Raw genomic sequence first — 144,179 nt, forward strand, 5'->3', positions numbered from 1 at the left:
TGATTTCAACATCCTGGGGTTGTTCGCGGCAACTGGCTGGGCAGAGGAAGCCTCCTGTCACGGAGCCTATGACCTCTACTTTGTTTTAGACAAGTAAGTTTTAAGGATACTTTTGACCTTTTGCAGTCACTGTTCTTGTTAGCACGATTCAAAGAACTGTGCATCAGATGAATTTAACTTTTTTTGAATTGAGAAAAACATCTGCATCCCCTTCCTGCCTTCATCCCTTCAGCAGAGCTTTGTGCTTTCATTACAGTGACTGCTTCCTCAGCAGCTGGAATACAGTACTAATCTGCCACGTGTTAACACCGTTTGCAATAAACTGTGTCATAGTTGCTGCACAAGCCAAGAGGAGGTCAACATTTCTACAATACACCAAGCCGTGTGCTTTGATGTCATCAGACCTTTTTCAAGGGGGATGAGGGCAGGAATTGTGACATATTGTGAGAAAAACTGAAGATATAAATTCTCATGTTTTGTGGATTGTGTAAGTTGAAATCCAGCAAAAAAAAAAAAAAAAAAATGGCTTGAAAAATGGGAAATGAGAAAAACACAGGAAACCCTTTACATAATGAGCTGGAGGTTTTGTTGTTTCTTGAGCCAAATACTAATCAAAAACAAGGAGTTTTAGGTTCAACACAGGTTAAGTTGATGTTTCTTATCTTCTCTCTCTTTTTCTCAGGGTACTGGTAAAACTTTTCAACAGTTTCTTTTTCCTCTTATATAAATATATAAAGTAATTTAAACAAAAGAAGGCAGTGAAATATTTCTGCATTTTTCATTTTAAAATTACTGAAATTCATAGTACTTTTACAATGCTTTCTTATAATTTTGCCTGACTGTGAAGTTGATCCAGATGTTGCTGGGTGGGAACTGAGCACTCTGCAAAACAGCCGGTTTCATTGGACATGCGCACTAGTGCAGAGGCTCATGAGGGCTTTGAGGGTCTTTGGAAATATGTGAACCGAAGCAAAGTTCGACAAGGATCAACAAACCCTAACAATTCACTATTTTCCTTTCAAATAAGCATGGCGAGGCGTTTAAAAACCTCTTTATGTATCATAAAAATCAGGCTGGAAAAAGGGCGACGCTAAGCAGGTGGTTTGTAGTCATAAAGTACTTTTTGTTTTAGTTGTGTTGGTGCTGTGACTCATTTAATGAACAGAATGATGTTTGAAACTTGTAAGAAAAGCAGAGCAGAAATTTTAAAGTGTTTATGTTGGGATAAATTTAACCTTTTGGTTTTAGATTTGAAATCAGGCAAGTTAAACTCACAAGGTTTAAAGTTAAGAATATTAAGCAAATATCTGACTGGAAACTTCATGTAAGACCTCATGACTCTTAGGCCTTGGTTTCCAAATGAAATGCTAAATTTAAGTTATGGAAAGATGACTTCCATAAATTACACTCAACAAGCTAATGTAGCTATGATCTTTTCTTGGCTTAGGAGGGTGTAAATAACTTTTGTCTGCAGGCTTCACTGTTACAGTGTGGGCCATAATATAACATTTTTCCTGTCAAAAATTATTTTTTATAACTGTTTGAGAAACGTTATTTGTGCATATGTAAGACATAATAATCAAAAATAATATACGTATGCTATATATGTTATGACATTATTGTTCTAAATATGTTTATCTACTTTTTATGAGATAATCTCTTGCAGTTTACCTCGGATATATTTTCCAAAATAGATTATTGAAAGAGTTAGTTGACTATTTTGACTTGTTCTAACTATTAAAACTGAAGTTTATTCAATACGTACCTTCTTCCTCCCTAAGATAACAAGAGCCACTAGTCATTTTGAAACAGCAATAACTGTTTCTCACTAACTAGTAAGGGAGCTTACAATTACGAGCTTTCTGTTGGTCCTTGAAAGCAGCCTAACTTTTCCTTCGGGCTCTGAAGTTCAGCGGGATAAACTTGTGAAAACCTGAGTTCCTCTTGACGTTATGGGGGTTCAGCACTTATTCGGGGTGCGGGGTTAGGCTTTATTGAGGATGTGAGTGAAGAGTGAGTCAGGAAGATGTAGACACTAAGCTGGTGACGTAGCTCCGGTAGTTTCCTTTATATTGCAGCCCAATCACTGAAGATTGTTATTTAGTGGAAGTTTTTAACAAAGTAACAGCTGCTGTTTGCTACTCTCTACTGGATGAAGCTGCATTCTTCGGCTTTCTGTGAATAATAACTGCGGGGTTTGTGTGTGGAAAATGTTGAATTTGCTGCCTCGGAGTCCCACCGCGGAGGAGAACCTTCAGGGAAGGCGGCTGTGGACTGCAGCCGCTCTCGCGGTGACCATCCTGGGGTTGTTCGCGGCCACTGGCTGGGCAGAGGAAGCCTCCTGTCACGGAGCCTACGACCTCTACTTTGTTTTAGACAAGTAAGTTTTAAGGATACTTTTGACCGTTTTCAGTAATAATTATCCTATGATAAAACAACAACAAATGAACCCAGAAAATAAAGTTGTGAAAAGTTATTTATTTATTTATTTATTTTTTCTAAATTGCTGCATTTGAGTTCATCAGAAGGGAGTTGGAGATGGGAGCTTCTGGGACAAATTCAATGACTTTCTTCTCATTATTTAAGTAATTTGGTTAAAATTGTGGGGGGGAAATTATGAAGTTGTGCAGTTACAGTATTTCTACAAGCTTTCCTGACCATAACATTGGGTGTAGGGCAAAGGTTCTGTGTTGCACCATGTGTATAAAAGGCAACTTTAAGTGATTTAGGTAAAATACTTTATGAAAAGTGTAAAAAAATACAAGTTAAAAACTAAATAATTAACCTGGAGTTAAGTGCCTTGCCCAGGAACACAGTGATGTGTGAAGCTGGAGTCGAACCTGGAGTTATCTCTGCTGCTCAACCCACTGAGTCACAGTTGTTCCTGTGTGAACTATCTGAGGGAGGGTGGCATTTTAATGTGTAAAACTATTTTCTGTCATTAGATCGGTATTCAACCTGATTTCCTCAAAGCTTACGGCAGAGGTTCCACTTGGAGGCATCCAGATGTCAGTTGGTTGCAGTCACGCTGAACACTTGACATCTTAACCTGATTACAACAACAACAATCTTGACATGTTTTTTGCAGACTTTTTTCCAACATTTAACGTGTTTTTGTGAAAGAGAAAAAAAGGCGAAGCCCTTGATTGCGCCACTCTGGATATAAATGTCTTGATTTCCACAGCTGTTACGTGCACAGCATGTTATTTTGTGGACTTTGTTGTGATTGGTTGCAGCAGTACCTGGAAAAATGATTAACATTATCTGTAAATAACAGATTCAGGACCAATCTGATGCATTCAGGCTCTTGTATGCATTGTGGTTTCTTGCAACATGTGGTTGAAAACCTGATGAAAGCACACAGGCCTTATCGTGACCTCCTTCGAACCCCGCTCACTTGGTTCTACCTCAAAGAACTTAAGCAACACCAAACCATGTTGTGTTTATAGAACATAATTATTCCTTTCATTTGCATTTTAATCTCTCGTAAACATGTGGTTGTACTTTTCTCAGTATCTGTCAAGTTATTTGAAGCATTTTTTCAAAATGAACAGAAATTTTAAATCTCAAGTCTGTTTCCTTTAACTCGTTTGAGGCAAATAAACTCCCACAGGAAGTGGCCATTAAGGGTGTGTTTGGATTGTTAATGCTGCATAGATTTGCTGTGCAGAAGTTTGTATTTGTTTGCTTTAAGTCATGATACACCATTAAAGTTGAAGGTTTATGACCAACAACTGTATCCAGTGAGGCTGCTGCATGTCTATAAATGTTCAAATAGCTGGAATATCAAGTCTGTTAAAGTTACACTTAAGATGATTTGGAATTAGAAACAGAATCCTATAAACTTCAGATGCCATCCTTGCATTGTCATCACTTTGTGTTGCTAATAGTAGTTAGCTTTCAAAGATCCACATGCTAACTTGTAAAGAAAATTGAATGTAGTTATTTGTACCACAAAATAAAACCCTGGAGGTTTTAGTTGTTGCAGTGTCTTATTGTCAGGTAAAAAACCAGCTGGAATCTCATGTATTTTGTAGTACAATCTGGTAACGTTCAGGTGTGTATATCTTGTAAAAACAGAGCAGGCCTTTTTAAGGGGTTCTGTGTGAATCATGCAAGCGATGGTGTCACCATTCGCCTCACATTTTGGCACAGCGCTACTTTCTGTGTGTTTCATGTACTTGGAGCGCTGCTTCAAAGACTTCCCAGGCAGATTCAGTCGGCTCAGCAGAACTGTGCAGCAGCATCGTGTAAGTGGAAGGTTACAGTCGTGGCAGGAACTGTTTTTAATCCCGTCCTCCTCCGGCTTGGAGGCGTGCCATCAGAGAAGACTGCGGAGTTAAACGCTGCTGCTCTCCTGACCCACTTCTAAACTTCCATGCTCTCATCTAAATGACCTAAAAAACACGGGATGATGGCCAAGATAACTGACCGTTGTTATGAATTTCTTCTCATTTTATTGGTGCAGATAAAAGGGCTTCTTCCATGACGGGATGTAATTCCTCATGTATGTCCTGCGTTTCTTCACGGACAACAGATGCCTTTTTAACTTTCAAACATCATGCAAATGTTTCTCAACTTAATAAAGAAGGAAATGTGTTCTGATTTCAGATAATCCTGGATTTTATTTACCTCCAGTTTTTGTACCCCACATTATTTGAAATCTGTTTGACATCCTTGTTTTCTAGTGCCAGAACAAACAACCAAACATCAAACAGTCCATCCCTAAAAGTCACTTTCTGCAGAAACGTTTTTACTCTTTATTCTTAAACTCTTCTTCATTGTTTTTTTTTTTTCTGATTGGAGGACCAACAAACCCTCTTTTCAGTGCGGCGTGCAGTTTCTTTGGTGCTTAGTTAAACTAATCAACCAACTTTTCACTTATATTCACTGTTGACTTTCACAGTTTTTTTATTGGTGCAGCAATAAATAGCACAACTAGAGATGCACTGCTCAGGTTTCTCCTGGCTGAAACCAGTTTCTGGTTTTCTTTGAGGTGCAACCTGAAGACTTATTTAAAAAGAAAAAACACAACAAAACATGAAGAGAAAAAAATATGTTGGATGTACAACATACCCTGGCCTATTCACGGTTGAGTATTCATGGATTTTTCTGTTAAAGGGAACTTCAAATTATTCACTGAAAATTCACCCAATGAGGGATTTTTATCTGTAAAATCAGAAGAAAATGCAGGTATGTGCAGTGCCCAACCCACTTGAATAACAAGGATCTTCTGTAGTAGTTTTTATTCCAACAAAAAATTGAAGGAACTAAAAGATGTAGTACTGACCTTTGATCTTTATGAAAATACATGCAATTAGTTGATGGATTTATAGACTAAAATATCAGTTTTTGTTCAATATACTCACTATTTGAATTACTGATCATAGCAGATCAATTTCATCAACAGAAATGCTCCATTTCTGAGTCTGAATGCAGTCTGAACGGTGTGACTGTCTCGTGAAATACTGTGAGGGTAAAAGACATGTTTAGTCTGTTCTGGGTCAACTTCCATCTTTGTTTTGAAGAATTCACACCTGTTTATGACACAGAGGCTGCAATGTCAACTATCAACATTCTTTCAATCAATCAAATATGGAATGTTTTTCCACCAGACGACTCTTTAGATCTTCCATAAGAGTTCCCACTTGTTCCTTCAGAACATCTAAAAGTCTGATTTTTAACGGTCGCTGCAACGCTGAGCTGCTTGTTGCAGACCAGAGACTCTGCTTTGTCAGCGTGTGGCGTAGTTTCCCTTCACCTTCCCTCTGTGACCTTGTCTTTACGGAGCAGGGAGGAGAAAGGTGCCGTGAAAGATGAGCTGCCTAATGGTCAAACTCTTCTCTTTTATGTTCTCCGTGCATACAAGGAATTGTAATTATTGATTTAATTACCTCTCCGTCGTTACGCCAAGGGCACGTTTTACTCACTGTGGTCAGACTAACACTCCATCGTTAGGCATCCAAATGTGTGCATCGTAGTTTTGTATTTCTCAAGTTTTTTTGAATTCATTGATAACAGAAATGGTTCTTCCTGTTTAGTCTAATTATGGTTGAGGACAAAGTTATTGGTACTCTGCTCATTTTCTAAGTTTACAAAGAATAGAATAATCTCTTTTTATGGTTGATTAATCTGAATGTGGAGAGAAAAAATTTAAAACAAATACTCAAGATAAAAAACACAAGCACCATCTCTACTGTACTTCACCAAATCTATATAACTCCACAGCTTTGGGAAGTCATCAGTAGGGAACTATCAGCCAATCAGGTGCGAGCTTAGGAAACATGTGGCCAATAAGAATAAGGGATTATATATATATATATATATATATATATATATATATATATATATATATAGTTCTTTAAGCATGAGAGAGACTCAAGAAAGATGTAAATAATCAAATATTGTGGATAAAGTCCAGGCTGAAGCTGTTTTACTTTTAATATTTCCAAGATTGAATTAACTATGGAGAACCCACAAATATTTACTCAGGTCCAGTTTCATGAAATCTGGTTTTTTCCTGAACTTCATGCTAAATCAGCTTAAAATTGTGGTAAATTGTGATAATGAAGCCAAACTTCTGAAATTCCAGGTTTATTCCCATAAATTCCAGTGAAAATCAATGAAATGTGAAAATTTATTGAATTCTACAAACTAAGCCAGTTCTCTTAGCGGTGAATGAATTTTGGATTTTTTTTGCCTATATTTCAAGAACTGGAGCAGAAAAATAAATCTTTACAAACAGAAACCTCCGCTCATGAACATTTTGCTACAGACTCACCAGTGTAATTATCCAGCATGTGGCTGGTTTTAATATCCAACTGTAGCTGTTGTGCAACCATGTACAGTATTTCGGTTCCCAGCTCTCAGACTGCAGAGTCTTTTATTTGCTCTGTGTTCATGGTTGCTTGTTTTTTCCCTTCAGGTCTGGAAGCGTCGCCAGAAACTGGTTAGAAATCTACTCCTTTGTGAAGAACCTTACGGACCGGTTCGTGAGGCAAGTATTGAATGCATATATTTGAATACAAAATGCTATTTTAATGTGTTAGGAACGCGATTCAATTATTTGAATAAGGAAAAACTGATAGAAATAAGATAATGCATGGAGAAATGTCCTTTTTTCTAGAGAATAAAAAACTATCCTAGTTGGGGAAAATTGAGTACTTTAACAGATTTCTAAGATAAGTGGTTTTACTGGATGAATGACATCATTATTTGCCGTCTGCCGCACAGATTTAAAGAACTTCCCACATGTTTTCCGAAGTATCTTTTCTAGTCCTAATTAATAAGACAAAAGCATTAAAACGGACTCGACGCGCTCAGCTTGCTTAATGTTTGAGTCAAACTGCGCCTGCCAGCACAGTACAGACGGTAGCGCCACAGCCAGAATGAAGTGGTTGGTTGAAGAAAATAGCAAAGGCACCAGGTGGGAGTGGGTGGCAGAGAGGAGCAGTCTTCTGGGCTGTGAGAATGGCCATTTGCACCGGGGGGGTCCGGCTCCACACTTATCCCCTGCTTCCACCACAGAACGGCTGACAGGCAGACAATGTACAGTAAAGCAAAAGAACACTGGAAGGCGACGGGGACAATCTGCTAAACAATGCTCGCTCACCAAGAGCACTTCTGTTCTGCCATGTGGAGCAAACTGGACTACTTCATCACCCCCCCCCCCCCTCCTCTCCTCCTCATCCTCAGATTTATCCCTGGCTTTGGCTTCAGTGCCTCTTCATCCCAAGTCTTTCTTAACAGAAAATATCTCAGTGGTCGTTCTGCATCACGACCTCGCCCACGCTCTCCAGCCGTGACCTTAGAGATGGCTCTTCTTCTTTTTTTTTTTTTTAAGTCCACATATATTCCCGCTCCTCCTTTGCCGGATCTGGTCTAAAGATTGTGCGGCGTGTTTGTGGGGGAGGATGGCGACTGGGCCATGTGTCATGTGGTTGAGAAATATCAGCACCTCTCCTTATGCTCCGAAAGGCTTCGCATCTCTGAAGGAAACACTTGTGTTACTTAATTATCCGAAGTTTTAACTCGCTCTGTGGGAGGCCATCCGCGTGTGCCGAGTGTCTGTAGCAGAGGTGGGAAGTTACTGAGGGCACTTAGCAAACTACTTATTGCTTAATTTCCTACTTTACATCATTTGTTCTAGATTTGGGGAACTTGTTCAGTTCCTGTTATTTGTGACATGAAGTTTGTGGCTGTATTGTAGCATATTAATATCTCATGCTATGCTATACTTCCATCATATAGTTATTGTTAGATGCACTGTAGACTAATGGAAAAATATACTTCACCAAGAAACTCTACTTAGACTAAGAACTTATCTTTTCATGTAGAAATGTGATTTTTAAGAAAATGTTTCTTTAATTTCAACTCTCAGATATCTAAAATCTGAGTTTTTTCCCCCTTTTTTAGGCGTATTAGTCATTAGAAATCTTTATAATTTGACTAAAAAAGGCGCCTCTTTAACCAAAGCAGTGAAATGAATGTTAATATTGTTTGTATGGATTTTCTGAAAGTGAAGCTGGGTGTTTACACAGAAACCACCTGCTTGTGAAGCAGAAAATCTGTGAACGTATTCACTTCTTTAATGTGACTGAATGTAAACGGCGGTGGCCGGTGCCGGCTGGGGGGGTTCTGGTCAGCTACGTCACCCTGTAAAGTGACAGGTACTCGGCGTATTAATAGTGTTTGTCCAGCAGAATGTTTGAGTGTGACTCATCGTCAGCACAACATGTTTCTCGTCTGATTAATCACTTCCTCAGTGGCTCCGAAGCTGCTTCAAGTCATGCACTAAAATTAGCTGACATTAAAAGAGCTCCTTCTGTTTGCATCATTATTTATGCATCTTAATATCTGAACTTAAAACCTGGACATAAATCACCCGACTGTAGATGATCAGCTGTGATGAATGACCTGTAAGTGATGTCAAAAGTTTGATTCTCCATCTGAAGCCTCATGTTTGGTATCTTTTAACGAAGAAAATCAGTTCCTGGGTCTTGACCGAATTTCTTCTGTTTTTTCTCCTCAGTCCACAAATGAGAGTCTCATTCATAATTTTTTCATCCAGAGCTGAAGTCCTGTTGCCTCTGACCGGAGACAGGTAACAAATGAACTCAAATACTAATTTCATTAAAAAAAAATTACACTGTTCTAATTCATTTTGGAAAAACAGATTTAAAGTACAGTTTACATTTTTTATTATCTTTTTATATAATATCAAATATAATATAATATCAGAGCTGTATTTATTTTTAATTTTTATTTAGAGTCTCATCCAGTGGCATTCGCACTGGTAACTTATTCAGTTTTATTCTTAAATCAAAATGCTTTATTTCTTTAGAACTTTTAAAGGCTGTCAGTATTTTGTATTTATGACATACAGTATGTTTGCATAATTTCTTTGGAAATCTGTATGGTGCAACATGGCTGTTATTTTCTGAAAGACGTGATTCATGCAAGTTATTAAATGATGCAACAGTAAAACTTTTAGCTGCTTTAAACTTTTACAAACAGGAACTAAATTGTTTCAAAATCCCTCAAAAATATTTTTTTTGAATCGCAATTAGAATTCTCAGTAAAATGACTATTGGTGTGTTTTCAAACTACATACTTTTTTTTGTTTTAAATCAAAATGAAGCTTTATTTTAGGAGGAAGAACGTTTCTACATCACAGTTGGACACTCAGTCCAGTTAGCACGGTGTTGGTAGTGTTATGATTCGGGCCTCTTTGGTACACATTATTAATGCAAACGTAAGAAATAAAAAGCAGAAATCAAACTATTTCTACCAGTTCCTGCAAGTTAGTGTTACAGAACCAAGGATCAGATTGTTTTATGTTGTTTTATTTGAGTTCAATTTCTTTTTAAACTAGAAGGTTTCATGTTATCAAATTCCTACATAAATGCTGTTCAGAAAATAATTATTTGCTTCTCTAAAATGTTTTGCTCTTGCAGGCTTTGATTAAACCAGCAATATGTAGCTCTTCTTCTGCTGACAATAAAATTAACATGCATAACAGATGAAAGCAGTATTACCTGAAAATCTGAGCGTGTTTCTCTGGTTTTTGTCTTGATGTGGCATGTCTTCTTCTCATATTTTAAATTTAAATAATAAACTTAGTACTTTTCTTTGTAATAGTTTTTTTTAACTGCAACTATTTATACCTCAGAATTTATTTTAACTCCTTTTCTGTTCCTGTTTCTATATTTCTCAGTGTGCTTGTTTTTATAGCCTGTGGGTTTTTTACTGTTAGTGACTTCATCTTTACAGTACCAGTACACCTCATTGCTGTTTTTAAGGGTTTGTGCAAATCATTAAAGTTAAAGCAATAAAACTCAGTTTTTCTTAAGAGAACAGAAACAGGGACAACTAAGATTTGGATGAAATCTGTTCCCGTGTGTGAAGCATTCATTGCATTTGTCCATCCAGGCATAAAGTTGAAGAAGGCCTGCGTCGCTTGCACAATGTGGTACCAGCAGGTGAAACGTTCATGCATGAGGGAATAAAAGAGGTGAGTTTTATTTTCTTGTATTCAGGTATTTAAAACTGTTTAAAATATCTGAATAAATATTCATGGCAAACAATATTTTATTTAAAGAATAAAGAAAAAGAGGGAAATAATTTAAGAGGTGGACTGAAACTGAAAATGAAGTTTGTCAGAACTTTACAAACAATGTGCATTTAATTCTCAGAAATTAAGTAATTGAAAATTTGATCATATGAAGTGAAAAACTGGGCAAATTTTATCACTATGATGTCTTTCTTAACACACAGGCTCTGCTACTTTTTAGACCTTAGTTTGAATGTTATTTTCTTCTGTGTTTCATCCGTTTCTCTACTTGTCTAACATCTAGTTTTTTTAAAACAAAAGTGGCCTCTGCTCTCAGCTCCACTCTCACTCTCCTTCTGCTCTCCTCTCATCCTACACAGTGCACAACTGCTCTCACATTGCCAGAAACAGAAAGAATCCTGTAATTATTTTACTGTTGTAGACAAAAAAAAAACAGCAAAACCTTCATTTACATCCAGTTATTCACTACCGAAGCAAACTAAGCTTATATTAACAAATGAAAAGCATGAAAATGATGAACACAAAAGCAGCAAAGACAAACTGATCCCATGTCAGCCTGCTATGTCTGTCCTGCTTCAAAAATGATGATAAAGTCTGTTAATATGTAACTTAATGTAAAGAAATTCTGCGGACTTGAATGATTTTTGGTTTTAATAATTCCCTCCTAATGCATCTTCCTCAAGAAAACAAAACTTGTCATGATTATATGGGTCAGTTTCCTCTGTAAAGTCAGACCTTTTTATTGTTTTTAGGGATTTGCATCAATAAGTACATCCAGCAGCAATGTATAGGATAAGAAATAGTTCTGTACTATTCCCCCTATTGTTACCATTCACACATTGTAGTATGTTTCTTTGTTTTAATCCCACTTAAAATCTGTTGCCTTTGTTAATATTTCTTCAGGATGAGTAAAATTCAGTTATTTGTGTGGAAGTACAGTACAGACCAAAAGTTTGGACACACCTTTCTAATTCAATGGGCTTTCTTTATTTTCATGACTATTTATAAGGCAAAAAATCCCACTTATTAACTTGACAGGGCACATCTATGAAGTGAAAACCATTTCAGGTGACTAAATGCAGAGTATGTGCAAAGCAGTAATCACAGCAAAAGGTTGCTACTTTGAAGAAACTAGAATATAAGGGGTATTTTCAGTTGTTTTACACTTTTTTGTTTAGTGCATATTTCCACATGTGTTATTCATAGTTTTGATGCCTTCAGTGTGAATCTACAATGTCAATAGTCATGAAAATGAAGGAAACTCACTGAATTAAAAGGTGTGTCCAAACTTTTGGTCTGTACTGTATATTCATATGAGTACTAAGGAGAATTTTATAGAAAATGTGGCACCTTTTATAGATTATTCTTGATAATATTTGTCATATAATTGTAACTTTCTTGCTGCATGGCGACATTTCAGCCCAAACTCACAATATATAAAATGCATATTTTAGGCGTAAAGATTAAGAACAGTTGTGTAATCCTGAATTCATGATGTTGCAAAAAGAAAGCTAAATATCGCTTCAAATCGTAAATAGTGTAAATTAGTAGGAATGAATATATAAGTTTGTGCTTTTACCTATTGCTGTTTTGAGCATGGAAGCTGGAGACGTAATATGTAAAGATGTGATTTGTTACTGTTGAGAGTCTATTTGAAACGGCAAACAGAAACGTCCTGTATTTACTCCTGAAGGCTAACACTCAGATCCAGCAGCAGTCCACAAAGTCCTCCAGCATCATCCTGGCTCTGACAGACGGGAAACTGACAGTGTATATCAATGAGCTCACCCAACAGCAGGTGAGCTTTGCTTTTCTGACTCACCAAACTCACACATTAAATCTTTTTGTCTTCTTTTCTCCATCTTTTTTAAAATTCTGAAATCCCTCATGTATTGTTTTTTTTTTATTCATGAAGTTTCCCTTTTTGTCTCTTTATCTCCACGTCCGACCTGTTGCGCATCGTTTGCCTGAGCTGCAGGCTGATGAAGCCAGGAAATATGGCGCTCGTGTTTACTGCGTTGGTGTCTTGGACTTTGATGAGCAGCAGGTAAGCGAGCTTTAGTCCTAATCTGCAGCAACAAAACGCCCGACGAGCTTGTTGCTGAGTGTGTGCAGAACGATTACAGTTCTGTATGAGAGACTTTGGCAGGATGGGAGAACACTGTGGAAGGTAAACATCTGAACAGGTTCTACCTGTGAGAAAAGCCTTGTTAAATACTTCTGCATTTAAAACTGTTCAGACGTGGGGAAGGGATTTAAAACGTTGAATCAGTACTGGTGATTAAAACACTTATTATCTGTTTTAAATATTGTCAAATTAGGGTGAAGCATGTTGTTAAATTAAAAATGAAAATAGTGGCATATATGTGAAATATAACCTGAGATAAACAAGAACAGCTGGTAGAATAAACCTCAGTAATAGAAGTCTTTGTGAAGGAATTTCCCGTCTTAACTACTTTATATTATTAAAAATGAATATATTCATAAAAAATGCAACAATTTCCACTTTGGATAAACACTAAAAGGAAGTTTTGTTAGTCACAGTAAATCGTTCACACTGGTGAACAAACGTTTTGCATTGTGGGCCAAAATAGGGGAGACGAATGCGCTGAGAGGTCATTATTTAGCTTTTTTTTCTCTTTTTACCTACTTATTAATAAAATAAACAATAAGTATTATAATAAAACCTATCAGAAAAGAACAAATTACAGTAGGTTTAAAGAAGTTTCTCAGATGTTTGGTTTAAACAAAGAAAGATGTGCGGTTTCCTAACTGGGTGATCATGAAATGTTTTGCTCGATTCTCCACAACCGCAAGGAGAAATTTCTCAGGAAACCCCCTTCTGTATTTAGCTGTGATTAATGAGTGGTTGTGTTTGAGGCTCCACTTAACATGAAATTCAAATGAAAGTCAAGACAAAAACATGGCTTATAGAAGAAAAATACTTTCTTTTGCACCTAAAAAAAAAAAGAAAGAATCCATCCCATTGTTTAAAACATTTTCTTAAAATGAGGTAAAGATTTATAGAAACTTTAATTTAAAGAATCAATGACCAGTGAAGAGCAGTTCAGTCCTACTTCGATTTTTTCAGTCAGTGGAGTTAAAACTTTTTTGGGGTTTCTTGGTGCTTCAGGTGATGCTGGATTCTTCACTTTACTATTCAAGAAGATGTAAATTTGGGCCACAGATCTATTCCTAAGGCCATAAATGGCCCCCGGACCACACTTTGGACACTCCTGGTTTACACTTTGTGTGAATATTTATCTTTATATGGTTATACAGTTTACACTTCATTGTTTCATGCTAGCTGCTGATTTTAAAGTTATTATTTTTAATTATTGATCAACACACGATAATTGGTAAATACAGAGGAAAACAAAATGGCTGTTTTCAGTTTATTAGACATTTCTCTTGCATACGAATAAAAACAGCCAGAATGTGTCATGATCTGACATAAAGTGAGATTTAGTTTAAATCATGTTAAATTGGAAAAATGTACTATTTTTATTGAATTTATCTTGATTTGTAACACAGACGCTCTGTCGCTTCTGTTCACTCTGTTTTTATCGTGATATTTATCTCCATCAACCATAATTTCAGTCCAGTATTTTTCTCGCACTGTATCTTTAAGTGTCATCGGGCCATCTGAGCTGCAGTCCGACTGTCACTGATGTCTGGAGTTTCACAATTTCTCTTCCAACATGGTGGCCCATCCCTTGTAACCATTGGTAACCATCCTGCCACAAGCACTTATTAAGTCAAAAAAAAAAAAAAGAAACAACAAAACAAAGGCAGTATTGCTCCCAGTTTGTGCTGCAGTAATTTTTTTTATAGTTGAGTAAAGTGTTTGCCACAGTCCTGCCATCTGCTCCGTCTCCTCCTGCCCGCAATACGAGAGGAAAGACGGCGTTCAGTCATAAAAAGGAAAACAGAAAAAGGCAGAGAGCAGTGTTAGATCAGCAGCGCTCCTTGTTTACTCCTCTTTTCCATGATTCCAACAGCTTGCTGATATTGCGGACTCCAAAGACAACGTGTTTCCTGTCAAAGATGGCTTCCACGCTCTCAAAGGCATTGTCAACTCTGTAAGTTTGGCTGCTCTCCGTTTCTTTGCTTTTTCTATATGAAGAGAATCGAGCTAGCTCCGTCTGCGCCGCACTTCTGCAAACATTTAGATAAGCTGCATGAAAAATGCATGTCTGCATTACATCCGGATTAGGCTTTATGGAAAAATATGAGCTGGGGTAACATAAAAACTCAATTAGTGAATAGCTGTCAGAGTGAGAGTCCCTTAAAGTGTTAGCACGCAGCCTCCTTGCTCTCTGCCAGCCAATTAGTGATACTTTCCATTTGCAGCAGCGTTCAGACTGAGTACTGTCAGCCAAGATGGAGCTTTGTTAGAACCCACTGCCCTGTAGAGCACTTTGGTCAGAGTGGGGCTTTACATCTGCAGACAAGGCCAGTAGTGTTTAGGAGGAGGCCAGAGCCACACTGAGCTGTCAGACATGCAGCTGGAGGGAAGCGGAGCCAAAGGGTGGGACTTGTTTCTGATGCATGATGCAGGAAAGCAGCGAACTGTGATTTATGGTGCTGCTTTCAAAGGGACCCCGGGCTCTAAAACCGAACCTTTGAGTCTTTGTCTTTCATGAGGCGCAAGACGAATGACAGTTGGAGATCTTCTGCGCTGAATGGTGTGTTTTAGTTGCTTTACAGACTGACATTTTGGTATATTTTTAATAAAATCCATACACTGCAAAAATACAAAATCTTACAAGGTATTTTTTGTTTAGTTTCTTGTGCAAATATCTTAGTAGATGTGAAATAAGACAAAACCAACTTAGCACTTCAGCAAGATGTGGAAGCTTGTCTTAAGTCAATAATTCCTTAATATTGATGAAAAAGTGCTTTTTCCACTGACAGATTATTCTCTTTTAACATGGGGAATCTGTCTGAACTAGTACTTTTTCATCAGTGTTACAGAGTTATTGGCTTAAAACACTATAAATCTCCTATATCTTAATAAAATGTTATTTGTAAGTTAGTTTTGTCTTATTTTAACTGTACTAAGATATTTGCCCTGCAAACCAGACCAAAAATACATGGTGAGGTTTTATGTTTTTGCAATGTGAAAATCAATAAGCTAAAAAAAAAGACAAACTCTTTTCGGATGTTCTGTACTAAATTTAGTTCATACATTCATTACTGGATGCAAAACATGCAGATGTACATACAGAAAACTGTGAAATCCTTTGCTGCAATTTTGACAACACTGAAGTCAGTTTGTAGTTTGTAATAATTACCATTAATATCAGGAAGGATATTTGGGGCAAAGTTTGACCAGACAGCGAAAACATTTTCTTCATTGCATCGCCATCCTTTCCCGAACAGCTTTGTAGCCTTTTTCAGAGCGACTGTGAAAAAGTCCCGCTCCCCCGTCCCGCCCTCTCTGAAGAAGCAGAGATCAGCAACGCTTCCAGAACCCAAACGAAACAAGCAGCATTCCTCTCTGATTAGTAATCCTGGATTCCTCAGTTGTTGGCCTCGTCGCTTCTCTGTCGGATTGGGAGGATTTGGGATCATCTGCGCAGCCTTTCGCTGCAGGATCCCCGTCGCCTCTGCGACCTGCCTGACAAAACTCACAGAAAGAGATCAGAAAGTTTGGTTTTAAGGCTCCGAAAGGCTGTTTGTATTTTCTGGCACTCCATGCAACCTTGGTAATCTGAGCTGCAGCACTGCAAAAATCACAAAATCTTATCAAGAGTTTTTGGTCTAGTTTCTACTGCAAATATCTTAGTAGACTTGAAATAAGACATAGCAAACTCATAAGTAACTTTTCAGCAAGAAATAGGAGCTTGTTTTTAGTTGATAGTGGGGGAAAATGTCTTTTAGTAGGTGAGATAATCTGCCAAAGGAACTAGAACTTTTCATCAATATTAAAGAATCATTGACTTAAATCAAGCTGAAAATATCTAGCAGAAAACTTACTTCTAAGTTAGTTTTGTCTTATTTCAAGAGTACTAAGATATTTGCAATAGAAACTAGGCCAAAAATACTGATAATGATTTAGTTTTTGCAGTGAATTTTTGAGGCAAAAAACTTTGATTATTGTCTGTCTGAACAAAATGAGATAATTTCTGCAACCTCCTGAGATTTTTCCCTTCTATAGCGTGCCACCTTTGATTATTGGTAAAGACTGAAAGAAAATTCAGAGAAACACATCTTACATTGCAGTGAGTGACTTTTTGTCGCATGGAAACTTTAGAGATCAACACTTTAATTTGAGTCTATGGATTCAATAGATACAAAAACTTCCATTAAGAATTTTTTTTAATCAAAGTCTTCTACAAATTGACTGTTAGTATTTTATGAGTGTCGTCTAGCTGTAGATCCTTTTAAATCTGTGTGAACTGTGACGAATTGGGCTAGTTAAGGTCTCAAGTTCATAGTTTGGAGAAATATTAAGCATCAATCTCCGTAGCAACCATTAGGCGTTGTCTGCATGCAAACAGCTTCTCAAAAATCATGACAGGAAAATGGGTTTTCTGTTCAACCATCACAAACGTAAACATGTGAAATATGATAAATTGCACTCCATGTGGTTCTCACAAGAAACAAAGAATGACTAAGTGAAAAGCTAATGTACACTGTGAAATATGGTGGAGGATCTGTGATGCTGTGGGCCTGGGAATCTTGTTAGGATGCATGACTTTATTGAATCTTTGAAACGACAGGACAATTCAGTTCAATTCAAATCTCGTTTGCTGTTGCCACTCCTCTCCAAATCTCTGTCTGGCTGCATGGTTAGCAGTGGTGGAAAGTAATGAAGTACAAATACTTTGTTACTGTACTTAAGTACATTTTTTGAGTACTTTCTCCACCACTGATGGTTAGAAAGCTGAACAGAGAGACGGAGTAGGTGATGTGATCCTGAATCCATGACTCTTAATTTCAACTCCTCTGGGATTTGGGGTCATAGGTCAGGTATTGTTTGAGTTTTTGAGATGCTAATCAGCTGCTCGCACTTTTAAAAATAGCATCTTGTTTAGGGTGGAAATGATTAATCAAGTTAATTGAGATAAATCGATTATTGAAATATTTGTCAACTAATTTAGTAATCAATTAATCGTTAACTGGAGTGTGCAGACTAAAACAAAAGGTGGAGGAACAACATATTTAGAGCTGTGATTTAGCCAAAATCGTACAAAAAAAATCTACATTTTGCAATTCAGTCAATAAAATAAAAAATATATTCTACTAGAACTGAAGATTAATTAATTAATCTTTGGAATAATTCATAAATTAATCAGTTACTAAAAAAATGTTAGGTTCATCCCCTTCTTGTTGCCAAGGTTACTAATCATAACAACTGTCTCCAAGTAAAAAAAAGTAAGAACAAAAATCCTTCCAGCTGCATAGCATCCAAAACCGGAGGGAATAACTGTCCAAACATGGGACACCTGAAGAAAAGTCAACGAAAAGAAGAAATTAGAACAAACGCAGCATGCACCATGAGCGCAGCTATTTTCAAAGTTAAATACTAATCGTGAAGGCTCGATTATTCAAAATTGGTAAAAGTTTAAGTAATTTTCACCGGGCTTGCCAAAACTTGTGTATTTATAACTGAAACTTTTCCCCTCCATTTTTTTTTTCTCTGAATCTATGAGGCTGACCCGATTCTTAGAAAGCCTTCAGTCACAATGCTGGCCGAGATATCTGAGCGATTCTGGATATCTGGACGTCTGCCTTCTCTCCTTCACACTCCATAAATAATGTTTGCCTTCAGTTTGTGAAGAAATGAAATCAAACTGAAAATTCTAATTTCCACATTCAGCAAGTTTATTTTGTACCCCCAAAGTGCTCACATCCGTTAATCCTTTAGCTAAACGGTTAATAAGTCATATTTTTATTGTTTAGCACCAAAATAAATTGTGCTCTTGAAGGGGAAAACTTTTATCATTTCACAGTTTGAAGCCTAAGCAGGCAAACTGTTTTATTTTCCTACATTCCCCTGTTTTCCCCCTCTTGTTCACTGCCAAGGAAGTAATTAGAGTGGGAAAATAGAGGCGCAGGGGAAGAGCAGCAGATCCATTTCCTCCCAGCTGTCATACAACCCCGTATCAAACCATCATCCCTAACAAGGCTGCTGTAAACACTTCCATCTTCCACTTCTCAGATTAAGCTTCTGTCCAACATCAAATGAAAGGCTCAAATGTCCTCCACTGCCATTAATATGCTTCTTCTTACCCGCCCTGAGCTGGGATTTGCATAGTTTTCCCTTTGTTGATTTATTGAATCGTAGTGGGAAGTGCAGCTCCATGACAGTGCGCTCACACAGGCCTCTTTATATGATAATGCAAGATCCCTGAGAGGTTTTTAATAGAACTGAGGAACAGTAATAGTCTTGCATAATTTCCCCATAAAGGCTGACACAGCTGCTGTTTTACCTCCCGTCCTCCTTTTCTCGCCCGGAGCCAATCAGGAGCGGGACGTTTCTCAGGTGTTGCTCCCGGATCTGTTTTCTAAACTTGACAGAGCCAATAACCGTCAGAGACTGATGTATTTATTCCTGCCATGTCCGAGCAACAGCGAATGCATTCTAAGTTGTTTTGTTTTGTTTGATTTTTTTTGTTGTTTTTTTCACATCCTGCAGATATTAAAGCGATCGTGCACAGAGATCCTGACTGTGGAGCCTTCCATTGTGTGTGTGAACGGTGAGTGGACTGAAGTTTGTCCCTCTAGCTTCTGCACAGACACCACCAATGTTTACACTGCAAAAACACAAAATCTTACCAAGTATTCTTTGACTAGTTTCTAGTGCAAATATCTTAGGATACTTGAAATAAGATAAAACTAACTTATAAATTACTTTCCATTAAGAAATAGGAGCTTGTTTGTAATAAATAATGTCTTAATATTGATGAATATGTCAATATTAAGGAATTATTTACTAAAACGAAGCTCCTATATCTTGCTGGAAAGTAACTTAGTAAGTTAGTTTTGCTTTATTTAAATTGTAATGATATTTCCACTAGAAACTAGACAAAAATACTAGGTAACACTTTATGTTTTTGCAGTTTTGACATTTATCTAAGAAAACATGCAGCTGTGTCTCAGAAAACAAGTCACACGAAAGGAGATTCTGAAACTCCAGAAAGTGAGACTCTGAAATCCCTCCTTGCAGTCTTATCTCACGTTTGTTGACATTCCAGAAACCTTCGACATCGTCCTCAGAGGGAACGGCTTCTCCGTCGGACAGAGCAATGAAGGCGTCATCTGCAGCTTCATAAAGAATCAGCAAACCATCAGTAAGTTCCTTAAACGTTCTGGAAACCACCTCTGGGTCTACGCAGTTGCTTTGAATTATATGTCCATAATTTATGTCTCAAGTAATTGAAAAATTACAAAAACAGATTAATCTTTACTTCATCAAATACAGTCACGCTTTGAAAGACCTTTGGAAAGTTGAAAGTCAAAAAGTTCATCACATTCTTCCATCTAAAAACTACAAACTTCCATGGATTTTATTAGGATTTTAACCAAAAAACACTAATATGTGAGTAATTAAGTGGAAAGATGTACAATGGTTTTCAAAATGCTTTCAGAATAAAAATCTGAAAACGGTGGAGAACATTTGTACTCAGCCCTCAGAGGCACAACTTTAGTAGATGCCATGCTTTTTTGACATCTGCATCTTTGCCCATTCCTCTTTGTAAACTAGAGGGTGTGTTGTCAGTTTTTATGTGGTGCCACAAGTTCAGTCAGATCCAGTATCTCTCTTTCATAAAGTCCAGATTATAATACAGTCACGTGAGCTGTGACTCTATGCAGCTCCTCTTGAGTTACAGTTGATCTTATTTAGGAGGGAAAAAAAGGGCTGAATGCAAACATTTTCCTTCCACTTCACTACTTCTAGTTGGTCTGTCACATAAAAGTCCAACTAAAATAAACAGGTTGGTTAAAGTTGGTAAAACAAGAACAAATTCATGAAGATGAAGTGCCTGAAATGTATGAAATATCTTGAATTTAGGTAAATTAATTGTATTTTCTTTGGCTTCACTGCAAAAACACAAAATATTGTCTTAATACACTTGAGATAAGAAAAACCTAACTCACATGTAACATTTCAGCAAGACATAGGAGCTTGTTTTAAGTAAATAACTCCTTAATATTGATGAAAAAGTTATTGCTACACTGGCAGATATAACAAGGGAAAAATGCCATGTAATAAATGAAATAATCTGCCAGTGGAACTGGAACTTTTTCATCAATATTAAGGAATTATTAACTTACAACAAGCTTTTGTTTCTTGCTAAAACATTACCTGTAAGTTAGCTTTGTCTTATTTAAGGCGTACTAAGATGATTGCACTAGAAATGAATACTTGGTAAGGTTTTGTGTTTTTACAGTGTTCCAAATAACCCTCATAGGTAAAGGAATGAAAATAAAAACAAGCACAAAGAGCTGGTGCAGAATAATCTCTAAGTTGGATCATCTGATTTAATCTGGTTGGATTTTCCTCAGACAAACACACAAACTTGGACAAAGGAATCCCCCCTCTGTCGCCTCTTTACGTGCTGATCACTTTTCATTTACAGTGACCAAACTAAGTGGATTTTTTCCTCCTTCATTTAATGATATAGTTAAATTTTTTGGTAAATATTTGGCTTCAACGTTTTTGAGGTTGGACGTGTCTGAACGACGGCGGTGTCGCGCCGCCTCTACGTCGTCTGAATTCATCAGAGGAGCGAGGCTATGTAGGTCACTGTGCTCCTTATTTTGAGCTCGCAGTCTGTTCTGTTGAGAAATCCTTTTTCAGGAAGCAAACGGGATTTGGCACCCAGAGCCAATCTTTTAAAGCTCTCATTTGGCCGTGGGATCTGCGGGATCGGCGGCTGCCAATGACAACACTTCCATCCCTGACAAGTTATTTTTGATTTTTCAGCATTTCATCTCAACTAAAGAACATATTTTCTTTCTCTTTTTTTTTCTTTTCTTTAAAAAAAACAACCCCCTTATCTGAAGTAGGGAAGTGGCCATTAGCAGATGTCTTCCTGTTAGTCCTTTCTCAGTTTAGGCTGTCTCACATTCGCCCACTTGGGGCTATTTATTCCCTTATTGGCTTTTGCATGTGTTCAGTCCAGACCTTTTTAACAGTGGGGCACCTTATAATTATGGACAAGCATCATGGCAACTATGGACCACACGCCACATATGTGAAACAGATGCTACGCTCGTCTCCATCAGCAAACCAGTTGGAGGCATGTGCAGAAAAAACTCATCAGTCATATGAATAATCTCAGTGGCTGCCTTTGTCAACCTTTGATGAGCTCACACACGCTTACACACACACAAATTATAATCCGATCTGCCATTCCTTTTGTTTTTCCATCCGCAACTCAGAGCTTTATGACATGATGGAGTGTTAGGGCTACGCTAAAAAAATAAATAATAAATAAAAACACAAGAATAAAGTCAAAATAATCTTGTAATATTGCGACTTCATTCTTGTATTATTTTGACTTTTTCCTTGTAATATTAGGACTTTATTTTTTAAATATTATGGCTTTATTCTCATATTACAACTTTATTCTCACATCACTTTGTTTTCTCAAAATTTTATGACTTTATCCACATACTGTATGTTACGACTTTATTCTTGTATTGTTTCAACTTAATTTTCGTACAAGTTTATTCTTGCAATGCTTCAACACTTTTTTCTAATTATATTACGACTTTATTCACTTAATATTTGTTTTTATTATTAGCGTGCCCCTCATACTCTGTCATATTATGAAGCATCCAACATGTGAACGTTCTGATGAAGAAACATACAGTAAATATACAGTAAATATGTGATCTGGATGCATATTTAAAAGTAGTTTGATTCCACATAAGAGATACAGTTGGCCTAAAAAATAAAATAAACTGTTCTGTTTGTTTTTCAGACAACAAGCCAACTATTGTGCACAATGACTACCTGCTGTGTCCCGCTCCCATAATGTATGATCCTGGAGAGTAAGTGGAAAGTGGATTTACTCTTTAAGTTCTTGTTGTTGAAGGAATTGATTGATATCAGGGTTCAGTATTTATTTCCTGTTTTTCAGTTGTTGCATGTGACGAGTTCTAAGAACTTAATCTTTTCAAACCTGATTGTCGTTTCTTCTGTTCAATACAAAGGGCAAATAATTTGAAAATATCCAAAAACAATTCCCTAAATAACATGTAGGTGAAGAATTAAGAGACCAACTCTCTTTTAATCCAAGAAATAAAAAGAAACTTTGATTTTTATTGACTGTTTTGGTAGAAATCATCTAAACGTGAGCATGCAGAGCAGCTATAAATGAGCATAGTGCATGTAAATTAATTTAGCACTGCAGATATGTTCAGCAGCTCGTGTGTAAGGTATGACGTTGGCAGGTTCACAAGAAAAGTGTGAAATCTCAAAGACAGACATCACATCAACAGTTAGAAAAGGAAACCTCTATATAGATTCAATATGCTCTTCTATAAATTGAATTGTTTTTTATAAACTGTGAAGGAAGGATGCTGATTAACGGGCTAAAAATCAAGTCGCTTTTTTCTAAGATCCCAATACTTCCTTTTTCTTACATTACAATGATCCAAAGTGTTTCATAAGAAATGTGTCTGTGTTTTCATCCAAAGACTTTTCTTTTGCTTTGTTTCTGTTCTTTATTTTCAATTCTGTTTCCATCTCCTCAGTTTAAGCAACTTGTTTCACTCCTCAGACTTCCTGCTTGCTTTTCCACATGTCTTTCTTTCTGCAAACAAACGACGCCTAAGTCTGTAAATCATCTGTATGTATGTTAAAAGTCGCTGTAAACAGTGCAGCCAGAGAAACACTGCGAGCATACGACCCACAAAGATCGAAGAGGAAACCGTGCAAACATGCGTTTTATTCCCGTCTGGGTGGTTATAGCTTGATTTTAACGACATCTTTTATAATCCCAAACCGGAGCACATGATTGCTAAGGAATTCTAGATGGAACAACAGATTTTAATGTCCTTGCTGACTACAATCCAATCAAAAATGTATGATTATGAGCGCTGCTGCCTCCTCAAGGCCTTTGAGCTCTAAAAGAGATTACGTATCATTTGATGACAGTAACTGTTCCAAATCAGCCTGAACCTCACCTCTGTTAATCCAGAGATTTTTAAAAGGAGGTGACAAGTTGTTTTTAGCAGAAGCTAAGAAAAAAAAACTGCTGGATATTTAGATTTTTAGGTCTGTTTATTTCCCCTGATTCATCATCATGGAAGGACATCATAACAAACACCCATAATTCAGCTCTGTTTACTCATGAAACACCAAATTACAGCAAATGTCTTTTAGAGTCACTTTAAAAAAACAAGTCCAATTCATATTCAGTTGTACGGGATCCAGCTTGGTTCAAAATTAATTACCTTTATTCCAATGCAACTCTGTAATGTCAAACTTAGATCAAATCAGAAATCATAAAATGTTCTCCCAGTTATAAAACATGGAAAGTAATCTAAGAAAACCCAGCTGTTTGCTTTGAGTTGTTACCTTTGCAGGGATATGTCATCCTGAGCAAAACGTGGAGAGGATTATTATTTATTGATTTACTTTTTCTCTTTTTCCTAATTTCCAATACGCACATTTTTGGTCTTTTTTTCTAGAGGTTCCTGCTCTTCCTTGTTTTTTCTTATTTTTACACACATATATACATAACTAACTCAGCGGAGACGGTAAAAATGACTTGATTTGTTTTAAAAAAGTTCTGGTTATTCTTATTATAAATAACAAAACGATTAATGCTCAGCCCTGCTGACAATCTGAAGCGGTTTACAGTAGAGACCTCACTCATAAACACCAAACATTAATGCACTGATACACAGTTAAACAACGTAGAACGTGATTTAGATTTAGACTTTATGTGGAAATGAACATTTCCTGTCTTTATAGGGAAATTCTTTTTAAACAAATCATCCAGGAAGTGTTTTTTTTTTTTCCATCTGGTAATAACCAGCAGTGGTTCAGTGGAGACAGCGGACTTGCTGGATTCTGTTTTTTCACATCCTGACGGGACCTGACGCCCACATCAAGCTCCGCCCCCTCCGCTTACAGAAAGACCTTGCCTAATTAACTGTTGGCTGCCGATGCTGACCCATTAAGCAGTTAGCTGCTTTGGGTGGTGAGTAAACACATCTGCTGGAGGGGCTCTAAAAGGATGTGCGACAGATGCAGCCATTCCCTTTTCCACACTCCCCATTTAAATAATTCACCATGCTCTGACAATCCCCGCACCCCGGACCACCTGCATGGAACGGCGGAGCGCAGGAGCCTCCGTCTCCGTCCATCTGTCTGCTTCTGCTCCAGCAGCACTACAGGCACGCAGGATGCTCCTTGAACACAGCTCTGCTCGTCCGGAAAAGACTCTCCTTCTCTCCGATCCCGCTTTGCGTCCATGTTTTTGCCACACATGGGGCCCTTGTCTTTGCAAAAATAAAACCTTCCATTTTCTGGGCAACATATTTCACATACACACTACAAAAACAAAATATTCCCAAGTAGTTTCTAGTGCAAATATCTTGATACGCTTGAAATGGCACAAAGCAAACTTTAAAAGCAACTTTTCATTAAGAAATAGAAGGATATTTTAAGTCAAAACTTCCTAAATATTGCTGAAAAAATAGTAGATTATTTCACTAAGAACGCGGGAAAAAAGTCTTTTTTATAAGTTAAATAATCTGCTAGAGAAAATAATATTTTTCATCAATATTAAGGAATTATTTAACTAAAACAGGCTCCTATTTCTTACTGAAAAGTTAGTTGTAACTAGGATAGTTCCTCTAGAAACTTGACTAAAACTACTTGGTAAGAGATTTAGTGTTTTTGCAGTGCAGCAGTCTCTAGAGTTTTAATGCTCAGCTGCAGCTTCCAGTCTACTTCCAGTCCAACCCCCAGATCCGCCCTGGTTGTCCTGAAATCGCTGTCCTCTGTTGGTCATCGAGCCGTGTGGAGGAGGCATCATCTGTGCTGACATCTGTGGCATCCGACTTGAAACGCAGGCATCTGCTGATTCTACCTCTCCCCACTTCCTCCTCCTCCTCCCCATTAGGAGACTCTTCACACGATCCTGGGGCCCCATTCAGAGGTTAAATGGTTGCTTTCTTGCAGCAGCATGTCCTCACCTGTGCTTTCATTTATGTGTCGAAGAAATACCTGAGGTGACACCTGCTTTACATTGCAGGTGCAGCGTCCGACGTGAACGCTTGTTAATAAGTAAACACGCCGCCCCATCTGCTCCTCTGAGGGCAAAAAGATGTTTTCAACCCAAGTGTCTTGCTGTTTGTTTGTTGCAACACAGACATGCTGCTTGTGCAGAGATCTGCTGTTCAATGATGAGTCTGGAACCACATGAAAATGTCATAACACAAAATGTTTGCTAAGTATTTTTAAGTCTACTTTCTAGTCCAAAAATCTTAGTACACTTAAAATAAGACACAACTACTTACAAGTAACTTTTGAATAAGATATACAAGTTTTTTAAGTCAATAATTTCTTAATATTGATGAAAAAATGCTAGCTCCACTGGCAGATTATGCCTACAACACTGCAAAAACACAAAATCTTATCAAGTATTTTTGTCTAGTTTTTAGTGCAAATATCCTAGTATATTTAAAATCAGACTAAACTAACTGAAAAGTAACTTAAAGCCAGAAATAGAGACTTGTTTTAAGGCAATAACTCCTTAATGTTGATGAAAAAGTACTAGTCCCACTGGCTGTTTCTTTCACTTATTTTTTATCAATATTAAGAAATTGTTGACTTAAATCATCTCCTATATCTTGCTGAAAAGTCATTTGGAAGTTAGTTTTGTCTTATTTCATCTGTACAAAGATATTTGCACAAAAAAACAGATCAGAAATGTTTGTTTTGTTTTTTTACATGTACTTATTAAAACTTTCAGTAAGTTGTAACAGCTAAAATGTGAAAAAGTTCAGCTATTCCATCTCCTCTTGGTGGTCCTAATGCCATCTGCACAATGCACAGTTCCTGTACCTGTCACTAACAGCCAATCAGAGAAAGGAGGCGGGCCTTAACAGTATCGGCTTTGACATTTCAGAAAACAGTTAGGCATTCTCTTGGGCAGCTTTGATTTAGTAACTTATAAAAGTTTATTTAAATGCAATCTGCATTTGACTTGAAATATTTTCTTTTTTACTTGATATTATATAAATCTCACAACACTGCCCTATATCAAATTACTTAATATAATTTAGGCTGAGAGTCTTACTGTTTTCAGTCTGTTAAATGTTGTATTACTGATAGCATGTTTCTCAATTGTTCTTTTGACTAAACAGTTTCTGCAGTGTGCCTGCATGGTTTTTTTTTTTGCATGTTTCTGTGTTAATTAGGGTGATTTCATGGTTGCTTTCTGCCAGATAATATAGTCAGTAGAAATTATAATTAAATAGAAAAATTAACAGCCAATCCATGTGGTCAGTATTGCTGAATGGCAGCGTAAAAACCTGACCAGAGCATCCTTTAGTTTCTCCTAACTCCCACTTTTTAAACAACTGGAAAAGCAGTTTATAGGCCGAGTTCCTGAAGACGACATTAATTTTTATTTCTATTGTCGAAGCAAATTTTAAGATTCTGCTTTTATTGATTAACACCAATAACCGTTTGATCAGTGTTTTATGGAAATCTACCTCTGCTGAGTAACAACAGCCAGATTTCCCCAGCGTCTGTCACACCAGGATCAGTTTGGATCGAGTTTTTCACTCGACTGCTCATCACTCTGTCCAAATGGTGGACGTCTGTCTCAGTGAGACGGTTTCTCATCTGGTCCCCAGGCTTCATGGGACGGTTTCCTCCCCGCCATCAAAAACTTCTGCCATGCAGATGCGTCCAGAGTGATGGTTGCTGGATGCCAAATGACAGGCCTTGCATATGCCGCGCCGTGAATTATTCAACCTCCACAGTTTTCACATGTTTAAAAGAAGTTTGAAAGCCATTAGCGTCTCGGTCGTCGGGCTGCTGCAGCTGTGTGGCATCATCAAAGCTTAGCGTCACACCGGACCCACTTTCTGACAGATCATAGCGAGCCCTGGGACAAACTTTTTCTCCACCGGGGTCCGGATACCTACAACGAAGAGCACAAGTGTCTCTTCAAATCTAAATGTTGACTGATCTGTGGGTCCCGTAACAAGGATCTGGCTTTTATTCAGACATTATCATCGGCCCACCAAGCAGCTGCAGCTCCCTCCTCTGTGTCACTCACTGGCTTTCACTGCAGGAAAGTTAAATGACAGCCAGCTCTTTTTTTTTCTTTTTCAATTATTCATCCTGCTTTTCATTTAGGACGCACTAAGCTAAATGTGGTAAATTTTATTGTGAGGTCTTGTTGGTATGTGAAAGTTCACTGATATTCTATAAGTTAGAATATCAGCAAAATGTTTTAGGAATTCAGTTGAAAAAGTACTATTTGTTTAGAAATTAAATGAATTACACAGAGATTGGTATTTTTCAAGTGTTTGGTGTTATTGTAATATTGATGATAATAGGTTGCAGCAAGAAGCAGATAATTGCTCAGGGCTTTCTGGGTAAATACAACCAAAACAAACACGCCAGTCTGGAGAAATGGCTTGTAGTCTTTTATCAAAGACAAAAAAGAAATTTTATGACCACTAAAATCTGATGCCACTCCTTTTTTGGTTACATTTTGTGAAGAAGGAAGTTGTGCTCAGAGGGTTTTTGTCTCATTTCCTTCAGTGGTTCTCGGTGCAGCGCCACCACAGGTGAGGAGGGGAACAGGTTGCTTAGAGGGCTTGGTGCTTTTGACACAGAGTAGCGTGAACACAAACCACACCAGCTGAAAATGTAACAAATTTAATCAAGTCTACAAGACTATCAGGCGTGAAAACCCTTTAATTTTCCTCCTTAGGTTCTTTATGGGGTTCAGGTCAGGCCAGTACCACCATGATCACTGATCCAGGTTCTGGTTCAGTTCAGATCATGTACCAAGTCCTAATTGCAGACGAAAGCATAAAGTTCTCTTATTTTTTCTGATAGACCTTGTTGACTTTGGATTTGATAAAACTCAGTAGACCAAAACCCAGAGATGACATGATGCCTTAAATCATTACTGGAAAGTTAATGCTGGACCTTGATCAGAGATGGACTTTAAGTCTTTCCACTCTTCCTCTGGATTCTGGGACCTTGATTCCATATGTAAAAATGCTAAATTTAATTTTATTTGGAATGATCATTACCTTTCCAGCCTTTTTCTCCGGAGAGGCGAGATATTTTAGTCATCTTTCCCAATCTTGTCAAAGCTCTGCTCATCCTTGTTGCTTCACTTCTTGAACTCTGTGACCAGTCGGCTTCTTTAGTACAGACTTTATGCAAAGCAGGATCTTTGTAGAGACTTCCAGTGTCTTTGTGCAGGACATCTGTCAACCAGCAGGCTTCGCTTAAATATTTCTGCATTTCCAGTCTTCTTTCATTGGTCTGATGTAATTTTCTGATTTTCCTTCACTGACTGTTCATCATCATCCTCAGCAGTTAACACCTGAAATATGTCTTTCCTAAGTATTACTTTTTATTGCTTTTTCAATCGATTGACGGTAATGAATTATCATTTTGAGGATGTTCTAGCTAGTGTGAGCTGCAGGTGCAAATGTGAGGAATTGCAAATTGAAATGTGTTTCACCAGATGGAAGTGCTGCATGTTTTTCTGATGTAAAATGTATGTGAAAAACATAATTGTAATTTATGTTCATCAGATTCAGTGCTATTACTAAGGTAAAAATGATTGCATGACTTGTGCCTGGGTTCTGGCTGCTGTGCAGGAAGTGAGCGCTTGGTGTGTGTGTGTGTGTGTGTACGTGTGTGTGTGTGGGTGTGGGTGTGTACGTGTGTGTGTGTGTGTGTGTGTATGGGGGGAAGCAGAGGAGGTCCTGCTCTCTATGGTTGAGTTGTGGTGCGTTCAGGGTGTCCGGTGTTGTCAGGATGAAGGGGGGTGGGCTCATCAGTGTAACTCGCTTGGGAGGTTTCTTCCTTCACACTGCGGGGTCTGCACCTCCAGCTTGATTAACAACCTGCCCACCGTTATTCCGGACTGAGAGTGTCAGCTAATTTAGCCTCGCCCCCACGCCCTCCTCCCCCTCACCTCTCGCCTCACGTTCAGCACTTAGTTAACATGCAAAGACCCCGAACGCCTCGTCAAAGCAGCAGCGACTTTCTGTATGTTCATTCTAAAGACGCACTCAACCTGTTTTAAAATGATTTGTCTCATTTTAAAGTAAATGGGGTTTTGTCTTTTTGTGCTTTCCAGGTCTGGATAAAGGATGGAAATAAAAACAAAACATTCCTGGATCTCTTCAATGTGAAATTCTAAAAACATTTTTACAAAATAAATGAATTTATGAGTATTCAGTATATAAACTAGAAAAACCTTCTGAAATGGAGCTCTGACTGCCAGTTTTTACTCCCATTTTGGCTCTTCCTACATCCATTTTGTTCTTATTGACAAGTCACTTTACTTGACTATTATATGTCAGTTTATACTTATTTGTAATTAAGTATTTGTTATGAGTTATGGAAAATAACCATAATATTGTATACATGAAAATTCTTGACCAATATTGATCTTAGATATTAGTATTTGTGTTATTTACCATATTTTATAGATATTTTTCTACCCCTCCAGGGTACAGGTGTAGCTTTTGAGTCCTTTAAGCAGCTTTGTGTCGTCAGACAGGTGTTCCATTTTACTCGATGTCTTGAATCTGCATTTTCTTCAGGTAAAATGTATTTACTTTGAACGGGCAAGTTGGATTTAGATACACTTCATCACAAGAACAAAAATGTAACAAAAAGGCAAAAACTGAGGAAACCTCAAAGGCAGAGAAGTCCTGCAAGATTTGAATGTTAAAGTTTTGTGCCATGCATTTACACTTTGCAGGCCCAAATATATATTTAAGCAGCTGGATTTCCTTCCACAGCCCTAACAGCCTGCATGTAATATAGGATTTAGTGAGATGTTGAGGCACATGGAGAGCAGTGGAAACACTGAAATGATGGAAAATGTGAAGAGTGAGGAAAACTCAAGTTAATCACAGTGAATATCATGATTTCCTGGGCCAAACATTAGGAAGGTCTTACATGGCTAGTAGCCCACATATATTATATTTTATGAATCCATGCTTTTCAAACATGTGCACAACCTAAAACTCACCATATCAGGTGGGGTGTTTTAGTACTGCTGGATTTTCTGAATTTAAATGATAGAAACAATTAAATCAGTACAGTTTTAAAAAATTACAAAGTTACAGTACATCTTTTTGGGAATAACATGGAGGTACTGCAAGATGTTTTAGACCAACCATGCATTAAATCATATCCACTAATATGTAGGAGTACATCATTTTTTATTATTTTTCTTCTTTTTTGGAGAGGGAGAGATGCAGAAAAGAACGGTTTTACAGAGAATGGCAGTTCCTAGTTTTGGCAGTTCTGGATCAATTCAGAGCTCAAAAATCTATTTTAATCTGCTTTACTTTTTGCAAAATTATATTTTGAATAATTCTTTGATATTTTTTCATTTAAGAAAAGCCAGGCAACGAAGTTACCACAAGACTGATTACTTAAGTTACAGAATTTTATGCACAAACCTATTTTTGTTTAAATTTGAACCTTATAGAAATGTTTTAAATGTTTACACTTTTGCCTTTTGTCAGATGCAATTGCTAGACTCTGAAAGATTTGCATCTCTAGGATAAGGCACCAAACTGTCTTTTTTCACATCCTTCTAGATCCGGCCCTGTTGACTGCAATAACAACATCACAGTTGCATGCTTTTCTATTCATGCACAGCCCTCTTTTTTAAGGTTTATTGGTGTAAGAAGTAATGAAAACCTCAATGTTTGAGGTGTAATAAAAAGGCAGAAATATGTGAATTCTTAATTGATATGTAGGTGAAAAGTGTAGGGAAGAATCAACAAGTTGGATAATTTGTCATAGTGCATCCTGTAGCAAAGTTCTTTGACCTGCATCTTAAATATTTAGTGTTGCAAACAAGGTAAGGTGCAAAGAAGTCACTTCAGAATATTTAGAATACTCTGCATAGTAATGGACACGCGGTCTGGTTGCTCATCTGTTCTGAACCACAGGAGAATTGGTGGCCCAAGGCACTGCCTCAGGCTGAATCCACAGCAAACACAGCACTCTGGTTATTATTCCACAGCAGCTCTTTTTTAATGCAGGCCTCCCCTGTACAGCGCCGCGCGCTCACAGCTGGCCCCTCACACACAGTTCCCACTCTGCAGGCTCCTGTCTCTCCTCTCTCCTGTTTTATGACTTCGGGTGGGGAGGCGGGGGGAGTTTTTCAAGCGTTTGACTCGCTCCACATCCCGAGTTCTCATTAAGCCCGCCGTAATTGGATCGGGCGTAACAGACATATGGAAATTGCGGTGCCGTTCATCATTAGGGTTTTAATTGCGCCCATTTCGGCCTCTGCGTTTCTACCTCTAAATAAGTCATAGGTGTTCGCAGGCCTTGTTACTGCAAGTCAAGTTGGTTCATCCAAACACGCTGACGCCTGGGATGATGAGAAGATCTCCTCCATTCCCGTCTCTTCATTTGGTTTTGCTGCTGTTCTTTTCTTTGTCCGGGTTTTCAAAATATGTGCTCTGTAAAATTTAACAGCATTTTTGTTGTGATGGCAATATATGAACTGTAAACTGTGGCAAGATGTCTCATACGTTTTCACAACACTGAACATTATTAAGATGTATGGCACATTTTGCATACTTTGTATATCTGCCTTACATTGTTGGTGTTTTAAAGAAAAACAAATAATTAGAAAACAAAGATTTGTGTGTGAAAAGCACAGAAAATATCTCTCTCCAACGTAGATTAAATCAATTTATATTATTTATTTGAATTTGTTTGACAGATTAACTAATTTTTGTTTTTGTTTTGCAGAACTATGGATGTTCTTATCAGCCTAAACAATGGCAAATCATTCATCGCTAGTCCCTTCACCATCACTGCATCTACATGTGTGAGTCTGAATTACTTGTCTCCTTTTAGTTTATTATATTTCCTCTAACAAACAAATATTATATAAATATTGATTCTAGCTTCAATAAATACTTGACGTTTAAATGGTATTGATGACTAAGAATTCTACTATATGTTTTTATAATAACATGGAAATAAAGCAATATTATCTTTTTTAAACATTTATTCTGAAATTATTAATTAATTGTTAATCAAATTAATCGTGATTAATTGAATATTGAAACAGTCGTCAACTAACTTAGTGACTGATTAATCAAAAAAATGCCATTTGCTGAAAAAAACAAACATATTCAGAACAGTAATTAAGCCAAAGCTGTACAAAATATAAATACATTCTGTATTTAAGATGCAATATATAAATATGTTTTACCCTAAACTGATCAAGGGATGTAGTTTTAGATTCACCTGGCACGAATTCACTCAAGGAATGCTGTGTTTAAGTCCTGCTTCTTGATAAATAATCTCATGATTTTGTCTTGCAGTCTAGCGGTTCTGTGGTTCTGATCGTGATTCTGGTGATGCTGGCGCTCGCGGCTCTGGCCTTCTTGTGGTGGTTCTGGCCTCTCTGCTGCACTGTGGTGAGTCTTCTCATCTCTTTGGTTAACCTCTGTGGCTCCTCTGTGGAAACAGAATGACAGCAACTTCTGCTGAAATAAACCAACTAAACATAGTTCATGTTTGTGTTGCCTTAAAAGTAAATCGTTGCCAGTTACTCTAATATTTATAATGACAAAAGTGAGAACACTAGTGTATGCTCTTTTTCTTTTTTTTTTTTCTAACGTCTGCAAACTTCCTGTTTGTACAGTTGCACCCTATTGTAAGAATGCACATATTTACTTAAATCATGACTTTTATACAACAAATAAAGAAACCAAAATCATCCAGGCAGAGAGAGTAGGTTGACCCGTTTGGCTCTGAGCATCCTCAGTATGCTTATTTGTCATATTCTGAAACAAAATATTGCTAAATATTTGCTCACCCTTTTTACCTCGTGCACTACAGAGCATGATACTTCCTCCCAGCAGACCTCGGGTGGAAGTGAAGAAACCACATCCTGTAGATCGGTTAACGGCGGCTGCTTAGACATCAGGTTCTGACAGAAAAACAGACAGAAATATACACCAAGGCGTGGATTAGTGAAGAAAAGATCTGAGTGACAGTTGCTGAAAACTCTGTTTATACAACTCCAACACTGGGTCTTCCCAGGGACAGACGTGATTAATAATAATACCCGAGATTGTTTATGGTTTAATCCCATTAAATCTGTTCCTGCTCTAGTTTAAACTGGGCTTCCTGATCTTGTCAATCAGCTCGTTGAATTTCAGCTGCTACTTCTCATTTTCTGCCTTCTACTCTTCGTTCTTTTGTTATCGTTTAATGTAGCTCTGACAATTATCTTTAAACATTTTTCTATACAATAATTTTCTTACCAAAGTATCAATGTCTTACACACCAAAAGGGAAAGTACATTTACTTTATTTCTGATGTTCCACTCTACTGACGAACGTCATGTAAATATAGTTGTTCAGTGTTTTGAGTCTGACTTTACAATTTTCTAAACATTTCATATCTGAGACGTTCCAGCAAGACCAGAAAAAAATATGAGATTTTATTTATATTCACTGATTTAACAAATATTTGGCCGACCCAGGATTAATTTTCTGAATGAAAGCCTGTAGGATGTAAATTTAGTGACTCTTACAAAATCCTGATGTGTGATTTGATGTAGAAATGATCAACATCATTATTCTAATTAAATTGGCCAAGAGAAGAAATATAAATGGAAAATTTCGGAAGGCCGAGAACACACCCCTGAGGTGAAACTAAGCAACAAAAGAGATTAAACTGTCAAATTAAGAGATTTTGTTTAAAACACAGAACCCTACATATATACATTAGGTGAGAATTAGAGGTGCATCAATCGATCGCCGTCGATTTTCTTAAGTTGGGTTGACTGGCTACACCTAAGGCCAATATTATCTGCCTCTGCAAAAGTCTGAAAGTCAACTACTGTCCACTTTGGCGCTGCCTGACAGACTAGGAAATTTCTATAGTTTCGCAGGTATTCTTCAGTGTTTTTCAATAAAGGAAAATTGGAGTAAAATTGGAGTATTCTGACCTTATGACAAAAATTTGTATCGGACAAAATCAGAATCGGCAGATCAGGCCAGTAAACAGCAACCATCCAGCAGCAGAAGAGGTCTGCTAGATTGACAGTAGCAATATATTACTACTAAGAGCATCGGGTGCATTAAGCGCTTTATAACCAGAGTGAAAGCTGCTGAGAACACAGTTACTGTTCCTGTGTGGGAACTGTGCGAATTGATCGTTAGCTACTTCCAATTTTGTCTTTTTATTTTCTTTAGAGTTAGGCATGCAGAAGTAAAGGGTAAATGAGTCTGGATATAACTGTGAATGTAGCACTGTGTGTTATAGAGAAATGTATGACTTTCTCTAAATGGAGCTTAAAAACGTTTTGCAATAAACCTACAGGATGCCAGATGTTTCGGCCCCACAGGCACATATTGCTGGTTTAGTCCTGAGTATTCATTAAAAACTACAGCTTTAAAAATCCCTCACCCTGCCTGTACCCCCTTTATAAAACAATTCTCACCCACTTAACCAATTACAGAAATCCACAACAGATTATCGTTTGGGGCGATGAGAGAGGGGCTACAGATGGCGTGCCACCTCTTTCTCTCAGCCTTTTTTTCTACTGAGATCTGATGAAGGCAGATTTCCCCCCACCACACTCGCCTGCCCCCCATCACTCACCTCACTCACCCCTGAAATGATGGACGTCACCTGGCTTTGTGGACCTGAAGGGATCCCATCCAGGATGAGATGGAAGCATATTTTGGAAAACCAACAAAGGCATTAAAATGTAAACCCCCTGCAGCATGTCTGGCCGCGGACGTGTTTGTCTTGGTGGAGGGAGCTGCTGTTGCCTTCCATCGAGGGACCCGGCAGAAGAGGAGGGCCATGTGTGGCTTGTTAATATTTAAACCCCCAGTCTGCCAGGCTTCGGCAGTCGAGATGAGGCGATGAGGCCACGCGCGCACACACAAACTTCCCTCCCACAATCCCTCTCTTCCTCTGCCTCTACCCGCATGGCCTGCTGCCAGACGAGAGGTCAGACAAGCTGTGGAGTGGTAGTTTCTTTGTTTATCATTTGTTTGGAAATTAAGCCCTGCCTGGCGTTGCCTTTGTTTAAATCAAAGGGTTGGAGATGGAGTTTTCAAAGGCAAGGGATTTTATCTGAATTACAAATGAATCAATGCAAAATTGGACACACTTTTGGAAACATTTTCAACTCATTTGGTGCCTAATATGTTGGTGACTTCTAATTACTTTGTTATTTTATTAGGGCTGTCAATGACAAATAGTTGCTCTGCAATAACACAACATCTTACCAAGAATTTCTGTTTTGTTTTGTAGAGCAAATATCTTAGTAGGCTTGAAATAAGACAAAAAGAATTTACAAGTAATATTTCAGCAAGAAAAATGAAGTTGTTAAAAGTGGAAAAAAATACAAATTTCACTGGCAGATGATTTCACTTACAACTACTACTTAAAATAAACTCTTATATCTTGCTGAAAAGTTACTTGAAAGTTAGTTTTTTCTTATTTCAAGTAAGAAAAAACTTGTACTCACATATGTACTAACATATTTGAACTAAATCAAACATACTTGGTAAGATTTTGCGTTTTTTGCACGAAAAGCAATTAGTCTAAATCGTTTAACGTGTTAACATTACTCATTACCTGTTTTAACGTAAAAGCTTCTCTCCTGTGGAGGATTAATTGGGTCACGCATGTGTTGTTGTACGGTCTTATTCTGCAGTCAACAATGCAGAGTGGCAAACATGAGTCAAGAGATGAGTGACGAAAGTCAAATTAGTTTCAAATTTTGCTTTAACCGCTTAACTTTCACCCTCAAAACGCTCACATGTTAGTCAGTGGCTCCATGAACACACTGCTGTCCTCATGACTGCCAAAGCTTTTTAAAAGTAGTTAACATTTTAAATTAACATTTGAAACTTAAGTGACTCCTTTAAAACTGTCCTGAATATGACAACCTGGAAAAAATAAGTTTTATATGCATACTTATAGGAAAGTTATGTGCATGATTTTGAAAACATTTCAACAATAAGCTGTTATTCCTGCCATCACTGCGGTGCAGAACTTGATTTCTTTTACTTCAGAAAGCCATGTTAAAAGCCTAAATCGCTTTTAAACTTTCAAATATGCTACCTGCCACTGATCCGTCACAACAAACCTCCTGAAACAGCTTGACACGCCACCGTTTGAGCTCAGGTTCTGGGCGCGAGCAGATTTCCAATCCCAGTCGGACGTTCGCAGAGACAGCCATATGTGGACGGTGCCCCGAGTGCTTCTGATTGGTCTGATTCCCCGTGGCGCGCAGGCTGCGGTGGCGAGCCGCTGGGGCCGGTGTCAGATGGCGAAGCATCCCGCGGTTTAGTTTTTAATTACGCCATCGCGCTGCAGAGAGCTCACATCTGTCCGTCAGGTTGCTGGGAAAAAAGGAGCCGCCGAGCTCCGGCGTTTGTGTAATGCTTTATTTAGCCCACAACATGTGCGGGAAATCTGCTGCATAATTACTTAATAAAAAGAGATAATCCCGTCAACGTAAGGTGTGGCTGGAATGCTGTTAATCAGCGTATGGAGAGGTCATCCACAGACCTCTGCAGGATTTGTGTGCAGCCAGTTGTGTGTCAAAGAGAAATTAATTAACCCTAATTGATTGTTTTTCATTATTCTAATGACAACACTGCAGCGAGTCTGACGGTATCCCTGAGCTTAACCGGGAAGGAAACAGCTGTTTGGATCTATGATAGGCCATAATTACATTGCTCCTTTTTTCCCCTCCAAAACCACTTTAGCAAATGCAAAAGCAGCTCTGACTTTAGTATCTGTCTGTGATGACTAATGAGCCAGACGGTGCTCTCTCCTCACCTCAAGCCGAGATATTCTCTCAGTATTTATTGTGTTTGGTGCTAAAGTCCACAGGAAGGGAGGAACTAAAGGAGAATTTCATCCCAGGAGTGTCTGGGTGGAAAACTGGACCATATACAACCTTCACTTACTAGTCTACCGGCAAATAAGCCTTTAGCAAATACTTCATTTTAATGACAGCAATCCAAACAGGCTACACCAAGCTTTGTTTGCTCTAAAAAGGCCATGTTTTATAACTTCTAATTAGAGCTGTGCATGTGTAAAGTTGAAGCTCCTTATTTTCTTTTTTTTCTGTTGCTATGATCTTCCTCAATGTCTGCTTTCGGAGGCTGAATGCTGTTCTGGTTGCATGGAAAGAGTAACAGGGACTCGAGAATTACATTCCATCAATAAGATCTGATAGCAACATACATGTATTAGCTCAGCATGTTGTGTATTTAAACACTGTAGAAACATCTTGTGGTTAACCAGCAGCTTGATTGCTGCTTGTTTGTTCGGTTAAAACATGATTCAAGTGTAAAATAAACTTCTGCTTTTGGAAGATTTACAATTATAGAATTGTGCATCAGTTTGTGAGTGTAAAGTTGAGTTGGGGGGCGTGGCCAGCAGCAGCTCATTTAAATTTAAAGTGACAGGCGCCCTAAAACGTCTCATTCTGAAATGAACTCAAAATAGACAGAACTGACCAGACTAAGATCTCATTGTCTGAGAATTATTTTATGCTAAAAAATTGTGATGCACATGTTTTGTATTGCCCATTAAACTTTCCTAATTTGTTTTAAAGAAGCATCATAGGTCCACCTTTAAAGATGCTTATCAACGTTTTACATTATTACACCATTTCAGTGTGTGGGTTTTCTTTTGTCTGTCAGATCGTGAGCTTTAACTCTTGAAATCTTAAAACACCAAATAATAAGCGTCTGTGTGTCTTTTCACAGCCGTATTACCGCTGACTGAGCGTTGTCTCAGGTGGACACCTGAGTGACGCCTGACAAATGTCACCGTCAGGCTCCTCTTTGCTTGCCGATGCACATCAGAAAAACCCAGTCCAGGCATCTTGTCCCTGAGTGGTATCACATTGTGGACAACCTGCTTCTCAGGTGTCTTTCCACGTTGTCACGGAGACCGCCTCCGGGCTGGTCACTCCGCTGTCAGTAAGCAATGTCATTGAGATCTGTGTGAATGTGTTGGGGTTTTTTTTCTTGTTTTATTTTTTTCCGCCGCCACTCATCTTCCCAACAGACGGGACTTGGAGCGCAGCCCAAGCCGCCTCCTCTGTATCTGATTGGAGCTAATTAACTCCTTAGGATTTTATGATTGGGGGGATCGCTTCGGAGCGCTGAACCCCATCCAATTAATTAGGAGCTAAACGGGCTACTGCGATCGCCCCAAAGACTCCCCTGTCAACAAGTTGGTTTTCAGCATTTCTCTATTTTGCACGGGGGGCCACTGATGTTGGTTTACAAGCAGGATCCTTGTAATCAGTAGTCAGCGGGGCGATGGGGCGGCAAATGCCGCTCGTGAGGCTGGCAGCAGCGGCGTCGCCGTCATGAGACGAGCTGAGGGACGTCTCTGTTAGGCTGTGTCACCTGTCACGAATCCGCCCCGTCAGCCTCGTCTGGGTCCTGATAAGGTTTGAGAGCGTGTCCTCCTGCCGACCAGCTTTGTTTTCTTTTTCTGTTTATTCAGGTCATCAAAGACCCACCGCCGCCGCCTCCACCTTCTCGTCCGCCTCCACCTGTGAGTATGTCGCAAGGGGTCAACACAAACGTCCGCAATACAAATTAGACCCCATATTTCTGCACATATTAATAATTAATTTTAAATTGGCCATATTTATTTTAAAGATTCAGATAAATTTTGCATCATTATTATTATCATCAACAGTAATAGTATGTGTTTATAAGGATCACCAGAATGAAAAGAATATTGATTAAAAAACCATTTTGTCTTGTGTTGCAGTAAGATATTCTTCAGCAAGTATTAAAAAATATAACAGATTAAAAACAAATTATAATACATTTTAACAGCAATAGTTATAGTAATAAAGAATTGTAAAAACAATGCTAAATAAATCAAGATTAGCTGAACAATTCAATATAATAATAATATGAATATGAACAAATATATAAATAAATAAAAATTAGATGAACAGAATATTTTGAACTATTTTGATACAAGCATTATAAATTATTAAAATATAATGAATGAACAAAATTAAAAATGTATATTCCATTAACTATTTTAGTTAGGAAACGGCTATTATAAAATGTTTCCTTATTTGCATTAACGATTGAAATAACTGGAGCTGTGACGATTGATTGTAAGAATCAAAATAATCCTCCAAATGTGAGAGTCTCAGTAAAGTCTCCATAAAAACCATTAGATGCTCAGCTGGTTGCTCAGGAGTCACAGCAGGAAGAAGCCTTTTCTGTCCCACCATCACAAATGTAAACATAAAATCTTAAAGTACTGAGACTTTACCTGCAGACATCTGCTTGGTCATGATGTTATGCTGGTTTTCTGCATTTCTCTATTTTGCAGAGAAATGCTGCAAAATAGCATTTCTGCAAATAGCATTCGCATCTCTTTATTCAGATGCAAATAAAAAGTGGATAAATGCTTTAAAACGAGGGATGGAAATACTGATGATTATAGTTTGTATGGTGGAGGACCTGTGATGCTGTGGGCTTGACTCCAGCACAAATCCTGGGAAGTAAATGACATCAAAAACTCATGACATTTGAAATAAAAATCTGGTTGCTTCTAAAAAAAAACTGAAAAACGATCCCTATGGGGTCTTTCTGCAGGTTAATATAAAAAATATATCAGTTGATTTCTTTAAGCTTTTCAAAGTGAAAATATGCTACAGCCATAGAAGATTAAGTTACTTTGAAGCTTACAGTCCCTGAAACGTGCTGACCAAATGCACAGTGGAGGCAAACATAACATAGAGCATTTCTTCCTTCCTGATGAAAATTAAACAATAATATAATTAATCTTCAGCTTCCTTCTTACTGTCGTCCAGTTGCAGCTGTTTTATTAATGTTGTCATTTATAGAATCGTGTGACTTTCCGGCTCTTTTTCCAGGAACCCGAGTCGCTGCCAAAGAAGAAGTGGCCGACGGTGGACGCCTCATACTACGGAGGAAGAGGAGCAGGAGGCATCAAACGCATGGAGGTCAGACCCTGAAACTGGGTTTTGTTTTGCTTTAAAATAGAGCAGCTAAGGAAATCAAATCAAACAAAGATCCTCTGCATGCGGCGGTGACACACATCTGACGGATGTGGTCCTGCTGACGTTGATGTTGGAAGTTGGTGTAGTTGCGGGCAGCGGACCCGGCTGCTGTCCTCGTCACTCTGCTGATGTGTCCGACATGACAGGTCCCGCTATCTCGTCCTGATTGGATCAAGTCGCTGCTCAGTTGGAAGATTGAGTGCTCCTGTCAGCTCGACTCGGCCACCTCTCCCAGTTTCTACTCACACTTCTTCTGTCCTGGACTCCTGTTAATATCCAAATCCTTCAGGAATAATCAAAGCTTATATGTCAAATGTGCATCTTATGCATATATTTTGTAAAATCTAAACTCAAGATAAGGCAACATTAATCTTTTGAGAGAAGTTAGTCCCATATTTCAACCATTCAAGTTTAATTGTGTAGCACATTTCAGCAACACGGTCTTTCAAAGTTCCTTACATCCTGAACGTAGCATAATCATCATATAGTCAACAGTTGTAGAAACCAATAACAGACATTACATTTTGTCATTTGCCATCTTTAAAATCAACAATTCACATTAAATGTGTTTGTCGGTGTTTCTTTCATTGTGAATTCAAAGCAACTCTAAACAGCTGGGTTTTAATTCAGATTTAAAAGAACTCAGTGTTTTAGCTGTTTTTTAGTTTTCTGGAAGTTTGTTCCAGATTTGTGGTGCATAGAAGCTGAATGCTGCTTCTCTATGTTTGGTTCTGGGGACACAGAGCAGAACCAGAAGACCTGAGAGGTCTGGAGGGTTGATACAACAACAGCAGATATTTAAACTGTTCGATGATTTATAAACTAACAACAGTATTTTAAAGCTATTCTCTTTGTGGAAAAACTTTGCACTGAGGTGATGTGCTCTATCTTCCTGGTTTTAGTCAGAAAGTTAGCAGCAGAGTTCTGGATCTGGTTAACTTTTTTTTAATCAGACCTGTAAAGACACTGTTGCAATAGTCAATGTGACTAAAGATAAACACATGGATGAGTTTCTCTACATCTTGCTGGTACTTTAAGCCTGACAATGTTCATTAGGTGATAGAAGGCCGACTTTGTAACTTTCTCTATATGACTTTGAAGGTTTAGGTCAGAGTCCACACACACACTACATGGTCAAAAATATACAGTTTGATGTCAGATTCCTCCTTTATACCAGATATGATGGCCATCTTGAATTTCACGTTTCCCACGTAGGTTTTTGAAAAAAGAATGTCTAAGGAGTATTTACGCCACATTTGGCATCTATCGTTATATCATTCACTTCTATCGCCATTTGAAGGATCCCTTTGACATGTTAGGTGTCAGGATGATTGCAACATTCCAGTTTCTGACACGCGAGCATTTCTTTTATTCACTGCAGCGCTCCGTTTTTTTCCCGGGCCTGGGACGTATCCCTGACATGATTCTCAGAAGCTGTTCTATATTGTCACGGCTTAACCTACAGCTTAGAAAATGTGTCGCTAATTAATCACCTCTCCCCATTCATGTGGCGATGGATTTTTTTTTTTGTCTCTTCCTTGCAACAGATGTGATGATTTCAATTAAAAAGCAGGACAGCTTGACTAACACACATACTCATGTTCACAAGCTCATATGCAAACACACACACCTGACAACACATAGTGTCAACTGAATTGAGTTCTTGCTGCTAGATTGGTACTTAGGAGAGAAAGTTGCCACCAGGTGCTGCTAATCAGATGCATTGATTGGCTGATCACCTTCAAGGATGATTTTTTTTTTTTTTACCAAAACTGATGCTGATCTGGACTAAGTGGGTATGAGTTAGCACAATATCGATCAATCAGGGAAGAGTTTGTAGGGCATTCTCAGATCAGGGACGCTCAAGTCCAGTCCTCAAGATCTACCATGCTGCAAATTTCAGATGTTTCTCTGCTCCAACACACCTGAATCAAATGAATGGCTCGTTACCAGGCCTGCTCAGAGCTGATCCTGGTCTGTTGGAGTAAGGATGCGTCTAAAAGTTGCAGGACGGTAGCTCTCAAGGACTGGACTTGAGCACTCCTGCTCCAGATAATTGCAAAATCATTCTTCTACAAAGTGAAGTTTATTCACTAGTCCAAACAAATTCACTTCTGCAAAATTCAAGTTTCAGCCCCTCCAGACTTCAGTTAGTCTGTTATATCTTAGAGTTCATGACAGGATTATTAAAAAAAAAGAGTAAAAAGCAATGACTTTATTTGGGTTATTATTTGGTTAAAGGAGGAACAATCAAGACAATACATCAAGTCCTAATGGTAAAAGGGCAGTATTATGTTTTTTTTTTAACCTGGGCCTACCTCCTCTCACATGTAGCTGTTCTAGCACTCTTTCATCTTCTGTTTTTATCCTGCTTAGGTGAAATGGGGAGAAAAGGGATCAACTGAGGAGGGGGCCCGACTGGAGAAGGCCAAAAATGCTAAAGTGTCCGAACCAGAGGACGTGGAAGAGCCGATGATCAAACGTCCAAGACCTAAACCGGCGTCCAACAACAGGCAGGCTGAAAGCAAATGGTACACTCCCATCAAGGTGCGTTCCCCACAGATATCACGTTATGGTTCCTCATGACGCTCACTGAAAACATGGAGGAAAAACTAAACTCAAAAACAGGAGAAAGCAAAAAATGTGTAATTATTCAAACATTTTTAAACAGATAAGAAAAATATTTCGTCAAATTTCTGTCAGTTCTGCTATTTTCCTTGATGTCATATCTGTGTGCCGTCAGGGTCGCCTGGATGCGTTGTGGGCTTTGTTGCGGCGGCAGTATGACCGGGTCTCCCTCATGCGTCCCACCTCAGCAGACCAGGTAGGACAGAGGAGAAAACACTCCACGACTTTTCAAAAATATTTCTGTTGAAAATCTGCAGACCCGCTGCAACAACAGTTACAAAATTTTAGCTGTGCATTAAATATTGTGGTGGCAAACAGACAAAACAGCAAAGTAACAGCAGTAGAGATGATGTCAATCAGAGAGATATTTTGCATCAATATAGAATATTATATTTTTGGAGAAAAATTACAACCTTAAGCATCTATTAGCAGTTTGGCCTTTTTTATTTTGCTTCTTTTTTAGTGGTTTAAATGCATGAATCTGCCTTAGTTGTCTGTTTAAGCCCATTTACAGTTAAAGACATGTCAGTTTATTGTTCCTTTCTGTGGCTGTGAGTGGATGCAACCTCTCGGTAGAGGAAACTGCTGTTTCTTGTTGTGCATTGTGTTGTTTATACTTCACCACGGTGACGTGACCTGCAGCTGCAGCTGCAAAGCTTCACAGAAGGAAGGAGGACAGAGGCGACCTAATATGGTCAAACCATTCGCTTCACTCGACCTCAGTCAGAGGAGAGGAAACTATCTGAAACGCAGACGGTTACCAGAACGCCACAGAGTCAGAGCTAACCAGATGTTTTCATATGTATTATACTCTAACACGGCTCATAATCCAACAAACCACACCATCTGCTGTGGATGTAAATCTGCACACATAATCCCAAAATGAAATGCTATGGACAGAAAATCAAATGCTGCGGCTTCGAATCGGAAATACAAAACACTGCCAGTTTCACGTTTTTGAGTTTCTGCAGCATTCTTTTCGTTCTGCGATCTAAAGCAGGAACACTTCTCAGACACAAACAGAAACAAATACACATCTGCACGTCTGTGGTGGGTGGTTCTGCTCAAGTCAGAGGTCAGAGAACAGGATCCATATGGGTGTGGTTCAGACAAAGATGTAACTCTCTGCAGTGGGATCAGGTCGAGGGCTGAAGAAAAGGGAAAACTTGAGGAAATCTAGCAGCTGTCAGCCTGCCAGTCGTTACTCAGGGCGTCATGTTGCTATTTCATAAATCACATCGAAAACCAGCAAAACTTCTGCTTTTACATGAGAAATAAAACTGAGACTCAGGGGGTTTCAGTGTGGTGATTGTTAAAGTTTATGACAGAACAATTGAAAAACTCAGCAGCAATGTTAGAAAAGTACTTTTCCTCTCAAAAAACAAAGTAGCATAATACCTTAGGTTTGCAAAAATGCACAGAGATCAATCACAAAAATACGATTAAGGCATTTCATTTGGACATTCATGTTCTTTTTATCTATATATTAGCTTTAAAAGAGACTTTTTATACACAAGATTCTGCACTGTGGATTCAAATAATGAGGTAAGCGGGTCAGTGCAGAAGGCAGAGAAATCATTTATCTGTGGTTCTCTGCTGTTGAAACATCTAAAAGATAGCAAGAGATGACGTTTTCTGCTTTCCAGAGCTGTTTTTAATGGTGATAAAAAATGTTGTAGCCTCGTCGTTTTAGTTGTAATGTTTCCATATGAAGTGACCACCAGGTCAGGAAGTCCAAAGATTGTCAAAGAGGTTGTTTCACATCACGTTTGGCTAAGAGGAGAAAAGCTGCCAGTCGAGTCCCATTTTTATTCTGATCACTGAGACAAACTCCACTTTCAGTTCTGTGATCAAGACTGTAAACGAGAGGCTCTGGAGACGGTCAGGCAGATCGGGTCGCAGGACGCTTTGTGTTTGAAGTGACACCGAGGCTGAGCAACAGCGGGCTGTTTTCATCCATCCACACAGTTTTTATTTACTTTCTTTATTCGTGAGTTCTCCCCAACGGCAGGGGTCAGTGAGTTAACATGTGACAATGAGGAAAATACAACCTCCTTGTAATGGTTGAAGTTTTGATTTTTTCTTTTTTTTTTCCACTGGCCGTCTGATCTGGAGCCACTCAGATGATGACGCAAACAGACAACATAAATGCAGAACATTTTCATTCGCTAAAACAAATTGTCAAAATTAAAGTAAAATACAGTTTTATCTGCTTCGATTTGCTCCCTTCTCGTCCTCTCTGTCCTCCTTCTTGCCATTAAGGCCACTATTTGGAGAAATATTGAATTCTTTGCTCTGGAGTTTGAACAGTAGTCGTATTGTTGCCGGTCTCCGCCCTCCTGGATCTCTTACGGCCGGTTGGTACTGGTCAGAGTAAACACAGCTGAGGAAGAAGTCCGCTCCGTCCTGCTGCGTGTTCAGTGTGGATGGCAGAGAGCGCAGCAGTGCCATAGAGAGAGGGAAAGAAGCAGGATGCTGTGTTTGATGGCGGACAGGAAACCTCCAGGGTCATGAATTTTTCAGCAGCGTCCGTCCGCCGGGTTACAAGGACTCGTACAGGTGTAAGTAAGCAGGTTGTCGCAGACATCTGTTCAGCACGGGGACCCGGTTCCCCCCACTCCTCACCCAGCCTCCCTCCGTTTGTTGCTGCCGCCGCCCGGAGTCAGACCACTGGACTGTCAGCAGATGCAGAGGAGAGACAGAAAAAGAGTTGTTTTGGTTTTTTTTTATTATTATTTAAATTCTTTTTTCCATGGTCTCACATTTAGAGCCCGAGGGCTTCCGACACCAAAGGTAGAGCGGGGGTGGACACAGCTGCAGAGCCGAACTTGCCCCAGGCACAAATAAAGAGATCTAATGCGGTTTGACTGTGTTGTGGGTGAGAGCAGGGAGCCGGGGAGGCACTTCAGAGCCAGCTTAGCGCAGCAACATCTGCCGCCGAGTTTTTCCCGGGATCGGCTGGGGACAGCAGGTAGAGGAAGGTGGCGGGGAGCGGGAAGGAGGCCGGCCTCGTTTTCCCCATTCTCTCTCAGGGCGTTTTCACGCCTGATGGTCTCGAAGACTCGCTTCAACTGGGGACCAAAGTTGCAACATTTGTTACATTTTCATCTGCTGTGGTCTCCTGTCACGCAGCACTGCATCAAATGAACCAAAACCTTAGAGAAAACTGTTCACCCAACTGGATCGAAGCGGTGCAGGGCAGGGCCGGCCCAAGGCATACGCAAGTTAAGCCCCTACATCATATGTGGGGCGACTGTGGCTCTGTGGGTAGAGTAGTCGTCTTGCGATCGGAAGTTTGTAGGTTCGATTTCATCTTCCTCCTGTCGCATATCGATGTGCCCCTGGGCAAGGCACTCAACCCCAAGTTGCCTACTGATCTGTGTATCACTGTATAAATGTGTTTGGGTGCGCATGGGTGAATGTAACTGGTGTAAAGCACTTTGAGTTGTCAAAATGACTGGAAAAAGCGCTATATAAGTTCAGTCCATTTGCTATTATAAAATAACATTGAATGATGCAAACTGAATGCACTTGGAAAACTAATTTTTATTATTTTTATAGATAATAATTGATAGATTATTAGATAAATAATAGGCTAATCTCTTCTTGCCGGAAAAATAAGATATCAAACTTGCTAACTTGTTTTCTGTAAATGTAATGTTTATCAGATGATATTATTTTCAAAATAATTAAAATAATGTGGCACACTTAAAAACCACTCTTCAACTTCCTTCTTCAAGAAATGCAGGATTTGTCTTTTGTTTTTGGTAAAAGACTATGAGCCATTTCTCACGCGAGTGCTAGACTCTAGTTTGTTTTGGTAGTATTTACCCAGAATGCTCTGTGCTGTAGTCCGCTTCCTGCTTCTGGAGCGATCTCTGATCTGCTTGGCGTTCACATATGCATTTGAGTTCACTTCAACCGAACCGAGACCGAAGTCTGTAGGCAGACCAGAACTCACTTCCTTGGTTTCATTGCACATTCCTACATCCCCAAATTGACCAGACTTTCCAGACAAACGGACCAGAGTTGTATTAAACCGGACCAAACGGGTCTGGTGTGAACGCTGCCTCAGGCTCCGTTTGAAGAGGCGTCGCTTTGAATGCATGCAGCGTTTTCTCCTTGCCTCCCACCTTCACATGCTAGGTTTTGTTTCCTGAAAGCAGCTGTCCGCAAAATGTCAAAACAAGGTGTGCGAGGAACGATATCACAACACGCATTAAGTCCTCCTCGTCCTCCTACGGACCGCCAGCCGAGCCAGCAGCCCAGAACAGGCGCTAAGAGTTGTTCCTGCGTATTTCCACTTGGACTCGTTCCTCTCGCTCTCATCTGTTCCTCACCAGGGGGACGTGTGGGCTGAGTGTGTGTGTCTGTGTGTGTGTGGAGGTTAATAGTATTACATGATGGACTCCTAAGCTACTGCTGAAATACAGTCAGCCTTTTAGTGACTGAAATATGTTTTAATAATGTAATAATTCACTAAATTTCCTTAACAAAGCGGGCTGAGGACAGAGAAGGAAGCTGCTTGTGGCTCATGATGTAACTTCATCGTTTCTGTTGCATCTTCTGCTAAATAAACTGAAGAAAGCTTTTGTAGAGGAATGGAAATAACTGGAATTGAAGAAAGTGGAAGAATAATCTGGAATACGTTTCATGAAGAAATATTAAAATTAATGTTTGCAGCTGAACAGCGTTTCTGCAGAGTCTGGGAAAGGATTTTTCAGACTGGATTCCTTCCTTCCTTCTGTCTATCCGTCCATCATTTACTCATCTTTCCAGTTCCTTCTTTTCATCAGACTGTCCTGCCATCCTTCCTTCTGTCCTTTTGTCCTTCTTTTTGTCCTTCCTTCTTTTGATCATCCATCCTTCCCTTCCATACTTCCTTCCTTTCTTCTTTCCTTGTGATGTCCCTTCCTTTGTTCCTTCTTTCCTTCCTGCCTTACATCTGTCCATCCATCTGTCCTTTTCTTCTTTTTCCTTTTTTCCTACCTTTCTTCTTTTTTCTTTCTTCCTTGTCTATCTTTCCTTTTTTTTCCTTAATTGCTATCTTCTTTCCTAGCTTGCTTTCTACCTTCCTTCTTTTTCCTTTTTTTCCCTTTTTCTTTCCTTTCTCTCTTCATATTGTCCATCCTTTCTTACTTACTGCCTCACTTTCTTTTTTCCTTAATTTTTTCTTCCTTCCTTTCTTACTCCCTTTGACAATTCTTTCTTTCCTTCCTTCATTGCATTCTTTCTTCTTTCTTTCATTCTGTCCATCCATCCATCCGTTGGCCATAAATTCAAAGTAAACTTCTGTTTATATAGTTCATAAATTTGTAAGGAATACCACAGAGCTTCGTAAACTTAAGTGTGAAAAACGAACTTTGACATAAAAGCTTTGTTTGAACTCTGACCTTTAATCTGTCCGTTGTATCTCAAGAATTGGATCTGGATGTTAAATGGAGGTGTAAAATAAAACAAGAAAAGGAAGAAGAGGGGGCTTGTCTGAGCCGAGAGCCACTGAGGGATGAGGTGATGGTCTGGAACGCTGTCCAGTCACAACAGAACATACTTGGTTTTATTTTACTTTGCTTTGTGCTTTGACAAAGTAGCTCCTGGATCAGCAGAAAACTGCTTCTTTCAGAGTGGAGTTGAGATGGAAAGGGGAAAATGCAGCTTGCAAAAGTCTTGACTCATCCTCTGTTCCCTTATATTTTACTTCCAAACTGTCATTTGTTCCTACAATCCTTTAAAATGTTCTTCACCAAAATCTCTCTGGACTTCCTGAAGGACTTTGAGTTTTTCTGTACACTGTAGTCACATTTTCATCCAGTTCAATCCCAGTTCTAGAGTTTTCTTCTTCTTTTTCATTGTTATATCAGACGAGAGATTTTAAGGAGACCTGTTATTCAAAATTCACATGATGCACTTTGTATCTCCATTTGGGTTCCTGCTGCTTCTAAAACAGCACTTAGAAAAACCCAGCCAGCTGTTATTAGGCATTAAGTTCATGTTCTTTGGTGTCTGGAAAATGAGCCGTTTCAAAAACTTTCTGATTGTTGAGTCACATTCGATGCTACCTGGCAACCTCAGGCGAGCCCCGTCACTTAGCAACACCTAGAAAATCAACATTAACTGACTGTCACCTGAACATAAATGCACATTTATAGTTTTCTAGAATAAATATTGTGTCTCAATCACTTTCCAAATAAGATTACATGATGAATTGACTGTTCTGAAAAAGATAATGATTCAATCTGATTACCTACAGCATCCGTGTGTTTAAAAAAGACTAGAAGAAATGCCTCTGATGTGAGATTTCTCAGTAGAACTGACATGAACTTGCAAAGAAAAACACTTTTGAAGATTTAAAACTTTTGCACAGAGCTGCATCTTGCTGACACCACTAAGTTATCAGTAATTACCACTTTCCTTCTGAGGCATGAGTGTAATTACTGTAAACAAACAGAGACGCGGCAGAGAGGATTGGCAGCCTCTCTCTGGCCTCTTCGCTGCATTTTTACATTGTGGAGCAAACGGGTCACATTTTGTGGGAAATGTTCTGATGGTGCAAACGGAGCTCAAGTTTCTCTCAGAGTTTCTCTCAATAGCAGATGGTGGACGGAGTGATGGTGGGAAAAAAATATTTCCAATATGTTTGTCATCTACAGATATCTGCCTCAGAGGAAAGCTTTGAGCATCATTTTCATCAAGATGACGGAAGTTGGTTCTTTAAGAAACTGGTTTTATTCCTTCGTCTCGTCAGATCCATTTCCAGCCTTTAAGACGCCGTTTTCCAAATATTAAATCTAACGTTTGTTTTAACGCCTCACGGTGCTGCAAAAAGTGGAGTAGCTTGAAACCCATTTTCACTTTGTGTGTGTTTTTTTAATTTATTGTGCTGTCTTGTTGCACAAGGTTGTGAAAGCAGATCTTTGGCAGTGCTGCCAGCAGTTCGGTTCAATCATTAAATCAAAACTTTTACCAAGACAGATTCCCATGATGCTTAGCAATAATTATGTGAGTAACATACCTGAGTGTTAGTTTCATGATTTAGCTGAACTGAAAACTACCATATGACCAATAGGAAGTTTAGTTTAATCACAAAGGGTAAATGATGTTTAATTTAATTATTTATGGACCCACTGTTCTAACATTAAAACTATAGGGCTGAAACGATTAATCATGATTAATCGAATATTGAAATAATTGCCAACTAATTTAGTAATTGATTAATCATTAACTGGAATATACAGACTTGCTTTTTTAGGCGGACCAGAGTTAACTTTTTTGGTCCAGAGTTTGATTGCACACACATACCTTCTCAAGCGAACCAGACTTTCTAGACCAGGGGTGTCAAACTCCAGTCCTCAAGGGCCGGTGTCTTGCAACTTTTAGATGTGCCTCTGCTGCGCCACACCTGAATAGAAAAATTAGGTCATTAGCAAGGCTTTGGAGAACTGATCTACACAAGGAGGAGATAATTAAGCCATTTCATTCCAGTGTTTTGTACCTGTGGCACATCTAAAAGGACAGCGGCCCGTGAGGACTGGAGTTTGACACCTTTGGTTTAGACAAACCAACTGGAGTTAGTTTAAAGCAGACTAAACATGGCTGGTGTGAATGAATCCTCAGATTAGAAAACAGAATAAGATCATTCAATTCTGCTTGAAGGAGAAGGAGACCCAGAATTTGTTACCTCTTCTGACCTGGGAACACTCTCTGTTTTGTCCCTTTAAAATACCTAAATGAGGTGTGAGGTGTTCAACTAAAGGATTTTTTTCTCTGCTGATATGGAAACTAAATAAAATAAGTCCAGCTTTTATTTATAACTGCTAACTTTGTGCTTAATTTTTTTTAATCCACTTTTAAAAGGAAGACATTTGTGTGCATCTTTGTTTGGGATCAGATTTAACCAAACTGGTGATAAATCTGGCAGAAACATCACTGATTTAAAGGAAATGATCGGATCCGAAACAAACGGCATGACTAACAACAGTTGCAGCAGCAGTAGATAAACCTAATACACTACACCACTGACTCAGATTTAAATGTTGGACTCCAGAGCGAAGGATCAGCAGTAAACTGGCGGAAACCCTGGCTGCACTGGTGGATCAGTGTGTACTGGGCAAGCTGGTCACATGGAAGGCTTCCAAAAGAGGAAAAACTGGGCAGACTTGTTCAAGTTTGAGTAATCCACAGCGACTCGCTCAGATAACATGAGCGCTAAAAAAATAAAAATCTGCAGCAGCTGAAAAGATGGTGCAAAGCAGCGAAAATGGATGATCTCACACATGTTGCAGAAAAGTTCACTCGACAGACTGTTGGTTTGGTCTCCAAGGTAAAGGATGTTTTTAGCAGCTTCTTTCTTTGCATATTTTGTCGCTTGATCTCGGTACGTAAAGCAGAGCAAACATTTGCAGCACGAAAAAACAAACCGGCAAACAGATGCACACATACTCATCTTTTCACACGTTTGTTTGCTTTTGTCTCGTTGCATTACAATGCCGCACCGAATATGGTGAGAACATCTTTCTTGAAACTAATAAAAGCCGTCAAAGTGTATTGTTTTGTGCCTCTTTGGAGCCAAAACGTGACACATCCTCGCAGGTTTTTCAGCCGCTTTGCTCTTTCCACAGCTGTTGGAGGGAATATTTTGGTACCTACACGTCTGAGGAGATAAAATGTTAATGTGCTACTAATATATGCTAAAACAATGGGTTGACAGTAACATTAATGCAGAACAAAAACGTGTCCACATCACTTAGGATATTTACCAGACAAACACCTCCACCAAACAAATGTAGCTCCACGTTTCACAAATGCAATATAAAGCTTTAATTAAAAGTAAACAGCCTGACAAATGATGTTAAGTTGAAACAAAACTCCAGATCAGAGAGCATGAGATTTTCTAATTAACAGGAGTAATTGGAATTAAAGCAGAGCATTGCAAACAATGAAGTGCAAAGAAGAGAAGGACGACTGCTCCTGCAAACGGCAGTCGCTACTAATTCTCCACGTTAAATCCCCTTTAACGTCTGATTACGGCTCAGATTCAAAAGAAATTATAGTATTTATTCAAAGCCTGTAAAGTGAAAAAAGATTTGACTGAAACTTGCAAGTTTTGACTCTTTTCATATAAAAATGTAAAACTTATTTATTCCATTTTCACAGGAGTAAAACTCTCATTTTCCAGCCAGAAATTACAGCAAATCCAGAAATAAACAAAACTTTCTATTGATTTGAATTTATAATTATTCACACCTCTGGCAGGTTTACGAGTTTAATCATCTTTAAATCTTTCGTCCGACTGAAACTAATATTAACGTCCCAACTGCAGAATGCAACTGAGCATTTATGAGAAAAAAAATCATTTTTGTTGCTGGAATTGCCTATAATGGCTTTTCCATTGATTATGAAAAATGTTTACATGGTACATTTGTTCAAACGTACAATTATACACATTGCACAATATCTTTTTTTTAGATGTCCATTTCATTTGCAAAAAATTTAATTATGATGAACATTTATAGATATAAGTGCACACCTGCCTTGAATAGCATGTTCTCTTGTCTTTACCATTTTGAAGCCTGTTTAACAGAATTGAGGCTAAGTACCGCGTTGACTTTTGAAATAAAAATTTTATGCTATTAAATGAAAAGTCTGTATGTATTGTAAATAATTTAAAGTCATAAAATTAAAATATAAAAAAATCCCCATATGTTCATTATATGGTAAATGTCAGAGTGTGATAAGTGAAAGCAATAATTTTCCACTGAAATTTAATTTTAAGATTTTTTTTGTTGAGATTTATGCATAATAAGTTAAAAAAAATCATGTTGTAATAATTGCAGCAAAATGTTTTTAAATGATCTTTATTCCATCGTTAAACTAGAACATATCTTACGAATAGAGAAATATTCTCCACAGATCTTTTTTCCTCTTATTTTCACTATAAAACTTGTTGCATTCAGATATGTGACTTTTCTGCATGGCTTCGTTTGTTTTTTTCTCTTTTTAAAATAAAGACTCCTCTGTTGAAGCTGTTTGCGGGCTGCAGGGCGGACCGTGCATCAGCAGCCGTTGTGGTGGTGGCGTTGTTGTCGGGCTGCAGGGGGGAAACAGCGATGCCTGGGCCTCATTAGTCCTATCAGTGGACGGCCTTGTTAGCCCTAACAAGTAGCCAGCTGACAGCTCCATTCAGACCCAGCAGCCCCCACAAACAAGAGGAGTGACAGCTTTGACCGCACCGGAGAGCGCCGGCGATTTACGAGCCGCGTCCGTGCTCTCTTAACCAGATTACTTCTTTTTACATTAACCGAGGAAAAGTAGGGCAGATGTCCGTGGGACTGGTTGTAAATTTGATAATGTCCCCTCCCCCCCATCCGTCTCCTCCGCCTGTCCACGTTCGAGACGTCGCTGGTGAAAACGAGACGAGTTGACCCTCGCTGTGCTTCTCAGACCAATAAAATGGAAGCTAATTGTTGTTGGTGGCGGCTGGTTGGAGGAGGAATGTGAAAACAGGCCTAATGTGGCGAGAAAACATGAGGAAGTGACTTGATAGAGGGGTTGTTTTTATAAAAATCTGAATTACAGCCCTCATATTTGCCAGTTATGCTTAGATAAAGTATTTTTTACGGCATAAAAATATGGGCAGATTGTGTTATTATTTTTCCCGAGATTGTTTCCGTCAAAGAGGAAGCAAGCTGTTGGAGTTTTGTTAATATCCAGGCAGATTTAATTTCATTTTCCGCCACGTTAAGATGCAACCTCTGACCTCCCGGATTAACTCCTGTTTTTGAAAACGTCTTCATGCACTGCAAAAACACAAAATATAACCATGTATTTATGTCCGATGTCTAGTGCAGAATTAACTTAAAAAGATACTTTTAAGCAATATGCAAGAGTTTGATTTTAGTAGATTATTCTGTAATACTGATGGAAAAAATACTAATTCCATTGGCAGATTATTTTATTTATAATAAGACATTTTTCCCATGTTATAAATGAAATAATCTGTCTTTTAATACCTGCCTTTTTAATCTATGTTGAAAATTTACTTAAAACAAGCACATATTTCTTGCCAAAAAGTTACTTGTAAGTTTTGTTTCAATTCAAATGTACTAAATTATTTGCACTAGGAACTAGACCAAAAATACTTATTAGTGTTATTGCAGTGAACATAGGAAAAATGCTTTGTTATGAGTGAAATAGTCTACTTATAACTAGTACTTTTTTAAATCAATGTTAAGGAGTTACTTGCTAAGTAAAAGCTCCTATGTCTTGCTGAAAAGCTACTTGTAAGTTAGTTTTGTCTATTTCAAATGTGCCAACGTATTTGCATAAAGAATAGTAAGATTTTGTGTTTTTGCAGTGCGAGTTAAGCTCTGAAGCATTTCTCCAACACAGTCAGGTTTTGTGTTTTTGTTTATCTGCGGCCGGGCGGCGGCCCAGCGGTCTGTGGGTGGGTGGGTGGGTGCGTTCCCTCTTCCCCTCCATTAGCTGATGGGTGTTGCTGTGTCTGGGTGGCCGGCGCTGGTACCTGCACCCTCCCTCCTCGTCCCTTTTGCCTGATCGGATCCGAACTGATGTCCTGCCGGTGCCTTTTTTCCCAGCAGCCCTCAGACCGGTCGGAGCGGTTGACGGTGTCGCCGCGTGCCGGCCCTTTTCTTCATCACCTATTAAAATCAAACCCACCCTCCTCCTCCTCCTCCTCACCCACGGACCCTCCGTCGCTGGGCGAGGACCGCTGGGATCTTGGCTTTAATTAAATTACATTATTGTTAACGTCAGCTTTGCCGAGGCCAACTCTGCCGCGTGCACTTTGCCCTCCCCCTCCTCTTCCTCCTCTTCGGCTCACCTCCTGACAGACATATAGAGGCGGGGGGGTATTTAGGGGGTAATGTATTCTAATCCTCCCCTCTTCTGCTCCCATCCATTTGAATTTTAAAAAAAGATGAAAGCAGGGAGTCATGTTATGCAGGGAATATGTTCACAGTGAATATTCAATTAGCCTGATCGTACTTTGTATACATAAACGTAGCGTTGTGACAGCGGCGGCTAATGCGTACTGAAAGGCCCCCCGCGTGAAGCCGATCCCCTCTAAAATGTTTGCCTCTGATAACACATGATGAATAAACATGCAAACGTTTTTCATACATGTCCAGTCTTCTCCTCATCTACACAAACTCTGCAGCAGTTTCTTAGCTGGAGGATTTTATCTCTGTGGTAATAAAGCAATCTAAAGGGCTTGTGTAACATCTCACCCTGTTTCCTCTGTTGTGAGCCGAGCGCTGAAGCGTCACTAAAGCGCCTCTTTTCATTGTGCAGAGGCTGGAGTTTTTGTCTCCATGGCCTGAAGAAAAACCTCCTCCTCTCTTGGCTAGCCGCCGCGGCCTGTTGCTCCAATAAACCCCTCTGTCTGTGGCAATACATGCTGGCTCAGAGTCTTTTGATACAAAGCAAGCATGTGGTGACAGTGGAGAGGAAGCACCACTTTTTAACAGTACTGCAAAAAAACCCACAAAATCTTAAAGTATTTTTGGCCTAGTTTCTAATGCAAATATCTTAGAATATTTGAAATAACATAAAACTAACTTATAAGTAACTTTTCAGCAAGAAAGAAGAGTTAAAAGTCAATAATTATTTAATATTGATGAAGACATACTAGTACGACTGGCAGATAATTTCCCTTATAACAAAACATTTTTCTCATGTTAAAGGTGAAATAATCTGCCAATTAAACTAGTACTTTTTCATAAATATTAAGGAATTGACTCAAAACTAGTTTCTATATCTTGCTGAAAAGGTTTGTCTTATTTCAAGTTTACTGAGATATTTGCACTAGAAACTAGACCTTGTTTTATAAACTTTCAAGATTTGCAGCAGATGAAAATGATGTTTTATGGGATTATTCCTTTGTTTGGTTTAGTAAAACATTGTTAGATTTTTAAACTTTGCACCACAGACAGCCGGTCTGACCGGATCTTTGATTCCATTTGTTAAGAACAGATTCATATCAGACAATAATCACTTATAGATTTTTCTCACATATAATCAGCTGTAAACATTAACAGTAGTTGCCACTTTAAGTAAAAGAGTAAACCACTTCTCATCTCTACATATAGTTCCTTTGTTCTTGTACAGTAATAAAGCCCTCAGTACTAATTATTTCCCTTCACATATAAACGTTTGACGTTCAGTGACCATTTAAGGTAATTAGCAGCCTCCCTGTCACCGGCTGTGAAAGGGTCGCTCCTCATCCAATTACTGGCTCCACCTCGTTAACTCCTTCAATGCCAAGCTTCAGCCATTTTTTCTCTCCCGTGTAATCTTAATTATGCTAATGAGTTTAAGCATTAGCTCTTTAATGGTAAACTGTGGGCCCAAGCTCTCTTTAAAGCCGTTTTAATTTGTATTTGACTTCCTAATTAATTTCGCTGCCTGCGTTGTGACCTGGAGCCCGTCGGGCCTCAAACCCGCCATGATTAGCTGCAGATCCGTTTCCACCGGATGTTAAATATTTGATTAAAAGCCGAGCGTTGAGGGTGTTTTCTTTAAAACGCTGACGTGTCTGTCTCAGGCTTTAAATTCATTTTGTTAGTGACTCCTGACTGTATGTCCTCTGATGTAAACAGATGTTTTCTTCAGGAACCTTTTCACCATCGTTCCCCTCATTTGAATTCCTCATTCGTTCTCACGACCGCAGCCAAATGTTGAGTGAATAAATGACGGCGTTGTATTATTGATTGAGGGGGAGCGAATGGAGAAACGGCACAGTCGCTAATTGAGGTTATTCCTGAAGGACTTTGAGTCGGAAGATCCTCGTGCATCAGCCTCATCTGTCCCACCTGGTCCGCTTTACTTTGCACCATCTTGGGAAAAGAACTCCGACTTTTTACCTCATTCTCTGTCAATATGCCATTCATCATTATTATAGATGTATCCAATGGTAATGACTGTAGTTTATAAAACAGCTTATTAACCTTAACGACAGTGTGATCTTTTACAATTGATAGGTTGTCTCCCCTTCAATTACACTGAGTGATGATGATACAGATTTAATTAATGCTTAAGTGCTCTAATGGCTCCTTTTAATGACTGTTCCAGCCGTTCTCGGCTCCAGCTTCCTTCTGTTTGTTGCTGATATTTGCTAAAAAAAAAGTTTTAAATTTCTGTGATGCAAGACACGGAGGTCTGGGTATTTCACCAAAATCTTAAACGTTTTTCAGCCCATTTAGTGACATTTCTGATGAAAGAAATAATACTGCACTGCAAAAACACAACATCTTACCAGGTATTTTTGGTCGAGTTTCCGGTGAAATAGTACAAAACTAACTTATAAGTAACTTTTCAGCAGGAAATAGGAACTTGTTTTAAGTCAAGAATTTCTTAATGTTGATGAAACTGTTATAGTTCCACTGGCAGATAATTTCACTAATAACAAGATACATATATCTCCCAAGTTATTTTAAATTTTTCCTCTGGAAATCTTTAAGATTATAACGGCACACACAAATTTTTTTTGCTGCACAAACGTAGCACAGTCAATTAACACCAGATTTAGATTTTGTTAATGTGGACTGGCTGGTTGACCTTTGATGACCTTTGGAAACATTTAATAACATTTTGAAATGATAGCGGCACAAACAAAGTTTTTGCTGGACAAATGTTTGACATCAATTTGATTTGAAGAAAGCTGTGGGGTCAACTTGACTCTGGTAGGTTTTTCTTGCTGTAAAGCAACAGTTCTACCAGTTTTATTGGTTTATGTCTGAATACTTCATTTTTCACCAAATGGTAAAACATTTTTACAGAGAAAGAAGAAAAATACCAAATTTTGGAAAGAGGGGTCCAGACTTTGACGGGATTTTGCAGGGCCCTAGACAGTATTGTATTGGGGTGAATGAACACGCTGAACCTTCTGTGATTATAAACATTCATGAGATCTTCATGTTAGAGCCGTGTTTGTTGATGGGCTCCCCAAAAGATAAAGCCTCCATAGAAGTGCAGACAGAAAAGAAAACAAGAAGAATCTGTGTTCGTCAGCCGACTCCTCTGCGTCTCTGCGCTCCGTCTGTTTATGTATCTGTGTCTCAGAGCGAGCGCCTCCAACGCTGCCTTCAATCCCGCTGTTGTGGAGCACAGATGCACGCTCAGTCCCGCGTTCTCTGCAGTCTTAATAGTGTTAACCCGTCAGCTGTCCCCAAACTGAGGACACAAGCGTCTCCAGTGTTTTCGCCGCTAAGCCGGATTTTCACTCTTTCTCACCAAGCGAGTCGCCAAGACACTTTTTCAACACAAAATCTTCCTCCTCCTCCTCCTCCTTCCTTTCTTGTAGTGAATTCTGTTTTCAAGCTCATGTGGAAAAATATTTTTCCTGTTGTTGAAAGATGAGGTGTTAGTCGCAGAAAATAATGGTTATGAAGCAGTGAGGACTAGATGGGAACAGCAGCATAGACGGGAAGTGGTTTTCTGGTCCTTAATCACACTTTGTGGATTCAAACGCCTGTTCCCGCCTCTTTATTCACACAAAGCGTTGGGATTTTAATACTTCTCAATTTTAATGTCTGCATCGCGTCCTGGTAAATATCACAGCATTTACAGAATATCAGGACACAACAGCGAGCTTCAACATCCATCCCACCCGTCACCTGCAACACGAGCGCAAAGGGAAGCGAGAATACATCATAACCATGTAAATAATGTGAGCCTGAAATGTAATTTAATGCATCAAAAGCTCAATTAGATTTTTAAGACTGACATAAAGTAATGGAGATCTTCAAAATTAGAAAATGTGAAACATACGCTTCCTGAAAAGTGTTTTCAGATTTTAGTGTGGTTCCCAGCGTGTTTTTAAAGTATTTGTAGTGTTTTCAAATCCTACCCGACTCTCTTCCTTATTTTTATTCAATTTTTAAAACATTATCTGGATTATATATTTTTTTGTTGTTGTTTAAATATTCACAGTGCATTCATTAGGACACCTCAGTTGTAAAACGGCTGAAGAATAATTTATATTGCAGCAACAGAAATCTTTACACTTGAAAATTTTGAAAAATTCAAACTTAAATTTTTATTATATAATCAAATAATTTTAAGAAAAACATCCCCTATGTCACCATCATTGGTAATATTCTGTTAAATAATTGTAAGCATTCAAGCATTTTTGAATTTCCTTTTTTAAATTATGAACTTTTAGTTGGTCAAAAGTTATTTTCCGTTTCTCTGGGTCATGAAGGTGATCCACTGTGATCCACTCTTCAAAATGGGAAAGACAGGAGACTGTGCAACTTTTATAAAACTCGTTTTGATATTCAGATGCCAGAAAATGGCAACAAAATAGGTTTTTGTTTAAACGTTCTTATACCTGAAGGCAGAATAATAATAATAACACAATTAAAAGGTGGAAAACTTCACTCAGCTCAGACGAAGAATGACCACTGAAACACAAATAAATAAATAATAAAAGCATAACATGAGCTCCTCCTGTGAGTCTTTATTCATTTCTGACTACGTTCACAAAGCAGGTCTTGATGCTCAATTCCAATTTTTTACTGAAAAAAATAATTTTTTGTGTGATTGTTCATGCTACGAGACTTCTGTGTGAACAGTTTACGTCCCTAACGTGACCCACATGCATAGAAGAACATGGACGTCACACGACAGGCTTTTGTTTACAGAGGTAATGGTGTATAGAACAGACTATGGATCGATTTTAAAGTTTATTCAGGAATGAGAGCCGATAGTATCGTCACAAAATCATAAAACACGAAGAAGATAAGACAAAGAATACACAGCCAATAGCAACGGCTCTTACTGGAATATTGGCTTCAACTTCTGTAAAGAAGTTTGTTTAGATGTGTAGTCAAAGCTAAGAGTGGTGGGATTGGGATATGATGCGATTCAATAACATATAATTCTTTCATAATTTCATAATTATATTTTTCAGCCATTGTTTACGTCCAGATTTGCTGCGTCTGGCTTCTTCTGATGCAGAATTATGCTGCATGTCTCACATCAATGACATAAAATCCTCATAAAATGAAACACGACTGTTGAGATATGTATCCGGTTTAGTTCCACATATGGAAGTGGCACAAATTGGATTTTTGATTGATAAAAAGTCAGATATGGGTTCCATTTTGGAGGAAAAATGGATTTGTGTCTCACTTCTCTGCTGTGTGAACTCAGCTTTACTGGTGGATTCAACAGGCAACTTAGGGAAGAGTTTGGGATCAGTTCTTCTGTTTCCATTTAAACTATTATGGTTTCTATTTTGAGAACTTTGCTGCTGTGAATCTCTTTTGCATCCCAGAGGAAATATGCTGTTTTAATTATTTTTTTTTGTCTTTTCATCACTGCACCACATAATTCTTTGCACACTTTGTCACATGTTGTTTATTTCTCGCTCCCAGCCTCCTCACCTCCTAAATCCTTGGTCTTCCTCCGTTTTCTCGCCCCCCCAACCCCCCATCTCTTCGCTCGCCGCCTCTGACTTTGTCCTCCTCAGCATCCTTCACACTCCCTCTCCGTCTCCATCCCTCTCTGTCCCTTCTCATCGGGACGAGGGTTCTCCGGGTGCCTCTGACAGTGCTCCTAATTAAGACGTAAAACTGCGGGCAGCAGGTTTCTGAAGGTTACACTGTCTATACCGCAGGAAGTGATAAAGAATGGAGCCACTGATGACATGTGACGTTTTCAGCAGGGATGATGCAAACCGCGGCTAATGAAGCCGGAGCTATTGAGGAGAAAGCAAAGGGGACAGGGGGCCTCTGTGTGTGTGCGTGTGTGTGTGTGTGTGTGTGTGTGTGTGTGTGTGTGCAGACATTTGAGATTTGCATGTGTGTGTTTGTGTGCAGGTTTTGCTCTCAGGGCCTGTGGGAGTTCAGGGGCAGAATATTTAAGTTAATTAGACAGGTCAAGTACACGAGAGGCTGCCCTGAACTTGGACTCGCTCGGTGCGATCCTCCTGCTGGCTGAGGCTCGTTTCAGCCGAGATGTGCCTGTGGCAGAATGTTGGATCAAGTCATGATTTACCTACTTCATCATGGTGATTTTTCTTTTATTCATAAATATTTGCATACTGTCAAAAAGTTGCAGATTTGGTCAGAGGGAATTTGTTTATAATAAAAAGTGCTCCAGCGCTGCAAAAACATAAAATCTTACTCTTTTTGGCATTTTTGGTCTAGTTTCTATAGTGTAAATATCTTAATACACTTGAAATAAAATAACTTACAAGTAACTTTTCATGGATTTTTGCACGGGGTTAGTGATCCCTAACCAGGACTCCACTGTAAAACTTATCTCTTCGCTACACCCTGAACAAATCTTCTATTACTTTTAGTGATGCAGTCATTGTGAAATTGTGAAGATCATTAAATAATTATTTAAAAACATCAAAAATAATTTAATCTTACAAAAGTGAAGTATAAATTTTAGCGTAAAATGCCCATTAACCACGGTTACTTGCAACTCAGGCTTCCTTTCATTAATGATAACAATAAATATGAATCAGAACAAGACAAACTTGTTTTAACTCAATTAAATCTAACCTCAAGTAAACAAAAGTGTAAAACTTAAGTACACCCCACAATTCTACTGCTGGTCAAACGACCTTTAAAAGTCTTCCTGTCTATTATTATTATTTATTATTAAAATCTCACTTTCAAAGTTTTATCTGGACAAAAACGGAGTGAAACATCAGTGATCAACAAAATATACATAAAAAGTTTTTTAAAAAGTTGATTATTATTATTATTATGTTTTATTTATTTAACCAGATAAACCCCACTGCGATCTGGATCTCATTTTCAAGAGGGAAAAGTCTATGTATTGCAGAATACATAGCAACCTGGTTACAAAATAAAACTAATTAATACATATGCACAAGTGTAAAACAATAGAAAACAATTTAAAAGCAGTGACACTGTTTAATGGAATCTCGTTGCCGGTTTTTTAGAACCGCTCAAAACAAACCCAATGAAATCAGTTCTGACATCTTGAGTTCAGACTGGAGCTGATTCCAGACTGAAAGAGCCAAAACACTGAATGCTTGCTTCCCCTTTTCAGTTCGAACACGTGGAACTTGCAAAAGAAAAATGTTATTTGAGCGTAAAGAATAGGAAATAACAGATCTATGTAAGAGAGAGCTTAAGTATGCTGGAGCCAAGCCGAGTAGAGATTTATTATTAAATCAGAGCTTTGACTTTCTGTAAAGTTTTGCTTTAAAAAAAAAAAAGTAAAAACTCACTGAGAAACAAGTTCCTTCACATGTAGCTGGAGCTGAATCCATGCATTCGTTTACAATAGGAACAGATTTTGTGAACAAATCTTTTAAGTTGTTTCACTGCTGGCATGAACCAGTTTGCTCTTTTTGTGCAGATATAAGCTATGTCCATCCCACATTTCCATCTAGATGCTATGCTAATGCTAAATCTATAAATCTAGTTTCCAGGATCTCATACAGAAAATTAGATGTATGAAACCAATAGACTGTTAAAAGAAAAGCAAAAATAAAACTGAGGCACGGGTCGAGCCGCTCCGTCCAGAAACCAAACCAAAAAGCGGATGCATAAAAAATGACAGCTGGCGTTTTCCTTCAAATGAAATAATCTTGACACACTGTGCATAATAAAAGGCGTCGCTGATTAACATGCATGTCGCCTTAACAGTACAGCTTGACTTCCTGAAAGAGGGGAAAAAAAAGACAAGTTGGAAACATTCACCGAATCGCTCTCGGTCACTCAGCGTGGCATCAAGTGGCCCCTCCTGCTCGCGTCCCTGCAGCATGCAGAGCGTAATGAGGAACATGGCCACTAACCTCCCCATCAGCAGGAACAGCAGCGCAGGTTTAGCCTTCACAATGCTGCAGAACGAAGCTGCTCCAAACTGTGGAATAATTACGCTCAGTTTGGAGTGTTTGAGACGAGACTTCGGGCAACTGTGAACGGCTGAACTCTCCCAACATATGCAAATAAATTAACATAATGCCTGCTCCTCGGTTTGCTGCTCATGGCAGCAGTGGAGGTGGAAACGAGGGTCGACCCGCTGAAAAGCTGCTTGATGAATCTGTGCTAAAGAGGAGCTGCTTAAACCGCAAAAAAGAGCAACAAACTTCCCTTTCTCATTAAGAAGTCGACTCATTTTCTAGAGTTTCCATCTGAGCTGAATATTATCAGCTGATATTTTTTAAGTTTCCTCTGCAAGCTATCATTTAAAACTTTGAAATATGTTAAGTGTATTTGAACGCACAACTGAACTTAGATGCAGACCAAAATAACAAACTCTTGTCTGCCTACAAACATTAGTCTTGGTTTGATTAAAGTGAACTCTGTGGCGGGTTGAATGCAAAATATGTGAACGCCCAGCACTGGGCATTCTGGGTAAATACAACCTAAACAAACACAAGAGTTTTCTAAAGTAGGAAGTTCCTTTTTGTCGTCTTTGGAGATTTTCATGTTTCATGTCCCTTCAGAGGGTTCTTAGTGCAGCGCCCCCGCAGGCGAGGAGGGGAGCAAGTTTTTCAAATGGTTTGGAATCGTAACAATTGTTTTGGTCTCCGGTTGAACTGACTCTACCGGACTATCAGGTGTGAAAACACCCTTAAACTCAGCAGCGCTAAACAGCATCAACAGACTTCCTTATTACCTCATATTACTAAACATTTCTCCCATTAAGGTTTTGGCAAAAATATTTAGGAATTTTATGACTGACCCTATTTTTAGATTCTCTTTGACTCATGAAGATTACTTCATGTGTTTTTCAGCTTTGTGTTTCCAGTTCTTCACTTTCAGAAGTACGAAGCTTGTGTGTTGTGGCAACAACAGGAAGTGTGTGCTGGTTAAACTGACTCTTTAGCCCACTTTCGTCCAAAGTGTGGGCCACGAAAATTTGAGCCCAAAAGAATTTGAAAACTTGATGCCTTTTTTATGTGTATGTATATATTGTATATATAGCAAAGATGCAAAATCCTTTTTAGGTTTTGAATCTACAAAAAATAACATCCATTTTGTACCAAACCAAAAAATAAGAATGCAACTACTTTATTTTTTTTAATTTCTTTTTATTTTTTTTTGTTATTATTATTTTGGCTCTCGTGACAAAAAGTTTGGACACCCCTGCATTAGTCAGAAGTGGAGTTTACAGAAATCTCTCAGTATTTCCGTTTCCTCTAAGCTTTGTCATCCTTTACGTTTAATTTGGCTCCTTCATTGTGTTGTAGCTGCATATATGTTCCAGCAGGCCTGATTCAGATGTCAGATGTAGGAGTTTCTGCTGTAAACGCCTACAGAAACTCCTAAAACGTGCAGCTCAGTGGACCCTGAGGGCACCAGTAGAGATAGCAATGTTGGGATGGAAAGTAAAAGAGTTCCATTGAACCATAGCAGGAGGATGTTGGTGTACATACAGCGCAGTGTTCTGCCCGCTCGCTCGCTCCTAAGCTGCTAAATCTCACATACGACAACTCGACAATCCTCACAAGTTCATTGGTGTGAGCATCTGAGCCCGATGTGAACTCTAGCCCAAATGTGACACAGTGGCTCTGGCCATATGCAGGCTTTTCACCCCTCCTCTCTGCACTCGTGCTGGTGTTGTGAGTACACGAGTCGTGCCTGTTGGCCGTGGCAGCGCTCTGACTCACATAACCCCTCGCAAAAGATCGGGCCAAGCTCCCTCAGCCCAGGCCGAGCCAGGCCATCTCCGCCTAAGACTCTAATTGATTTGATGGACTTATGTGCTGTTCACACCCCTTCCCCAAACAAACAAGCCTGCCCAAGACTCGTCTCCGCTGAGACAAAGAGGCGGCGCCCGCCCTCCTCTTGCGAAGCGGCATCCTGCGAGCGCCTGAGAAAGCAGCTCCGGCCTGCCAAACTTGCTAATTTCACTGCTGGGCCTCGGGGAAGGCTGGAGTTTGCTGTGAGACGATTCATCGTGCTGAGAATCAGGGCTCCCACCCCCAATGCTGTACCAGCTCACAGGTCAACCCGAGTCGACTGAAGTTCAGAATAATTTACTGTTTTCTCTCAATGCTCCTCTCTTACAGCAGAGCGTTGATCATTCAGGAGACTTCAGGTCATCAACACCGCAGCTGCTGCTTATCTCCTCTGGTTTCTGCAATCTCTCCAGGGTGAACACAACGGGTTATTTGTTTATGAGGGCACTGATTCATTTCTTTCCTAAATCCACATTGTTGAATCTGAAAGCAAATTAAGTCAGATTTCAACAAAAAACAAAATGTTCTGGATCAGAGTAATGTCTCTTTATCACATTTTTATGGACGTTTCTTGGAATATTGATGTAAACTGATCATGCACATTCCAATAGGAATGAAGTCTTTTCTTGCTAACTGGATCCTGGACAAGGACATTTTAATCTATGATGGTCTGTCCAACATCTTTAGGCGAAGCAAACCTTTAGCAATATGTGGCACATGGTAAAGATTTACTGAAAGATGTGTTTGTTTTCAACAAATTTTGTGAATTACCAGAGCAGACCACATTTTTTTTAAGTGTGTTTGACAAACAGTTGGGTCACCAATGTCACAGGGTTTTGTGTGGACAAACACAGTTATTCCAAACAAGGGATGACATAAACAAACAAGAGTCAGAGTAATTTGTTGGGTTTTCTGTTGTTGTTGTTGTTTGCTTTGAGGGCACTGAACCATGTCTGCTGTTTCTCAAATCAACATTGTTGAGTCTGAAAGCAAATTAAGTCCAATTTCAACAAATAACAAAATGTTCTGGATCAGAGTAATGTCTCTTTATCACATTTTTATAGACTTCTTCCTGGCTTATTCATGCAAGCTGATATCATCCTCATTCCAGTGAGAGTGAGGTTTTTTCTAGCAAACTGGAAACTGGACAAAGTCATTTTAATCTGTGGTGGTCCGTCTAACATCTGCAGATGAACCAAGCCTTTAGCAATTACCAGGTTTTTTTTTGATCCGGTGATTAAAAGAAGTTTCTGTGTGGTAAACATCCGAGTCGCTAATGTGACAGACAAAATTATTCTAAACAAGGGATGACATAAAAGACGAGCTTTGGGGTGATTTATTTATTTATTGACTTTTTTTTGGCATTGGTCAACTCTGCTGGACAAACGTCTTGGGACAGATTCCAACATAGATATTTAATCATTATAGCTAACATGCTACCATTTTATCTAGTTTTAGCTTTGTAACATGTTTTTGTGTTTCCACTGCTGTTCACATGCTAGACGGTTTATTTACTGCTATACTTCTGTTAGCATCTTCACTGACATTAGCATTTTAGCTGACAATAATCTGACTCACGACTTGGATGTTGGATGCAAACGTAGAAGCAGGAAATGAGGAAATTGGTCGCCTTCGTAACTTAAACCAGTAAAAATGTGTTTCTGTTCTCGTTTCATGCTTTCAGTGTGTTCGTCACTCACAGACTCCCACGTTTTACTGCCAGACCACCTCTTCCAAACGGTCTTGGTAGGATTTCTGGGTTCACATCTCCACAGCCGAATCACTCCGAGGTGGGAAATGAACCAGAGATGGGTTTAAACAAACTAAATGCTGCAGGGGTGCAAACACTGAGAGATGCATCCCTTCTCCAGCACACCTGAACCAAACGAACGGCTCCTTATCAGGCCTCCACAGAACCGAATGACAGATAGCAGCTCACCAGAACCAGACTGGGTTGGCTGGTTCCACTGGACTCTGCTTGCTGATCTTTCTAAGCAGCTGTGGCAGAATATGCGACACGTCTGCAGGTTGTAGTAGGATATTAAATCCTGATTCAAAACCTGAAAAACAAACTGAAAAACATGCGGTGACATTTTGTTTTATGGAGTGTGAACTTCATCTCTGTTGGGCCAACTTAGGATCTCTTTTAATCTTACAGGTAAGAGAGTCCAGTAAGCAATAGCACATACAATAAATCTCTGAACATGGCCCTCTGAGGATCCTTTTTATATAAATGGTTACATGAAATTCCTCCATGAATAACACACTCTTCTTGGGTGGAGTCCTCTTCTCCTTAATGGCTCTGATCTCACAAAGTCCAGTTCTTGTTCCTGAACCGACCGCTCCAGTTTTTTCATCCAAGAAACTTTAACATCCCTAAAATTGATGCGTTTCCAACTCAACAGCACTAACATTTCTACAATTTAAGAACTTAAAGAAATCACCACAACATTTCAGTTTAAGGTAGTTTGAGTCATACAGGAACTGCTAAATGTTTTTAGGATTTTACATAAATATAAATAAGAACATTCTCCATTGAGTCTGCTTATCCCGAATTAAATGAACATTCATTTAGTCTCACTAACAGACTGCTTATGAACAAAACCTGCAGATGTTTATTCATGTTATTTTTCTGCATCGTTTTCTCATTTTACACTCACACTGCAAAAACAGGAATTCTTACCAAGTATTCTTGACTAGTTTCTAGTGGAAATATGTTAGTTTTGTCTTATTTAAAGGAGTATTAACGTACAAGTAACTTTTCAGCAAGATACAGGAGCAACACCAAAAGCACTTTGTAAGATTGCGTTTTGTTTTGTTTATATTTCTGCTTTCTTTGTAATGAAATCAGCTGGGAAATGAGCCGTCATTACAGTGTTTGGTTAACTGCACATCACAGATGCGCTGTTAGGATTTTTCACAGTATTCTTTCAGCTTCTTGTAGATCCAGTTGTGAGAACACAGCTTACTCTAAAAAAATTAAAAAATGTTAAAAAACTGAATCTCTGGAAATCCTTAAAGGAGCTCTTTTGATGAGATTGCACAAGAATTTAAATGTACAAAAAGCAACAGGCTGTCAAAACAACCAAAATAAGACATTTTCCTTACATCATGGAGATTTGATTGAAAGCTCCTTGGAGCAGAACGTGTTAACCTCTGAAAGGTCTTACATTATATGCTGTTTCTTCCTGAACCGTCCTGGAAACTCTGGACAGAATCCTGTGAAATATGTTGGATGTACACTTGGAAAAGGCGGAAGGCGACGCAATCTTTGTTTCTCACTTTTTCCAGAGTTGATGGAAACCAAACAAAGAAGTGTAATAAATATGACTTGCATATTTCCAATTTCCATCCAGCAAATACTTTAGTCCGTTGTCCTGGACTAATGGCATGATGTACTATTTAATGTAAGACTTTAATGATTTATTTAGCTATTCTTCGTGGTATTTTGAAAAAGGGGAGTGTAGGGACATTTTTTTAAACATTACTGGAGGTGTATGAATATATTTGTGTCCTTACGAATTTGAAAAAAAATTACAAATTTGAAAATCCCCACAGTTTTTATCATTGCAGTGCAGTATCATTATACCAAACTGAGAAAAGATCAGTTCAGGTAACTGATTAAAATCCTTCGACACCTGTTGCCCAAACTGTCAACTCAAAAGTTTATCATTTTTAAAAACTAAAATCACCAAAAATGTGTTAAGTATGAACAAATTTAACTAATCAAATAGAGTAATCAGATTTATTTTTTTTTGTAAGAACGGAGTGTGAATCCAAAACATCAAATGTTTGCATCCAGTTTGCTTATTATTTTGAGCTAAAATGAAGAAAACTGAAAAAAATAATTTAGGATTCAGGTCAGTCTTTATTTGAATGCACTTACTGTATTTAGCCAAGTTTTAATACATTAATTCAAAGCAGAGTTGGGTACATCAGGCTGTATTTTAGAGTATAATTTAATAAGTAGATTTGGTCCAAAATTCACCATAAAAATAGAAGGAAACCAGAGCGCTTGGAAATTATGGATCATTTTGTGTTACATATAACATTTTGTTAGTATATTTTAATTCAAAAGTCATAGGTTTGTCCTAATTTATTTAATTCAGTTTTGAATTTTGGTCAGGGACGGCAAATGGCCCCCAAACTTCACTTTAAACACCCTTCATTTAAAGGAAGACATGTGTATATATATATATAATATAAACTTCTGCAGTTTAGGTTAAAATGTAAACATTTAAAATCTCCATAGGAAAGAGGAAGCACAAAAAACAATGTCAATACAAACATATTTGGATATAAACCTTTTCTTACACATTTTATCAATTTCCTTTCTTCAATACGATCTGCATCCTTTTGCCAGGTCCTCTTTTGCTGGTCTTGTCATCATATTTGGTTTTGGTTCATGTGTCCTGCCTGGTGAGTTTGTGTGGGCTGCCTAAATCCCAGTTGTCATCCTCTCCCACTGTGTGTGTTTTTGCTCACATCTTTGGCGCTCAGGTCGCATTAGCCCACTTCTCACAGTTCATAAACAAAAGGATGGAAAAGCTCCCGGGCTCCTTCACGCCGTCCTGAAGTTCCCAGCGCCACTGACCGACCCGACGCTTTATTTACCGCTCATATTAACATGCAGCATGATAAGCATATTTTCCTCAGCGCGATGCTTTATCAGGATGCTTTATCACCCAACGCAGATTCCTCCCTGTTAGTTTACAACCTCGTAAATAACTTTTCTTCCAGATGAGATTTAACGCCCAAGTTTCTGCTGCAAAATCAGATTTGACTTTCAACAAGAAGACACATTTTGGTTGTGAAATATTCCCCCCGGAATGCTAAATCACGCCTTTGCTTAATAAGCAAGAACAAGTTCAGAAGATGCAACGCGACAGCCGAGTTACAAGTGAAAATTATGAACTGGGTCCTAACAGAGTTTGGTTTGAAACATTTAAAGATTTCCTCTCAGAAATCACCTGCTAAGCTTGTGTATTTTCACTGCATGGCAGCGCTGAATGATAATTATTATCTGAAAATATCCCAAATCACCGGGAACTTCTCCCTCTGAAAGAGACCGACTATGACGACGCAGCTACAGATGTTCCTTCTCTGACAAAAGAGGAAATAACCCCCAAATTATCAGAGAAACTAATAATAAACTAATTCATCAAGCCAGACCGCAATTATCTCCTTTGTGTCTGTGATTAGACCCGATTTCCCATTAATGCTTTTGTTTTACCTTTGCTGTAATTGTAGTTAATCATGTCAATGGCGGAGAAGCGATGCATGGTTTTGGCAGCGTCATTATCTGCAAATCTGCATTTTTAATTTGTTGATTCCCTCTTTAGCGGGGAGAAGTGGGGATGTGATCTCCAGCTCCATGATTACGTCTGAAGGAGCCTAAAATCCGATTGAGACAGGAAACTCTTCCCTTTCTGCTGCTGGAAATCTAAAAAGTGAATGAAACACAACTTTTTGTTGCTGTTGGGGGTTTTTTAGACCAGCCTCACCTTTGACCCCTGGAACAGGCACAATCCCAAATCCATTTCCCCCTGCATTAGCCTCATCATGGATTTTAATACGTGGCACCCTGTAGGAAGGGATCCGCCCACACCCAACCCAAACACCGCGCCCCGTCATGACAGCTCACTCCAATTACTGGCCCTTCTTGTCGCATGGCCTGCGCCTCTGCTCAGAGCAGATCGCATGTGACCCCGTCCAGCATGCCGCTGGTGGAAAGGGGGGGAAATGAGGGAACCATGCAGGAAGGTTGAAACCAGGATTTCCCAAAAACTCAGGCCAATCAGAGACACTTATTCTAAAAATCTCTAGAAAATACTTGTTCAGGGTGTCTTAAACTCATGTATCTAAAAGTAAGGCCTTTAAAATTTTTTAATTTATTGAAAAACAATAGGTTTGATTTAAATATTTTCATCATAGTCTAAATTTTTTTTGTGGCAGGACTATTTAATCTCATATTTTATGTAGGTTTTCTTTTTTCTTGCGTGACTTTACTGTTATACAAAACTTTGAGTCGCATTCAGACATCTTTACTGCGTTCTGTGACGGTTGCAGATACTGGTAACTAGCTAGCTTTACCCTTGTTAACTAGCTAGCAGTTAAAACTACTTGGCTAGCAAGCTAATAGGCTAGTAGGCTTTATCCTTTACCCAAACTTTAGCCCTGGTAACTAGTTAGCAAGCTAACGACGGTAAAGCTAGCTGTTTTTTTTTTTTACATCCATCAAGTCCAAACTTATTTAAAGTTGGCTGGACGATGTTAATCTTAGCCTTTGGCTCACTTCTGTTGTCAACACATGTGATTTATTTATTTATGATTTTCTTTGGTACATTTCTGTCATGATACAGGTTTTAAATTTGATTCATAATGGTCTTAAAAAGTTTTACGTTTGAGTTGGTGAAACCTGCAGAAACGCTGCTGCTATTAAAGGGTCAACAAGAGAATCTGTGTTTAATAAAAAATGGCAGAGATTCAAAGTAGCTGTCACCTTCACCCAAATGGATTAAATTGGTTAATTGTAAGTTATTTTCAACTGACTGTGTGTGTAAAACAGAAATTTGTTGCTTTGCGTCACATTTTGCCTGATAGATGCTGTTTCAATTATAAGCAGCTTTGTTTACTTAGAGCATGTAAAACCATGATGTTTAAGCAACGGCGGGCTTTGGTTCCATCTGCATAAATGAGAGGAACAGAGGCTGAGCACACGATGCATTAAAAAGCTGCTTGTTGATGGCGCCGTGGCCTGCAGACACGATGTGAGCTTATGTTTCTGGTGCAGTTCTGAGTGTTTGTGGCGTCTCTGCCGACCGCTCTGGGAGGACGTTTGTGCCGAGGACACGTAATTTAAAAGTACAGATGAGCCCACCGGCTCTCTGCGGACGCTGATACTCTGTGGCATCCAGAAGGGAAATTAACAAATGGCCTCTTGTTTATTTTTGGTTCATGTTCAGAGTTCTTGCTCCGAAGTGTTGCACATGTTGTCTGAGCTGTTCCACCGCAGAGCTGAGCTTCTGGGACATAAAACAGCTGCGTGTCCGCTGCAGAGCTGCCTTTCTTTTCTTGTTGTTTTCTCTCTTTGATTTTGATGCTGCTGCAATTTATTTTAAAGGATCTTCATTTCTTGTTATCGGTGTATTGTTTTCAGATATAAGAAGTCATAAATACATCCAGGTTTTCCAGATTTGGTCTGCAATTATAGGGAGTGACAAAACTAATTTAGTTTTTGTGTTGTAGTTCTGGTAAGAGAACTACAAGACCCATGATGCAGTGCTGCAAAAAGCACTTTACTAGGGTTGTAGGTGTAAAAATAGAGGAGTCACGTTCCAGTATTTAATAAATCTTTAGCAAAGGTATAAAGCATGATCCTTCCTGTTTTATTTGAAAACAGAAGATAAGTTGGTTTTTAAATTACTTGTCGAGATCCCACAGCTAAATTAAGACAACAGTTCTAAAATTTAACAAATGTCAATTTACTTCTGTTTTTTGGCCTCTAGGCCCTTCTAGATCAGAGTCATAACGCTAGTCTGGGTTTCTTAAGCTGTCAAACAAGAAAAAGACGGTATGATTATAAGGAACTTAGTCTGAGGTGTTCTAGATACCAACAAAAGATGTATGATGCATTTACCATCATAGTGACTCAGAAGTGAACTCCAGTATTTTGTTATTACATGAATAATGAAAGATACGGTGATAAACTCCAACCTGATTAATATTTTTAAATCAAAAGAGCATAATGTTTGAATTAATTTAAGAAAATGTGATTCTGAAACATGTCTGCACAGAGGTGTAGTTAGTAGTCTTCCATCTACAAGGTTTGAATTTTTCATTGGTGTCTTTCTACATGTCTACTCAAGATGGCTAAGGCTACCGCTAACTAGCTGCTAATATACCCTTGATAGCTAGCTAACTAGCTTTTTGAAAGTATCATGGGTAAATAGCACTTTGTCGGCAGTCGGCCGGATGAATTTCGTACGTTTCTGTGGAGATATAGGTCTTAAGTATTATAATGATCTTAAAAAGTCTTGAATTTGAGTTGGTAAAACCTGTGTGAGTCCAGAATACCAGCTGAGACGTTGAGTAGGACTCCAGTTTGAGAATTACACTACAAAAATGCAATATCTTACGCAGTAATTTTGGTTTAGATTCTAGTGCAAATATCTTAGTAAACTTGAACTAAGACAAAACTAAATTAAAAGTCACTTTTCAGCAAGATATAGGAGTTTGTTTTAAGTGAATAATTTCTTAATATTTTTTAATGAAAAACCATTAGTTGAACTGGCAGATTGTTTCTCTTATGACACCACATGTAAAATCTGTGAAATAATCTGTCAAAAGAACAAGCACTATTAAGAAATTACTTACTTAAACAAGCACCTATATGTTGCCGAAAAGTAACTTTTGAGTTAGTTTTGCCTTATTTGAAGTGTATTAAGATATTTGCACTAGAAATTAAATCAAAAATACTTGGTAAGGTTTTGAATTTTTGCAGTTTAGAAGTAAACATCCACATTTATGTGGGTTTCGGACAATTTTGTTGAGAATCCTGAACTTCATTATGACATTTTGGGAAGATGTGTTGCATTTCAAGTCATCTCTACTGAATCTAGGTGTTGTCAGGACGCCATTTATTTCTGGATCTTTTGCATTAGATTCCAGATTAGGCTTATTGGAGTTTTAAAGTGTCACTCTGCAGTTTTTCCGTTCCAATCTGTCCACCTATCTGCTTTTCTGCTCAGGTTCTATCAGCACTTACATTTTTAGAAACCACGCACAAGTCTGGAGAGGAAGTATTTAAACTTTTATTAAAAGAACCACGGCTGTGAGCTGTGACTAGTTCTTCCTACAAGCATCTGTTTGATGCTACATGCTCTTAAAAAGAAAAGAAAAAATGAAAAGGGGTGCTTTTATGAATGCATGACACAATGGACGTTAAAACCTGCAGCGTGTGAGGAAACGTTGGTAGGGGTTTCGGGTTTCACGGGTCGTAAAATGTGCTGGCTCTCAGCAGGGGAAGGTGCACTTTCTAAACTGGCTCTGCTGCTGTTGGAGTCGGTCGATTAGCTGGAAAGCCAGTAGTCTGAGTGGAGTGGGGCGACTCGGGCAACGCGAGAACAATCCCTCCTCTGTCTGATCCTGCTGGCACCGCTCCACGCTCATCCTCCCACGGTCTCCCTCGCTTATGATTATTTTATCATTTTAAATTCTTCATGCCGCATCGCCGTGGCACCGGCCCCGCTCGAGCTCGAGCAGAGCGGCGCGTTGGCCATACAGTACATTCACACTACAGCTATTTGGACGGCGCTCTGGTGTGGCTCTGTCCCGGTCCCTCGGTTGGATTCTGCTCGTCCATTAGTGCCATCTGTGCCTTCATGCGCCGTCTGTGAGGGACCCGTTGACGCCAAAACGATTGGCATTTCTCTGGAACAACCAGAGGGACGGTGCCCAGAGCTTTTAGCTGCCAATGATGTGCACTTACTCTGACAAAACCAGAGGGTGGTGTTGGTGGTGGTGAGGGGGTGTGAGGAAGCAAACAGGAGGCTTGAGCAGAAAACAGCTGCAGCTTCAGTCCTGCTGCTTCCATGTTTAAGCTTCAGGAGATGCCACTTATCCCTGCATCAACAGACAGAGGAGGCACGGTTAAAAAGCTCTTTCATCATTTACATTCAGGACGTTTAGCCGGATTTATTCTGCTTAAAGGATATCTGCTTGAGTGAAAAGGTAAAACAGTCAAACTCTGTCTTCAGCCAGCTTGTCCTCGTCATCATGAGACTAAACCCGATTTCTTTCACGCAGAAACAGAGCGGAGCATGCAGCCTACAGAGGAGCATACAGTCAAACTCATTTTAATTTGGGGCCACATCAAAAATCATGAATAATTATTATCAACACACCGTTGAAAATGATGCCCTTCTCTGCATTCAGTTTGCACTTCTTAAAACTAAAGGGACAGTATTATGTAATAGTGTCATTTTATAACACAATCAAGTACCTGTCAAAAGAAATTTGACATCATAATTTAATTTATTGAAATTGGGCCTCTGTCTCTTTAAAATCTCCTGCTCTGTCTGAAACTCCACCTTCAGGAAGTCATCATAACATGGCTTCTCTATTAACCCTTTAGCAACATTTTTTATCAATGTTGCACTGAGAGGTAGCTCCTATAATGAGCTCAGCAGATGGTCAGTGCCACCAGGTGTTTGCTAATTGCTGCTGGCTAGTCTATAGGAGCTGCGGAAGAGGGCTGCTCTACAATGCAGAAGCTTGGAAACTGCAGCTCTGAGGAGGAGCTGCATCTCAAAGGCGGGGCTTGGTCCTCCCAGGCGTTTTGCACAGCTGAATGGTTGCCATGGAAATTAAGGAATCTCTCAAACATTAAAGAATCCAGGCAACATTTCACATATGTTTTTGATGAAGGGATAACATTATAATCTGATGAAAAGCTAAAAAAAAAATTATTTTGTGATTAGTAAACTAATCTGCCAGTGGAACTTGTACTTTTTCATCAATATCAAGGACATATTTACGTTTTGTTAGTTAGTTTTGGCTTATTTCAAGTGTACTAAGATATTTGTATTAGAAACTAGACCAAAAGTACTTTTTGCAGAGTAACTTAGCAAATATAAGAGAGACACCATACCAACGATAACACCCAGTACTTTCTTCTTCTTTTTTTTTTGATAAATTGAACACAATCCAAATTGCATTCACACAAATGATTGTTGTTTGATATATTGTGCAGCTTTTTGTTCTGCAGGAGGAAAAACTATGACTAGGTTTCATTTCTGAAGGTTTCTGACAAAAAGTCTCGGATTCAAAGTAATTAAACCTGCAACACAAAAAAATGTTTACAAATTTTTACATTTACTAAAATATCTGAAGTGCACGCCCTAGAAAGCCTGCAATTATCATGCCCTCTTCTGACCCCTAACTACACATTTAGAAGATGCTAACCCTTGTTTCAGAGCAGTGCAATTAATCTGTGGTCGTATATTATTAGTAGAAAATTGTCTTTCATCAGTCAGATGATAAATCAACAAATTAAACTAAATGCTTTGTGTGTAATTCGGATCAAATGCCTCCAGCCAGATCTCTAAACCCACCAGAAACCAAGACAGAGGAAGCTCTGAATCCTCGTTTCTTTATGAAGCGTGCGACTTCTGCTTTACAACTGAAGTGAACAGATCCTGAAAGTAACTTATTTTCCAGCATTTTCCATGATTTCTGCTAATACTAACAGTTGTGTGGAGAGGCTTTTTTTTTCTCCCACCACTACACCTTATGTGCTTGTATAATCTTTATTCATCTCTTTACAATCCGTAGAAATGCCTGAGTTGTCAGCGAGCATCATGTATTTGGCCGAGTCTCAGGTGGCTCTGATTTCCCAGCAGGCCAGATGGCAGCGCTGTGTGGGCAGTGTGTGTGTGTGTGTGTGTGTGTGTGTGTGTGTGTGTGTGTGTGTGTGTGTGTGTGTGTGTGTGTGTGTGTGTGTGTGTGTGTGTGTGTGTGTGTGTGTGTGTGTGTGTGTGTGTGTGTGTGTGTGTGTGTGTGTGTGTGTGTGTGTGGACTCGGGGCTGCGAGATGAGGGCCAGTAGCCTTGTGGAGGGAGAATTGCTCACACTCTGGCTCTCTCCTCTGTTCCCCGTGCAGCTGTGCTTCTCCCTCCAACTTGAACTTTTAATGTGTTCAATATGTGGCCAAGGACTCGGAGTAAAACAGAACACATGTCCGGTGGCTGAGACTCGGCAGGCGGGGGGGCGCCGAGGCGACAGCAACACTGCGTACACTTGTTTTTTTTAATTAACTTGTCAAAGTCTGGTGCCTCCATCAGACTGAGACGAACACTTGGCACTTTTCTGACTGATGATTTCACTTCCGGTGCCTTTTGATAACGCCTTTGAATTTTACCTGGAGTCTCTGTAACCCTGAGAAGTAGAGATTTTAAGTCAGGAACGTTTTGAGACCAGCAGCTACTTTTTCTCTCACCAGCCTGGTGAGAGCTAAACTGCAAAAACACAAAATATTACCAAGTACTTTTGGTCTAGTTTCTAGTGTAAATATCTTATTGCAATTGAAATAAGACTAAACTAATTTGTGAGTAACTTTTTAGCAAGATATAGGAACTTTTTAAAGTCTATAATTCCTTAATATTTTTGAAAAAGTACTAGTTCCAATCGCAGATTATTTCACTTATGATAACTGAAAAATGTCCTCTTATAATTGGAACTAGTACTTTTTTATCAATATTTTTTAGGAAATGTATGACTTTTTAAAGATGTAAAGATTTGGACAACATTGACTGTGTTGCAGCTTCAATTCTTTTGAATCTGATCATTTCTGCAGGATACAAAGACACTACAGTCTGTCAGAGTCCCTCAGGAATGGAACCTAGTCAAAGTTTCTCGACCTGCAGAATGAAAAGCTGCACAATACATTGAACAACAATCATCAGTGGAGACTGCAATTTGGATTGTGTGCAATTTATCAATCACAAAGCTCTGGATGTTGTAGATATGGTGTCTATTTCATATTTGTCAAGTTGCAGAAACACAAAATTTTACAAAATATTTTGGTCTAGTTTCTAGTGCAAATATCTTAGTACCCTTGAAAGAAGACAAAACTAAAATACAAGTAACTTTCAGCAAGATATAAGAGCTTGTTTTAAGTCAACAGTTCCTCAACATTGATGAGGCAGATTATTTCATTTATAACAAGACTTTTTTCCTATGTTATACATGAAATAATCTACCAGTGGAACTATTACTTTTTAACCAATTTTAGGGAATTCTTTCCTTTAAACAAACTCATATTTCTGTTTCAGTGACTGCCGTGCATCACCACATACAGCCCTGACATTTTAGTTACTCCATTGTTTTTTTTTGTTGTTTTTTATCGCATGAATAAAGATGTTTTTAGACGGGCTGCTGAAACATTTTAAAAAGATCTCTTTGGTTAAGCTTTATTTCCATATAAGTCAAAATCTAAAACCCTCACAACTGTTGCAAACATAGATATCATTTATTTTTTACTCTTAAAAGAAACTTGTGTGACTGATTAGCCCAAAAAACCTAAATCCTCTTAAATATATTTATTCTTATGTTCAAGAACAAACAGAGCAGCAGAAAACACACAGAGTTGACATGCTAATTAACTGTGTGTTGATATCTTTATCCACTTTAAATTAGCTGTTTATTTCACTTACCAGAAAAACAGATAAGAGTTAGAAAAACTAGTGAGGAGTTGTGCAGGCGCCCTGTTGCTGTTGGATCAAGTAAAACCTAGATTAACGAAGATACTGTATGGGCTGCGAAGCTCCAATGTGCGAGTGGAAAAAAAGTCTCTGTTCTGGTAATAAAGTCTTTCAAAGCCCGAAAGCTTATCACTGCAAAATAAGCATCTTGCAACTGGATTACAACTCTCATGCTTGCAAGTGTTTTCACACTCCAGTCCAGATGGGAGCTTCGTTCTGTAACCTAAATAGAAGCTTCTTTCCTCCATCTTTTGTCTTTGATATCGTAAATGTGACACACTATAAAGTCGATTAATTCGCCCAGCCAGTACAAATATTTGGAGAGGGGCTAATACTCCATCAGCTGTGTTTATTTCCTTGTATTTGTATCCCAAAAAAAAAAAAAAAATTGTGAAGGCGACTCATTTCAAACTTGTTCTGAGCAAACAGACACAAAATGCAGATTTGTTGAGCGCGTAGAGAATTAATGCAATCTGATTTATTCATTAATTGGTGAAAGAGACCCAAGAAGAATCAATGTATTATTAGTTGGACAGTTTAAACTCTGCGAGTTTTAGAATCCGACATTCTAGGATGTCTGATTTTAGAAGGGAATTAGTTTAGATATTGAATTTAAGAAATAGATTCAGGTGGAAAATAATTATTAAAATATTTGTTATTTTCACACTTCAAAACTGAAAATTTAAAATTCAAATCTACTTGCAGTTTGGTGAAAGCCAGAGTTCCTCTGAAGAGTTTCTATGATATATAATGTAAAACAATAAGGAATAAACCATGTAAAACACTATAAAATAACAAAAATAAATAGAAGTATCAGTAACAACACCCCAAAAATCAATTGGAAGTGCAGTAGGGACTTATGGTTTTAAAAACAAGTTAAAGAATATTAAAATGACAATTAAACAGGAGTAATATTCTCCCTTTTTCTGTCTACTTGTTCAAATTAATGGTTCTTACCTGTTGCAGACAGATTTTATATTTCAGCTCGAGTTTACAGAAAAGTGAACAAATCTTCCAGCTAGCTAACAGCTACTCATAACTCCTCTGTTTCAGCTCATTTTAGACATTTACAACTAAAATACAGAATATTTGGTGTACACCTTTTTAAAAGAAATATACATTTTTTCTCACTTTTCTCAGCTGCACATCCTCTACTAGCGTTCTGTTACTCTAAGCTACGTTTCCGGCTGATCAGTCAATTGATACCTCAATCACTTTAAATTTGTTTAGCAACACCTTCTGTAAACTGAAAGTGTTGAAATAAAGATAAACTAGTACAGAAATTACCTCAATCACCTTCATGCTTTAGTCTGGTCTTTGGTACCTTTACACTTATTATTTAGCCAAACTGGACTGGATGATGTGCTGAGAAAATAAATACATTTTCTTATTAACTTAAAATCAGTCCAGACTGAATGCTAAGACAGCAGGTAGTCTGCAGGAATGTTCTCCTGCTTTTTGCAGCAGTTAATTGATGAGTTGCAGATCTACGGTTAAGTTGTAAATGATGCAGAAACTACAAATCGAACCAACATGATAAAAGTCTTTCTGTTCATGCATTGATTTGATTCTTAAAATACAGTAAAAACCAAACACTGGTAAAAGCTTTTAAGATTTTTAATAACACATTTTTATACTTTTTAAAGCTGATGTTAAAAGCAGAAATACAAATGACTGTAATGAGTTTATGTCACATTTTATCCATCTACTTTTAAAAACTGGATAACTTTTACTAACTTTGTAACTTTGGTAAACTCTTAGAGCAAAAGTGCCAAACTACAGCCGCCATGATGTTTCATGTTGCCCTCTAGACTGTAGAGTTGTTTGCTTAAATAATATTTTATTAAGAAAATCAAAGCAGTTTTTATCCATATCTTACCAAACTACATCTATGTGTAAAGATGTTTCATATTATTTGATTTTAAGAAGTACTTATCAACTGCAGAGACAGCTAATTATTAATATTTTAACAACAGTTTGTTAATGGAATGGAATGAAAAGGAGTTTCACACTTCTGTTGTAGAAAATGGTTTAGGGAATAAAATAATTTTTTTTCCATAGTATATAGATTTTTCCATACTGATCCAGACTTGAAAAGCAGGCCAGCGTGGCTGGATGTTTTACTTAAAGAAATAAATCAGTACGTCGAACTTTTTCAAGCTTTGTAAGGACCTGTGGAGGTAAAGTCAATCATTGTCTCTATTCATACACTTCAAATGTAACTTCAACTGTGACAGGTTTTTTTATTTCAGTTTCTAAGATATTGTTTGGTCGATTAAACTGGCCTATTTTTTAATTAGTGAGAATTTTATTTAGAAATTTTATGACATTTAAGTTCAGGTAATCATATTTCTAATCAGAAAATAGTAATAAAGAGTAATTTTTGTTACATTTCTTAATAAATAATTAACAAAAAGCATTTCCCTTCATGCTTGTACACTGCAAAAACACAAAGTCTTACCAAGTATTTTTAGTCAAGTTTCTAGTGCAAATGTTATAGTGCACTTGAAATAAGACTAAACTAATTTACAAGTAACTTTTCAGCAGAATATATACGCTTATGTCAATAATTTTTGTATTTAATTTTAAAAAGTAAAAGTTCCACTTTTTTTCCAGTAATTAGACATTTTTTCAGTTTTTAAGTGAAAAAAATCAACCAATAGAACTAGTACATTTTCCATCTGAATACAAGAACTATTGTGCTTACTTATCCTTTTGAAAAGTTGCGTTTAAGTTATTTTCATTTTGTTTCAAGTGTACTAGGATATTCGCAGTATAAAGTGGATAAATATTCTTGGTATAACACCTCATCTGAAGGTTTAATCCTATATGTAAATAAAGAGAGAAGGTTCCTACTTTTTTATTCAAAACACTCTGAGCTTTGTTCACAATGATCTGCTTTGGTTGCCATGTTGGGCCGCTCTTGTAAAATAAGAATAGATGCGGCTTTCAATATATTTCCATTAGCTCCGACAGGAAGCCAGTGGAGTGTCTGTAATGAACCTTATTAATCACAGCCCTCATTTGGAAAAGTCTCTGTGACCCCCACCCTCTCGCCGTCTTGTCCCTCCACCTGACTCATCCACCCGTCACGCTCCCCTCCGTCCGTCTGATGAGATTCCTCTGATGCTTCACGCTGACATATTCAGACTATTGTTCCGCCGCTCTGGGCGGCACAGGTGGGCCTCCATCTTCTCCAGCATGGTCCCCGCTACAGAGCGCTGCTCCCTGCCAAGCCAAACCCCCGTTTGTCCTCTGAACAGGGAAGCTGGAATAGGTTTGACCGTATTGCGGCGCACCTGCTTCACCCGCTCAGCAGATACCCCACCACCCCGCCCCGCCCCGTTAAACCCGTAAAATCCACTGAACTTAGCGGCTCTGATGGCCGCAGCCAAAACAGCATCTGATGTGCCTTATTTGTTGACTGTGTGAGATTAGTTGCAGAGGGTACACGTCGAGGGGCTTACCATGCAGAGATGGAGCGGCGCCCCCCACATCTCCTCCATCAAACACCCACCAGCCTTGCCAAATAATGAGAAATGGAAGACGCTCCAGCTCGTTTGAAGCCCCTCGTCACAGTCGGTCCGCACATTTGGCTCCCGTGCCGGATTGTGGAGCAGAAACCTTCAGGAAGCCCACCGTCCGATCCGGGACAGGAACGCGATTACGAGACGTTTCTATCTGCAACAATCTGCTTTTGTTTTCCGTTCAGACAACCAAGCAGGTGTGTACACATCAGAGGAGCGACTGAGTGCCAGATCAAACTTTTTCAGTCACTCCAATCACAATTAAGATCGACTCTTTTCTATTCTTTGTCTTCCTCTGTGTTTTTATGGCAGATGGTCCTGCAGAATCAAGTTCCTGCTAAAATGGGAACGTCAAACTCATTTTTATTTCAGGTCACATCAAGATCGTTAATGTCCTCAAAGGGCTGGTTGTGGCAGAATGCAGCGATCAACAAACCCGTTAACACTGAAAAAACACAAAATCTTACCAGCACAGATAGCTTAGTACACTTGAAATAAGACAAATCTAACTAATGTTACTTTTCAGCAAGATATACGAGATTGTTTTAAGTCAATAATACTTGAATAGGGATTAAAAAGTTCTGGTTCCACTGGCAGCAATTTTCACTTATAACGAGACATTTTTCCATCTTATAAATGGAAAAAAATCTGCCAGTTTATCTGGAAGTTTTCTATTTAATGTTAAGGAATTATTGCTTTAAAACAAGCCCCTATATCTCACTGAAAAGTGACTTACAAGTTAGTTTTATCTTATCTCAAGTGCACTAATATATTTGCACTAGAAACTAGAACAACTAGAAACTAGAAATTTTCTCTGAGTTCCATTTTAAAGATGTAACAATTTTTAACATCTTTTCTTATTGTTGCCGTTTTTGATTAGTTTAATCAAAAACTAATTTGATTTGAGAGATAAAATAATACTTAAGCACTCAACTGTTGTCTTAAAGTTCAATTAATTCAACATACACACTCATGGCGGGCCGGGTTTGGCCCCCGGGCCGGGTTTGGCCCCCAGGCCTCGAGAACGAAGCTGGCTGTTTTAGGAAGCCTGTCTGATTTCTTCACAGGTTCAAATGTAATTATACAATGCAAACATGTCTGGTTAACAGAGGAGGCAGAAATATCCAAGAACCCATCTGACTGAAGATCCAGAAAAAGTGTTTAGTTCACACAAACCTAAGAATCATATTTCTCATATTTCATGTGAAAAATGTGGCCTGGATTGTTGTGCAGGATATTTTTTCCTTCTGAAGTCATGCAAAGCTGCCTCTATATTATTGATACTAAAAACATAAAACAACTTTATTCTGCTGTTTTTGATTTGTTAGATCCCACAAATTTCTGACTTGTTCAGTTATCAGCCCATTTTATTAGAAAGAAACAATTCAAATTGACCCAAACCTTCAGAAAAAGTCAAATTAGAGCTCATTCCTGTATTCCAGCTTTAGTATTTAATCTGGCAGGCCTGTTAAAGGTCATGTTGACCTTCATCTGGTCTAAATGTCCATCCCAGTTTGGATCCAGGAAGGTTCATGGTCAGATTTCACCTGGATGTTGGTCAAATTCATGCGTTTTCTATCTCATTTCAACTGAATTATTGTCTTTCATTTGTCACCTGAAGAAATTTTTACAAAGCAATTCATACCCAGTTATATAAACCTGGTTTAAATCTAATACAGTTTCAGCTCCCAGACTCAAATTTTGTACATTTTTTAATGATTTTTGGATGTTTTCAACGTTTTTCACAGTGCATGAACATTAAAGCTAAATTATTTTATTGTATGTTCCAAACACTATAGTAATCACCAAGCTGTGCACAAATCAAAACCTGAGACTCTGCTAACTATCAGTTCCTGCAAAATTGGACTAAGAACTAATAGTTTGTTCTCAGAAACTGAGAAATGAGATACTGATGGATGAAATGCAGCGATTTTCTCTCCTTCCACTTTATTCTCTTTAGAAGAGAAGATAAAAAAAAAAACTGTTTTCTTTTTCCCCTCATTATTTTCTCAACCCATTAAAACTGTGTATGAACCCTGACAGTTGAGGTTATTTCTGAATATTTCAGATATTTATTTACATATTTTGTTTTTTGATTCCACATAAATTGCATATATTTCAGTATTTGGCTGCATTTTCTTTACACATCTTCCAAAAATATTCAGTGAGCTCATCTTGGTTCCTCAAACAGGCATTAATGGATCTAATTTAGGGTGAGTGGGTTCGTGTTTGAAATCAGGTTACAGTAGGAACGCAGAGACACGGGAGCGGGTTCAGTGTGTGTGTGTGTGTGTGTGTGTGTGTGTGTGTGTGTGTGTGTGTGTGTGTGTGTGTGGTTGCGAGGCAGTGGAGGATTCGCTGTGTGAGAGCTCCCTCTTGGTGTCAGTCGGCCTACTGTTGGTGGAGCCTCAGACACACAACAGAAGGAGCCGGGACTTTACAGGAACCACCGTTTTTGTTTTGTTGCGTCTATTATCAATGCAGCAAGTTGACAAGTTAATACTTTACTTTGCACTTTTGTTTTGGGTTTTCTCATCTCTAAATTTCCCATAAACATGGAAATATTCTGTTTGCCACCACAACTTTAATGCTTTTATTTCTTAATCTCTTCTTTTTTTTTTTTTTTTGTAAAACAAATTAGGAACCAAATGCTGTGTTGATCAAATTGAACATACCGTTATGTAAAATGTCTTTAGGATAAAAATTAAAAGAGACAAATTATAAAGTGAAACCAAACTTTGAATGCTGTGTTTTTGTCATTTTCAGGGCCGCTGTGTTAATTTCAACCGTGTGCCACATCAGGCGAGCAGAACTACTGTGTGAAAGCGACGGAGCTCATGGCTGCCGACCAGACAACAGATTCAGGGTTATTTTGGTTTTGCCAACGTTTCTTGCAGCTGGAACCACTACACGTTTCCCCGGCCGTCACTTTTTACACCGAGCTTCCTCTCTAGTTCTCACGCATAGATCTCTGCATCGTACCGGCTGAAACATGTAATGTTTTAGTGTTATTTTTAACCTCTAACTTATTTACTGCCTGATTCCGAATCTCTTTTCTTTGTTTGTTGGTTTTTGATAAAAAAGAAGAAAAAAAAAACTAGCTCCTCAGAACTCAGCACTCAGTCTGTGTTAGCTTTTCATGTGCACCAAAGACTTAACATATTCTGACCATATTGTGCCTTCTGAAAAAAAGCCTGGTTTCATGGACACAGACGGAAACTATCTATAAAAAAAAAAGAAAGAAAGGGGGCTGTTTGCCTTTGGCGTGGAAGTCGGAATAATCCCAGTGGGGCCTCCAAAGTGCAGTAGTCCGTTTTCCTTTTGGCAATGTCTCATCTCGACTCTTCTCCAACTTCAGCGGCGCTGGATGCCCGGCGGCTGCCCTCTGACTGGCTTATCCTGTCATTTCATCACTGAGAAGTGCACACGCATGACAAATTGTAGACAGGACGCCCCAAGGTGTTGGAAGGCACCAAGACTTTGCCCTTTAGTTTTTTTTTTTTTGTTGTTCTTACAGATACCTTCCTTTCATTATGCACTCGGGACAAGGAAATTAATAGAGCGTTATCGGACCGCAGGACAGCCTTCTGAGCGGGACGCGTCTCCAGCTACGTTTGAGGGATTGATGCCTTCCAGACCTTGACATGGCGCTTGGTGTTTTCGGTTCAGTCTGCTCTCTGCTCAGTAAGGCGTAGCACATCACGGCCGATAAACAGGCCTATCAGTTAGGACTTAAGCCACAGATGCAACTGCACTCCCTTCGCCTGCGTCACAACTCGCCTGTTCCCCCAGCGCCCGAATATCAAAGTTTAATTAAAATAATTAAAGGCAACAGCAAGCAGCAGCCTGTGAAGACTTGGCTGTCTCTTTTTTTATGCCTTTTTGACTTTGAATGACCTATAACTGTGCAACCAAAAAGGAGGACACGGCGCCGCGGCGACGGTCCACCATGTCCAAAACGCAAACCCAAAGCAACGGATGCGACGGACGGATAAGTATTGTTCATTTCCAGAAATGATGCCCCCCTTCCCACCCTGATATCCCCCCCCAAAATAATCCGGGGTTATATATTTATATTTATTGTAGACTTCTCAAGCGCGCTGTCATGACGCCAATCCTAAATGATGTTAGTGTGAGCGGAAACACTGTGGGGGAGGAAAGGGGGCAGCTGAAGAAAAAGGCTCGAATGATCCAGTCACTTCGGATACCGTACTTCAGACGCAGAATGGATATTCGAGTCGAAACCTGACAAAGCGTGCCGGCTTTGACGGGAAGCGGTATAGACAATGACCAGTGGCTGGGTCAGTGGGATGTCTCCGTGCAAGCAGGGAAGCTTATCAAATGACACTAAAAATAAGTTCAACAACCATCAAGTTTGAGGGGGAATGGGTCTCACATTCGGGAGTACGTGAGACGGGGCGTCGGGCTGCCAACCCACTCTAATTATTCCTTTGTTTCGGCGCCGTCCTGATTGGACAGACATGAATAATCCCAGGTCCAATCCTCGGGGTGCGCTGGTATGTCTGTCCTTATTTAAACGCTTTTAGCTCCTTGCATCATTTTTACAAGTTGATATTTAGTTGAGCGTCTGACTCTTTGTGAAATTTGAAAACGTAGGCGGCGTCTGCTTTATGTTGCCACTAAGAGCGCAGGAATGCTATTAACCTGAACTAATGAGGTATTTACATGGCCGTCACAACACGTCACCTTCTGAGTACATTATTACACATCCTGGTTGCACCTATTGCTGTTCATAGAAAATTAAAAGCAATAGAATTTAGTTTTTTTTTATTGATGGCACCAATAAAATCAATTATTTTTGTAAATTTTTTTACCTGTATTTGTGTGAAATGCTGTACAACTGCTTTTTAATCAACATTTGCAATGTTTCTTAAATTCAAATTGGATTGCATGTTTGATTTTTTTTTTGTTTTACACACCAACCAGCTCAATAACTAATCCATTTAAGATCAAACTGTCTGTAAAAATGAAGCTTTTTGTATTTACAGCACCTTAAAATTCAGATTTGAGTCACACAAGTTGGACTTGAGCTGCAGACTGAAACATCAAAAAGCATGTTTCTCTTTATTTCTTTTAAATGTTTTATTATTGTATTTAAAGCTTATTTCTGTTTTACACTGTTTTTTATTATTAAAATCTGTTGTGTCAAATGCACAAACGGCAAAAAGCAAACAGCGAGTTGAGTTTTTTCCTGTGGCTTTTATTAACACGTGTGTGCTGGTAGGGGTGGACACGCTGAAGGCTATCTTTAATTGGGCCCTTACAGATTTATAGGGCCCGACAGTGAGCGTGATTATAGTGTGTGGGCATGTGTGGGGGTGTGCATGTGTAGGCGTGGACGGAGGAGTGGACAGTGTGTAGCCTCTCCCCCGGTGAAGTCGGCTACCGGAGGCACCAAACACAAAATGAATCTGAATCCCTCTGAGGTTTTCATCGCCCTAAAAACGAGTTCTTTTAGTGAAATATGTGTATTGGTGCAAAGTGTGACAACACGCGACCTCAGGTGTGTGTCTGCGATACACATACCTGCATTGTGAACACTCTGCAGCCCAGCATTAATATCCCAGCACTCAACAAAAATAAAAAAGGGTTTTCAGGTCAAAGAATTGGAATGAAATCATGTTGAGTTGCTTCAAAAAATGAGTTTCCTAGGTTGTCTTAAAAATTACTGAAAACATGGAATTTGTTTTTTGTATTTTTAAGGTTTTACTTGTTTTGAATCCTGTGATTAAAACTAAAAACTCATAATTTGTTTAATTTTTAAATCAAACCTTTGTGGCTACAATAAAATAAAATTTAAAAACCCACAACATTCAACATTTCAACCTGGAAAAAATGCAAATGTAACCATGGGAAACTTGTAAATTATTGAAGCATTTGCATTGGGGATCTATGTGATCTCAAACGTGACAATATATATGTATATATATATAATATATATTTTTTTTTAAGTCAAAGCAAAATACAGTCAAGTTGTGGTATTACAAATTATTTTTGTCAGACTGCTGTAAATGCTTTTTCATACAAACAAAATACATAAGCAGTACACACAATTAATTTAAAATGTCTATAAATATTTAATATTTAAACTCAAGTCAATTTGTCATAATTAAAAGAAATATGGCTCACAAAACAAACTTTCGATACATTATTAAAAAATGAAATAACATTAACACCCATGTGTGTTTTCTCGCGTTCAGAGGAAAAACGTCTCCACTGGAAAACGCTCTCCTCTTTGTTTTAATTCAACAAGTAGAAGAAAAACGATAATACTGATAATATGTAGAGATACTTGGCAGAAAAAGAATATTTTCAACATTGTTAAGTGATCGGCTTGGACCATTTCGGCCAGTAAAGAACACAAAATGACATCAATATTTTTTATTCAAATCAGAATTACATGTAAATAATTGAACTGCTCTGTGTCATTTCCTTCTTCGTATTCATCAGTTACACGTGCCACCATCACATTAAGAGGAATTTAACGCCAACAAGTCCAACAAAAGCAGAAATAAATAAGTTTGTGTGCTTGTCAAATAAAAGCAGCTCTAATACTTCCTTCTGAAATTGTTTCACTTCCAAAGACAGACAATTAATCGTATTAATCCCTCACAAAGAAAACGCAGGAAGATGAATTTCATGTGTCGTTCTGGGAAACAAGCAGTTGGAGGACGAAGCCTCTGTGGAGTTGTGAAGAAAATCTGCCTTGATTATTTTCTGAGAAACAGTTTTTTTTTTTTTTTTGTTCTGTTTTTTTTGGTTTGTTTGGAGCACAATGATCCAACAACTGTCAGGCTCTAAAATTTGGTCCAGTTTGTAATCTTGTCAGCCTTTATTTTAATGACTTTAATCAAACATTTTGGCAGGTTTTCGTTACAGATTACTGAGGAGGTGGTTTGTCCGAGATCAATTATTGTGACGTTCTGATAAATAGAACTGTAAATGAGATAAAAAGATTTCAATCTTTTTTTATTCTGACAGCATAATTTCACAGTTTTCTTCCCCTTAGACCACACATTTCCTGTTTAAATCTCAGAGTTTTACAGTCAGCTTTGTTAAATTTCACTTGGTTCGCTTTGATTGGTCCTGAGCTCGGATCAGCAGGTATAAAAAATATTCAGTGGAAAATTTTAATTTTCATGCTTCCTGTATGAACTGAAGCAAAGTGTGCGATTCAGATGAAGCAGCTATTAATGGACGTGTAGGATCTGCTGTTTGTTTTTTGTTGTTGTTTTTTTAAGATCTATTATAACATACATTCGAAAAAATGAAATTCAGACGAGGGAATTTAAAAGTGGTAAGTTAAATGAACAAAAAAACTCACTATGTTAGAAATTACATAAACAATTTCACAAATCTGGGTAAGAGTTGGTAAACTGACTGTTGGTGTCGCATTAAATTGAACTAATTTGGTTTTTGCAGAAGAAATAGTAAAATAAACAGATATCAAACTGCAATGTTTTCAGATCTGCTGCGTCACTTTTATATTTTTGTAATTAATCTGATATAATTCAAGACAAATTTATATTTATCGGCACTCTAATGTTCTTTTGTCGTCTTTTAATGTGTTAATTTATTAATGTAAAGAGAATGTATCAGTTTAAGTCCCACCTGTAAAAGAACGATAATTACAAACTTACTGTTTGTAATTACTTATTAAAAGCTATCCACACCAAAGCAATGCAAGAGTGGCAAGTAGAAAAAAAGCGCCTAAAAAGGATCTGCTTTATCACTGAGAGAAGATATTAACTTCTACCTTTTGCTCTTTGTGTTGTTAGTGATAAATTCAATGTAACAAACAAACACTCCTCATGTCTGATAAAATAATGTTTCTAAGGTCTAACATTTTCTTATGCTACAGCCTTATTTCAAATTGTATTAAATTAATCTTTCTTCAACACTCTACACAAAAACAGGCCAGTATAATAATGTGAAAAAACATTCTTCAGTGTTTTTGCAAATGTATCAAAAGAAGAAAACTAAGAAACCACATTTGCTGAAGTATTCACAGAGTTTGTCATGAAAATGGAAAGTTTTCTGTGTCCAGTGATGGTTCTGGAGAAGGAACCAGAAACATTTCTGCTGCTCTGACTGTCCCAACGAGTTCAGTGTCTAGACGCACTGCACAAAACATTTCAAGGTTTTATGGTTAAAACTTGTAAAAGTTTCTATGTATTTTTTAATGGGCACCAGAGAAAGTGCTGGAGGATCCTGACTTTTCTTTGGCTGCTTACAGCATAGAGTGAAAACACATTGCCCCTCACCCACCTGTTGCTGCACACTGCTAATTAAAAAAATACTAGTTGCTTTGGCAGATTATTTCACTTCTTCCCTGGGTAAAATGTATTTTTATAAGTGAACGTATCTGCCAGTGTAACTAGTACTTTCTATCAGTATTCAAGAATTATTGGCTTAAATCAAGCTGAAAAGCTACTTATGTTAGTTTTGTCTTATTTCAAGTGAACTAAGATGTTTACACAAAAAAATATTTTATAAGATTTTATGCTTTTGCAGTGTGTATTTGAGATGTGTGTATATGTGTTTTCATTTTTGCTTAACTCTATCAAAATATTAAATACTTGGTGTAGATTTCATTATTAATATAAAGACATTTGTTATTGTCAAGAGACAGAATAACTGTTGCTTTTCGGTTTCATTTATCTGTCCATTACACACAGATATAAAAACACTAAGAGTCCTAAGAACGAGCAATAAACAGAAAAACATGAAAAGTTTTCCAGAACTGCAGAGAAGCTCCGTTCATCCCACCAAAATGCTCCCCGCACACTTTCACTGTTTTCTAATTTCAACAAATAAGTTGCTTGTGTGTTTAATTGCTTTACAGCAGAGCCTGTTCATATACCAGGCTGCCACTCAAGCTTATACGTCAGGCAATATGTAAATTCGCTCCGTACAAAGAGACACATCGCCATGCAAGAACAAACAGAATAGTTTGGAGATGAAAAAGACATCTGAGAAAAGAATAAAGGAGTCGACTTACCCCAAAGATGTTATGTGTTGAAAGAAGCTTAGGCGCTGCAAATATTTTATTTATTTATTTTCTCCCTGCAAAGTTTTCTTAGTGGAAAATTCACAAATATGATACAAAAGACGTACATGGCGGGGGGAAAAAATCAGGCAAAGTTATGGAAGTTGAAAACTTCACCCCCCTGAAGTGAGTGGATCTGACTTTTGAAAGGGAAATTATTCACAATTTTATCTGGAGAGGGGTGGAACAAAAACCTAATTTGGAATAAAGAATCACATGACCACAACACAACCAGAAAGTCTTTACTTTCTTCTATTTTTACAACAAGGCAAAACCACAAAGCAAACTCCTAAATCCACCCTGAGCTGCGCCACAAGGTTCTGTTTCCACAAGTTGATGGAGGCTGCTTAGCTGCCATTAAATTTCAACCTCCACTTCCCCTGATAAAGTTTCTGTGGCAGGCAGGGAATGGGCTTATGCAGCTGTTTCCCCTCCCAAAGCTTCGTCTGGCTTCCCAGGTTATCCCAATTTGCACAGTTGTCTGTGAGCTTTGGGTAACCGTGGGATCAAATGGCCGACCGCTGTGCGAGCCGCCCAGACCCCGTCAGACGCAGAGGGCAGACAGGCCGCCCCGAGAACAGCTTGTTAGAGTTGACACTCGATTTTATGCATTGTATTTCTGAGAGCATTACAAGTTAATCCCCTCTCAGGCGAAACGGAGGGGCTGCTGTTCGGCGACGGCTGTGGAAATGCAGGTGGGGGGATTAGGAGAGCTCCACGGTTCGGGATTTCAGGGCTTTATCTTGATGCTCTTTCCCGCCAGCTTCCTGTGAATTTTAAAGCCCAATATACTATATGTGCTGGTAAAGATTTAGGACCTCTGTAAGATGATTAGGCTGTCGATTTGTGACGGTTTACAGATATTTCTAGACAACAGTAAGACGGAGGAAACCAATACGTGTCAATCCATAAAGCCCAGATTAGCAAGAAAAAAACACTTGCTCTCAACATGAGTTGTGTTTTACTTCTGCTTTTTCTTTTACTTGGGAAATCTTTAGTGTGAAAAAAACAAAAAACATTGAATCAGCTATTTAGGATATTGGTACGTTTTTAAGTTTGAATCCTGGCTGTCTGTATTGGTTGTGGTTGTGCAAAAACACAAAATCTTACCGGTTTCTAGTGCAACAAGTGAAACAAGACAAAACTGTCTAACAAGTGACTCAAAAAATACAGGAGCTTGTTTTAAGTTAATAATTCCTTAATGATTTAAAAAAAATACTAATTGTTGGATTATTATTATAAATAATCTCTAAATGTTGATTTTTTTTAAAAATACTACTTCTATTGGCAAATCATTTCACTTATAACAAGACATTTTTTCCATGTCATAGGTGAAATAATCTGTCAATACTTTATCAATATTAAGGAATTATCAATTTAAGCTCCTATATCTTGCTGAAAAGTTACTTATAGGTTAGTTTTGTCGTATTTCAGATGTACTAAGATATTTTCACTAGAAACTAGACCAAAAATACTTGGTAAGATTTTGTGATTTTGCAGTGTGTTTTTGGAGGTCTTCCTGTTTTGTGGTTGTTTTTATGTAAATAACAAAAATATTGTTTCTAGTGCATTCTACCTACATGAAATAAAGCCAAACTCATTGTGAAAATAGCAGATGGGTAACACATGCACGGTGTTTCCTCTCCCACCTACAGCTACACATGAATAAACCCCTCTTCTTTTAAAGCAGACTGCATTTGCACCTGAATCTGAGTTCAGTGACGCTGCTGCTAGGTATGAAATAATGATGGCGCAATATGTGTGCTGAAGCTCCGCGGGGCGATGCGTGGAGTCAGACGGCTGGGTGAGCTCACCTGTCGGGCCGGAGGGGTCGTCAGGCCGTCTGGTCTGGTCCCTGCTAATGATCAACCTGCAACATACTGGCTGTCATCTGTTAGCATGGGCCGACGCAGGCGGTCCGCGGCCTGGCTGATGGACAATCCTTTGAGCCAATGGCGGTGGGCTGTGTGGGCCTGGGCTGACCCAGTGGGGGTGGAGGAGCGGCTGTGGACCCGGGTCGAGTCACCTTGCCAGTAGCGGTCTTTAATGAAGCCAGAAAGGAACATTGGCTGGAGGTGTTTGTGTGTAATCATGTCACATTTCCAAAGAGGCCCGAGCAGAGGAGGCAGCAGATCGCCTCTGACTTCTCCAGCAGATGTTTGGAAATGGTGCTAATGTAGTGGATCATGTCTGTGGGTGAACAAGCTGTGAGGAATCCTGATGCTAATAAGAACTGAGTTATCTCTGGAGAAAAGGGGTTTCGGATTTCTATGGTAACAGAAATGTCCAGTCATAATACATTCACCACGGCATGATGAAGGAATGTGGTTTTATTTCTGTTAATGTATACTGAAACTACTGTGTTGGGTTTAGCTGTGACCTATTATGCTTCCTTGGACAGGTTAGGTTAGGATAGGATTGGTATGGGGTATACAAAACATGTTCATTACATTTTTTGCAAAAGATCGTTCTTAGATGATGAGATTTTAGTCTTCTCAGCTCTAACTATTTTTAGCTTCTTTCAGAATGAGCTGTTTTAGGGCGTCTTGTCACTTTAAATCCAGATAAGTTGCTGCTGGTCACGTCCCCCAACCCAACATTTACACTCCAATGTAGAAATGGAAATTTTCAGACTGAAAATCTGGTGACTGAGAAGTCTACTTGTCGATGTTGCCAGATCTTTTCCTCAGCCAAGCTTTGGTTGACTTGTTGGAAAGTCCAATGATCCCCGAGGTTTAATTAATCAACAATCGGAATCACATTCCCCTTTAAAAGGGATCGATGTTTCTGGGAATCTGTGGTCAGTAGATGATCCACAGTCACTACATGCAAATCTTTTTCTTTCTTTTCCAAATAAAACAGCAGCAGGTGGTATTTCTGGTCACATGACTGGTGTTGAACTCAATAAACATTCAATTGGTCTATATACCCAAATGGTTTTAGTTTGCTTTTAATAGACCATTAGAACTGTGGTTAGTGGACAGTTTGTGGGTGTCTTACAGTCTTTGAATATTTGGTGCATATCCTACAGCAGGTATCAAGCTCCTTTTCATCTCGGGTCATATGAAGATCATTAATGCTGTGCCAGAATCCGTTGATAAAACCCATTAAAAAACTGTTCAAAAAGTTTATAAATAGTTGTGTCTGCATTCAATAAGTTTAAAATTAAATAATATTGAACATATTTTGAAACTTATTAGTGCCTCTTGGGTTTTGGGGTTTTGTGGGGGTGGATGGGAGGGGGTTCTTTAAACTGTCAAAATCCTTCATTTGTGGAGTGAATTTAGACATATTTCTAAGAAATGTTGCTATATTTACGCTTACGTATGTCCGAAAGTGTGACTTTTTTTACTCTCCATATCATCACAGACTAGAGCTTTACATCAAGTAAGACCGAGGCAGCAGTGCAGTAGAAGACAGAAATACTGCCACCTGCAGGTGGCAGCTGGAAGTCACTTAAACCACTGGCTAATGACCATGTTTGCAGAAAATTTGCAATAAACTCAAAAAAGTGCAGGAATCTGTTGATTTTGTGTGAATTTCGTCAACGGCAGAAATTCACGTTATCACGTTTTATGTTTATGGAATTCACGTTACATAAACATAAAATATTTATGTTAATATTTTTCACAGTCTTCTTGTACATCCTTCTAAAAGATACCAGCATAATATCTCAGTCTTGTTCTGATTTGTCCCCAACTTTTTTTCAAATTCAAAGTCCAGCCAACCAATGGAAGAAACTCACTTCATCCATTTGTATCCAGGATCTCTTTCTTCTTTTAGTTGGTCCAAAAAAGTGCTTGACCTGCAGAAAGTCTATTTGAATTTTATTTCCCCTTTTTGGTTGTCAATACTAGGAATTTTGCCAAGCAGTTCAACAATAATACCATCATTATTTTGAGTGTAGTGTCTTTATATCACTATCTTTATCTTGTTAGGTGTTAAAAAGCATTTCCACAACTGAAGTGAGCAAATCTTTTTCTTTCTTTTCCAAATATACAATTATACATTTTTATTTTTAAGAACAAAACACAACACAAAACTAAAGTTCAGCATCGCAGTTTTAAAAAAATTAATACAAACAAGAGAGAAAAGAAACCAATGAAAATTTGGGTGCCTACATATTTTATCATTTTATAATCCAAGTCCAAAAGTTAATAAGTGCTTTAGACAAAATGGTGGACAACTGTCCTTCAGTATAGTCCAAGAAGGGTTTCCATTTGCATCCAAACACATCAGTCTTAGAGTGGATGAGGCATGTGGGATCTATTCCAAAATAAGATTTATCCACCCAAAAAAGGTAGGCGACTTATTAGAAATCCACAGAAGGTTAGAACATTACACAACTTACTCTTGCTTTTGTTTTTAATATGTTTACTTGGTAGACAGAGGAGAAGAGACACTGGATTGAGATCAATGTTAATTTTCCTGATTTCAGCCAGGTATTTCTACACTATAAAAATGTCTGAACCTGGCGTTTGTTTCGGTTTCTTCTTTACAGATTCAGTGAAATTCAGATTTCTGTCCTCTCTCTTTCTTTCTTCTTGAACTGTCCCCTCCCTTATGTCGGCCTCATAATCTCCTCCGGACGGAGGATCTGCACCGATGTTTACAACCTGAGCTGCTGTGCTCGCTGGGCCGAATAAACACAGCCCTCCCACAAGCCTGGTGCCACTTCTCTCCATGGCTGGCATCGTTTAACATTATGATATTTTCCCGGTGTTTGCCCACGGATGATGAGGCTCTCATTGCTATGCATGTGCCAGATGAATCATAAACCTATACCATATGCCGTTGCAATTTGCTGATGGGCCCAAGCTGTTTTGGTGGATATAAAATCCAGGGATTATGGAGGCTTGATCCTCTGTGAATGAGGGGAGACAAGGATGGGGAGATGGAGAGAGTGGAGGAGGGAAAGGTGCTAAGGGACACGCCTTCTTCCCGCTCTCCCATTGGTCCACAGGTCAGTGACAGTAGGAAAGGTGGAGGGCAGGACTAAAGCGTGATGCCTCCCACAGCGTCTAATCTACCAAAAGGCTGTGAGGTATTAGCTCAACCTGATGGCTGCTGAAAACAAACAATTTCCCATGCACACAGGCAACAACATGTTTGTCACCTTCTCCCCAGAGTCATATGGCGCCAATTGAAGTATGTGTCAAAAACAAAGGGACAAAAGCCTTCAGGGAATTACTGCTGTTGTTTTCCCTCAGAAATCAAGAATTACACAGAGCCAATCAGCTTCTCTGTTAGTACTAAAAGCAAAGCTTGTTTGCTAACAAAAGGTGAGGAGGATGATAATTTTTGATTGTAAACTAAAAGCGAGAATTAAAAGCTCAGATTGCATTAGTCTAAATGTGCTCAACTTTAGGTAGGATGAACAAATGAAATTTTCCTTAAAAGCTTAAAGCTGAAGGTGATGAAGAACATTTGCAGTAGTTATAGTCAATATCCATCATTTAAAAAATCAAACACACATTTGTTGACCAGTGTACTGTCATAAATTCATCAAAAAATAAGACCAGTAGGCTTTATGGGGACATTATGGGGAGCAAAGCTTAATCTTAATATTGTGGACACTTTTGTTTAAGATTAGGGGGAAGGTTTAGAGGTAAAGCATAAATTGAGTTGTAGTCAGGATTAGGAATACATCACTAATCATGGTGGACTGTCCTATGCTTTATGGGATGGGATTTAGTAAGTTGGCTACTTCGTTACACTCATTTTCAAAAATGTAGAAGAATCAAGTAGTTAAAACCAGATGTTTACAGTGTATAAAAAGAGAAAGAATATTTTCTTACTGTCTGACATTAAACCTGATTAAACCACTCATGTTTTAGGCTGGAGTAGTTTTCAGTTTTTGTCCTCAGGATCCTCTGTCCATCTTTTAGAAACACCTGAAACATGGATTATTTAGGGTTGAAATCATCTGACAGTACCTAAAATTCTAATGTTTTAAATGTATTTACTTATGTATTTAATCATTTATTTATTTTATCCAAAAATTAAAATGTTTATTTGTGACTCTGAACTACTTGGTGACCTGGGTAATTTTACATTTTCTAATAACAGGTCAAACTTCTCAAAATCACACGGTCACGTAATCTAATGTAACACCTGTACAAGCTAGAAGTCGACCTAGTTCACACCGGATTGGCTGACAAAATCACGTGACTTGATTCGTGACGTCCACCAATGCGCGCGAAACGTGAAGTTCCGCTTTGCTTTGCTGGCTTTTCCAAGTAGTTAAACAGAACAATCACGGGTTTAATTTCATCACAGTATCGGTAAACAATGAAAAGCGGGTAACAGACCCGACCTCTTTTAACCGACAAAGTCACTTCTACCTTCTTTGTTTGACTGTTTTTTTTTTTTCGAGAAACATTTTAACTTTAAAACTCGGAGCTGGTTTTCTGCTCGGTGCAGCTCAGATCATTAGCAGCGGATGTGACACCTGTTGACAATAAAGCAGCACTACAAATCATCAGCTTCACGTTCTGCTTTGGGAAGGACTTTTATTCACAAGAACTGGTGAGTTTGGCATGTTCTGTTTGTCTTACTGTGATATGAGCTGAAATTTTAATGAATGTTTGCATCAGAAATAGTTTTGTTGGAGTTAGTTTAATACAAATATTCAAATGTACAGCAACATGTATTAAAAAGCTGCTAGAAATGCATCTTTTGGAGGAATAAGCCTCCTCAGGACACAAGTGTATGGACCTTACCAGAGGGGCCGCGTTTCATTGGCTGATGCCCATTCTACGTGGTCACGTGCGTGGCCGTCTCACAAACACACTTAGCTTCCCGTTAGCTAAGTACATCATAATGGCAGAACTGATACAACTTCTACACCTTGAAGCCTGTCTGCTACACAGTCTGACGTTAGCTAAGCAGATCAATATGCAATGTGTCTGTATCTGACATACACTAAAGATTTTATTTTAGCAGAAAAGGCTTTGGACTAAACTGTTACTCCTGTTAGCCACTCTAGCACCAAGTACAGCTAGTCAATCAACCATCGCTGTGTTCAGGGAAGCGCTGATTAATAATCGAGAAATAAATATCAAGCCTGGAAACTTGATATCATAACGGACTGAATGTTATGTTTTTAACGTAATCTTTGCTAATCTTGCGGGGAGCAGGTGCAACAGGTAACACAGGTAAACTACAGAGAGAGAGAGAGAGAGTAAAAAAGTAGGAGTGGTTTTGAGTTGATCACCTGTTCGGGTTATTTTACCTTTCTTTACCTTTGCTGTGGCGCATTACAGCCGCTGTAGTTTCTAAACGTTGGACTAATTACCTCGTTCGTTTGAGTTTAGTCATTCACAACAAACATCACATAGAACAAATACATTTCATAAAATTTTAACAAACAAATGGCTTCTACCGCGATAATTATGTGAAATTAAATGAATTATATCCCAGCTTCAGAAAATTTGCCTTTACCTTTCCAGAGCTCTTTGGTTCCTCCTATCAGGCTGTAGCTTCTCATATTGACGTCATCAAACCAAATTTCAGATCTACCATAACTGACTGACACCTGCTGGCCTCAGGTTTGTCACCAGCTTGTTACTGAGAAACCAGTAACCTCCTCCCAGATGATGACATGAACTTGTTAGTTCCTCTGTCCATTTAGTAGCTGATATATTGTGAAAATCCGGTAGAAATGATGCAATAATCGAGTCATGTTTACATAGAAACAATGCGCGGAATTTATATTTATCCTTAAAAAAAAATCACCAATAAATATACAAGCCAGCATGACACAAGGAAATTTTGGAAAAGCAATTTTAACAAAAACAAAAAAGTTCCCAAGTTTGACAATGAGTGTTAGGGCCACTGTAGATGGAAAGAAAAGGTAGTGTTTTTTTATTTTGTTGCCAAAAATCAGATATTTTGAGATGAATCTCAACTTTTTAAAAAGAAAAACAGAGAAATATAGGGAGCTCCAAAGGTTGAAAATTTGCTAGAAAATACTCAGAAACCTCTGGGGGGGGGGGGGTTCTAGAAAAATTCTGAGATTAATCTCAACATTTTCTATTTTTTTTCTAGTAAATTTTTGACATGTCAAGCTCAGAAGTGTGCTTGTTGTTTTTTGGGGGGTGTGGGGGGATTTACTTTGGTTTCTTCCACATTATGTATTTTTCTAGATTTCTAGCAGAGTTCATATTTATAACCTAACATTTTTGAGACCAAAACAACAACTTTCAGTTTCTGCTTTAAGTTGGATGAAGTTCTGACCCATCTGCTCATTGTTATTTTGGACACATTTACGGTAATAGACTATGATTACAGAGGGACACATTGAGAAGCTAAAAAGGCTGTAAATTGTTTACTTGTCACAATACACTGAAGGATTAAAAAAAAAAACTGTCGTAGCGATTATCCTCATTATCGTTCGCTTCATTTGTAAAAAGGTTTAAAAAACTGTTTATTGATATTCAGCATTTTTGCTGAGAAAGTCAGTTGACAAAATGGGATGCTGGGAATTTAAAGATTAAAAAACAAACTGTAAACAATAGGCTTAAATTATTTTTCAGCTTTTGAACAATACTATTCAGCTCATGGAGGAAGAATTATTGTCCCTCTGCTGACGGAGGGCGGAGGCTTATGGATTAGGTTCAACAGCAGCATCTGAGTATTTTTAATGGATAAAAATTCTCGAGTTCAACTTTGTGTTTTACTCGACCGCACTTCGAGAGGTCACCTGAACTTAAACCTGTGATACTTTTAAAGGTTTAATATATCTTCTCTTAAGTAATTGCACAGCAGACCGAGGAACACCAGTGGAGAAAGACCTCGCCGAGCGCCATAACTCAAACTAACAGCATGTAGGAGCGATTAGCTCGTACTTTTTAATTGAGTGGGTTCAGAGAAGCTCTACCTTGCAAGTTTTATGAGTCGGAGGGTCTCTTAAAGGCTCGGCCGCCGTAATTTGATAATCATTTTCATTTGGTAGAATGCTGGCGATCAATCTGATGGATGAATCCCATCAGTCCTCGTAACGCACTCGTATAGGCTGCAGAGTTTGAGTGCAAGTCGTGAATTTTCTCTTTATGAAACACATTCCAAGTAAAAGTTGATGAGTGAGCTATTGCAGCAGGGAAATACGGCCGCACTTGATATTAATTAATATAAGACCTCAGTGCGAGAGTTCCTTGGTTTGTGACAATAAATGTCCCCCATTTGCATGAAAATGGACTCCAAAATTTAAATGGCAAAACTAAAGTGCCGCTCTATGTGGTGCGGTTTGGCAGGAAGTTTTGAAATAATTTATTCATGAGGCTGGCAGGATGTTAGGTTTGACCATCTGAGGTATCAGCGGAAAAGTTGCTTTCTTTCAGTCTAACTCTTGCTTTTCACTTTGAAAATTAGATGCATTCCACTCCTTAGTAATAATCTGTATTGACAAATTTAATTTGACAGTCCATGTTCAACCATAAAGCAGGCGAATATTACCAAGTAAGTCAGAATGTTGATCAGGTGGAGACATCCAGAATAATCCGTCATCTCTAAACCCCCCTAAACCAGCTCTTCCTCCTTTTGTTTTGTTTCAGTTGTTCAACACTTTATTACCATGCAAATAACTCAGATTAACCCTCATGATTATCCTGTTTTTCATTAAACTCCACAAATCAGTCGGATTTCAGCTAAGTGGTGTTAGTGCAATATGGTGAAACAAGTAAATAATGGATGTCTAAAGAATATTTGTGGCTTCACTAGCGGTCAAAAGCAATTAATGTATTCTGGGTTTATGCATTTTTGGCTGGATTCCTTTAATGGCTGTTTCCAAAGTGAGGGGTGTTCATCAAAATGGATAATTTTAAGATAAGGTAAAGGTGGAAATAGCATGTTCCTACTTTTTTTTGTTTTTTAAAGCAACTAAAATGTAAAACTGGAGGGGGGAAAAGCAGTTGTATGGCAGTCCCACTTTCTTAAATATATCTTCCAACTTGTTTTTTGGAAGGCATGCCAGCAAGAAATGACTTCTCTCCTCCATCATTACAAGTATAAAAATGTGGAGTTTACTAAACCTTAACTGTAACTGAGACTAAAGCTTTTTTTCCTCACTGTTTCCCAGCTTGCCTTCATACACCAATTGTAAGTACAGTAGTTGGTTTATCATTCTGAGATCAGTGGAGTGGAACATTCAGTGTCCTGCTGTGTCATGACTGGGACATTACTCTTTCTTTGGTTACCATCTTGATTGGTTAATACTTTTTAATATAAGCATCAACAGAAAATCTAGGAAATGAAGTACTTGTGGTACCTTCAAGTGGCCAGATGAATATTAAGCTAATAAATGGGAAGTAAGTTTTCAGTTTCAGCATCAAGGATCCTGAGGTGAGTGAAACGCTTGCGTAGCGTCAGATTAAGTTATTTTATTATTCTCTCATTCAGATCTAGTCTGTCATGTGGTTGTTGGTCTGTATTGTACCAGACCAACAACGAGTAGGTATGCAGTGTGCATTATTTATTATAGTATCATGTTTTCCATCATTGTTGAAACAAACAGAAGGCCATGTCCCATCAATTGATAAATGTATTCAACTTAATGGTTAGATTGTTTCCTAATCTTTGAGTGTGAGTTTATCCTGTTGGAACAAAGATTTATTTTAAGGCTTTGAACAAATATCTATGAGAGATGCCAGAACGTATGCAGGGTGCTGCATGCTGATGCCATCACTCGGTTGTGTTACTGAAAATCAGCAGCAGTGTTAAAGAGCAACAGAAGCAACCTTAGAGAGAGTTTATCCTCCGATTGTTCCGGTTCATCCTCATTGACGTCTCTTAAATCCTCTTCGGACTATTGGTTCGGACAGCTTCGATCATCTTATCCTCCTTAAAGGATGAATGAGTGATGCTGAGATGAAGTGAGAGTGGCCCCTGGGGTCCTGTGTGGCTCAGCGGTAAAGAAATTCATCTTTAGCTCCAGATTCCTCTGACGTTTTCTCACCTGAGGAGACCCGCAGGCACACGTTGACCTCCGCCCTGCACCTCCTCTTGCTTAGCAACCAAACCTTCATCCTTCCCATCTCTACAGGAAATGAATACAGTCACTGATACCAAGGCTTCACTCCAGCCCTGAATTCAATCTGACACCAGCAGCATCATCGTGTCCCGTCTTCTTATTGAAGCAACAATAAAGTCAGATTGACAGCATCCAAACAGCAGCAGACGTCTATTTTTTTTATCCAACCGTGAAACTACTTTGTAGCCTTGAATCTGGGTAATATTTAGTCTGTTTCTTGTTCAAAAGGATCAGAGTGATGCAAGTCGAAAGGAATCCATACATCTGTTGGAAAAAATATTAGCAAAAAAATATATATTTTTTGCTAATTTTACCTTCCGTAACTTTTTCTTTTTTTTTTGATGTAGCAAAACTCTTTTGGGAAACAAGATTCAACTTGTGGCATGGAAAGTTTAGTCATGTTTATAGATCAGGTTTCTGCTGGTTGGTATTGATTTCTGGTTTTCTGTAAGGTCGGACTGGCACCTTACAGCACATTTCATCATCTTCCTAAAATGATGGCCAAGTAATTTTTTTTGCCAAGAGACTTATTTATTTATTTATTTATTTGTTTTGCCAAAATCACTTTTGGCAAAAATTACTTAGGCCATTATTTTAGGAATGTGACTGTCAATTAAAAAAAAAAACAAAAAAAAAACTTTTTTATAACAAACACTGACCAGGAGAGGGGGAAAACGGTTACAATTTTGAGAACAATCTTAGGGATGAATCAGCTAATTTTATCCTAAGTATAAGAAGCAATTGTTAATATTTAGATAAAGACGTGTTATCAAAAAAAGACACTTTAGCTACAGAAAATGAGGAAAAAGCACAGAATTAGTTACTAATCAATATAAAATTGATTTTTAAAAGCTACACTCATAAAAATAAAGATTATGTATACATACTGTATATATATGTACATATATATAGATAGATAAATATATCTTTTGATTGCTAGATGGATATATATATCAATTTATATATAGTAATGATAATAATTAATTATTATTATTAACATCCATCCATCATAAACTTATTAAATCTTTTTGGACTGTGTATAGATATATATAGATATATAGGTCTATATCTGTATAGATATAGATATATGTATATAGATATATGTATATATTTTGATTAATAGATGGATAGATATATCTATTTATATATAGTGATGGTAATATTAATACAAATAATTATCGTTATTAATATTAACATCCATTCGTTATAATTCTTACTAAATCTTTTTGGACTGTGGGAGGAAGCTGGAGCGCCCGGAGAGAACCCACATATGGACATGGAGAACCAGAAAACCCCATGCAGACAGAATCAGGCTGGGATTCAAACCCAGGACTTTCTTACTGCAAGGCAGCAGTGTTACCCACTGAGCCACTGTGCAGCACTGATGTTTTATTCACACCAAAGGAGAATTTAGAAACTAATTAACCAAACAGTGATGACTTTAGATTGTGGCAGGAAGCCGGAGCGCCCGGAGAGAAACCTCCAAACAGGATGTTAACTTTTGATAGTTTATTCACAAAATTCAATGTTTCTTCCTCCTCTAAAAAATCAGCTTTGTTGTTTTGGAGATTAGTGGAAGGAGAAACCATTAGGTAGGATTTTCTGTGGAGTGTGGCGTTTCTCTTCATGTGTTTGCTTCTCATTATGAATCCCGCTTTTGTACACATTTTCTTGAGAACCGGTTCAGAAAGCTTTAACAACTGAGAACGATTTCTGAACCTGTTGGGAAACTTTTACAGAGGTTGTCCTCTACAGAGGACGTCTTTATGGTAGCTGGAATCTGAGGATAATCTGTTTGTTCATCATAGAAAACCTCATAATGTAGATCAGTTTTTCTTTTGTTGAATCAGTAAAATCCGGTCCCAAAGTTTTTCCTCTTCTTCTGAGGTTGAATTACCCCATTCGGGGTAGTTTTTCTTTTGGGGAATCAGTAAAATCTGGTCCCAAAGTCTTTCCTCATCCTCAGAGTGTCCTACTTCATCTGGGGCAGTTTTGTCTTTGGGAACAGTCTTACTGCATGGAGCTCCACAGCTGCTCCTGTGTGTTGAAGTCGATGCTCCGTCTGGGGAACATTTAAGGTCAGAGACCCTGGAGGATGCACCATTTATCGATGTCTTCTCTGAACACACCGGAGATGAAATAGGGGATCTCAAAGCCTGAGCTTTGAGATTCGCCCCAGAAGAAACTTTCCCAGCCGGGTCAGCTTGATCTCTGGGAACCGTTGGAAACCCGTCCCAAAACAAATCTTTCTCAACATCCGGGGAGCTTGAGAAACGACTCAGACGTTCAAGAGAAGAAACTTCCCCAGCCGGGTCGGCTTTATCTCTGGGAACCGATGGAAACCCGTCCCAAAACAAATCTTTCTCAACATCCGGGGAGCTTGAGAAACGACTCAGATATTCAAGAGAAGAAACTTCCCCAGCCGGGTCAGCTTTATCTCTGGGAACCGTTGGAAGCCCGTCCCAAAACAAATCTCTCTCAACATCCTGGGAGGTACTTTCGTCCGAGTCGTTTCCAGGAAAGAAATGGTCGAAAACTTTCCTCATCCCTGTCGTTACCAGATATCCTAGTCCAAAACCAAGTGGCAAAATGAAAGGGTATGGCATCTTGGAAACACAAAAATCCTTACTAGACACAAAATCTGAATTTCACTGAAGCGTTTGGATTCTAACTGACGTGTTGAGATTCAAGCAGTTAAAGTCTCAGAACTTCTTTGATCTGTTGTGATGTTCATGATGTCGTCTGTGACCTCATCACTGAGGTCACTGTGGCTCTGGGGAGAGTCCTGCTTCTGATCGTTGCTATGGGAACGAACAGATAAGTTCTGCCTGATTCAAACTGAATTAATGACCAAATATTTAATAATTTTTTTTTCATTTATTTAACAGGAATTGATTAACAATAGATTTCTACCTTGGTTTTCCGTCCCTGCTATATATATATATATATATATATATATATATATATATATATATATATACACACAGTACAGACCAAAAGTTTGGACACACCTTTTAATTCAATGGGTTTTCTTTATTTTCATGACTATTGACATTGTAGATTCACACTGAAGGCATCAAAACTATGAATAACACATGTGAAAATATGCACTAAACAAAAAAAGTGTAAAACAACTGAAAATACCCCTTATATTCTAGTTTCTTCAAAGTAGCAACCTTTTGCTGTGATTACTGCTTTGCACACTCTGCATTTTCTCGATGAGCTTCAAGAGGTAGTTACCTGAAATGGTTTTCACTTCATAGGTGTGCCCTGTCCGGTTAATAAGTGGGATTTCTTGCCTTATAAATAGTCATGAAAATAAAGAAAACCCATTGAATTAGAAAGGTGTGTCCAAACTGTTGGTCTGTACTGTGTGTATATATACCCCAAACTGCCCCATTTGGGATATATATATATAGCGAGAGAGAGATAGAGTTAGATTAATAGATATAGATATATATTTAGAGATATGGATATATCTATTTATATATAGTAATATTAATAATAATAATTATTATTAATATTCATCCATTATAAATCACACTAAATCTTTTTGGACTGTGGGAGGAAGCCGGAGCGCCCGGAGAGAACCCACATATGGACATGGAGAACCAGAAAACCCCATGCAGACAGAACCAGGCTGGGTTTCAAACCCAGGACTTTCTTACTGCAAGGCAGCAGTGTTACCCACTGATCCACTGTGCAACACTGATGTTTTATTCACACCAAAGGAGAATTTAGAAACTAATTAACCAAACAGTGATGACTTTAGATTGTGGCAGGAAGCCGGAGCGCCCGGAGAGAAACCTGCAAACAGGATGTTAACTTTTGATAGTTTATTCACAAAATTCAATGTTTCCTCCTCTAGAAAATCAGCTTTGTTGTTTTGGAGATTAGTGGCAGGAGAAACCATTAGGTGGGATTTTCTGTGGAGTGTGGCGTTTCTCTTCATGTGTTTGCTTCTCATTATGAATCCCGCTTTTGTACACATTTTCTTGAGAACAGGTTCAGAAAGCTTTAAAAACTGAGAACGATTTCTGAACCTGTTGGGAAACTTTTACAGAGGTTGTCCTCCACAGAGGTCGTCTTTATGGCAGCTGGAATCTGAGGATAATCTGTTCGTTCATCATAGAAAACCTCATAATGTAGATCAGTTTTTCTTTTGTTGAATCATTAAAATCCTGTCCCAAAGTTTTTCCTCTTCTTCTGAGGTTGAATTACCCGATTCAGGGTAGTTTTTCTTTTGGGAACTCAGTAAAATCTGGTCCCAAAGTTTTTCCTCTCTTTCTAACAGTGAGCTATCCAATTCAGGGTAGTTTTTCTTTTGGGAACAGTTCACAATTTGGTCCCAAAGTTTTTCCTCATTGTCAGAATTACGTACTTGGTCTGGGGCAGTTTTGTCTTTAACAGTCTTTCTGCTGCTCCTCTGCTGCTTCCTGTGTGTTAAGTCTGACGCTCCGTCTGAGGAACATTTACATTCAGAGACCCTGGAGGATGCGCCATTTCTTGATGTTTTCTCTGGACACGCCGGAGATGAAATGGTGGATCTCAAAGCCTGAGCTTTGAGATCTGCCCCAGAAGAAACTTCCCCAGCCGGGTCAGCTTGAACTCTGGGAACCATTGGAAGCCCGTCCCAAAACAAATCTCTGTCAACATCCTGGGAGCTTGAGAAATGACTTGGACTTTCGAGAGAAGAAACTTCCCCAGCCGGGTCAGTTTTATCTCTGGGAACCGTTGGAAGCCCGTCCCAAAACAAATCTCTGTCAACATCCGGGGAGCTTGAGAAATGACTTGGACTTTCGAGAGACGAAACTTCCCCAGCCGGGTCAGTTTTATCTCTGGGAACCGTTGGAAGCCCGTCCCAAAACAAATCTTTCTCAAAATCCTGGGAGGTACTTACGTCCGAGTCGTTTCCAGGAAATAAATGGTCGAAAACTTTCCTCATCCCTGTCGTTACCAGATATCCTAGTCCAAAACCAAGTGGCAAAATGAAAGGGTATGGCATCTTGGAAACACAAAAATCCTTACTAGACACAAAATCTGAATTTCACTGAAGCGTTTGGATTCTAACTGACGTGTTGAGATTCAAGCAGTTAAAGCCTCAGAACTTCTTTGGTCTGTTGTGATGTTCATGATGTCGTCTGTGACCTCATCAGTGAGGTCACTGTGGTTCTGGGGAGGGTCCTGCTTCTGATCGTTGCTATGGGAACGAACAGATAAGTTCTGCCTGATTCAAACTGAATTAATGACCAAATATTTAATAAGTAATTTTTTTTTCATTTATTTAACAGGAATTGATTAACAATAGATTTCTACCTTGGTTTTCCGTCCCTGCTATATATATATATATATACACAGTACAGACCAAAAGTTTGGACACACCTTTTAATTCAATGGGTTTTCTTTATTTTCATGACTATTGATTGACATTGTAGATTCACACTGAAGGCATCAAAACTATGAATAACACATGTGGAAATATGCACTAAACAAAAAAGTGTAAAACAACTGAAAATACCCCTTATATTCTAGTTTCTTCAAAGTAGCAACCTTTTGCTGTGATTACTGCTTTGCACACTCTGCGTTTTCTCGATGAGCTTCAAGAGGTAGTTACCTGAAATGGTTTTCACTTCATAGGTGTGCCCTGTCCGGTTAATAAGTGGGATTTCTTGCCTTATAAGTAGTCATGAAAATAAAGAAAACCCATTGAATTAGAAAGGTGTGTCCAAACTGTTGGTCTGTACTGTGTGTATATATACCCCAAACTGCCCCATTTGGGAGATATATATATATATATATATATATATATATATATATATATATATATATATATATTGCGAGAGAGAGATAGAGTTAGATTAATAGATATATATTTAGAGATATGGATATATCTATTTATATATAGTAATATTAATAATAATAATTATTATTAATATTCATCCATTATAAATCACACTAAATCTTTTTGGACTGTGGGAGGAAGCCGGAGCGCCCGGAGAGAACCCACATATGGACATGGAGAACCAGAAAACCCCATGCAGACAGAACCAGGCTGGGTTTCAAACCCAGGACTTTCTTACTGCAAGGCAGCAGTGTTACCCACTGATCCACTGTGCAACACTGATGTTTTATTCACACCAAAGGAGAATTTAGAAACTAATTAACCAAACAGTGATGACTTTAGATTGTGGCAGGAAGCCGGAGCGCCCGGAGAGAAACCTGCAAACAGGATGTTAACTTTTGATAGTTTATTCACAAAATTCAATGTTTCCTCCTCTAGAAAATCAGCTTTGTTGTTTTGGAGATTAGTGGCAGGAGAAACCATTAGGTGGGATTTTCTGTGGAGTGTGGCGTTTCTCTTCATGTGTTTGCTTCTCATTATGAATCCCGCTTTTGTACACATTTTCTTGAGAACAGGTTCAGAAAGCTTTAAAAACTGAGAACGATTTCTGAACCTGTTGGGAAACTTTTACAGAGGTTGTCCTCCACAGAGGTCGTCTTTATGGCAGCTGGAATCTGAGGATAATCTGTTCGTTCATCATAGAAAACCTCATAATGTAGATCAGTTTTTCTTTTGTTGAATCATTAAAATCCTGTCCCAAAGTTTTTCCTCTTCTTCTGAGGTTGAATTACCCGATTCAGGGTAGTTTTTCTTTTGGGAACTCAGTAAAATCTGGTCCCAAAGTTTTTCCTCTCTTTCTAACAGTGAGCTATCCAATTCAGGGTAGTTTTTCTTTTGGGAACAGTTCACAATTTGGTCCCAAAGTTTTTCCTCATTGTCAGAATTACGTACTTGGTCTGGGGCAGTTTTGTCTTTAACAGTCTTTCTGCTGCTCCTCTGCTGCTTCCTGTGTGTTAAGTCTGACGCTCCGTCTGAGGAACATTTACATTCAGAGACCCTGGAGGATGCGCCATTTCTTGATGTTTTCTCTGGACACGCCGGAGATGAAATGGTGGATCTCAAAGCCTGAGCTTTGAGATCTGCCCCAGAAGAAACTTCCCCAGCCGGGTCAGCTTGAACTCTGGGAACCATTGGAAGCCCGTCCCAAAACAAATCTCTGTCAACATCCTGGGAGCTTGAGAAATGACTTGGACTTTCGAGAGAAGAAACTTCCCCAGCCGGGTCAGTTTTATCTCTGGGAACCGTTGGAAGCCCGTCCCAAAACAAATCTCTGTCAACATCCGGGGAGCTTGAGAAATGACTTGGACTTTCGAGAGACGAAACTTCCCCAGCCGGGTCAGTTTTATCTCTGGGAACCGTTGGAAGCCCGTCCCAAAACAAATCTTTCTCAAAATCCTGGGAGGTACTTACGTCCGAGTCGTTTCCAGGAAATAAATGGTCGAAAACTTTCCTCATCCCTGTCGTTACCAGATATCCTAGTCCAAAACCAAGTGGCAAAATGAAAGGGTATGGCATCTTGGAAACACAAAAATCCTTACTAGACACAAAATCTGAATTTCACTGAAGCGTTTGGATTCTAACTGACGTGTTGAGATTCAAGCAGTTAAAGCCTCAGAACTTCTTTGGTCTGTTGTGATGTTCATGATGTCGTCTGTGACCTCATCAGTGAGGTCACTGTGGTTCTGGGGAGGGTCCTGCTTCTGATCGTTGCTATGGGAACGAACAGATAAGTTCTGCCTGATTCAAACTGAATTAATGACCAAATATTTAATAAGTAATTTTTTTTTCATTTATTTAACAGGAATTGATTAACAATAGATTTCTACCTTGGTTTTCCGTCCCTGCTATATATATATATATATACACAGTACAGACCAAAAGTTTGGACACACCTTTTAATTCAATGGGTTTTCTTTATTTTCATGACTATTGATTGACATTGTAGATTCACACTGAAGGCATCAAAACTATGAATAACACATGTGGAAATATGCACTAAACAAAAAAGTGTAAAACAACTGAAAATACCCCTTATATTCTAGTTTCTTCAAAGTAGCAACCTTTTGCTGTGATTACTGCTTTGCACACTCTGCGTTTTCTCGATGAGCTTCAAGAGGTAGTTACCTGAAATGGTTTTCACTTCATAGGTGTGCCCTGTCCGGTTAATAAGTGGGATTTCTTGCCTTATAAGTAGTCATGAAAATAAAGAAAACCCATTGAATTAGAAAGGTGTGTCCAAACTGTTGGTCTGTACTGTGTGTATATATACCCCAAACTGCCCCATTTGGGAGATATATATATATATATATATATATATATATATATATATATATATATATTGCGAGAGAGAGATAGAGTTAGATTAATAGATATATATTTAGAGATATGGATATATCTATTTATATATAGTAATATTAATAATAATAATTATTATTAATATTCATCCATTATAAATCACACTAAATCTTTTTGGACTGTGGGAGGAAGCCGGAGCGCCCGGAGAGAACCCACATATGGACATGGAGAACCAGAAAACCCCATGCAGACAGAACCAGGCTGGGTTTCAAACCCAGGACTTTCTTACTGCAAGGCAGCAGTGTTACCCACTGATCCACTGTGCAACACTGATGTTTTATTCACACCAAAGGAGAATTTAGAAACTAATTAACCAAACAGTGATGACTTTAGATTGTGGCAGGAAGCCGGAGCGCCCGGAGAGAAACCTGCAAACAGGATGTTAACTTTTGATAGTTTATTCACAAAATTCAATGTTTCCTCCTCTAGAAAATCAGCTTTGTTGTTTTGGAGATTAGTGGCAGGAGAAACCATTAGGTGGGATTTTCTGTGGAGTGTGGCGTTTCTCTTCATGTGTTTGCTTCTCATTATGAATCCCGCTTTTGTACACATTTTCTTGAGAACAGGTTCAGAAAGCTTTAAAAACTGAGAACGATTTCTGAACCTGTTGGGAAACTTTTACAGAGGTTGTCCTCCACAGAGGTCGTCTTTATGGCAGCTGGAATCTGAGGATAATCTGTTCGTTCATCATAGAAAACCTCATAATGTAGATCAGTTTTTCTTTTGTTGAATCATTAAAATCCTGTCCCAAAGTTTTTCCTCTTCTTCTGAGGTTGAATTACCCGATTCAGGGTAGTTTTTCTTTTGGGAACTCAGTAAAATCTGGTCCCAAAGTTTTTCCTCTCTTTCTAACAGTGAGCTATCCAATTCAGGGTAGTTTTTCTTTTGGGAACAGTTCACAATTTGGTCCCAAAGTTTTTCCTCATTGTCAGAATTACGTACTTGGTCTGGGGCAGTTTTGTCTTTAACAGTCTTTCTGCTGCTCCTCTGCTGCTTCCTGTGTGTTAAGTCTGACGCTCCGTCTGAGGAACATTTACATTCAGAGACCCTGGAGGATGCGCCATTTCTTGATGTTTTCTCTGGACACGCCGGAGATGAAATGGTGGATCTCAAAGCCTGAGCTTTGAGATCTGCCCCAGAAGAAACTTCCCCAGCCGGGTCAGCTTGAACTCTGGGAACCATTGGAAGCCCGTCCCAAAACAAATCTCTGTCAACATCCTGGGAGCTTGAGAAATGACTTGGACTTTCGAGAGAAGAAACTTCCCCAGCCGGGTCAGTTTTATCTCTGGGAACCGTTGGAAGCCCGTCCCAAAACAAATCTCTGTCAACATCCGGGGAGCTTGAGAAATGACTTGGACTTTCGAGAGACGAAACTTCCCCAGCCGGGTCAGTTTTATCTCTGGGAACCGTTGGAAGCCCGTCCCAAAACAAATCTTTCTCAAAATCCTGGGAGGTACTTACGTCCGAGTCGTTTCCAGGAAATAAATGGTCGAAAACTTTCCTCATCCCTGTCGTTACCAGATATCCTAGTCCAAAACCAAGTGGCAAAATGAAAGGGTATGGCATCTTGGAAACACAAAAATCCTTACTAGACACAAAATCTGAATTTCACTGAAGCGTTTGGATTCTAACTGACGTGTTGAGATTCAAGCAGTTAAAGCCTCAGAACTTCTTTGGTCTGTTGTGATGTTCATGATGTCGTCTGTGACCTCATCAGTGAGGTCACTGTGGTTCTGGGGAGGGTCCTGCTTCTGATCGTTGCTATGGGAACGAACAGATAAGTTCTGCCTGATTCAAACTGAATTAATGACCAAATATTTAATAAGTAATTTTTTTTTCATTTATTTAACAGGAATTGATTAACAATAGATTTCTACCTTGGTTTTCCGTCCCTGCTATATATATATATATATACACAGTACAGACCAAAAGTTTGGACACACCTTTTAATTCAATGGGTTTTCTTTATTTTCATGACTATTGATTGACATTGTAGATTCACACTGAAGGCATCAAAACTATGAATAACACATGTGGAAATATGCACTAAACAAAAAAGTGTAAAACAACTGAAAATACCCCTTATATTCTAGTTTCTTCAAAGTAGCAACCTTTTGCTGTGATTACTGCTTTGCACACTCTGCGTTTTCTCGATGAGCTTCAAGAGGTAGTTACCTGAAATGGTTTTCACTTCATAGGTGTGCCCTGTCCGGTTAATAAGTGGGATTTCTTGCCTTATAAGTAGTCATGAAAATAAAGAAAACCCATTGAATTAGAAAGGTGTGTCCAAACTGTTGGTCTGTACTGTGTGTATATATACCCCAAACTGCCCCATTTGGGAGATATATATATATATATTGCGAGAGAGAGATAGAGTTAGATTAATAGATATATATTTAGAGATATGGATATATCTATTTATATATAGTAATATTAATAATAATAATTATTATTAATATTCATCCATTATAAATCACACTAAATCTTTTTGGACTGTGGGAGGAAGCCGGAGCGCCCGGAGAGAACCCACATATGGACATGGAGAACCAGAAAACCCCATGCAGACAGAACCAGGCTGGGTTTCAAACCCAGGACTTTCTTACTGCAAGGCAGCAGTGTTACCCACTGATCCACTGTGCAACACTGATGTTTTATTCACACCAAAGGAGAATTTAGAAACTAATTAACCAAACAGTGATGACTTTAGATTGTGGCAGGAAGCCGGAGCGCCCGGAGAGAAACCTGCAAACAGGATGTTAACTTTTGATAGTTTATTCACAAAATTCAATGTTTCCTCCTCTAGAAAATCAGCTTTGTTGTTTTGGAGATTAGTGGCAGGAGAAACCATTAGGTGGGATTTTCTGTGGAGTGTGGCGTTTCTCTTCATGTGTTTGCTTCTCATTATGAATCCCGCTTTTGTACACATTTTCTTGAGAACAGGTTCAGAAAGCTTTAAAAACTGAGAACGATTTCTGAACCTGTTGGGAAACTTTTACAGAGGTTGTCCTCCACAGAGGTCGTCTTTATGGCAGCTGGAATCTGAGGATAATCTTTTCGTTCATCATAGAAAACCTCATAATGTAGATCAGTTTTTCTTTTGTTGAATCATTAAAATCCTGTCCCAAAGTTTTTCCTCTTCTTCTGAGGTTGAATTACCCGATTCAGGGTAGTTTTTCTTTTGGGAACTCAGTAAAATCTGGTCCCAAAGTTTTTCCTCTCTTTCTAACAGTGAGCTATCCAATTCAGGGTAGTTTTTCTTTTGGGAACAGTTCACAATTTGGTCCCAAAGTTTTTCCTCATTGTCAGAATTACGTACTTGGTCTGGGGCAGTTTTGTCTTTAACAGTCTTTCTGCTGCTCCTCTGCTGCTTCCTGTGTGTTAAGTCTGACGCTCCGTCTGAGGAACATTTACATTCAGAGACCCTGGAGGATGCGCCATTTCTTGATGTTTTCTCTGGACACGCCGGAGATGAAATAGTGGATCTCAAAGCCTGAGCTTTGAGATCTGCCCCAGAAGAAACTTCCCCAGCCGGGTCAGCTTGAACTCTGGGAACCGTTGGAAGCCCGTCCCAAAACAAATCTCTGTCAACATCCGGGGAGCTTGAGAAATGACTTGGACTTTCGAGAGAAGAAACTTCCCCAGCCGGGTCAGTTTTATCTCTGGGAACCGTTGGAAGCCCGTCCCAAAACAAATCTCTGTCAACATCCGGGGAGCTTGAGAAATGACTTGGACTTTCGAGAGACGAAACTTCCCCAGCCGGGTCAGTTTTATCTCTGGGAACCGTTGGAAGCCCGTCCCAAAACAAATCTTTCTCAAAATCCTGGGAGGTACTTACGTCCGAGTCGTTTCCAGGAAATAAATGGTCGAAAACTTTCCTCATCCCTGTCGTTACCAGATATCCTAGTCCAAAACCAAGTGGCAAAATGAAAGGGTATGGCATCTTGGAAACACAAAAATCCTTACTAGACACAAAATCTGAATTTCACTGAAGCGTTTGGATTCTAACTGACGTGTTGAGATTCAAGCAGTTAAAGCCTCAGAACTTCTTTGATCTGTTGTGATGTTCATGATGTCGTCTGTGACCTCATCACTGAGGTCACTGTGGCTCTGGGGGAGGGTCCTTCTTCTGATCGTTGCTATGGGAACGAACAGATAAGTTCTGCCTGATTCAAACTGAATTAATGACCAAATATTTAATAATTTTTTTTTCATTTATTTAACAGGAATTGATTAACAATAGATTTCTACCTTGGTTTTCCGTCCCTGCTATATATATATATATACACACAGTACAGACCAAAAGTTTGGACACACCTTTTAATTCAATGGGTTTTCTTTATTTTCATGACTATTGACATTGTAGATTCACACTGAAGGCATCAAAACTATGAATAACACATGTGAAAATATGCACTAAACAAAAAAAGTGTAAAACAACTGAAAATACCCCTTATATTCTAGTTTCTTCAAAGTAGCAACCTTTTGCTGTGATTACTGCTTTGCACACTCTGCATTTTCTCGATGAGCTTCAAGAGGTAGTTACCTGAAATGGTTTTCACTTCATAGGTGTGCCCTGTCCGGTTAATAAGTGGGATTTCTTGCCTTATAAATAGTCATGAAAATAAAGAAAACCCATTGAATTAGAAAGGTGTGTCCAAACTGTTGGTCTGTACTGTGTGTATATATACCCCAAACTGCCCCATTTGGGATATATATATAGCGAGAGAGAGATAGAGTTAGATTAATAGATATATATTTAGAGATATGGATATATCTATTTATATATAGTAATATTAATAATAATTATTATTATTAATATTCATCCATTATAAATCACACTAAATCTTTTTGGACTGTGGGAGGAAGCCGGAGCGCCCGGAGAGAACCCACATATGGACATGGAGAACCAGAAAACCCCATGCAGACAGAACCAGGCTGGGTTTCAAACCCAGGACTTTCTTACTGCAAGGCAGCAGTGTTACCCACTGATCCACTGTGCAGCACTGATGTTTTATTCACACCAAGGGAGAATTTAGAAACTAATTAACCAAACAGTGATGACTTTAGATTGTGGCAGGAAGCCGGAGCGCCCGGAGAGAAACCTGCAAACAGGATGTTAACTTTTGATAGTTTATTCACAAAATTCAATGTTTCTTCCTCTAAAAAAACAGCTTTGTTGTTTTGGAGATTAGTGGCAGGAGAAACCATTAGGTGGGATTTTCTGTGGAATGTGGCGTTTCTCTTCATGTGTTTGCTTCTCATTATGAATCCCGCTTTTGTACACATTTTCTTGAGAACAGGTTCAGAAAGCTTTAAAAACTGAGAACGATTTCTGAACCTGTTGGGGAAACCTTTACAGAGGCTGTCCTCCACAGAAGTCGTCTTTATGGCAGCTGGAATCTGAGGATAATCTGTTCGTTCATCATAGAAAACATCATAATGTAGATCAGTTTTTCTTTTGTTGAATCATTAAAATCCTGTCCCAAAGTTTTTCCTCTTCTTCTGAGGTTGAATTACCCCATTCGGGGTAGTTTTTCTTTTGGGAACTCAGTAAAATCTGGTCCCAAAGTTTTTCCTCTCTTTCTAACAGTGAGCTATCCAATTCAGGGTAGTTTTTCTTTTGGGAACAGTTCACAATTTGGTCCCAAAGTTTTTCCTCATTGTCAGAATTACGTACTTGGTCTGGGGCAGTTTTGTCTTTAACAGTCTTTCTGCTGCTCCTCTGCTGCTTCCTGTGTGTTAAGTCTGACGCTCCGTCTGAGGAACATTTACATTCAGAGACCCTGGAGGATGCGCCATTTCTTGATGTCTTCTCTGGACACGCCGGAGATGAAATAGTGGATCTCAAAGCCTGAGCTTTGAGATCTGCCCCAGAAGAAACTTCCCCAGCCGGGTCAGCTTGAACTCTGGGAACCATTGGAAGCCCGTCCCAAAACAAATCTCTGTCAACATCCGGGGAGCTTGAGAAATGACTTGGACTTTCGAGAGAAGAAACTTCCCCAGCCGGGTCAGTTTTATCTCTGGGAACCGTTGGAAGCCCGTCCCAAAACAAATCTCTGTCAACATCCGGGGAGCTTGAGAAATGACTTGGACTTTCGAGAGACGAAACTTCCCCAGCCGGGTCAGTTTTATCTCTGGGAACCGTTGGAAGCCCGTCCCAAAACAAATCTTTCTCAAAATCCTGGGAGGTACTTACGTCCGAGTCGTTTCCAGGAAAGAAATTGTCGAAAACTTTCCTCATCCCTGTCGTTACCAGATATCCTAGTCCAAAACCTAGTGGCAAAATGAAAGGGTATGGCATCTTGGAAACTCAAAAATCCTTACTAGACACAAAATCTGAAACTCACTGAAGTGTTTGAATTCTAACTGATGTGTTGAGATTCAAGCAGTTAAAGCCTCAGAACTTCTTTGATCTGTTGTGATGTTCATGATGTCGTCTGTGACCTCATCAGTGAGGTCACTGTGGTTCTGTGGAGGGTCCTGCTTCTGATCGTTGCTATGGGAACGGTCAGATAAATTCTGCCCGATTCAAACTGAAATAATGACCAAATATTTAATAAGTAATGTTTTTTTCCATTTATTTAACATGAATTGAATAACATTAGATTTCTACCTTTGTTTTCTGTACTTGCTGCCATATAAATTGTCTTTATCCATTATTAATTTGGTTCTGGCAGGAAATTGTTCAGATTTTATAAACATTTGCAAAACAAAATTTTCTCTAATCTTTGTTAACTCTATGTTAATGATCAAATTTTATATATTGTTGTTGCGCAACATCCCCCCCCCCCCTTTTCTCTCTCTCTATTTCCTCTTCTGAGAGAGGAGATGTGCTACCAGCACTCCGTCTATCGGGTTACTTGAGTTTCCTAAATCTGCTGGGATTTATCCTGTCCAGAACTGAAGTAAACTCTGTTTAAGCTGGCATCGAGAAAAGATTCGCCTGGTTTCTGATGAACTACATCCAGGTGTCCCAACCTTCTTCCCCCTGTGAATTAGCCAGACTGAGCAGCCTGCAGCCAACTAGTTTCACAGAGCACACCTGTTAACGGCCGCTCTTCTCTTTATGACAACTTGCACTTGGTACAGAACCAGGTTGGTTTTAGTGACTCGGTGAGTCCCAAGGATGTTGTTTTCCATATGGACTACCAGCAGCCTAAAAACATTTTCCACTTTTTCCTCTCCAGAATCAAGCATCAGAGCTATTTTACAACCATCAAAGAACTTTAAGGTGACTCATTAACTGAATGTCCACAACATCTTTTAGATTTTCTTTATGTAAGTATTTTATTAGTAAGGCATTTTTGCAAGGGTCAGTACAGCTTAATTCAGTAGCAGAAATAATCAAATAAGTAAAATCAATCATCTAGTCTATCTTTCCCTACTGCTGACACCGAGAACTAAAAAGGGAACCTTTGAGAGAGACGGACGGAGCATGGCTTTTCAAACCCCAGACCTGGCCTGATGATGAAGAAGGTGCTGCAGCAGGAGGAGAAGTTGATCGATGAAGGCAGGGATCTCTGTAGGTCTGATGAGCTTCTTCTCCGCATGGATGGTGAGGTCACACAGGACTTGGGTGCTGGCAGGAAGGAAGGCACCAGTTCTTTTTTGCCTTTGTCTTTGCCTTTATCTTCAACTTTGTCTTTGGGGTCTGAACCCAGCTGATGAGAGAAGTGCGATTTGAATCCACATGTTGCGGGGCTGATTGGTCCCCATGCACAGGACAGTCTTTGGCTCTGTGGCCCCGGCTCTTCTTCAGCTGCAGAGTTCTTTGTCTGTCTCGATCTTGGCTCGAAGCTGCCTGGAGGATCCAACCAAAGATTCCTGTTTTGCACCCACCTTTTATAGGGTTTATCCACCCTTTTGGTGCGTTTGCATTGGCTAGCACTGTTGCTGTGCTTGTTTAATTGGCTGTCTGCTTAGACAGATGATCTCATATCCATCACTGTTTTACAGACATTATGTCTTGATGTTTGTGCTCATGTCTCAGGGTTGCTCAACCTCCTATGACCATGGCCTGCACAACCTTTTCTTTGAAACATTTAAATTGTTCAACAACCTGTTTCCAAATAAGGCGCTGATCATTTCTGCTCTCCTGTTAGTTCCCCTTTTTCCCTTAACCTTTCACCTTTCACCTACCATCTACCTCCAACATATCAGTGATGTTTAATTGCAGTTACACCTTTTTATACCATTTCAAGCTCAATGTCAAAATCACATTTATAACTTCTTTAGCTTCTCTGATTTAGCTTTCATTTATAATTTTATAACCATAACTTATTAATTATTCTTATTATAATCTTAATGTGAGTTATTACAGATGTTTTCTGAAAAGAAACCAAGAATAATCTATTATTCTAATTATTTGATACCAAAGTTACAGTTACTTGTTTTACTGTAAGTGTTCCCACAAGTGTAAGTGTTATTATAAGAAAACCAATATTAATATAAGTATTTTACTTTGAATCTTATCCAATTACTCAAAATGTTTAGACTTTCATTCTTTAAAACTTTCATGCTTTAAAATAAGGAATAGTCGCAACTATTTTTGTAAATTTGCAGGCTGGAAACTTACTTCCTCTTTTTCCAGGAAACCTGCTCTTCCTGTTTCATGTCTCTCTCTGACTGACTATGATTTCTTATGATTAGATAGAAAAAAGGAATAGAATTAAAGCAAAGTTTGCAGGAGACAAAAACACACCAGATTTATTTTATTGAAGTTTAAGTCTACTGTTGTCACTTGATGTCACTTGAGTGACTCATTTTAAAGATAACTTTATTTATTATTACTGTTAAACTTAAATCTCCAGCATGGGGAAGTGGGATGAGCTCGAGTTTTTTTCACAATATTTTATATTACCTTGTTCTGAAATGATCAATAATGATGTAATTTGTTGAACAACTAATATTGGGATTGATTAAACTCAGATCTTAAACAAATAATAATTGAATAGAAAAGTATCACATATATGTATGCATATATATATAGGCCTGTCGCGATAAACGATAAATCATACGATAACGTCATTTTAACTATCGGCACTATCGTCTCTTCCGGCCTTTTTCTCTTTTTGTTAATGACACTAAATGAAAAAAGGCTCAACTCCGGTGCTCTCCACTGACCCTCCCTTTCCCTATTTCCTCAGTGTAAAGCTCAGCACAGACTGCACGATCTTAGAGCTGTCGGCCGATTGTCGGCCCATTTTCAAAACCTGACAGACCACACATTAGCCGACACAAATCCTAGGTATAACGGTTTGATCGGGTTCGTTCCTGCCCTGTGGTGTCCAACAATGGGCACAAAATAATGGCTGCAAGTTCAGTTAACTAATTTTAAAACCAGGCATTAATCAATGCTTTACTACAATCTACATGCAATGCATGTGGCTAGTGTCAGCGTAAAGTCCTGACTGAATGAAAATCATTATAACCTGTTTATGTCACGTTAACGAAGAACAGCTGAAAAGTTACCGGGTTTATCAACTGCGGTAGCAATTTCACTCCAACTCCTCCTCTTGTCATTTCTGTATTCTTTGCACAAAATGTTGAATAAACATTACTGTTGTTTCCACGTATCATCTCCGATGTCCGCTGGACTTCGGGTTGCGCCGTGTCAGCTGTTTGGATCAGAAAACACGGAGGAGAATCCACTCTTTCTGATTGGCTAACTGTCACATTCAACAGGCTCCCAGTCGGGGAAAAACCCCTGATTTAGATCGGAGTGGCAACGACGATCTACCGCAGGGTGCTCAAACGTTTTGAGACCAAGATCTACTTTTTCTCTCACCAGCCGGCTGAGATCTACCTCATGACACGAAGACAGAAAAATTGTAAATTAAACTTTATTGACTTATTTTATATGCGAATATTACGGTGGCCGACAGGTGCAAATGCGCAGCAAAAGAGAAAACATGCAAACAAAAAAGAAGACACCCCCGAATGAAATGCAGCAAACAAAAAGAGAGACGCAAACACCCCCGAATGAAATGCAGCAAACAAAAAGAGAGACGCAAACACCCCCGAATGAAATGCAGCAAATAAAAAGAGAGACGCAAACACCCCCGAATGAAATGCAGCAAACAAAAAGTGTTGAAAACGGAAGTGCTCCAGACCACTAGGGGGAGTCAAAGAAAATAGTATTCATTTCTATGGGACCAGATGCAAGATTCAGAGAAAGAAATTTGAAAGAAAGTAAAGGTATCTCTCTGAATCTTGCATCTGGAAAGTGTGATTATTGTGAGAAGTCTGAAACAATAGAGCATGTTATTTTAGAGTGTTGTAAGTATGAAGAAGAGAGAAGATGCATGCTGAGAGAGTGTGTAGGTGTTAAAGAAAGGTTTAATTTAATAGAATTTTTGAGGAGAGATTTCGGGAGTAGACATATTCAAATAATTATTCGGTATCTTAAAAAAACAAAGCTATTTCATAGGATATGAGTAGAGCAAGTTGGGTGTGAATGTGTAAAGAATATCAAAGAGGGGTATATAAAGCTATAAGCAAGTTAGATAATATAAGCAGGTGTGTATGTGTGGGGGTATGTTTAATCAGGAGTTAATGGAGGGAAAAGGTAGAAAGTGAAAGTTTATAGACCATCTCGAACCACACTCCATACTGGTAAGTGGCGGTAATGCTACTGTAAGTTTGTTGCCAACCGCCAATAAATACCAAGAAGAAGAAGAAGAAGAATCATGCATCTGGTCCCATAGAAATGAATACTATTTTCTTTGACTCCCCCTAGTGGTCTGGAGCACTTCCGTTTTCAACACTTTTTGTTTGCTGCATTTCATTCGGGGGTGTTTGCGTCTCTCTTTTTGTTTGCTGCATTTCATTCGGGGGTGTTTGCGTCTCTCTTTTTGTTTGCTGCATTTCATTCGGGGGTGTTTGCGTCTCTCTTTTTATTTGCTGCATTTCATTCGGGGGTGTTTGCGTCTCTCTTTTTGTTTGCTGCATTTCATTCGGGGGTGTCTTCTTTTTTGTTTGCATGTTTTCTCTTTTGCTGCGCATTTGCACCTGTCAGCCACCGTAGAATATACATCAGTTATAGCAGAAACAATAAAGTGATAGAAAACCTAATGCAGTATATTTCTTCCTCAGTGAGATTCCCCTACCGTTTTTCTCTCTCTCTCTCTCTCTCTCTCTCTTTGTCGTTAAGCACGCCCGTTGCCGTGGCAACCGCCTGCGCCCCGCAAGCGGAGCAGCGGTTACGTTAAAAACGTAACATTCAGTCCGTTACGATGTCAAGTTTCAAGGCTTGATATTTATTTCTCGATTATTGGTTGATTAGCTAATGTAAACTCCTGCTCTGCTAGTCAGTCGGTCTTTGAGTCGCCTGTTTTTTTGTTAATGGAACTGAAACTCACTGAATTGCGCAACACCTTGTTGAAACAATAATTACTGAGAATATAAATTTTAACAGGTTTTGTTGATTTAAAATATATATATATACAATTCTTTAATGAAGCTACAAACGTTTAGGATCTTACTGAATATTTTGATAAGCGCATCAGAAGAGGAAGTTCTGGTCTCATGGTCCTGGCGGCTTTCAGTTTGTCACCAACTGCCCAGATCAACTGAAAACCTTCCCGTGATCGACCTATTGAGCCCCTGATCTACCGTAACACACCAAACACTACAGGAGGATCGGTTACGAAATCGTAAGCGACAATCTTAGAACGGCCGGCGTTCTAACATTGTCGTAAGGGGAAAAATAGGGGCAAAAAAACCTTGTAGTGTGAACTATTGCATCAGGTAGTCGATGTGCCCATTTTCTCTATTTAAATCTAATTATTACTGAAGGGCAACATAGTATACAGGCTTCATAATCTGCACTCTTTTGATTGAATGCAGTATTTATTTCCACTTTGGCTTTATGTTGTTTAGTTTTTTTTCAAGTAAATTTTTTGTTAATGGAGACTGAGAATCCATTTTATTTTTGTTTTTGGTTGTTTTGTTTATTTTGTTTCAGTTCCAGTGTTTAGTGTTCTTTTGAAAATAAAGTATCTATCTTTGGCAGGAAATCGCATGCGTTATTACGTCATTTCATCAGCGTAAAAAGGTCTTCAAACAATATTATCGTTTATCGCAATAATGTCTGAGACAATTAATCGTTCAGCAAAATTTGTTATTGTGACAGGCCTAATTCTAAGCTAATTTTGCTTTTGAAACTTATTCAGTTGCTAAGAGGGAAAACTGTGTGAGAAATTGAATATTAAGAATAATATCTAAACAAACTAAAACTTTTTTTCAGTTTATTTCTCTCTCTGTAGTTTATAAAGAATCTTGCAGCCTGATTTTAAGTTCTAAAAACTAGCAGTGGTTAAGGAGAAATGTTTAGGAGAAGAAAAATAAAATTAAGCTGCTTCAGAAAGACTTTGATAGTAATTTTGTCTAATTTACAAAGCAACTTCACAAACACGACCCTGTACCAAACCAAGACCTAAAAACTGAGATACACACCGAACTGTCAGTTAGGTGTACCGACACTCCCTCATTTAAATGCTTCACTAGCATGCAGTTTATACATGGATATAATATAAAGCAATGAAAGCTGATTTATTGAATTCTCCACAAACTGACCCAGAGGGGATTTTAAAGCGGGGAATCCTTGGAAGAGCCCAAGTCTTGATCGCATTACGAAGCCGTCTGTCTCATCAGAGCGGACGTCCGGCGCACATCGGAGGTGTCTCTTGGGGAATTATCTGCGACGGCATTGTGCCATAAGAACACATATGTGTTTTTATTCGAAGTGTCTGTCCTTTATAATCCTCCATATTTCATTTCTCTGGAAATAATACTGTAATCTCTAATAGCAGGACTTAAGTTGTGCAGTTAAAGTCGAGGCTCAGTTGCTATCAAGTCACCCTTGTTTTCATGCAGACAGAAAAAAGGCCAGTTGGGAATTTGTTGGGATATTCCACAGCTTAACTCCAGCGTTCCTCTTGCATCAAGCAATGAGAGACCTTTAAGGCCAGGGCAGCTATTCAGCTCATCCTGTCTGTACTTTATTACTACTAAGACCACAATGCTTAGAAAACATAAATGAAATGTCGTCTGACACTTAAATAAGATTAGAAAAATTGTTTATATAAAAACAAGCTTGTGGCTGGTTTTGTTTAGGCACATCTAATGTGACCTCAGTGACTTTATTGTATGCAGCAGCTGGGATAGAAATACTGAAATCCCCTTGGGTAGAATTACCAATAGATCTGTTTCATTTGCAGTAGTCTTGTAACAGTTGGTGTGTGAGAAAGCATCTTTATGTTAGCAGCACTTTACTGTTGCGCCTGATTAAGATGAATGGATCACCACACAATTTCTTTTTCTTTAGGACAGAGCATAATTTGAAGGAATTATATAATATTAGATCAGAAAAAGGCAAAGTGTATTTGTGTTTATTTTTGCATATTTTTATCCTTTTATCTTTGTGTGTACATGCAAGTCTGTCAATTTGCTGCTGCTACACATTAATTTAAAGGATATAATGGATATTTCTATTTTATTCTATTGCCCTGTTGTAGACATTCCCTAACCAGCTCTAAAATAAAACCAGTAACTAAATTAACTTTACACAGTTGGTCCTAGCAAGCTACTGCTAGCTAAACTAGCTTTATTTTAGCTTTCTCCTACAGGCTAACTGTAGCATATTTCCTGAGATGCTTTACAACATTATTATTAACCTTAGCTATTAGTACGATTCAGATTCATTATTTAAAAAGCTTCATTATACAGAAGGGCTTTTGTTTTGAAAGATTAGATTAAGCAGTTTAATTAAAATGATTTGGTAGGTGAGTGTGCTGTGTGTAATCCATATGTGATGCTGCAAACATTCAGAGCCGTTTCAGGAGTAGATTTAGTGCTTTGACCTGCATGTAATCCTTTGACTTTATCTGAGGTGGTCGTGTTTTTGACTGGTTGCCGGCAACAAGCCTTCATGATAAACAAAACAATCAAAATGTATGTTCATGCCTCTTAAGACCACTAATGTTTTCATAGTTTTATTCCAAACAAATTTCATAAAAACACAAAAACAACTAGAGTCCAGCTTGTATTTTTATTTTTTTTAGATTATCACCCCGTGTTCTAGTGCACTAATCTTCAACAAACATACCTGCCGACTTATAGCGGAGGTTCACCATATTCTAATGTACAATGGCAGAGTTCATGTTAAAGGAACAATTCAATGTGACGATTAATAATGACATCAAAAACGAGAACCAAAATGTTTAATACATGGAACCTCATAAAATCTGTTATTATTCTCAAATCCATTATATATTTTTCTGAATTCCACTTTCACTGGTCTAACCATTTTTTTTACCCCAAAACTGTGTAATTATAAATTGAAAAGTTAAAAAGTAAATCAACACGTTTACTCAACACGTTTCCCAATTTTCTCTTTGTAGGGTTGGGGATTCCAAGTATTTCACGTTTAATGTTTTAAAACTGTCACAACATAGTAACCGTTTTAACAAATCTGGAAAACAAACTTCTTTTTAAAAGCTACACATTGCAGTTTTAGAGAAAAGCTGTTCTACTGAGTCATTAAAAACACTAGCCCTAAGCTTTGAGTGAGTTTTAACGATTTTTTAGAGGATGTTGGTATTGGTGGAGTCAAAACTAAGCCAAACCCTAACTAATTATTTAATGACAAGCACAGGGAGCTGCAGTGCCAAAATATTTTAGAAACTAGATTTTTTTTTCCTACTTGCCAAAATCTGTGGATTCTCTTAGAAACCTTATTTGTAGATCCTTGGAAATCAAGTTACCTTGATCCTGGGAGAGTAGAGAGTGAGATTAGTGACGGGAGTCTTTGATGCTGGACACCACTTTGCCAAAAAAGGGCAAAGGTGGTAATAAACAAGTAGCCAACTAAAGGACAGTACAGCTCTATTGTGAATCTGTTTCAGCCAATACTCTCTGCCAAGAGAGACTTTTAATCGCTGTAAAAAAAAAAAAAAAAGCAGCAAAAGTCATTTAAATGGTGTCTTTACCAGAAGGCATCAGAAGTATGGTACAAACATTTACAGGACTTTATGTATCTCTCTCTGAGTTAAATTAACAGCTGGTGTAGTGTTGTGCATGTAAAAAAAAAGTAGTGAATACACTGCATGTATAATCTATGAACCAAGTACTTAAAAAGGACACAAGGTGCTTCAGTCAAGTCTGTAAAGTTCCTGGTAGATGACTCCTGTCTCATGTCGTCAAGACTGTGCACATTAATTACGCAGCTCACTCTGAGGCTCTTTAACACAGCCGCATTAACGCAGCATGTCATTAATAAGAAAAGGAGAGTGACATGTGAAGGTCTCACATTGAGACTAATTGAAAAGGCATCAATCATCTGCAGCCATTTCACTTGGCTCAGCACCTGCTGCTGCGTAGATGAGGTCACGCTTTGAACAGGATCAAGACAACTTAATCTGGACAGATTAACACAGCAGAATGCACTATGCTCATCATGTCTTCCTGCGTTTCTGCAAACTGTTTTATTTTCTAAAACTGAGTCCCTTTTTAGAGAACAACTGATCCATAACAATAATGCAACTCTAATCCACTCAGGTTTGTCACTCTACTTGGATGGGTGAGGTAAATGGAGTCAAGTTAAGAATCAGTTTCAATGAATGCTGGAAGGCAAAAAAATAAAATGAGGTTTAACTATATGTAACTAAAAGATAATTAATGTAATACTATAATGACATGCAAAGTATTCAAACGAAGACAAATTTATTACTGATGACAGCAGACCCCACGAGTTTAGATACTGCAGTTTCTAAGAAGCAGAAAATAAATCCCAATCAGAGACGTTATCAGCGAATGTGAGGAAAAGTAAGAAATACAACAGAAAATCCAATTCAGAAGCAAGATCTAGGAAGGGATTAGATATTTGGTTATTTAGTTTGTCATTTCATTTGTTTACAATTTAAAGTGACATGTCACATGTTATGAATTAAAAGTTTTGAATTAAAATTAGTTTGACAAAAAAATCTTTAATTGTAAATTAATAAATTTAAAAAAAAAACAATAGTTCTGTGCTACTTTTATTCAAAAAAGTAAATCAGTTCTGCTTGTTCACCACAGATAAAACTTTCAGTCATCTTTATCTCAAAAGGAAATCTAAAGTGCTGGTAGTTGAGACAAGTAGTTACATGTTAAGTCCTATGGTATTTTTAAAAAAAAAAAATCTGTAATCACGGTTGTTTTAATACTACTTCTAGCAACCTGATACCTGGTCGATGTGTCAAAGGATTCCAGCAAATTTGGTTTTAAATCTAGACTTCTGTGGATTCCTGTATCCTGACCAAGAACAAGGCGACAGTAGAGAGGAATGACAAACAATTAACCTTGGAGTAAATTTTTTGAGCTTTTTCTTTAGGAAGGCAACAGTTCCAAAAACTAGATGAAAATCTTCGGAGCTAACTTTTCTATATTTTTTCTGTCCCTGGTAAATTAATTAAATTTTTTAGTCTCTTGTCCCACAGCACCATCCCTCTGGCTGCAGCTGAGCAGATGCTGGGCATAGCAAATGAACACAACTTAGCCGTCACATATGCTGCACAATCAAGAGAGAGTTTGCAGTGATTTATTCATAGCGGTGAATAATGTAAACACGCTTTTTTTAGCGGGTGGGGTCTGTTTCGGGTGTGTGCGTTTCAGTTCAGCTTATGACGAACTGATGTTAGCGTCACAAGGAATATCAGTCATGTTAAGTATAGATGTTTGCACAGATGGAGGCAACACTCACTCCGTTCCAGCTGCAGAGGCCTTGTGTTCTTAATGCGTTTTCCAACTTCTGGAACAGAACTTGAGTCAGTTCTGATCCAATCACGGTCAGGTTTAATTATACTCCAAAGACAAACCTCTTTCTTCAAAAACACAGAGGAACCAAGAACATGTGATACTGACAGGAAATATTAAATTTGTGCATTAGTAGCATTAAAGATAAAAAATGCATATGCTCTGTCACTGTAATCAGATTGCTGAACTGTTGACAAAATGTTCTCCAAACTAAACTTCTTGTTGTGGGGACAGGGACATGCACAACACCTAAATATATTGTCATTTAAAATCAGGCAGGCTTTTAAAAAATCTGCTAAAAAATATGGATTTATAGTTTTTCATTCTCTTTAAAATATATTGTTTTTACCCCACAATAACAAGGAATTCAGACCAAATATATGAAAAAGAAGTTCCTATTACGTTCATTATTGCAATGGCTTTTAAACACGTCAGTCACCCTGTGGCAAGTCTGGTGACTTTAACTGCTTGATGCCACGGAGACTAAATGGGTACTGGTGGAGTAACATTAGTTGTGTTCCCATTGACCACATTATTGTGCAATTTGACATTTCACAAAGAAATGTGCTTAATTGAAACTCTTGAATTTTGGATAAGTTTTGGCCCTGGTAGGAGGAGGTGGGCTTTTTTGGCCTTATTGAAATCGCTTCATTTCACAAAACTACAATGGAAGCATTTTTATTTATTTTTTGGCGTCAGACAAGTCATGTGATTAACAACCGGATTTTGCCACTGGTGCAAACCACTAAGAAGACGATGACAGGAAGTAGTCGGATTCTATTTTTAATGACTTATTGCGTGAATAAACTTATTCATATGTTGTTTTAATTGAGCTTCTTATTTAATGGAAATACTGAAACAGAAGTTATTTTATATATATACAGTATATATTAGCAGAATAGTGACCATTTTGCATACATTGTAATTGAAACGCAGCTATCATTAACCAAAGAGTCAAACTGACCCTTTAGATTAATCTGATGGAAGACACTGAAAGACACTCCTATGTTTCCTTTTATAAAATTGATACATATGGACTGATTACATAAATTATATGTTATTTATAGACAGAAAACATCAAGTTAAAGCATGTGCTAATAGATGAACTATTTAAGATTTTTGGATTTATACTGATAATTGTGTACTTCTTAAAAGTTTAGTCATGTAGTGTCTTTCAAACAAGCCTGCTCATGCTGTGTGTGATTGTGTCTCCATCCCACTGTATTAGATTTCCTCCTTTATAATCCTGAATAATAGAACCGCCGTCTCTGATGGAGGCAGTCGAGACTGAAGGAGTTAATTATCTGCCCCCCATCCAGTGAAGTAGATTGTGATGGTGAATTAGAAACCTAAAATGACCGGTTTGATTGTAATGACAGCTCTCTGTAAGAATCATTTCATCTGCTTACATTACTTTGGAAGACGTGATTAATGAAGCGCAGCATCCTTCCCGCTTTCCCCCCTGCTTTACTGATCCCTTGACATTTACTTTAGTTTGGGCTAATGTATTAATTCCAAAGATAATTATTCAATATATTTTTGTCACTGTTGATATAGCTCAGTGTCACCCCTGCTGCTCGGTGCTGAGAGCTTCTATATGATTTTTCCAGATGGGGAACAGGCTCCTGCAGAAGTCTTGTTCCTTGAAGAAAGCCATATGTGTGAGGATAATCAGACAGGAGAAAGAAGCTCTCAGATAATGTGCATCTGATGCTTGTCTCTGGCATCTAAAGGAAATCAGAGGTGAGGGATTATCAAGTGTAGTGCCTGAATATTGAGAATTTTAGGCAAGCATTAAATTTCCTTTTTCTCCTGACATTGGCAGGATTTTGTCTACAAGCTATGGAGCAATCGCAAAAACACAACAGCGAAAAAGCTCACTTTTCTGAACCTATGATTGTTTTACTTGTGAGGGTCTAAACCTGCTGTGTCTTTTGTCAAGTAATTCACGGTATTCTTCTGCATTATTCCCCCTAAAGTGTCTGTCTGAGTCCTGAACGCTTTAACAAGACCAGTATGCCATTCCAACTTTTCCGTTGGTCTTGTAGTTGTCTGTAGTCTGCCATTTTCCCACAAAAGTTTCCACAAGCAATAGGTGTTAAATTGGTGAGAGGCCTTGTGTTTCAGCTTCCCTCTGGTCAACGACACCATAAAGACACAAGGAACCTAAAATGCATTTAAGGGCTCCTAAAACGTTAGCTTGCTTCTCAGAGTTAGATGTGAACATTCAGGCAAATGAAATAAAACACAGATTTTGAAAGCAGTTGTGTGAAAAATTATTTGGCCCATAAAAGGTCTTCTGTTTAGCTTTTTTTTTTGTCTCACTTTATTGTTTCAGATCAAACACATTTTTAAACCAAATATAATCTCAGCAAGTCCAAAATCAAGCTTTTAAATGATTTTATTTATTGAAAGGGGGGTAAACTATCCAAACTAACCTTTGCCTGTGTGGAAATATTTATATTATATATATTATATATTTTATATTTATATATATTTATATTTAAATATAACATTAATTAACTGTGGTGGACTAAATTTTTGGTTCATTTTCACTTGCCACACCCAGAAATGACTTCTGCTACAACTATATAATCATATCATATAAACAGAGCCCTCAGTCAGAATTCATGAGAGATTGGATAAAAACAAGCAGGTTCATCTCTCCTAGCACAGCTCTTCAGAAAAAGAACCGTATACCAACAGTCAAACGTGGTGGTAGCATGATGATCAGGGGTGCGTTTGTTTCTTCAGGACCGGAACATCAGTTTGTGATGTAAAGTCTAAGCACAGTTGAGTTAAGCAGCAGGACGGGGATCCTAAGCACTGCAGAGAAAGTCAAATAGACCTAAATTGAGTTACAATATTCAAAGACCCTCCAGTGCGCCTGAATTAAAACAATTCTGCAAAGAGGAATTAGACCAAGACTTTCTACAGCGACGCAAGAAACTCATTCCCAGTTATCACAAATATTTGAACCAGACGTGAACGCAGCCTAAGAAAACCCTCTTTGTGTTAGAAACAAAGATTAGAAACGCGCTGTCCTCCTTGCGTGTCAGTTTACACAAAAAGAAGCCAGCAGGGGAGGAACGAAGCCTGAAGAAGAGCCAGTCTCAGTGGTGAGCTTGTCATTCAACCTGCAAACATCACAGCAATGCACACAACAGTGGAGCTGTGTGTCTGAGGCCATCTTGCAGATGTCTTTGTTTTGTCCTCGCTCTGCAGCCTGAGCTGACCACTGTTTGTTTGATAGATACCAGGAGACGTGGGGGGGTCGCCTGTGATATTTCAGCAGCTGTTTCCTTTATGCAGCTGCACCGCTGCAGACAGGACACTTCAAATCATGCTCACTGCTGCCACCACTGTGAGTGTATCTGTGTGTGAGGGACAATCCAATGGGATCTTGTGCCTGACGTCACACTGAGCCACAACAGAGAGTTGAGGGGTATCCTACATCTATCACAGTGAATATGATCAGCACAGAGGAAATCAGTCCACTGCAGAGTCTGCAGGTCCTGTTGAGAAAGCTGGACTGTGTTTACATCGTGTGTGCTTGTTTTTCCATTCTGCAGCTTCTTTTTTAAACGTTGTGGGTAAAAATGAGACCGTCTGCATTTTGATTATAATTTGAAACTGGGAGGTGGCTTTAGCAGCGTGTGTTTTAAAAATGTCAAGCTCTACCGTCCATATTTGGTCTTTCAGTATATTTAATCCAAAAGGAAGATGTGGGCAGTTTTCTTGTTTTCCAGGATTTAGTTCGATGGCTCATATTTCAGTTCTTTTCATAATTTTACCCCACAAACTCATTTGCACATCTGCTTTAATGTCGTTGATGAACGTGCACTTATGCAATCTTTTTTCAAAATATAATTTCTTTCCAGCTTTATGGATTCAGGTTATATTTTTAAAATAAGCAGCATCTTTACATTTTTGAAAATGAGTTATGTTTATTCAGTCACATGTACTGCTGAGAACAAAAAGTTTTAAATGTGGAATTAGGAAAGAGCACCAATATTATTAAAATAGTGATGAGAAGAAACCATATTTTTAATGATTAATTTTTGGAAAAGAAAAGTGCATCTGTAGTCCCTAAATTTATGAATCAAACATTAAGCCCTTAAAATGTATTACATTTATTTTAAAAAGTAAGTTGGCCTTTCTTATGTTAATCAAAGATCTTCACATTTTTCTTGGCAGGACCATTTAATCTTTATATGGGTTTTTTTTTCTTGCAGGATTTTTCTGTCGCATGTAGACATTTTCATTGTATTTTGTAACTTGAGGCCATTGAGGCTACCTGTAACTCACTGCTAACATACCTTTGCTAGCTAGCTAGTCATATTTTTTGCATCCATTATGAGTAAATGCAAATTTATCTCCACTTGACTGGACGAGTCATTTCTGTTACATAGGTTTAAATTCTTGTAATAGTCTTGAAAATGTCTCAAGGTCTTAAATTTGAGTTGGCTACAGAAACCCTAAATCAACCATCAGCATATTTTTGGATGGCTAATTAATGTTAAGATAACTGTTAACAAATCTGAAGGATAATGATTGGTTACAGTGGCAACCTGAAGCCACGTTTCAAGCACAAAGACTTCTCCATCTTTGATTTTCTCCTTTATTTTCATAGGGAGCTGAAACCGCCCTGGTGTACCCATGAAAAATAGAGATTTCACCCTTGTCCAGTTGCAGGAAAAAGATCCAATGAGGCAGAAAGGCACGTCAACTTTTAGGAGAGGGGAAAATGCACACAGTGTCCTTTGAGCCGGTGTCGCCCTGCTGGTTTGAGTTTGACATTCAGACCATGCGACAAGGCTCGACCCAGGGTGGACAGCCCCCCTGCAATATTAACTCTCATTTGGAGAGCAGCTGTGGCTATGAGCATGAAACATTGAAGGAAACAGCTGCCATGGATCCAGTGCCATCGCACCACCTCTTGCACTGTCTATTAAAGCGTCTTCCCTACTGTTTCCTGAAGCCCAAATGGGGGGGAAAACACAAACTCTCTCTTATTCCTCATGAAATTTCCCTTCTGACTGCAGTCGCTGGGTGACTTTCTGTGTCTGTGTGAGGATTCAGTGGAGATGTCACCAGCATGTGTGTGAGGAAACTGCTGCCAAGACTTCTTTGTCCAAAAGACTCGCTGTTTTGTGTGTTCAAAAGGAAAATCACATGGCTGGACTAAAAGTAAGACTAAACAAGAGGATGTCTGTGAGACACTCAGACTCCAGAATGTTTTGAAATTAAGAGAAGAAGCATTACATTGAAATGGAACAACATAATGCTTTTAAAAAATCCTATTTGTAGATGTTTATTAGTTTTCTCCAGTGAGTTTAAATAACGCACACAAAAGCCATTCATTAAAATTAAGCTATTTATTAAGAAGGAAGCTTGTTGGGAAAAGTTGAATTGTACAAATGATTCCTTTTTTCTCTGAGCATTGCAGTATGATTATTTGTCCTGTTGGGGTGTTGACAGAACTAACGTTTTACACCACAAACACAGTAGAATAAATTTGTAGGCTTTGCTTTATAATAAGGTCAAAATTCTTCTGTTATGAAAGATGATCAGGCTGAGAGAATTTGCAAGTTGTTGTTTGGGTAACTGCTGGTGCATTCTTTTGCCCTCATAAACGTACATGGACAATTAAAAACAGCCGAGTAAGGAAGCATGACCGAAGATGGTCTCATGATTGTCAGGACATGCTAACAACTCAATACCCGGCAGCAGAGATGAAGGGCCACAGCAACATGTCCTGGATGACACTATTCCTTTTTGGAAAGCACTGCTAATGCACCTAATTTGCTTTTGCTGCTCTCTTTAAATCTCTGTCAGGTCACATGTTTAGAAAGCCGAACAGAGAGACGTTGAAGTCAAGGTTATGATTGTTGCCCATTAGGTCCTTGCTTTCTGATTGGCTACACTACAGGTTGAATAGGCTGCATTCTTGTTTGCCCTCGGGGAACACCATGCATGTTGTGATATCGGGCACAGACAATGCAACATTCTGAATATCCCCAGCTTTAGATCTGAGCGTTCATGTCATCCTTCTGAGTGGACCAGATCACTCTTGGCACATCACACACAACAGGAATATCGCTTAAGATTATCTTAGGAGCCATCTCGATAATTGGGGCGGCTTTAAGATTGTCAGGAGGAGAATACTGAGGCAGAAATCTGCATAAAAATCTTACCATGTGAACTGGGCATTGTAGAACTTCCCAGACATCCTGTCCACCTAAACTGACAGTCTGGGCAAGGAGAGCATTAGTGGAAACAGCCAAGAAGGCCCATGGTAACTGCACTCCACATATTTGTTCTCTGTGAACTGTGGCTTTAAGAAAGCTGAGGTTGAAATTTGAGGTTGACACAGAAAAGATGTTCCAGAGCTATGAAACCATCTGCAAAGCTCACTAGATGTACTTTTGTACGTCTCACCCAGGAATTGCTGGATTCTGATGCCTGTTTTTTCCTGAAACAATCTGAGGGTCATAGTCTCTCTGCTTCCACTTTCCTGTTGCAGGTTCATAGGACCTGCTGCGTTTAAAAGACTTGCCATACAAAAAAAAACCTCCTTAGAGACCCATGCTATTTCAGTTTACCTTTCAGGAAAGGGGACGGGGGTCAGAGCCTTAAAGGTCGTCTCTGATTTTAAGTGACGGGTTGAAAGTAAGAGTACACATGTCTGAACCTGGAGCTCCGCTGGGACCTGGACCCCCTGGTGTTCTGCTAGTAGCTGTACAAGCTCCTGTCATCCATGCAGTGTGTCGGCGGTTGAATAAAAGGCAAATGGCTCTGAATAATTGATCAGTCAGGTTGTGCTGTCTGTGGATTAGAACCGTGTGAACTTATGTGCATAACTGAAATGAAAAACAACGGCTCAGTCACAGAGTAATGTCACGTACAATAAGAACACAAATGGAGTCGGCCTGCAGAGCTTACTCTGCCACCATCAGTGTAAATGAGGCCTTGACTCCTCGCCAGATATGTGCACAATTAAGCTGTTATTAATTATTCAAGAGTGGAAATAATTGATCAGCGAGGTTGAAGTGGCTGTGAATTGTAATGGCATGGGCAGTGTTACTTTCACAGGGGGCAATTAGCAACAGTGGTAATTACACTCGCAGGCAATTTGTATTACTAGTGTCTTTTAATGCTGCATGTGTACTCTGGTGTCTGCATGAAGTCGGGCTTCAGCACCAAAGATTTCCTGTCCAGATTAAAGAGAACTGAGGTCACTTTTCTGAATTTGACTACCGCAGTTGTGTAGTGATTCAACTGAAAATGTTTATTGCTAAAAATAAAATTAACAAGATTTGATGGAAACAATCATAGAATAATTTCTTTGTTTAGATCATTGTGAAATTTCTCAGGTCTGTCAGGCTTGTTGGTGGCTTTTCATATGGTTGATCATGCATGGTTGACACATTGACTGCTTGGAAAAATGGATCAGGAGCTCCATTGTATTTGTTCAGTGGTTCATGTCACAGTTATTAAGCTGAAAGTTTTAAGTCGTGACTGACTCGTCCCTAGCCCTCGACTATGGTGTGCCACAGGAGTTGTGACTTGGACCTGTCCTTTTTGCTTTGCATATGCTTCGTACATGTGATCTCACACAGATTTTTTTTAAGGCTAGTTAAAAGTAATGTCATCTGATAAGGTATTCATTTTTTGAACAACTACCTAACTATATGTCCCCCCCCACCCCCCCTTTTGTGTTAAATGCAGGTTTACATTCTAAAAATCATGTGAATTTATCTCATTTTATGTAGGACCTGAGCTATGTCAATGATGTCATGATGTTGGTCGCAGTGTTTTTGTGGATCAAAAACACTCAGTCATATATGGTCTTTCTGGACAAACTTGCAGCCAAATTTCTGCCAAAACCATCATGGAGAAATGTACATTTTCAGACATCTGGTTAGAGGATGCCAGATTCAAAGTGTGCCTAAGCCCAGTCTTTGGTAACAGGCAAGAGGCTTATTTCCATGTTTGTAAAAAGACAGTAAATGCCACCTGGATGGGGGTGAATGACGTCAGGTCCCATGTGGAGACTAGTAGCTACCAGTCAAGAATTTGCGGATGACACAGTAAACCAATTTCCATGCTTTGAGCCAGAGTGATGGCTGCATCACCGCAAACCTCTACCATATGTCTAAGATGCCACCATACCTGGCATCTTAATACCAGGTATGGCATTAAATTACTATACGAACATAAAAATAAAGTCAAGAAAATTGTGATCAGATATGAATAAGTAAGCTCCAACGTAAAAATGACTATCCAAACATAAAGACAAAGTCAAGATTCAAGTCTTGACTTTGTCTTGGCCAATGCAAATTCTTTTTATGCAATCTGACCTAAGACCACAAACTGATAACCAGAAATTCTCTTTTAGTATTCTCTTGCAGTTAGTTTTACACCAGATGTAATGGTACGTACACCTCCCAAAAAGTTCTGTTTTTGTCTCTTTGGTCAAGAGAATGTTTACCATAGACCATTGGGATTATTAACATATTTTTTGGCAAAAGTGAAACAGGCCTTTGTGCTTTTTTCTGCAGGAAGAACTGTCTCTGCTCTGAATATATTTTGAACAATGAATGTGTGAGGACCAACTTCAATCCCAAGAAATCAGAAGTCATACACCACCATCACCGTATCATTGAAGGTGGTGAGGCAGGGAATATGGAAGATGTTCTGAGTTGATGTGTTGAAGATTGAGGTGAACCTTTGTTTTTTTGTTGTGTGAGAAAGATCTTAGTCTGTATACATGAGCTCATAAAAGTGGATGTTTGCGGTCAGTTTCAACACGTTTGTCCAAGTAAGTGGCTGAAGCTCCAAACTCTCTCCAATCTGCAGGTCTGTGCATGGACCCATCAGTCCATGTCCTAACAGTCTGAACCACAGGCTTGGAGGTTTTCAGTTTTTGCCTGTCTGTTAGAATGAGATGAAGCAGACTATGCAATAAACCTAGAGGTTCCTCTCTTAAAGACAGACAGGCTAGGGGAGGTGGATGTCAGAGGACGCCATCAGTCATGCATGGAGTCTGTTATGTGGATATGATGAAAACCAAACAACTGCTGGGTGCCTCACACATACAGTCAATTATCAGTGAAAAGGGACAACACACTCTTTCTACTGTATCTCTTTCAATTCCTTCCCTTTAACATTGCATTTCTGTCTCTCATGTTACCACCACCCTCCCCCTCCCTTACCGTTCCTCTTTTCACCCTTTCTGTCTCTGCTATCTCTCATCGCTGTTTCAGCACATTAATTGACTCATTATTCCGATTCATATTCAGGGCGGGGGAAGGGCTCGTTGATAACGAAGGCAGTTGCCCAGTCTCTGCAGAGGAGCTCTGGATCATTGTTGTTTGCCCCACACATTTTAGTTATTAGAACAACTGGAGTCTACTGGGTTGGTGGTAGATAAGGACATACATACTCTGAATGTCACTTAACGGAGAGCTGAAAGACATTTTTAGACTAACATCAAGTGAAAGTCATAAAATATGCTTGATGCAAATTTCTTAAATATTCTTTTTAATACTGAATGTTGGCATTTTCTGTGACAACCCCAGATGTGTGATGCTCATGGTGTCGCCAAGGATTACAAGCATTCAGCATTTCAACAGAGTAGACGAATATGGGTGAAACATGGTTCAGTGGAATTAATTGTTTAAACTGGTCAGAATACTGCTGGAGTTTCAATTTTCAGCTTCCCCAAAGATGGAAAATCTTGACCAGATTTGAGTAATAAGCTCCAATGTGAAAATTACTATCCAAACATAAAAAAGAAATGGAGAGGATGATGCCACCACAGACAATAAGACAAAACAACTTGGGGTTTATCTCGCGTGAGAAGACGCTTGTGTCAGAAAGGTATGTGCTGCACATAATTACCAGAATAAAAATATCCATTATTCCATGATTTTTGCATAGTCAGGTTGGTTTTGTGACGCCCCTGCGGTGCTGTTGTATGTGTGTGCTGTATAGTGCAGGCTGCTTTTCCATTAGGTCCTTGATTGTGGGAGGTGCCTCCCAGACCTGGATGGTATATAAGGAGCGCCGTTCCATCAATCGGTGTGTGTGGCCGGCTGACAACAGAAGCAGACGCGATCCGGACTCAGAGGCGGCGCTGACACCTTGTGTTTTTAAATAAATGCCTCGCAAGAGGTTAAAAACCGTTGGGTTTGCCGTGTCCTCCCTACTTTTGTTGCGGCCATCCGAGCCGGGCCGTAACAAATGGGGGCTCGTCAAAAACTACATTTCTACCGTTTGGTAATTTGTGGGTTTGGGTGCATGACGTGTTTCATTGATCTTTTTCCTATTTGTAGGAGTACGCGGTGACATCATCGTTGTAGGTGGGACGCGGCTTTCTTAACCGGTTTGTTTGTTGTGGGCAGCTGTGGCTTGTTTGGTGGATTGGTCCGGTGTACAGGTGAGTGGAATGTTTTGGGGCTTGTGCATCAATGTTGGTTCTGTTCTAGTGATTGTGTCTCCTGCTAGGCTAAGAGGTGCTGTCGCTTTAGACTTCACCTGTTTGTTTTTTGGTAGTGTCGTGGGGGTTTGCGGTTAGCATTCACTGTGCAAGCAGTGATCTCGGGGGCAATCCGTAAGATTAATTTCTTACTGGGTTAGTGCTTAATAAACCCGCCGCCGATCCACGTGAAGTGCCAGGTATTAGTTACGCAGGTGAGTCGTGGCAGGCAGGTTAAGTATAGTGGGGACATAATTACTTTGGGCCCGTTGTGCACTGGTTTCAATTTACTTTCACTTTTCACTGTATTTGCAGTTTCGCTTGTTTTCTCTTCCTGTGGTGTGCGATTACCGTTTTTGCTTAACAATGGAGTTTGATCTGGACGATTTTGTAGCTGAGCCTTCTTTAGAGAAGTTTAGTGTGGCTACTAAAAATGATCTCATAGCTATTGCTGCTCAGTTTGAAGTACCTGTGGTTAAACAGGAGAAAAAGGAGGTTATTAAAAGGCGACTGTATGCCGCGTTGGTTGAGCAACACATTTTGCCACCTCCCGAACCGACTACCTTGGGTGAGGTTGGGGCGTTTAACGCTGAGGTCCGTAAATTGGAGTTGGAGTTGGAAATGCGCCGTTTGGAGCTCCGTGAGAGGGAGCTGCACCATCAAGTGGAGATGCGCAGATTGGAATTAGATGCGGCTGCGAAACGCGAGTCTGCGCGCGTTTTTGTTGATCTGGATGGTACTTCTGCGCGGGCAGAGTTTGACGTAAACAAATGCATTCGCTTGATTCCACCCTTTACAGAGTTGGATGTGGATAAATATTTCGTCTTGTTTGAACGTGTGGCGAAGACACTGAAGTGGCCTCAAGAGGTTTGGCCGTTGCTTTTGCAGTGCGTTTTTACTGGTAAAGCACAGGAAGCCTATGCCTCGCTGTCAGCTGGTGACAGTTTAGATTATAATAAGGTGAAGAGTGCAGTGGAAAAAGCCTATGAACTCGTGCCTGAGGCATATAGACAAAAATTTCGCCACTATAAGAAAGCCGCCATTCAAAGTTACACTGAATTTGGCCGTATTAAAACAGCCTTATTTGATCGGTGGTGCGCTGCACAGGACGTTAGGAACTTTGATCAGCTCCGCGACCTGATTTTGTTGGAGGAATTTAAAAATGGCTTACCGGAAAACATCGCAACTTACGTAAATGAGCAGAAAGTTAAGAATGTGTCAGAGGCTGCAGTGTTGGCAGACGATTACGTGCTGACTCATAAGGATTTTTCAGATCATGTGGGTTTCAGACAATTTGTTGGGCGAAACGTGAGCCGCGTTGATCGGGTTGGTGTTGCTGGGCAACTTGAGGCGAGACAGTTTAAAAGTCCGGTCTCAGATAGTCGGGTTTGTCACTACTGTCACAGACGTGGACACATTAAAGCGGATTGTCATCGGCTCAAGGTTGGAACGGAAAAGTTTCAAACTGTTCCTAAAGGAGTTGGCTTGGCTGCGCCGGTGCGGAGTCCTTCAATGACCACCAGGAGCGCTCGCTGTTCTGAAGTAGGTGACTCGTATCTGCCTTTCGTTCGTGAGGGGTTTGTGTTTCTGCCAAACGGCGGGGAAAAGGTTCAAGTTAAGATTCTGAGGGACACTGGGGCGTTTGATTCTTTCATTAGAGCTGACGTGTTGCCGTTCTCGGCAGAGTCTGAGACAGGTGCCTGTGTTCCGATTCGGGGAATGGGATTGAACGTAATGTTTGTTCCATTACATGAAGTGTCTCTCGAGTGCGAACTATTTACTGGTGTCGCACAATTAGCTGTGCGCCCTGCTTTGCCAATTGACGGAGTCTCTGTGATTTTGGGTAACGGTTTAGCTGGAACGCGTTTGTGGGTGGACACTGTGCCGTGGGATGGCCTGGTTTCGTCGGAGCCAGTTGAGCGGGTCATTTCTCAGGTTGATGAGAATCGCAGGGAATTCTCAGATGTATTTACCGCATGTGCAGTTACTCGGGCCATGGCGCGCGCGCAGAGCGGACAAGAGGGGAAATGTGCGAATAAAATTAATTTGCCTTTGTCCAGTTTTCCTGTGTCTCTGTCTTGCAGTGAGTTCACGGCGGAGCAGCGAGCCGATGATTCTTTGAGGACTCTTTTCGATCAGGTGCGCCCGCTGAGTGAAATAGCGGACTGTGCATGTGGATATTTCCTGCAGGACGCGTTGTTGGTGAGGAAATGGTCACCACATGCTGACATTGTGGGTGAGCCGGTGTTTCAGGTAGTGGTTCCCAGTAAACTCCGCTCCGCAGTGTTAAAAGTTGCTCATGACGAGGCTGGCCATTCTGGTGTACGCAAGACGTATGACCGGGTTCTAAGACATTTTTTCTGGCCGCGTCTTAAAAAGGACGTTTCGTCTTATGTTAAAGTGTGTCATGTCTGTCAGCTCATAGCCAAGCCTAATCAGGTTTTGAAACCGTTTCCTTTAAGCCCAATTATTGCCGCATCTGATCCATTTGAGCATTTGATAATCGACTGCGTGGGCCCGTTACCCCGCTCAAAGGCTGGGTCATCATATCTGCTCACTGTGATGTGTCAGACTACACGTTATCCAGCAGCTTATCCGTTACGTACAATTACTGCTAGGTCAGTTGTACGTGCACTCACTCAGTTCTTTTCGGTGTTTGGCATCCCTAAAGTAATACAGTCTGACCAAGGAACTAATTTTTCATCTCATTTGTTCGGTCAGGTTCTGAAACAGCTACGGGTGCGACATAGTAAAGCGACAGCGTATCATCCAGAAAGTCAGGGGGCCTTAGAGCGCTTCCACCAGTCTCTGAAGTCTCTCCTGCGCGCTTACTGTACAGAACTGGCGGGTGACTGGGAGGAAGGTTTGCCTTGGCTAATGCTGGCCGCCAGAGAGGTAACCCAGGAAAGCACCGGGTTTAGCCCGAATGAACTGGTTTTTGCGCACACTGTGAAGGGTCCGTTGGCTGTGGTGGCGGACGGGCTGACGGAGCCTGCTCCACCGAAAAACCTGGTGGATTATGTTAATGGTTTCAGAAGACGCTTATATTTGGCACGGGACCTCGTTAAGGAGAAATTGACTGTGGCGCAGAAGAAAATGAAAAGCTTGTTCGATCGGCGTGTTGAGGCGCGCACATTTCTGCCGGGTGATCAAGTGTTGGCTTTGTGTCCAGTCGTGACTTCTCCGTTTCAGGCGAAGTTCACTGGTCCGTATACAGTTCTGGAGCGGGTTTCCGATCAGAACTATCTAATATCTATGCCAGAGCGGAGAAAGAAAACCCAGTTGTGTCATGTCAACATATTAAAACCGTATTATGCTCGTGATGTTGATTTATTTCAGCCACAGAGTAATGTTGCCACGCCTGCGTGTGCCGTAGACAACCTTGCTGGGAGGAGCGAGACTTTCAGCACCACGGACAGCGCTCTGTCACCTGTGGGGGATGACGGTGACACGGATGGGTTGGACAGCTCCCTGATTCATGGGCGTCTTAAAAACTCCGAAACTTTGAGTAAATTGGACACGTTGTTGGCTCACTTACCTGCGGGTCGTGCTATGCAGTTAGCAGAGCTGATAAGAGAATTTCCATGCCTATTTTCGGACACGCCAGGTCGTACACATTTGATAGAACATGATGTGGATGTGGGAGACTCTAAACCCATAAAGCAACGATTTTACAGGGTGAATCTGGAGACGCGCGAACGCTTGGATGCTGAAGTGGATTACATGCTTCGTAATGGGATTGCAGAACCGAGTATGTCCAGTTGGGCATCACCTTGTATTCTGGTCCCCAAGTCTGATAACACTCCGCGTTTCTGCTCGGATTTTCGCAAGCTTAACGCTGTTACAAAACCAGATTGTTTCCCGTTACCGAGAATGGATGATTGTGTCGACCAGGTGGGTTCTGCTAACTTTGTCAGTAAATTTGATCTTTTAAAAGGTTACTGGCAGGTGCCATTGACAAAGCGCGCACGTGAAGTGTCGGCGTTTGTTACACCTACAGGCTTGTATTCTTATACTGTAATGCCGTTTGGTCTGAGAAATGCGCCGGCGACGTTTCAAAGGCTAATGAACAGAGTGGTTGGTGACATGACTGGTTGTGCGGTTTACTTGGACGACGTGGTGGTGTACTCCAACACGTGGGAAGAGCACGTGGAGCGCATCCGGGAGCTTTTCACTCGTTTGGCGGGGGCGAGGTTAACGGTCAACCTGGCCAAATGCGAGTTTGGAAGGGCGACTGTTACCTATTTAGGTCGTGTGGTTGGCCAAGGTGAGGTCCGCCCTGTTGCAGCAAAGGTTCAGGCGGTAGAGCAGTTTCCTGTTCCTGCTACAAAGAAGGAGCTAATGCGTTTTCTTGGGCTGGTGGGATATTACAGATGTTTTTGTCGGAACTTCTCATCTGTGGTGGTGCCGCTGACAAATTTACTGCGCAAAGACGTAAAGTTTGAGTGGTCTACCCTTTGTCAACAGGCTTTTGAGCAGGTGAAAAGGCTCCTCTGTGCTGCTCCTGTATTGGCTGCACCACGTCTTAAACATCCTTTCCAGCTCTACGTGGACGCCAGTCACGTGGGTGCTGGAGCTGTCCTTACACAGACTGATGACCTGGGTATTGGCAGGCCGGTGAGTTATTTTTCAAAAAAGTTCAATAAGCATCAGTTGAACTACTCTGTGATTGAGAAGGAGACGTTTGCTTTGATCTTAGCCCTGAAACATTTTGATGTTTATTTAAGTGGTGGCGTTAACATCGTGGTGTTTACAGATCATAATCCGCTGACGTTCCTGTCATCACTGAAATGTCCAAATCAGCGTTTGATTCGCTGGTCATTGTTCCTGCAGTCCTACAATCTGGATATTCATTACATTAAAGGAAAAGACAATGTCATGGCCGATGCGTTATCGCGCGCTCCACTTTTGTAGCATGTTTGTTTTTTTGTGCCTGTTTTTCTTCCTGTTCCCTTTCTCTGTTCCTTAAAAGAGCTTCTGAGTGCACCAGTTGCTGGTCTGGAGAAGTGAACTGAGGAAAGAACCTGTACATTTAACATCAACTTGGCTAAGTATGTGGGGAAAAAGCAACATGTTAATGGTGACTGGGTTTGCTTTGCACTTGTGGTGAATTTAGGTTGGCGCAGGGTTCCATATAGGAACCTGCTTTTTTATGGGCGGGGGTGTGACGCCCCTGCGGTGCTGTTGTATGTGTGTGCTGTATAGTGCAGGCTGCTTTTCCATTAGGTCCTTGATTGTGGGAGGTGCCTCCCAGACCTGGATGGTATATAAGGAGCGCCGTTCCATCAATCGGTGTGTGTGGCCGGCTGACAACAGAAGCAGACGCGATCCGGACTCAGAGGCGGCGCTGACACCTTGTGTTTTTAAATAAATGCCTCGCAAGAGGTTAAAAACCGTTGGGTTTGCCGTGTCCTCCCTACTTTTGTTGCGGCCATCCAAGCCGGGCCGTAACGGTTTAGGTAAAAATATTTTCCTCATAAAAATTGAAATAATTCATTCAAAACCACTTTCTGCATTTTATCTGTTTATTTTTAGCTTAGTCTATAACAAACAAAAAGTCTGCAAAATATGTTTCTCAAGGTAAACAGAAATGAAACATGTTTGTCCTTTACTGTGTTTAAGTGATATGCTACATTAGTATGTTGCCACTTTAGTAAGCTAAACACTTTATTAGCTATTTGTGGTGTAGAGCAATGGTTTTTGAAGTTTAATAATTATTATAAAAATATGTTTAAACAATTTATTGAAATATTTGTCATGCTCATCTTCCTGATTGGGCTGCTTTGCTCCTGGAGCTAGCATAGCACAAAAAGGATGATGTTTCTGATGAGAGAAAGACAAAAGGAAGCATCCAGCAGCCCTGCTGTGGACGACACCAATGGAAATAAAACCCTAAGCACTTATGGCCGACTAAAATCAGGAAGTATGAGGATGCATTTATGCCAAGGAAATGTAATATCGAATGGAGAATCAAATCTGAGAAAAAATAAATTGTTGCCACTTTCTTAGGTTTTTTAAAATATTATTTCCTTTGAACTCTTCTTCCAGTTTCTTTTTACCGTCTATTTGGCTGTGAACACAACATGAAATAAGTCTAGATTTTGCTATAATTGCTTTTATTTCTTGGGATTTGGTTACTTACTTTCTAGCATTGGGTTAGGGTTAGGAAGTTCTACAATGCCTAGCTAATGCTGTTTGAAAAGTTTGGGAACCCCTGTTGTACAGTGTCAAATTTCCATTTTAAAATCAGTGACCAGATTTTTAAAAAGTCTTTTAAATATTTATCAGTGATTGGTTATCTTTTTTCATATTTTGTCAATTGCTATTTTCCATTTCAAGAGTAAGACCTATAAATTTCAGCTTTTGAACCAGGATATATTTTTTTTGTTGTTGGTTTAATCGGGCTAAAAAACCCAACCTGGGAATTTTCTTCATGACTCTGGTCCGACCCTCTTTTATCACCACCCCTCTTTTCATGTCTCTGTTTTTGGCCTCGTCTTTAACCTCATTGTTTTGCTTTGACAGCTCAACATTTAGCAGCCCTGACATATCCAGTTAGTTACAAGCCCAAAGTTT

The 144,179-nt window shown here is 39.0% G+C and overlaps 1 protein-coding gene and 1 long non-coding RNA gene across 3 annotated transcripts; one reads left to right on the forward strand and one right to left on the reverse strand.

Annotated features, from left to right (window-relative positions):
* The first annotated feature begins 1,883 nt into the window (after window positions 1-1,883).
* Window positions 1,884-87,163, forward strand: antxr2 (anthrax toxin receptor 2). The gene is made up of 17 exons (XM_005808789.3): window positions 1,884-2,380; window positions 6,926-6,997; window positions 9,032-9,103; window positions 10,432-10,513; window positions 12,267-12,371; window positions 12,552-12,620; window positions 14,575-14,655; window positions 19,221-19,281; window positions 19,780-19,875; window positions 22,516-22,585; window positions 32,547-32,625; window positions 33,128-33,223; window positions 39,312-39,362; window positions 40,714-40,803; window positions 43,237-43,407; window positions 43,604-43,684; window positions 84,737-87,163. The coding sequence occupies exons 1-17, from the start codon at window positions 2,211-2,213 to the stop codon at window positions 84,791-84,793; spliced, it is 1,503 nt and encodes a 500-aa protein (XP_005808846.1). The 5' UTR covers window positions 1,884-2,210; the 3' UTR covers window positions 84,794-87,163.
* On the reverse strand, window positions 33,173-35,943 carry LOC111610346. 2 transcript variants are annotated; one of them, XR_002753616.1, is made up of 3 exons: window positions 35,430-35,943; window positions 33,625-33,738; window positions 33,173-33,263 (listed from the first exon to the last, which is right to left on the reverse strand). It is a non-coding gene; the product is annotated as an uncharacterized LOC111610346 (long non-coding RNA). The 2 variants fall into 2 exon arrangements; XR_002753615.1 differs by having other exon boundaries at window positions 35,421-35,943.
* Window positions 87,164-144,179: the final 57,016 nt, after the last annotated feature.

This window comes from Xiphophorus maculatus, chromosome 12 (genome assembly GCF_002775205.1).
Source record: "Xiphophorus maculatus strain JP 163 A chromosome 12, X_maculatus-5.0-male, whole genome shotgun sequence".
Taxonomy (NCBI): domain Eukaryota; kingdom Metazoa; phylum Chordata; class Actinopteri; order Cyprinodontiformes; family Poeciliidae; genus Xiphophorus; species Xiphophorus maculatus.

Bases quoted from the DNA above. Each gene is read 5' to 3' on its own strand.
- antxr2 (XM_005808789.3), top strand. From the start codon at position 2,211: ATGTTGAATTTGCTGCCTCGGAGTCCCACCGCGGAGGAGAACCTTCAG. The intron at 32,626-33,127 runs GTGAGTCTGAAT...TTTGTCTTGCAG, and splicing joins CCATCACTGCATCTACATGT to TCTAGCGGTTCTGTGGTTCT. The intron at 33,224-39,311 runs GTGAGTCTTCTC...CTGTTTATTCAG, and splicing joins GGCCTCTCTGCTGCACTGTG to GTCATCAAAGACCCACCGCC.